Source organism: Mus caroli, unplaced genomic scaffold (assembly GCF_978045245.1).
Source record: "Mus caroli unplaced genomic scaffold, Mus_caroli_1 scaffold_17, whole genome shotgun sequence".
Taxonomy (NCBI): Eukaryota; Metazoa; Chordata; class Mammalia; order Rodentia; family Muridae; genus Mus; species Mus caroli.
In genome coordinates, this window is record NW_028227272.1 from 23,436,731 (window position 1) to 23,558,626 (window position 121,896).

General features: G+C 38.7%; 2 protein-coding genes across 2 annotated transcripts; one reads left to right on the forward strand and one right to left on the reverse strand.

The window, feature by feature from the left end:
- The first annotated feature begins 8,049 nt into the window (after positions 1 to 8,049).
- Cldn16 (claudin 16) lies at positions 8,050 to 29,450 on the forward strand. Its single transcript, XM_021185449.2, has 5 exons — positions 8,050 to 8,551; positions 19,418 to 19,520; positions 22,841 to 23,005; positions 26,549 to 26,740; positions 27,823 to 29,450. The coding sequence occupies exons 1-5, from the start codon at positions 8,438 to 8,440 to the stop codon at positions 27,954 to 27,956; spliced, it is 708 nt and encodes a 235-aa protein (XP_021041108.1). The 5' UTR covers positions 8,050 to 8,437; the 3' UTR covers positions 27,957 to 29,450.
- A 21,316-nt stretch (positions 29,451 to 50,766) lies between these two features.
- Tmem207 (transmembrane protein 207) lies at positions 50,767 to 121,500 on the reverse strand. The gene is made up of 6 exons (XM_021185655.3): positions 121,436 to 121,500; positions 72,837 to 72,912; positions 70,964 to 71,001; positions 63,776 to 63,820; positions 62,615 to 62,757; positions 50,767 to 52,716 (listed from the first exon to the last, which is right to left on the reverse strand). Exons 1-6 carry the CDS (start codon positions 121,486 to 121,488, stop codon positions 52,586 to 52,588), a joined length of 486 nt encoding a protein of 161 aa, XP_021041314.2. The 5' UTR covers positions 121,489 to 121,500; the 3' UTR covers positions 50,767 to 52,585.
- Positions 121,501 to 121,896: the final 396 nt, after the last annotated feature.

The window sequence follows — 121,896 nt, forward strand, 5'->3', positions numbered from 1 at the left end:
AGAGGGCACAGGGAAAGCATCCTAATTAACAAAATCAGAAATGAAAAAGGAGACATAACAACAGATCCTGAAGACATCCAAAACACCATCAGATCCTTCTACCAAAGGCTATACTCAACAAAACTGGAGAACATGGATGAAATGGAGAAGTTTCTAGACAGATACCAGGTACCAAAGTTGAATCAAGATCAGGTTAATGATCTAAACAGCCCTATATCCCCCCAAGAAATAGAAGCAGTCATTAATACTTTCCCAACCAAAAAAAGCCCAGGACCAGATGGGTTTAGTGCAGAGTTCTATCAGACCTTCAAAGAAGATCTAAACCCAGTTCTTCACAAACTATTCCACAAAATAGAAACAGAAGGTACTCTACCCAACTCATTCTATGAAGCCACAATTACTCTGATACCTAAACCACAAAAAGACCCAACAAAGATAGAAAACTTCAGACCAATATCCCTTGTGAATATTGATGCAAAAATCCTCAATAAAGTTCTTGCTAACCAAATCCAAGAACACATCAAAAAAATCATCCATCCTGACCAAGTAGGTTTCATCCCAGGGATGCAGGGATGGTTCAATATACGGAAATCCATCAACGTAATCCAGTATATAAACAAACTCAAAGACAAAAACCACATGGTCATCTCGTTAGATGCGGAAAAAGCATTTGACAAGATCCAACACCCATTCATGATAAAAGTCTTGGAAAGATCAGGAATTCAAGGCCCATACCTAAACATGATAAAAGCAATATACAGCAAACCAGTAGCCAACATCAAAGTAAATGGTGAGAAGCTTGAAGCAATCCCTCTAAAATTAGGGACTAGACAAGGCTGCCCACTTTCTCCATACCTATTCAACATTGTACTTGAAGTCCTAGCCAGAGCAATTCGACAACAAAAGGAGATCAAAGGGATACAAATTGGAAAAGATGAAGTCAAAATATCACTTTTTGCAGATGATATGATAGTATATATAAGTGACCCTAAAAATTCCACCAGAGAACTCCTAAACCTGATAAACAGCTTCGGTGAAGTAGCTGTATATAAAATTAACTCAAACAAATCAATGGCCTTTCTCTACACAAAGAATAAACAGGCTGAGAAAGAAATTAGGGAAACAACACCCTTCTCAATAGTCACAAATAATATAAAATATCTTGGCGTGACTCTAACTAAGGAAGTGAAAGATCTGTATAATAAAAACTTCAAGTCTCTGAAGAAAGAAATTATAGAAGATCTCAGAAGATGGAAAGATCTCCCATGCTCATGGATTGGCAAGATCAACATTGTAAAAATGGCTATCTTGCCAAAAGCAATCTACAGATTCAATGCAATCCCCATCAAAATTCCAACTCAATTCTTCAACGAATTAGAAAGTGCAATCTGCAAATTCATCTGGAATAACAAAAAACCTAGGATAGCAAAAACTCTTCTCAAGAATAAAAGAACCTCTGGTGGAATCACCATGCCGGACCTAAAGCTTTACTACAGAGCAATTGTAATAAAAACTGCGTGGTACTGGTATAGTGACAGACAAATAGACCAATGGAATAGAATTGAAGACCCAGAAATGAACCCACACACCTACGGTCACTTGATTTTTGACAAGGGAGCTAAAAACATCCAGTGGAAGAAAGACAGCATTTTCAACAAATGGTGCTGGCACAACTGGTTGTTAACATGTAGAAGAATACGAATCGATCTATTCCTATCTCCTTGTACTAAGGTCAAGTCTAAGTGGACCAAGGAACTTCACATAAAACCAGAGACACTGAAACTTATAGAGGAGAAAGTGGGGAAAAGCCTTGAAGATATGGGCACAGGGGAAAAATTCTTGAATAGAACAGCAATGGCTTGTGCTGTAAGATCGAGAATTGACAAGTGGGACCTCATGAAACTGCAAAGCTTCTGCAAGGCAAAAGACACCATCAATAAGACAAAAAAAACCACCAACAGATTGGGAAAGGATCTTTACCTATCCTAAATCAGATAAGGGACTAATATCCAATATATATAAGAACTCAAGAAGGTGGACTCCAGAAAATCAAATAACCCCATTAAAAAATGGGGCTCAGAACTGAACAAAGAATTCTCACCTGAGGAATACCGAATGGCAGAGAAGCACCTGAAAAATTGTTCAACATCCTTAATCATCTGGGAAATGCAAATCAAAACAACCCTGAGATTCCACCTCACACCAGTCAGAATGGCTAAGATCAAAAATTCAGGTGACAGCAGATGCTGGCAAGGATATGGAGAAAGAGGAACACTCCTCCATTGTTGGTGGGTTGCAAGCTTGTACAAACACTCTGGAAATCAATCTGGCGGTTCCTCAGAAAATTGGACATAGTACTACTGGAGGATTCAGCAATACCTCTCCTGGGCATATATCCAGAAGATGTCCCAACCGGTAAGAAGGACACATGCTCCACTATGTTCATAGCAGCCTTATTTATAATAGCCAGAAGCTGGAAAGAATCCAGATGCCCCTCAACAGAGGAATGGATAAAGAAATTATGGTACATTTACACAATGGAGTACTACTCAGCTATTAAAAAGAATGAATTTATGAAATTCCTAGCCAAATGGATGGACCTGGAGGTCATCATCCTGAGTGAGGTAACACAATCACAAAGGAACTCACACAATATGTATTCACTGATAAGTGGATATTAGTCCAAAACTTAGGATACCCAAGATATAAGATACAATTTGCTATACACATGAAACTTAAGAAGAATGAAGACCAAAGTGTGGACACTATGCCCCTTCTTAGAATTGGGAACAAAACACCCATGGAAGGAGTTACAGAGACAAAGTTTGGAGCTGTGATGAAAGGATGGACCATCTAGAGACTGCCATATCCAGGGATCCACCCCATAATCAGCCTCCAAACGCTGACACCATTGCATACACTAGCAAGATTTTGCTGAAAGGACCCAGATATAGCTGTCTCTTGTGAGACTATGCCTGGGCCTAGCAAACACAGAAGTGGATGCTCACAGTCAGCTATTGGATGGATCACAGGGCTCCCAATGGAGAAGCTAGAGAAAGTACCCAAGGAGTTAAAGGGATCTGCAACCCTATAGGGGGAACAACATGATGAACTAACCAGTTCCCTGGAGCTCTTGTCTCTAGCTGCATATGTATCGAAAGATGGCCTAGTTGGCCATCTCTGGAAAGAGAGGCCCATTGGACTTGCAAACTTTATATGCCCCAATACAGGGGAACGCCAGGGCCAAAAGAATGGGAATGGGTGGGTAGGGAAATGGGGCGGGGTATGGGGGCCTTTTGGGATAGCATTGGAAATGTAATTGAGGAAAATACATAATAAAAAATATTAAAAATTAAAAAAAATAAAATAAAATTGCAAAGCTTCTGTAACACAAAGGACACTGTCAGTAGAACAAAAACCAACCAACAGATTGGGAAAAGTTCTTTACCAATCCCATATCTGATAGAGGGTTAATATTGAATATATACAAAGAAGTCAAAAAGTTAGACTCTAGAGAACCAAATAACCCTATTAAAAATGAGGAACAGAGCTAAACAGAAAATTCTCAACCTAGGAAACTCAAATGGCTGAGAAGCACCTAAAGAAATGTTCAACATCTTTAGACATCAGTGAAATACAAATCAAAACAACCCTGAGATTCCACCTCACACTAGTCAGAATGGGTAAAATAAAAACCTCAGGTAACAGAAGACACTGGCGAGGATGTGGAGAAAGAGGACCACTTCTCCAGATGGGATTGCAAGCTGGTCCAACCACTCTGGAAATCAGTCAGGCAGTTCCTCAGAAAATTGGACATATTACTACCTGAGGATCAAGCTATACCACTCCTGGGCATATACCCAAAAGATGCTCCAATGTGTAATAAGGACACATGCTCTACTATGTTCATAGCAGCCATATTTATAATAGAAACTGGAAAAACCCAGAAGTCCCTCAACAGAAGAATGCATACAGAAAATATGGTACATTCACACAATGGAATACTACTCAGCTATTAAAACAATGATTTCATGAAATTCGCAGACAAATGTATGTATCTAGAAAACATCATCCTGAGTGAGGTAACCCAGTCACAAAAGAACACACGTGGTATGTAATCACTGATAAGTGGATATTAGCCTAGAAGCTTGAAATACCCACGATACAACTCATGGACCACATGAAGCTCAAGAGGAAGGAAGACCAAAGTGTGGATTCTTCAGTCAAATTTTAACCCAGAATTGCTCCTGTCTAAAGAAAATGTAGGATCAAAGAGTGGAGCAGAGACTGAAGGAAAGGCATTCCAGAGATTTCCCCACCTAGGGACCCATCCCATATGCAGACACCAAACCCAGACACTATTGAGGATGCCAAGAAATGCTGGCTGACAGGAGCCTGATACAGCTGTCTCCTGAGAGGTTCTGCCAGATCCTGACCAATACAGATGTGGATGCTCACAGCCAAACATCAGACTGAGCATAGGGACCCCAATGGAGGAGTTAGGGGAAGGACTGAAGGAGCTGAAGGGGTCTTATCTGGTATCAATGGGAGGGGAGACCCTTGGTCCTGTGAAGACTTGATGCCCCAGTGTAGAGGAGTGCTAGGGAGGTGAGCTTGAAATGGGTAGGTCAGGGGGGAGCACCCTCATAGAAGCAGGGTAAGGGGGGATGGGACAGGGAGTTTGCAGAGGGGAAAATGGGAAAGAGGATAATTGTAACCTCCCCTCCCCAGCCTGAAACTTGTTAGCTCAGGGCTAGTCTGCTAGTTGTTTACTAGGATAGAAAGGACAGTCTTATCCAGATACAGTTTACCATAAGAAAAGTTAGGAAATCCCACTGAGACGGGTTTCTTCATTAATCCCTAGGAATTCAGGCAGAACTATAGGGCACAAGTAAATTTTGTGCCTCAGACCAGCCTTTTCTTTTTTATATTAGCAACTGGGAGGAGATGTAGCCTCCCCTCCCCAGCCTGAAACCTGTTTGCTCAGGTTTCAGTGTTAGAGAGCATTGGGGCGGAGTTTGCCGCCCTATAGTCCTGCCACTTCCACTGCTGCTGCCTGCCAACAGCTAGTTGGCAGAGCTATAACATGTTCACCTGAAACTTTACTCCAAGATGATTTGGCAGGAATGGCCCCCTTCCCCTCCTTCACAACTTGGTGCATGAATTAGTAAAATTGAGCTTTGATCAGAATTTTGTCTTAGCTTCATCTTACTCTTGTCCACCTAGCTCCTCTTCTCTTCCAGATGCCAAGATGCCTTTCCAGACTAGAACCCAGACATGTGAGCCACTGGCTGGACGCAACAGATAATATTTTAAATGTAAATAAATAAAAAAATCCAATTAAAAAAAAAGAAAGAACTGTCATAGGACCAGCAGGATAACTCAGGAGGTAAGATAGTTGCAAGGTGAGTCTGGCAACCTGAATTTCACCCATAGGAAACCAATGTTTGAAGGGTGGAATTGGCACCTGAAAATTATCTACTAACTTGCACACACACACACACACACACACACACATACATACACACCACACACATACTCAAACATAAACATATACACATATACACAGCAACACATATATGCACAACAAACAACACACACATGTGCTCACATTTACATACAAACACAATCAAACACAACACACACACACATATACACACAACAAAGATACATGCATACATACAACACACATAGACAATACACACATACATGTACAACACACACATATGCCATACACATACACATACACCAAACAACACACACATATATACAAAGAGAATCACACCCACATATACAAGTGCACAAACACTCAAACATATACATACACACATACAGACAAAACACACACATACACACAAAACACACATAATAAATAACACACACAGATACATACAACACACAGACATACACAAACACACATACAAACACAATCACACACATATACATACACACTCAAACATATACATACACACATCACACATACCACACACACACAGACATACATACAAATACAATCACAAATGCATAGACACATACACACTCAAACACATACATACACACACATATACACCTCACACATGCAACACACAAGGCCACACACAATAAATAACATATACAGATACACTTATAATACACACACTCAAACATTATACATATACACACCACACACAAAAAGACACATACACACACACTCATATATACATATATACCTCACACACATATACACAATAACCAATACAGAGACATATACAACACACATATACACATATACTGAAACATGTACATACATACACCAAGACACATACACACACACAGAGAGACACATTCTCAAAGATGTACATATATGCACACACACACACAAACATCCACAAACACACACAACACAGCCACACATGCACTCACACCCACACTAATAAAAGTAAAATATTTGAAAGAAAAGTTGAAAATAACCTCAAATGCTCAGTAACCTGATCATCATGTGTACAGTTTATGATGATCATATCTGAGTGGGTACCACAGCACTGTACTCAACAGTCACCATTTTTCTGTGATGAGAACACTAAAACTACTCATTTCTAGCTATTTCGAAACATATTTTATTATATCTGTGGTCACTTTTCTGTACAATAGACAACTAGAATTTATTCCAACTGTTTGAGCCTTGTCTCAAACTCTTCCAGCCTCCCCTGTTGCATTTCCGAGCCTGGATAACTACCAGTCTGCTTCATCCATTTTTGAAATCCACAGTTTTGGATCCCACAAACAAATGCCATGATGTGGCACTTCTCTTTCTGCGCCTGGCTTATTTAATTTAATGACCTCCTGTTCCATCCGTGCCACTGTAAATGACAGGATTTCATCGTTTTTATGGCCAAGGGCTATTACATTGTATATAGATAGCACAGTTTCTCCAGGTAGTCACAAGCTAGCAAACTCTTAGGCTTTATCTATCTCAACGAAAATGAAGGAGCGTGTGCAAAAGTCAGTTCAAGACTAATTGTTTTTTGATTGTATACCTAGCAATGAGGGTACAGGATTACACTCTTATACTTTCAGTTTTTGAGGAACCTCTATTGTCTCCCACAGTGTCTGTACTAACTTATAACTGAGCCTTTAAACTAGACAAAAACCATGTAACTTTCCTAAGACAGTAGTTCTCACCCTTCCCAATGCATACCCTTTAATACAGTTCCTCACAGTGTGGTGACACACAACCCATAAGATTATTTTCATTGGTGCTTCATAACTGTACTTTTGCTGCTGTTATGAATCTACATGTAAATATCTTTGGGGAAATACCTCCAAGAAACATAGGGTCATTTGACCCTCTCCCACCATGGGTCATGACCCACAGGTTGAGAACCACCACTCTAATGTTTCCAGACTAGGAGCCTCTAAGCTATGGATCCAAACCAATGGAGACTTTGATGCTTTCTTAAGATTTGATGGAGCCTGGTATCATGTCTGTAAATCATTTAGTATGACTTCATGATTATGGTAAGTAAGCAGCAGGCCAATAAAATACACACACACACACACACACTCAGGAAGATCATACCTTGCATTAAGAAAGAAAATCCTGAAATATTTCAATTTTGTATTCATTGTACATTTGGGTGTTACTGAAAATTTTGGGGGCTTTACTTCTAAGAAGTAAAGCACATAGGTGCTTGAAGTTTCATTTAACTGACAAGTTAATAAGTCACACTCTTCACTATAAGTGTGTTCAAATGCTATGTGTCAGTAAAAATAAAACAATAATTCACATATGCACACTTGTTCCCAGCGCAGATCTGAAATGTTAGGGTCCTTGGCCCTGCCTCCTGCCAAGTGTTCTGCCCAACACTTTGGAATGTGAACTTGCTTGAGCTAGTACTTAGTTAGCATAATTTCACTGGTGGCTCGTCTGTCTAAGGTAGTTAGGGGATATTAAAATAGTCTAACAATAAAATCGCAACCAGTCAACCGTACAGCCACCTTCCAAGGGGGAGGAGAACAGCTCCTTATCCCAAGGGCCTGAGAAAGATCAGTTTACAGGCTCCAGTCCTGCCTAGGATCCTTCCTCCGTCCTCCATCTTGCCACAGCCACAGGCCTCTGTGACTATCATTTCACATCAGCCCACAGCCAAGACTGCTTCTGCCATGAACCACGATGTGCCCGAGTCTTCCCCTGCCCTGGCTTCTGATTGGGAGTCTGGCCGCTGGATAGTGACCTCCACGACCCTCGCTCTGGAACAACCTGTTTATACAATTCTTTCTGAAGCCTAAAGTGCCTGCAAGAGGGGTGTGAGGAAACATAAAAGACTGGGCACTATCATCCCCAGGAACCGGCGACAGAGACCAATAGCAACAGAAGTCCATAGCATCAGAAGCCAATAGCATTCCAGCTGAACTGGCATCTGCCCATGTGTCCCTTCCCAACAGGCTGTTTGCTGCCATGAAGGATCTTCTTCAGTACGCTGCCTGCTTCTTGGCCATATTCTCCACTGGGTTTTTGATCGTGGCCACCTGGACGGACTGTTGGATGGTGAACGCTGATGACTCCCTGGAGGTAAGAGGCCAGCAACCTCAATTTTGCTGTCAGATTTACAGCCAAACACAGATGCCAGTCCTGCAGGGTAATAGCAGCAAAGATAGTCAGCAAAGGAGTAAACTGATTCTTTTTTTTTGGTGATCAATAAATTTTATTAAGAGGCTGAACAGTCATCCAGGATCATTTGGGCCAAGACCTACAACATTTCTGCTTTCCACGATCACAGAAACACTATTAGCCTTAACACACATGTAGCTTTCTTTCTAGAGACTTCAGATCTAGTTCTGGTGCTAGGAATGGAACGTAGGACCTAGTGTGTATCAGGAAAGCACACCACCACTAAGCTACACACATAAACTGATTCTTAATGAATCTTAACACTGTTAGCTTATTTAACCCTGACACTGACCTATGAAGTAAGTACTGTTGTCCCATTTCACAGATGGGGTCATTAAATTATCTATTTTTCTAAGGTTACATTTTCAAAAGTATAATTACACAATGCCTGCCACAGAATGCTCCAGGAGTTCACCACTTCCCATTCTACATATCAAGCAGACTGTTGGTAGCGTCACAACCTTTCTTTCTAAGGTAAATGTGTTCACCTTGCTGGCAGAATCCAAAGTTCTGTGAGAGACATTTTAAAGCTAATGTTGTTGAGCAAGTAGACTCTGTGAAAGCCATTCTAAAAGACAGCGAATAATCCCAGACCTTTGGGAAAGTATAGAGAACCTAAACTGGCTGGTGCAGCATCAGGCATGTGTGACTTTAAACAGTAGAAAACAGGTCAAAAGTCTTCCAAGATCACCTCAGAGCTCCGGAACAGGCGTGGACTTAAGCACTCCACTCTTAACAACTGGTTACACAGCAGGACTCCTGCTTATGAGGGAGGTGACTGGGTAAACTTGCACTTGAGAATTGAATACGAGTCAATGAAAAAAATGTAAAAGGTGAAGTTCACAATCTTTTGCTGTGGTAACAGTAGGGATAGGAGTGAGGCAAAGCTGAACAAGATTCAAATCCTTAGACTTACCTGGTGCTCCTAAGCAAGGCTGAGAAAAATGCAGTTCAGGTAAACTTCATGAAGCGAGCAACTCAAATGAGTCGAGGCAATACCATCTCTTTTCTGTATAGCTTGAGCAAAAGGTCTACTCAGAGCAATACTGTAGGACCTATGAACATTAAAGAAGACCTGGAGGTGAGGGAAGCTTTCTATCTTTATTATAACTCTGTTTACAAACTTGCAAGTTGTAATAGAACTGTAACTCACAATTTTTGTATTTTGTTCTGGAATCTTTTCCTGTGCACGCACACACACACACACACACACACACACACTTAAATTTCCTCTGATTCCTACATGACATTTTAAGGGCAATGGAGTTATAAATGCCTTTATAATGTTGAGAATTTATATTTCTAAAAACTGATATAGAATGGAAATCCTCTCGAGTATCTGTTTTGAAGTGAGTCTAAGAATGGGACTCATCTGAGCAGTAATGCATATATACACGCATATATGTGTGTGTGTGTGTGTGTGTGTGTATGTGTGTGTGTGTGTGTGTGTGTGTGTGTGTGTGTGTGTGTGTGTGTGTATGCATGCCCCTTGGGCAGTGCTTAGTGAAAAGTGTGGCTCAAACTCTGTGAAGCCATTAGTTTCTCATTATCCAGGCTGCCAGTCATAAGTGATCAATAGAAAATAATGTTGCACTTGAGCACACTTTAAATTGAGTCTTTAAAAAAAAATGTCTTTTAAAAATATATAAAACCCCATCCAAAGTCATTGGTTAAATATTTTCTAAAGCAGCTTGAAAGTCTTCTTGCTTCGAGTGAGAGTTGTTAAAGTTCTCAGTTAAGAAAGAGTGTTAAGAAGAGTCGGGTTTGCTGAGGGCACAGGAACCTCAGCATGAAGCACCATGTTCCTTTCACTTTAGTTTCTCAATCAATTCGCCTTCCAAACAGTACAAGAAAATCACTTGTTTAAATGAATGAAATGAATACTAGAAAGTATTCACTTTAAATAAATCTTTCCTAACTTTCACACAGGTTGATATTTTCTTTTTCAATTTTCTTTGTTTGGTTGGTTGTTCTCAATACATCCCCACTGCAGTTTCCTTCTCTTTGTTCCTCCCAGTCCCCTACACCCTGTCCCCTAGATCCACTGGTCCACTGCCACCCTTCAGAAAAGAGCAGGCCCCCTAGATAAATCAACTGAATACAGCAAAAAATGATGCAATGAGACTAGGCACAAAAGCTCATATTAAGGCTGGATGAGGCAATCCAGATAAGAGAGAAAGAGTCACATACACCCTCACTTCCACTGCTGGGAGTCTCAAAAAGTCACCAAGGTCACCAACCCCAGCCTGCATGCAGAAGACCTAGGTCATGCCCATGCAGGCTCTGTGATTGTTGCTTCAGTCTCTGTGCCGATTCAGTAGCCTATGATCCCTACTGAGTTGATTCTAAGGGCCTTGTTCTTCTCCTGTTCTCAAGCTCTCTGGCTCCTACAATCTTCCTCTCCTTCAGGGGTTCCCTGAGCTCCAAGTGGAGAGAATCAATAAAGATCTCCAATTTGCATGCTCTCTCTTTGCCTAATGTTTGGCCGTGGGTCTCCACATCCGAAATGCTTTTTCTATTTCATCTCAGGGAAATGTGTTCTTCAAAGAGCCTGCTTGTGGAAACTATCATGTAAGCATGAACCCCCTCCTGCCACTTCTCTTTGAACAATCTCTCTGTTTTAAAGGGACATCATTCTTTTATAATAATTTCTTTAATTAGGATAAAATTTATTGTTTTGTGCAAAAGGCTGAAGGTGCTCATAATCATTGGCCCATTTAAGCTATTCTCTCTCTTTTGTGTGTCACCCCTGGTTTACGTTAGCATTTCACTTTCTTTAAGCAATTGTTGGGGAAAAAAAAGTAAATGCAATAAAAATATGTAAATAAAAACACTGCAAGAGGCAGAAGTATTCTGGCTCACAGTTCTGTTAATATAGCATATAGGTTGGGAAATTGTTTCTTTGGTTGAGTTCCACTTGGCAAATACATAAAATGTAGTTCATGAAGAAGCACTGTGCATACAGTACTAAAAGAGGCAAGGATAAAGAAGGAATGCATCTTGCCTTTCAGGAAGAGACATTGAGTGCATAAAAAATGAGCATGAACTATAACAAATGATGCAGATCAGTTCATATTTGAGGAGAAAATGAGCAGAATACCATTGGAGCAGAGATGATAAAGCTGTCATTCTCCATTAGGCGTATTGAAATAGGTCTCATCAAAGAAAGGGCTTTCAAGCTAAGCCTCTAAATGATGCAATTTCAAAGGGTAGAAATGGCACCAGAGACTTTGGATGAAAAGACACTATGGCAAAAAAAAAAATAGAGAATGAGTTTCCTGGGTTGTAAAAGGATATAACTCAAAGCAAGAGGCGTGAAGAATTCAGATATTCTAGCATTTCACTTTCTTTGAACAATTGTTGGGGAAAAGTAACTGCAATAAAGTTATGTAAATAAAACATTCTTAGGTTTTACTTCTGTACACCTGCCTTGAAGAGTGACATTCTTTGCATTTGGTATGGGCATTTAAAAAGGAAGGAGGGAAGGAAGGAAGGAAGGAAGGAAGGAAGGAAGGAAGGAAGGAAGGAAGGAAGGAAGGAAGGAAGGAAGGAAGGAAGGACTCTGGAAAAACAGTGGGTGTGACCCTAAATAATAGGCTGAGCAGCTCTCCTAGCATCACCATTCTTGAGTCTGTTGCTCCTGGGAAGACTTGTGTGCTGAAGAGAATGGGTTGAAGGTTTTTAAAGCCAGTAGGTACTCAGCTCTTAGTCCATGTTAACTGACTTCTCTAGGGAAACATCACATCCTGTGTCTTCTATTCTCTTCCCTCAAATATAAGAAGGAGTTGAATTCAATTGCACTTTTATCTCCTTTTAGTTTATCATCAGGGTGCCCTGAGTGCCTATAACCCCCAGCAATGGCTACTTGTTGAGGGATCAAAGATGCTCAGAGCTTTCCCAGAGAAAAATCTTCCACTGGGAGTTTCATATGAATGTGCATTCACTTCACTCTTGTTCCATATACTCACCCTCCTGTCCTCAAGCTCTTCACCATCTCCCTTTACCTCTCCCTCCCTCCATCCTTCCTCCTATCCTTTTCTTATTTCCTTTATGTTCTTATTCTTCCCTTCCATCTCCCTTTCGACTTGTGTTCCTCTTTTCTCCACTCACCCCACAAATATTCCTTAGCACCGACAGTATGGAAGTCACTGTAGTTGATTCCTGGTTATGTGGATTGTACACATCTGGAGGTGATTCTCAGTCTAGTAAAGGACACAAATTGGTGAACACACAGTCACAGTTCAGTGTGACAAGTACTATGTCTGAGGTTGAACAACCATGAGTGGACATCTTAGTCTGTCTTGGATCATTAGTGGAGTCTCCTAAGTAACTGCTAAGATAGGATTTGAAAATCAAGTGAATGAACAGAAGCAAAGAGTGTTCTAACCAAACAAATGGGATACACAGAGATATAGGTGTGATCGTGTTGTATGTTCATGGTATTATGGATACTTTCTGATGTAGACAGGAAATTATAGGGGCTAGGCAATCAAAGGTTTAAAGTATTATGCAAAATATAGGTCCAACCCCATAGGCAAGAAAGAGACAAATACATCCATGCCTTTTAGAAATATCAGCCTTTCTGGCTGCTCTTGGTGGGTGGCTCAAGGGGGTAAAATGAACTATGAGGAGACCTTTTAAGAACATTTGCATAAACCAGGAGGAAAACGGTGCTTGTGTAAATGATAATGTTAGTAAGCATAGAACAATGTGGGTAGAATTGTGAAACTCTAACTCAGGTGGGTGGGGGTGAGTGACTGCCTGAGCCCAGAAGGTAACAGGGAGAGAGAAGCCAAGGTGGAAGTCACCTCACTGACTTGGGGTGACTTGCAAAATCACAGTTGTTTTTGTTTGTCCGTTTTTCCTAGCTTAGCTTAGCATAGTGGCAGAAACTTTCAACAGTGGGGAAGTGGATAGACTATACCTTAATCTAGAGGCTCCTAGTTAAATTTTATTTGTCTCCCCTATACAAGGATAGTGGTAACTCATATGACCTAGCTTTCTGTGAGACTTATATGAGCCTCTGTTCACCAAGTCTTTACCACAGCACTAGGTAAACAGGAATCAGCCAATAAATGTCAAATATATTATGATTAATTCATAGTTCATTGTTTGTTTTGTTCTGGGGGAGGAAGTGACATTTTGTATAATGCTCACCAATCTGACTGACAAATGGAGTTCCGGTCTTATTTTTGCTATCGATCCTCTTAGAGAAATGTTGTTTATTTCTCTGGGCAATGATTTGCCCAGCTTTGTACTTATGAGTGATTATCGCTTGACTCAAGGAGCAAGGCAGAAAATGGAGTCCCATAGCAGAAGTTATCTATCTACCAATGAATGCTTCCAATGAACGAGGGTTAGGAGCATTAATTACATTATTATGATTCTAACTATCTTGTAGGATATGGAGTTATTTGTTTTCTTGCAGGGTATAAGCAATACTTACTTAAGAATGTTGCTGGCCTCTCCATTATCAAAGGGAAAAAATGTTTGAGTAGATGATTCAATTTCCAGTTAATTTTTTGTCAATTATTTTCCTGGAAATTGCTATACTCTGTGCACCATTATGATTAAATTTTTATTACTTCAAAAGAAGGCTGTTCATAGTAGAATTTTTTTCATCCTCATAATAGGTTTTCTCCTAGGATTTCTATTTGCCTTACTGATGCTATAATTCTTCCAGGCATAAGGTATGTATTAAAATTATTATGTATAATATGAGCACTGATTATTTATATACCAATTTGAGGTCCAGTTTGATTTTAAGGCTTTTAGCAAACATTTGAGACTGTGAGTGTACTCCTATTTGTCTCAAGATTTCCTACTGCACTGAGGTCCACGTTGCAGGAGCTGAGGGTGCATTCGGGCACATGAGCTCATGGAAAAGTTGTTACAGTGTTTTCCATTTTGTTGAAAGAATGAACAAAAGATGATCTATCAAGATTCACATTAAGCCCTGAATAAGAAGTATGTCTATAGTGAGATAAATGACCATTTTCTAAAAGGTCTGATCTCATACCTTGCTATAATATAAAGAATTAATACATCCATTTGGATCATTTTTTTAAATAGGAAAAAAAATTAAGAAAAATATCTAATCCCCTAAAGTGTTTAATAAAGCTGGTGGGAAAAGTGTATTTGGCCTAAATGGTGAGGCTTTTCTGGTTTGTTCTTTAAAGAGAACATTTTTTATAAAGTAAGGAAAAGGCATCTAATTGTTATTGACATACAATCTGTGACCTCTGACACGGGTCAGTTAGCCTTACTGACTGTGATGCTATGCTCTCTGAGGACAGCATTGTCATGCAGGCAACAAGAGAATTATAGCAAAATCTAAGTGTTTTCATAGGTTCTGCAGTGTAAGTCAAGTCATTTAGTGACAGGAGTTCTGGTGGCCAGTGCTATAGAAGACAAAAGCCTTAATGGACAACTGCTTTGAGATTCCAAATAGTCAATCCCAGGATTAAGTACTAGTTTATGACACTATAGCTCACCGGAAAGAGTCTTCATTGACATAATTTCTAAGGGACTTTGGAGTGATGCCAGGTCAGTATAAACCCTCCATTCTGAGTACAGTCACTCCAGCTCATGGATTTAACTGTTGTAGTTTGTTTATTCTGCTCACAAGCACATATGCACCCAGGCATTGTGGTCTATCTTTGTAATTCCAGAGCTTATGAATTTGAGATGTGAGGATTACTGCAAGTTCTAGGGGAGTTAGGGCTACTGACCCTCTGTTGTATCTAACCAGGAGAAAAAAATTAATAACTGAACATATGGACATGTGAAGCAAAAATTCACAGTGTCATATTGACCACCTTGTACTTCAGATCAAAGCAGGGTTAGTTATGCATTTATGTGGATTCACGGGAATCAATAGACTTTGTCTCCAATAAGTAACTATTGAGCATCTGTTGTTTATCAGGATGGGGGATGATGGAATCCTTGAAGCAGGGAGCCATATCTACCCTGCTTGCTGCTGCATTCCCAGCATTAATTGGCATGCCGGTTAGAACTTGACAAGCATTCAGTGACACAGATTAGAATGTAACATTGTAGAAAAATTCCTGTGGCATCACAGGTTGAAGGAGATAAACTCCTGCTAGAAAGAGCATAGAGAGATGTCTTATGGAAAAAGGAATGTCTTTTAAGTGAGACTTGAGTTTCAGGTAGAAATTTAACAAGTGGAGAGCAAAGAACATTGGTTTTAGTACAGACAAGGTTTAAATAACCCAAAGACCCGAGGAACCAGGTCTGTGCATGTGTGATGTGGTCTTTGCAGGGGTGGTGGGGACATGTTGAGAATATTTACATCGAGATACAAGCAGCCACTCACTGTGGCTGTTTCCATCCATAAACAGCTCAAGAACCAAAGCTGATCAAGTGGACAAGGGAAAAAAGGAAGCCAGGTGTCTGGATTGTCTGTGGTATCTCTCCACTTGGAATATCAGTGAGCAGGCAGGAGATGTGTTGTGTCTTCTGCTTTGTTGATGTTTTGGAAATTTTCATCTCTCTTGTGTGGGAAATGATCCATGTCTCACTCTTTGGAGAAATGACATCACTGGAGCAAAAATTTCTTCAACATTGCTTGCCTGTGTTATTCATACAATACCGATTGCATGTTAAAAACAAATAGAAACCTCAAAATTAGAACTTTCTATTTCAAATGGCTCCATGAGATTAAAATTTTACAGTTTTTGCCCTTTAAGAAAGGTTAGCCACACTCTTTAAGTACTAGTTAGCCTTTAAAGATCCTTATTTTAAGACTTCCAAGAACTTCCATTGGCTTGCCTTGCAAAATAGTTCCTAATAAGCCATGTTTTTCCCCCACAGGCAGAGAGGTTAACCAAAAGCACTAGAATATAACACAGAGGGCTTTCCTAAAATGATAACTTAAAATTTTTTTAACCTTGTAGTTTATGCACAAAGGCACCTTTAAGGGTGTCTACAGTAAGTGCTGCATTAAACACAGAAGTTTAGTTAATTAAGGCCACTCTTCTCACATATCTTGGCTGAGTGTGAATACCAAGCGATTTAATCGTGTGCCCCTGGGCATTAATACCTAACGAAATTGGATTCCTTGTTTCCTCTAATGACCTCATTGCTTTTCGAAATATGGCCATGGCAGGTAAATGATCAATAGCCTTGAAATTGACACCAGCACTGGGCCATAGCTGAATATCCTTGTTATTAAGAATTGTGTGTTACATCATGTATAGTAGGAATGGCCACCTATAATGCAACAAGAATAAGAAAGTATGTACCATCATTGTTTGGTCCACCACGCTAATTAGGATAAACTGGATTTATGAGCTGAGAGACGGGGGACATCGGTACTAACTAACCCTGCTTTTTTTTTTCATAGTATAGTGGGTCTGTATGTACCCTAACTGTATCAGTTTCCATAACAAATGACTTGAAGCAAATTATTCTCTCATTGTCCTGAAGACCAGAATTTTAAGATCAAAATCTCTTCAAGGTTCCAGTCAGTGTCTCTGAAGCTCCAGGAAGAACTGCTCTGGTACTTCCAGATTCTCGTTACTGGGGGTTGTCCATGACTTGTGAGTGTGTGACTGCCAACACAGAAGTGGTCCTGTGACCCCATTTCCATCTGCCTGTGCTTTTTCTTTGTAAAAATATGATAAGGACACCATGTATAAGTTTAGAGTCCCTTGTACAGCTGATGTGATGCCCTCTTCTCACGCCTGTAACTCAGTAGTATCTACAGGGCCATAGTCACAGGTTCTGGGGATTAAGATGGGTTTGAGTCTTTTAGAAGGCTGTCATTCCTTTCATTATGTCCTCATTTTTGCCACGGTCATTTTTAGTGAAACCAAGTACAGCCAGTACTTAACTCATGGTATTTAGAAAGTTACCATCATTTTCATTTGAGCTAACAATTTATACTAATTAGCAATTTTTAATATTTTAAACCACCCAGTCATTATCTTTCTTATACAGATGAGGAAATTGAAATTCAAAACAGGGAAGATCTTGCCAAAGGTTACTACATAACTATTAAAATTGTCAATCTCTGTTTTAAAATTATACTTATATGTGTGTATGTATGTGCATATCTTGCTTTGAAAATCAATGTGTCAGTTTGTACAAGATGGATTTTTCCTCATTAGAATTTTGACCTCTGTGTTTTTCGGAGTCTGGTAATCTTCCATAAAAATCAAGATTATTATTTTCAGATTTAAGAGTAGGGATAGCCTGCCAAAGTAATGATTTGAAGGAGAGCCTAGGCATGAGAATCAAGTTAGGACCTCTTCACTGAAGGTTGTTTTCCAATATTCAAGTACCAAATACAGAATGCCTTAGCCTGAAAGAGAGTTCTGAAATGAGTTGTACGTGCACACAAGCAAGACTTGGATATACACACATGGATGGCTCAGTTGGAGACCTGTATCCTGCATTATTATTGACTGTGCTGTTACAGTATTTTTCCTTCCTTATGCATCTGTTTCCTTGTTTGTAAATAGACGATAACAGCTTGTTAATGATCTTTAAGAAACAAATGACATAATAACATACTTCGATAGCTGGTACTTCAAATTATAGACTCAATATAAATGTTAATCATTACCAATTGCAAATATTTTACATACAAGACAATGATGAGAGTATCAGGAGAGTTTCAGCAAGCCCCAAATAGAACAAAGTGCAAAAGTTTCAGAGTGCTCACGTTACTATGTTCACAGTAATATGATTTCATTTTTTGAAAAGTGTTTTTCTGTTCTTTTACCCCCTCTGGACAACGTTTCAACATCTCTCCCATTGCAACTCTTTCCTGCTCTACTATCTTATTTATTCTTTGGGAATGGGGTTTTAAAATTGACTTTCCACAATAACTGCGAAGGTTTTCTAAGCTAACTTCAGATTTTCAAGGTAATGGAATCTGTAATTGAGTCTGAAGAAACAATGATATTGCCTCTGCTCCATATTCATGAGCTTTGTCAAGAATACTTGAAACTATTGTCTGCTGAGATATTTACTACTGTTTTTAAAAAAGTTTGTGCTGACTTACAACCCACCAATAAAGGATTAGAAGGGTCAGGATACTGGTACCTTTTAGCTCTAAGTGGATATCCTCACCTGCATGCCAATTCCAAGTAAACACGCTTTACAACTGTCCAATTCTATTAGATTACTTCTCAGACCCTTTATGTTCATGTCGTAGCTTAAGGTTTGTAGTATGTCAGTATAGCAGAGAGAAAGACAACTGGGGATGCTCAGTCATTTATTGCTGCCCTTTTTCATTTATTGGTTTTCTTTGCTAATTTTAAATTTATGAACCTCATATAAAACAGCATCTTTCTTCATGAAAGTCGATGTCTGTAATGAAGATGAATTAATGTGCCCTACTGATAGACTTGAGACATTAGCATTATCATCTATTGTTTTATAGATTTATTTATGCGTAAATGTTGGCACATGGAAGTGAAATAGATTGTCTTTATGTTAAAGCACGACTCAACGACAGAAGAATATATTCAGTTCTGGTTTTATCCCTCTCACCCATGACTTATTTTTCCACGTGCCACTTCCAATCAGGAAGTAAATTTATTTCTTGGCCCAGGAAACTTTTAATTGTCAATGTCTAAGGGAATATATTCTACTGGCATTGCTTTATATAAATAGACTTCTAGTTATGCTTGTAACCACTGTACTTTGATAACAAACATAGCTGAGTGACCATTTGACCAAGAGGAAATGGAGTTGCCTTTGCAGAGTGTTTCATACAGTGTCTTTTCCAACCTCCAGGTGAGCACTAAATGCAGAGGCCTGTGGTGGGAGTGTGTAACAAACGCTTTTGATGGGATTCGAACCTGCGATGAGTACGACTCCATATATGCAGAACATCCCTGTATGTATAATGTTAACCTTTCTGTTTGAGTGTGCCATGGAATACTGAGCTCAGATATCCATTTGTTGTATGGTATGAAGGATTTTAATGTGAAATATTGGCAATTAGAAATGGGTATCATTTTTGAAATATGAATGGAAACATATTGTATCATATTTCACCGTTCCTCCTGATTTTGCAAATTCCTCTAGAGTAAAATTATTTTCACAAGGGACTTTACACAATACCTTATGCATAATGGGCTAATAGCAAATATTCCAAGAAATGGAAACTTATCCTTTGGTATTGTGATTTTATAATTAGAATTGACAAGCTACATGAATAGCACTCATTGCTGTGTTTCAACTATGACTTAGCTAAAAAGTAGAAAGTTTGCTACTCTTTTTTCACTTGAAGAATTGCTAAGATAGAGTAGCAGAGACAGAGAGAGAGAGGGAGGGAGAGAGATGGGGGAGAGAGAGAGAGAGAGGGAGAGAGAGAGAGAGAGGGGGGGAAGAGGAAGAGGAAGAGGAAGAGGAAGAGGAAGAGGATATGGGGTCCATAGATGAAGACAACAGCGCATGTGAGGAACCATTAGTCTCAATGCTGGAGACAATTCCCTCATCTTTCTCTCTCTTAGCTCTTAATTCTACCTAGATATTAGCAAAGCCATGTGCCTATAAATAAAGCAAGCTTTTAAATTAACAATCCATTGTTAATACCCTCAACCTTCTTCACAGCATTGACATATTTAGAAATTTGAACCATGCCAAGAAATACCAGTCCTGCTATTAAAAGAAATTGCTTTTATGCGTTTCAAAGCCAGTGATGGGTGGTAGTGCTACAAGCATCAAGATAAAAGTGGGTCCTGTGCAATGTACCTCCCCCCCCCCCAGACATCTATTTTATTTCAGGAAAACACATTTAAAGAAAACAATCTTCAAAACATCTTCATCTGGTATTTGGGAGTTCAGTGTCTGAGATAATTTTTGCCAAAATTTATAAAGCCTTTTAATTACATTTTTGCTTAGAAATTTTTACAGCTTCACATTTTCCTCACTATATTCATCTCATTTTATACACACATACTTACACACACACACACACACACACACACACACACACACACATACACACACACACCATCCTGATTTGATGAAAAGGAAGAAATATATGCCTGTTTCTCACGCTGTTTTAAAAATGTAACGTGTGGACCAAGCCAGAAGACAACCATTATTTATTTATTTTCTTATTTATTTATTTATTTACATATTTCTGTATGTATATGTGTGGGCCTGGGCATATCCAGGTACAGTTGTGGAGGTCAGAGAGTCAGTACTTTCCTTCGTACTGGGTTCTGCTGTTTGAACTCGGATCTTCTGGTTTGGGAACAGACCTGTGTGCTGAGTCATCTTCTGGGTCTAGGAAGTCAAGCAAAAGTTAAAGTTTTTAAAATTTAAATACTGGTATACACAGTCATGGAAGAAGAATTAGAGCCATTCATTAGGGAAACAAATGTTGATATTTTAATATGCTCCTGTTAAAGATTTACCTGTACTATCTCATCTTTGTCTGTTGTTTTTACTTATTGCTTTCAAATGGTACATAACTTTCATTTGTATGCAAATATACATTCAAAGACAACAATAATAAACATGTGTTCTAGAAAAATAACTTCTCTAGATCCTCTTGGTTAGAAGGCTATCTACAAGGTGTAGAAATTTCATTTCATTTTCTACTAAATTCATAAAATCAATGTAGATAGCTTTTACAGTTTCTCCTGTATGTGGCACCAGATAGTTATTTGTGCTTTGGTGCATCTTTTGTTAAAAATAGTTTGAGCAAGCCCAAGTAAGAATGCTAACTCTGTTCTGGATGCCAGAATTCAACCCTTGACAAAAGAAATTCTTCCATAGGTTTCTTGATCATTTTGCTTGTAACAGATCTGCCCTCCTGGAACCAGACTGAACAGGGGGCTCAAATCCTAGAGCTTCATAGAGATCCTCCATATGGAACAGAACATGCAAGACTCTCTATAGGAAGAGGAAAGCAGGGCCAATGTAGATGTGCATGAATATCTCATCCTAACAGCACTAATGACTTTGGGTTGGCCAAAGTCTTCTCATTAGTAGAGGGCCCACTTATGTACTGAGTATTGAATTAAAGAAAAAATTTTAAAAATCTAGCATATAAATGTTAGCTCTTCATAATTTTTCTTTTATTTTTTTTGGTAAATATATGTATACATTGGATTTCTATTAGAAATAAAGACAATTTTTAAGATAGATATTCCTAGTCTCAGGATAAATACATACTCATGTATTGATAATTGACTTGGTTTTCTGTTAGAGTTGCTGTGAGAACATGTTCTGGCAAATCACTGCAGAGGAGCAAAGCTTTCTTTTGGCTCACAGTTAAAGGAGGCAGGAAAGTCAATGTAGCAGGGACTTGAACCAGCTGCTCACCCTGGGAAGGAGAGAAGGGTGAATGCTTGTGGCCAGTTCATTTTATCTTTTTTATATAGTCCATGGCCCAAGTCCAGGAAACAGTGCTACACACTTTTAGCATGGGATTTTCCATCTCAATTAATTTAACTGGTGAATGCTTCGCAGGCATGCTTAGAAGCCAAGCAATCCCTTGGAGATATGTCTAGGGGCAGTATCCTAGGTAATTCTATATCCTGTCATTTAGACAATCAGTAGTCACATCATAATAATACATGGGCATATACAGTGCATTCACCTGCTGATAAGATCGGAAGAATTTCATATAGTAATTTGTTTTCTTCTGCAAGTATATCATATAAATCTTAAATTTTTAAACAGGGAAAATGCCCTATATTTCTCAAAAACATAAGCCAGAATTTTATCTCCTCATTGAAAAAAATGTAAAGGCAAAAAGTTCCCAGATTTTTATGAAAATAAAATATAACTAGTATATATGAAATGAAAATATATTAATATTTTTTATGATCTAGGTAATATAAGTTGTTCATACTCTATTTTTGATGTAATTTTCTTCCTTTTTAGTATTTTGATTCAACCCCCAAACCTTCTTCTGTAGAACTCTGTGTAACTGCCACTCAGAGTTTTGATTTCACAACTACAGTTGCTTTATGATAGTTTTAATTTTCATGAGAAATTATAGCCACCCATCTTGAAGCTTGTATAGATATAAATTCTGAATTCTATGTATGGCCTTATGTTGCTGTGTCTAATCTTGTGTTCTGTGATGTTCCTGTGCAAGTTAATGTGTCTGTACATCTCTCCCTTTTCCTCCTTCCCACATTCCTCCTCTGACTACTCCTCTCCCACCCCTGCTCTGACTCCCTGATCTTGCAGTGAAGCTGGTGGTAACTCGAGCACTGATGATCACAGCTGACATTTTAGCTGGCTTTGGATTCATCACCCTGCTCCTTGGTCTTGACTGTGTGAAGTTCCTACCTGATGAGCCACAAATTAAAGTCCGCCTTTGCTTTGTTGCAGGGACCACATTACTCATTGCAGGTATTGGGCTTGATTTATTTTATTCAATAATCATGAGTCCCTGATCATGCTCGAGTTGTGCTACACGAACTTATCATTTCTCCTCATTTAAGACAGTCTATCCATACATATCTTGCCTCATGATAGTGTACAGCTCTTATATATACCAGTAAGTTTATTTAACAAACAACATATACTTGTTTTGAGAAAAGATCTTGAAGACCACTAAATACTCTTTTTATAAATCAATAAACAAAAATTTAAATTACTGAAGAAAATCCTTGTGGGTGTTACAAAAAAGATGAGCAAATTTGGTGACTTAAGATATCTAAAGGCTGGAACAATTATCTACAATTAGTCTGCCATACACAGAGTTTTAAAGCATGCATTCTGTTTTGTAGTTTTTTTAAAAAGGTTTTTCCAAATTAGTTGGTAAATGTAACAACGTTCAAAAAAGGGATGGTAACTGTCTTAGTCAGGGTTTCTATTCCTCCACAAACATCATGACCAAGAAGCAAGTTGGGGAGGGAAGGGTTTATTCAGCTTACAATTCCATACTGCTGTTTATCACCAAGGAAGTCAGGACTGGAACTCAAACAGGTCAGGAAGCAGGAGCTGATGCAGAGGCCATAGAGGGATGTTCTTTACTGGTTTGCTTCCCCTGGCTTGCTCAGCCTGCTCTCTGATAGAACCAAAACCACCAGCCCAGAGATGGTCCCACCCACAAAGGGCCTTTCCCCCTTGATCACTAATTGAGAAAATGCCCTACAGTTGTATCTCATGGAGGCATTTCCTCAACTGAAGCTCCCCTCTCTGTGATAACTCCAGCTGTGTCAAGTTGACACAAAACTAGCCAGTAAAGTAACTTATATCTTTTTATAATGGTTACATGTTTGAATACCTTAGATGAACAATTAGACTTATAAATCCAAATGTTTAAAATAGATATTACCAAATCTCCAAGAGTTGATAATATGCACTGTCCCACCACAAGAGGATAAGTATTTTTCAAAACACCCTCTCAACATATTTCATTGTCTCCCAGTTATCTCTTATCTGGCCTATGTTATACAATTTTTTACTTAAAATAGTGGAAACAATGTGCTATGATTTCAAGTGAGTCAATTATTAGAGAGGGAAAGCTGTGGGCTTCAGTCAAATTGTTGAAGGGATGTCACTTCTTGACCCATGCTTACATGCTCCGGAACACGATAAAATGATTGCTAGAAAAGATACAGTTTTTATATGGGTGTTATCTTCCCCTCCCCCTCCCCAGCATACTGAATTTCAATGAATTGGACACATTGTATATGTAGATACTGACTGCATTAATAAGATAACTCAGTTTACATGTGAGTGTTGACTGTATGTCCGGGACAGCATGCCTCACAGTTAGGGTTACTATTGTTATGATGACACACAATGACCAAAAGCAAGTTGGAGAGGACAGTGTTTATTCAGCTTACTCTTCCATATCATAATCCATCACTGAAGGAATTCAGGACAGCAGCTCAAACAGGGCGGGAGTTGAGTCAGGAGCTGATGCAGTGGCTTGTTCATAATGGCTTGTTTGGTCTGTTTTCTTAAAGAACCCAGGACCACTAGCCCAGAGACAGCACCACCATAATTGGCTGGCTTCTCCTCTATCAATCATTAAGAAAATGCCCACAATGGAGGAGTTAGAGAAAAGACTGAAGGAGCTGAATGGGTTTACAACCTCATAGGAAGAACAACAATGTCAACCAACCAGAACCCCTCAGAGCTCCCAGGGACTAAACCACCAACCAAAGAGTACACATGGAGGGACCCATGGCTCCAGGTTCATATGTAAGCAGAGGATTGCCCTATATTACATGAATGGGAGGGGAGACCCTTGGTCCAGTGGAGGCTCGATGCCCCAGCACAGGGAGATGCTAGGGCAGTGAGGCAGGAGTGGGTGGGTGGGTAGGGGAGCACTCTCATAGAAAGAGAAGAGAGGGAGGATGGGATATGGGGCTTGCAGAGGGGAAACCAGGAAGTGGATAAATTTGAAATGTAAATAAATATAATAACCAATAAAAATGAAAAGAAAACAAAAAGAAAATGCCCCACAGCCAGATCTTCTGGAGGAATTTTCTCATTTAATGTTCCTACTTTCAGATGACTCTAGTTTCTGTCAAGTTGACATAAGACTATTCAGCACAGAAGAGTTGGTCATTGCATGTTGGAATTGATTTTTGTATCTGTAGATGCATAGTGTACATAGAAGTGTTAACTGTGTATTTGGGAGAACATTGTTGCATGCTGGCTGTTTATCTGGGGCATCACTGTTTACACAAAGGTATCTGGGATAGCTTCAGTTTCAGGTCTTAGAAAACAAAAATATTTTTAAATATCACATACTTTCAATTAAAAACTAATGTATAAAGCCTAGTCCATGGTGGTACATGCCTTTAATCTCATCACTCAGGAGGCAGGTGGATCTCACCAATCTAATCTACATAGTAAGTTCCAGGACAGACAGTGCTATGTAAAGAAAATCCTTCTCAACAAAACAAAACAAAAATGAAAACAAAAGAAAACAAGCCCCCAAACCTTAAGACAGAAGAAAATTAATTTAGAATGAAAAAAATGTTCTGTGACTCATGTTTACAAGTTCCTGTGTTTTCAAATTTGATTTAAATATTTTCATTTATGAAGCTGTCATGAGCCATGTACGACATTCTCTTGAGCAACAAGCCATATATATGATGGGAGCCTCATGACATCATAATGGAGCTGATAATTTCTTTTTTTTTATTTTTTTTAAATTTCTTTTACTTGGTGATGCAACAACTGTCATATCATTATAGCATAAGGAATTACTCACAAATTTGTGGCAGTGTTGACCCACACATAACTTCAGTACATGCTACTTTGTGATGGTAATGGATGGTATGTTACAAGAGATTATATTTAATATAACATATTGTATCATTTCACTTTATACTTGATCTTAGCCAAAAGGCTTAGAAGTGATATCATTTCACTTTCAAAAGTTGTTTTCTGTAAAGCATTGGCCCCTGTTACAGCTGACTCCTCTTACTCATGGGTGCTGCATTTCTTAGCTGCATTGTTTTTTTTCTCTTGATATTGACCTTAATTTCATATTGTCTTGCTCACTATGGCCTTGAGAGAAATGAGCCATGATATATATTTTTTTTGTATATGTGTGTGTGCACATGTGTGTGCCATGTAGCTCAGGTATACAGTATGTCAACCACACAAATTTTCTCTGTTAGGTGATATATGGCTGTACAAAAATAACTTTGGAAAAATTGGAAAGTTGTAAATAGATACATCATAGCCATCATTTTAGAGTTTGACAAACAGATGAGCAGTGTGTTCTTTCATCTCAGAGCTTTGTGTTGTGGAGAGAGAAGCTGAAAGGCAATGACAGAAGCTGTCCAACATTCTATTGTTGCATGGTTCACCATAGCAATCTTACTGCATGCTTTTACCATGCATCTTTAACAGTAAGCAGATCCTTGTGACTTAAACTTGGAGACTGCTCTGCATCATTCCTGACCCCCTCGTTTCTTTCAGGTACCCCAGGAATCATTGGTTCGGTGTGGTATGCTGTGGATGTTTATGTTGAACGCTCCTCTCTCATTTTACACAATATATTTCTTGGGATCCAATATAAATTTGGTTGGTCCTGCTGGCTTGGAATGGCTGGGTCTTTGGGTTGCTTTTTGGCAGGAGCTCTCCTCACCTGCTGTTTGTACCTCTTCAAAGGTAAGAACAAGCAGAGGACTGGTCCCTCTTTTACTGTCATCTTTCCCAATCCAAAGGAAATGCACATCATATCAGACCACATAGCTCTGACACTCTTTGCATTTTCAGTTGTTCAAAGAAAACTAAATTGTAGCACTCAGGATTGATTCCCCAGTAATAGATATCAGTTGAAAAGGAAAGCCAGAACTGCATCCCACAACTCACTAATAGTTTATGGACAATGATCATTGTTGTGCATCTAACTTCACTAAAACAACTAAATTTATGTTTAGGGTTAAATGGACAACTTGGCTGAGAGTCAGTCAATATTTGTTAGTAAAGAATGTAATCTATGGAATTAGTGTTCTAAAAATCTACCTAAAATACTAAGATCTCTTCATAATAAAACAGAGGAATCTATTCATCACAATTTCAATATAAAGATAATTTTTAGATTAAAATACTTAGAACTTCATCTGAGATTCAGGAATCCTACATGATTTCAACAGAGACTCCTCTGTGTGCTGTGTGTGTGTGTGTGTAAAGGAGAGTGTGCATGTGCATGTGTGTGACTGTGTGTGCATGTGTACATGTCTTTGTGTGAATGTATATATGCATCTGTATTTATTTACATGCATATATGCATACATGTGAAAGTGTATATGTGTCTGTGTGTGTCTGTGTAAAAAGAGTATGTGTGCATATGTATGAGAGCATGTCTTTGTGTGTGTGAATGTGTCTTTATGTATATATGTACATATATGTTTGTGCATGCATGCATGTATGTGTGTGTGTGCACATTCATGAACATGCCTGTGTGCATTGGTGTGTGCATATCCTTGTCTGTCTTGGAGAAGAATATATAAAATGACTATTTTTTTCAGGGGGAGGTTGAGACAGGGTTTCTCTGTATAGCTCTGGCTGTCCTGGAACTCACTTTGTAGACCAGGCTGGCCTCGAACTCAGAAATCCACCTGCCTCTGCCTCCCAAGTGCTGGGATTAAAGGTGTGCACCACCACGCCCGGCTTAAAATGACTATTTTTTTATTTTTGAATGTTAATTGGGTTATATGCATTTTTCTACATCTATCTCTTTTGAACAGATGTTGGGCCTGAGAGGAACTACCCTTATGCCATGAGGAAGCCCTATTCAACTGCAGGTGTGTCCATGGCCAAGTCCTACAAGGCCCCTCGGACAGAGACAGCCAAAATGTATGCTGTAGACACCAGAGTATAAAATCTGCCAAATGTTAATCTGTGTTCCTGTGCTGTTTAATTACTCAATCAATGTATTCAAGTTAATAAAATAAATGATTGACTTTGAAGCATTTATTTACATTTCTGATTCAAATTAATTAATTGTTGGTTCAATCAAAATGTTTGATTCGTCTCCCATGACTCTCTCTACTACGCCCCCAACAGTCTCTCTGTATTTTCGGTTGACACTGATAAAATGTAGAAATATGTTTTAGGTGTCTTTATTGCTTTTGGGGGTTATGGCACAGGAATATTAAAGTGAAGTGATGCTTCAGAAACACAAAGCAATTTTAAGCAAGTCCAAGGTCCTAATTTTGAAAGGATAGAGGAGCTTTTAGTTCTCCCTGACTCAAAGCACGATTTTTATTCTCTCAGGGAATTTATCAATAACTTGAAAGAAGGTTATTGTTCTAATTTTAAACTTGTATATCAGAATCTAACACACTCAAATATTATTAAACTGGAAAAAGAAAATACCAGTCCCATGTTCTTGCTTCCAGTGGATGCTGCAAATAGGAACTTCCCCTTCACACTCTAAATGTCAATGGTGAATGCTAAATTAACATTGGAGTCAGGGGTGATTTCTCCTCACTAATGCAAGAGGTCAGGTTATAATTTTCATAGCACTCCAAAGCTGCCTATACATAGACAATTCTTGTTCTATTGTATAATAACTTGACCAGGGAGTTACTCACATGTATATTGACAGTCTGAAATGGACTACATTAGAAATTACCTGCTAAGATGCCCACACATCTCCAGGTGCTCAGAATCTAGCTGCTTAACACCCAGTATGTTACAAGACATAGAAAACAAATATTTACTCTAATACACTAGAGTTGATCCTCAAATCTACTGAAGAAATTTCTCATAAAATATAAACAGTGTGTTTTTAGGAAAACAAAGGAGAGTATAAAAATGTAAAGGAACGAGTGTAGCCTCTACATGAGACACAGGCACATTTACAGTGTGGTCATCTTGAACATTCGAACTCATTGAGTTCTTGGAAAAGCTAAAAAAGTTAATCTCAAATTACCTGATATCTTCTACTTTAAACAGATTAACATTAATACTCTTGTGCTAACCTAAAAAATATAAAATAATCTAAAATTTAGTTCTTTGTAGAAAGAGCAGAAAGGAAGTTGTGAATTTCTGGACCCCTCCCCCAAAGTTAGGCTTCTAAGGACAATGTGAATATGAAATGATGAAACTTACTATGTGTAATGGACTCATGAAGATGTCACTGGCTGCCCATTTACTACTATCTTCTGGAAAGGTTCTAATCTATTCACACTACTAAGAGCAGCTGAATCCTCCTAGGACATCACAGGGATATCATTAATGGGGTGATTGACAAGTTGTAGATTATGGATAGTGCCTATGTGGATACTATATGCATTTCAAAACATTTTTGTGCTTTTTTTCCTCACTTTTTTTCTTTTTAATTTTGAGTGTTAGTTGGGGGTAGATGGGTATATGCCTGTGTGTGTGTGTGTGTGTATATATATATATATATATATATATATATATATATATATATATATAGTAGTTTTCTAAAGTGTTGTAACTGATTTTAGTTCCATAGATGCATGAGAATTCTAGGTGCTACACATCTGTATAATCAGAGACCAGAGGAAGATGTCAGTTGGAATAGTGTTAATTTTCAAGTTGACATAATTTAAAATCATCTGGGAGTGTGTCTGAAAGAGGGGCGGTGCAGATCAGGTTGGCCTGGGGACAGCTCTGTTGTGGTTATGTTGACTCTATTGATTGAGCTGGGAAGACCACTCTCTGTGGGTGACTCCATTCCCTCAGCTGGGGTTCCTGGACTGTAAAAGAGATGAGAACCAAACTGAGCTCAAGCATACATGCACTAATTGATTGGCTTCTGCTCTTGACTATGGATGTCACGTGACTAGCTACTCCATGATCCTCAGCCGTTATTTCCCTACAGTGATGCACAGCAAACTGGAATTTGGAGTCAAACAAATCCTCTAATTTGAAACTCTTTGGTCGGGATGATTTATCATCTAAACAGAAAATGAAGCTAGGGTATGAGGTGCTCTTTGTCAATCTTATTGCACTGGGACAGGGTCTCTGGCTGAACTTGAACCTGGTAACCAGAAGGTCTCATCAATCCAACCATCTCCACCCCACACTACAACCCTCCCCCGCTGGGGAAATAGGCTTATGCAACCACTCCCAACCTTTGACTTGGGCATTGGGGATTCAAACTCAGGGCCTCATGTTTGAGTAGCAGATGTGCTTAGCCGCTGAGCAGTCAGCCTGTCAAGCCTTCAACTTTGTGGTTTTTCTTTTACTTTATTTTTTTCACAGTATCTATTAGATAGTATGACAAGTATCTCACAATTCTCCTAAGGAAAAACCTGGAAATTAAATACTACTGTAGATTATGTACGGTTTTGAATTTTAAGGATTTCATTTGTATGAGACTATTTCAGAGACTGGTCATAATTCATATGTCCAATTATTTTGAAACTTTTTATGAATTAAAATGTTTTGTATGGCATAGAAGTAATATCTGTATTTTGGATTTTGAAAGTTATTTGAAATATTTATTCTTAATACACTATATTTAATAAACTGTTACAAAACTGCCTTTAACTATTTTTCATATAGTTACAGAATCAAAATAGATATTACATAGTTAAGGATTAATGTGATGAAATGGTTGCTCAAAATGCCAAGAAAGAAAAAGATAACATAAGCCTATGTGTACACACACAATGCTAATGGCTCAGGCATGAAAACAACCAAAAAGATGCTGAGTTCTAGCATCCAGTAATGGCTGCTCATCACAATAGAAAGAGTGGGATAAAACTCTGCAATGATTTTTACCTCTCCCACAACACATTGAAACCCACCTTTTGCCATTGTACACTTATATGTGCATTATAGGAAGATGTAACTGACAACAGAGTTGAGAATACAGTTTATTTAAATATTGTGTTGGAATTAATTTCATGATGATCAAAGAACTGAGAAAAACACAAAAAGAGGAGCATTGTTTATTCTGGTGTTGCTCTGTATTTTATATGTTAGTCTATCTTCATAGGCAAAGCATGCCAGAGAAGGGAGTCTTCATCCTGACCAGGAAGCAAAAGGTAGAAGGAAGGATCCAGAACAAGATGCCAAGGACATACCCCCAGGGACACATTCTCAGGGACATGCCCCAATGACTTTCCAACAACTCATCATCCAAACTGGGACACTTTGACAGGAAAATGAAGGCTGCTTATACTCAGGTGAGGATGACATGGGGGCAGGAAAGTTTGTCCCTTCATCAGCTGAACAGTATCATTGGGAACATTGAGTTATTTTTTGATTGAGTCTATTCAAATTATTTTATTTCTTAAATTATTATTCTTTGGTTAGCAGGATCTTAATGAGCTGCCTCATATTTTTCTATTTATATTCTTGTTATTGATTTTTCAATGTTAATATTGAAGCACATACATAAAATAATATGGGCAGATAATCACACTGTGAGCTTTCCTGTGTAGTCAGTAAGATAGAACGTTAGTCATTCTCCTGTCGCAGCAGCAGAGTATTTGAAAACATCTATGTGTTGGCAGGGTTCATTTTGACTCTCAGTTTCAATCCCTCTTTGTGTGGCAAGTTTCCTGGGGCACAAGGCAGGGTAGACAGATGTAGGGGCAATTGCACTATCTACCTTTCTCCTTTTTTACCTATACAGTAAGCCTGCCCAGATTCAGGGCAGGGTTTCCCTCCCAATGAATCCTCTCAGAAAAACATCTTCATAGGCACACCCAGAGTTGGGTCTCATGATGTCTTTGGTTCTTCTCAGTCTGGTCTAGATTTCAATGAAGATAAAACATCAAGGACCCAAGAAGTGACAATCACCCAACAAGGGGTTCTGACTCTGCATTACCCTCTTCATTCCTGGGGTGACAATTAGCCCGTTTCAAATACCGCAGAATAGTTTTATCAGTTTTGGAATGATTGTCTATTTATCACTCCTGTCTGGCTTTTTTCCCTAAGTAACATACTGTGAGATTTAAAACAAATTCACATGATTTCATGTAGCTATTTAGCTAATGTATTTTAGGTAGTTAGTTTTGCAATTGTACATTGCTACACAAACATGCTCACAAACTCCATTTTGGTAGTGAAAGATATTTGATGTGTTTCCAATATTGTCCTCTAACAAATGATGTTTGCCATGTGCATTCCTGAATGTGTTTTTGGCAGATGTCCTCATTCACGGTTCATCAAAACATACCTGGGAGTAAGGTTTCTCTATCACAGATATGTGTATGCTCATCTATAATAGGTGAAGCAGTTTCCTAAAGTGCTGGTACAACCTCAATTTCACAATGTGTGAGAATTCTATTTGCTACACATCTGTATGAACACCTCTGTTATCTCTTTCTATAGCTATTCTAGTGATTATATAGTGCCACTGAAAAATAAAATTAATATTATTTTTAACTGTAGTCTCCCTAGTGGTTAGTAGACTGCTATATGTATACTTTGTAAATTTATTGGTCACTTGGATATCATATAAATAAGTTTATTATTTAATGTGTTTCCAAGTTTTTCTATTGTGTTTCTGGGTTTTATTTCTTATTGAATTTTAGGTAGTTTTCACATATTTTTGACATAAGGCCATGATCAGGGATATAAAACACACTGTTGGAAGTTTTTTTTAAAAAACTCTATGAATGATGCTATTGAATAAAATTATTTTTAACAAAATCTATCTCTTTATACTTGTTTAGTAGCTATTAATTTTTTGTTTTCTAATTTATTCTTGACTTTCTGAGGCTACTCTTTTCAGCTTTTTGATAGCCTATCTTAATAATCTTCATATTTTATTTAATCAAACTGCAACATGTATACAAAATTATATAAGTCTGAAGTTCATTAAATATTACTTTTAATAAACCTAGCATACTATATAATTAGCTCTGAGATATAAAAACAATAATAGAGTAAAACTCCTGACTTATTATTTATGTATTCTGCATAATTACTCTATAATGTGGTTAACAACTGACTCAAATTTGAAAATCATGTTAAGTAGTTGAAAGAAGATAATTTCCATAAAATTGCATTATGCTGTACAACTGCACAATTTTCTTCATATATTCATTGCCTTTAATTTCCTGTTTATAGACTTATGAAAATTACAGTTTTTGAATAATCTGAATTACAGTGTAATAATGATGTGTAGTTCAGCTAAACATATTATTTTAAAAGGTAATTGACAACAAATACACACATGCAAATGTATATACATACCTGTGTTATATTAATATTTTATAGAGTGCTAAGACTATACTATGAAGACAATTTCTTCAGTGTCCAGTGTTAATGCCTTGATAATTTGCACTAGAGAAATTCTTCATACATCATAAGGTTGACATTTTATATTGTTTGTAAACATAGCTGTTTGATTTTTAAATTATCATTGTTGTCATTACCATTAGAGGAAGACACATGCCATGCCACATATATGAAGGTCAGAAGTCAACTTCATAAAGTCAGTTTTCTCCTCCCAATTCTATGTGGGTTCTGGGGTCAAACTCAGATTGTCATCTTGCCAGTCCTGTTTCTGTTTAAGTATAGTATAAATCTCAGCCATGTATTTTTTTTAACACTGAAGTATTCTGCTTGGTACAACTTTAGAAGACTTAGAAGGCATGTTCCTGTTGGAGGAGATGTGCCATTGGGGGGTGGGCTTTGAGGTTTCAAAGCCCACAGGAGGCCCAGTGCTGCTCTATTTATGGATCATGATGTAATTCTCAGCTCACTGTTCAGTGCTTTGAGTGCTACCATGTCCCAATATGCACCCACCAAGCTGTAAATGAACTAACCCTTGAAAACTGCAAGTAAGATCCAATTAAATTCTTTCTCTTTAAAGAGTTGCCTAAGGCATGGTGTCTCTTCACAGCAATAGAACAGTGACAAGGACAGGTTCTATAGCAGAGAGTGTAAATTCTAAAATTACCTTAACCTTTTAGCCTACAAAATGGAAAAAAATAAGACTATAGAAATATATAAAAAGGAAGGCACAGTAATTCTAATACTCTTCTAATAAAAATGTAAAGACAAGGAGCATGTGATGTGTTTACTATCTGTTGTGAGATAGCCTATCATGATGGTGTCTACTGTGTTCAATATTTATAGCACCTTCACATGACCCTTACTTAGGAAAGAAGTAATCTTTGAAGTAGGAACAAGCATCATAGGGTGCTTCACATTCTTTTCATCAATCAATCAATCAATTAGCACCAACACTTAATATATATATTAATAGCATAAACAATAATAGCCAGAAACACAACTTTTCCTGCCACACTTGAAAAACATAAAAGAAAAACAAAGTTGAAAAAGAATCTATCCTAATGTCTTAGAAGTATAGAATAGTATCAATACAGATACAATACAGTGGACAGAGGTTTGAGGTTGTCTTATTTAATGCCCTGATTTTATAAAGGTGCTCTCTTGATAGTTTTACAATATGATAAAGTTATATACAAGATTTAAAAATCAATAATACTATATACAGCAATACTATGCCTAATGTATATGAATCTGGACATTATAAATGAGCTACATGGTTCTTGAGGCTAGAGTGCAGGTACATTATGGTTAATTGGGAAAATCAAGATGTATTCCTGATTTCTCTTCTTGCCTTCCTTGTCATTTAATAAAACATGCTATTATGGTGGTTTGAATATGCTTGGCCCAGGAAGTAGCATTACTGGGAGGTGTGTCCTTGTTAGAAGAAGTGTGTCATTGTGGACATTGGCTTTAAGACCCTCATGCTAGCTTCCTGGAAGCCAGGCTGCTTCTGGTTTCCTTTGGATGAAGATGTAGAACTCTCAGCTCTTTTGCCAGTGCTATGTCTGCCTGGATGCTGCCATGCTCCAACCATGATAATAATGGACTGAACGTCTGAAAACTGTAAGCCAACCCAGTTAAACGTTGTCCTTTATAAGGGGTGCCTTGTTTATGGTGTCTGTTAACTAAGACAGCTATAGATTCTAACTCTTTAAAAACAAAACCAAACCAAATCACTAAATCATCTCCTAAGCACACATCATTATTTGCATCCAAGCCCCAATCTTTTCTTTTTTTGTGATTGTATGCAATAGCCTCATTTTTCTTCCTTCCTCTAACACATGCTAAATGTTGCAATTTTTCTTGGCATAAGGTAGCAAAACTATATAGCCTATTCCCTTTGCTGGCCAGAAGTTGGTTCAAGAGCCTCATCTGCTTCTTTTACCGCTCAGCTCCATTTCGCATTCCCAAAGAGAGGCATTTCATCTGCTTCCCTTGATTCTTGTGTTAGAACACCTCTCCTGTTTATTTTTCACCTAACAACTTATTCATCTTTAACAGCATATCATTTTGGTGCGTTAGTCCTTCACTGGACTTGGTTAAGCACATGCCCCTAACAGCCTTTCTAACTTATGAACTGCTTATTTGTGTTATATTTCAATTCTGTAATATTGTGTGAGTTTCAAGAGGATAAATCACTTTCCTTGTTACTCTGTTTCATACTGTGCCTGTCATGATGCTTAATAGGCTTTCAATACATATTTTGAATAAATGGGTAAATGAATGACAATAATACACTGAGTGGGATCATCTATTTAATGTATGATCATTTATTTGTTTAATGGATCATTCCTTTATTCATATATACATTTGTGAAATTGTAATGAAGTAGCCATCTCTGTGTTTTCAAGCAGCCTAAAACATAGATAGGACAGAGGCACAAGCTGATTGCCATAAAGTAATTGTGCTCGTGCAAATATGTACAAGCTGCCACAAGACTATCTCTACACGTGCTTGTGTAGGAGGAGGCTTCAGAAAAAAGGGAGCATTTTTATTAAACAAAGGAAGATTATAGACATTTTCAAAGCAAACAAGATATATGGAAGTATTCAATGCTGAAACAACAATGCACACAAAGAAACAGAATCAACAGAAGCAACTTAAAATTTATAAATCTGCAAGCAGGTCCTTATTCTCAGAGTACAAGTGACGGAAATGGGCTTTGTCGTGCACAATTAATTTGCAATGAAGACCATGACAAAACAGTATTCCCATTCCTTCCAATATAGGAAAATTGAGGTTAGAGCATTTATGTAAAACAGTTCAATACCACTACCCGAATACAATCTAGAATATGTGTCTGTATTATCCATGTAGCAAATTCTTCTTAAGCCAGGTTTTACTACCAAGGATGAAACTCTGATTCCCTAGTGCATCACTTCCCCATTTCCATTCCTTTATATTTTAAGCTTCTTAGAAATCAATTCTCTTAACTTTTTTGTTTGTTTGTTTGTTTAGCTTAACATCTTCCCAATAAGGGAATAACCTTGGAATTAGGCATAAAACCACACCTGGAGTAGGTTTTCAAGCCCTTTAGCTCATAAATTGTTGTTCTTGAATAAGATGGATCATGAGAATCAGTAATTACCTAAGAAGTATTATACATTGTTCATATTCATATTTTTAAGCTGGTGATTTAGTCATTATTAGATTTTTCTGAAGTTGTATTTATTTCCCTAAAGTAGAAAATGATAAAGCACAAAGTAAATTAATCTCACCATATCAGCTTCATTAACAGGAAAAACAGTATAAACATAAGGTTTCTTAATACGGATTGGGGCATTACAGCAGTATTATCTCTCTTACCAATGCCAGGTTTCTTCCCAACACCTCTCTCTTAAGAGGTTTGCCTGCTTCTATTATCTTATATCCTCCCAAGAAATTAAATAAAACTACAGCACTATAATAGCAAATAGCGTATTATTACTCTATATTACCCTTAATGATAAAACTACTAATTAAACATTTATTGAGGGTTTTTTCTATTATCTTCTTTGTGGTGGGTAAATCCCACACTTCACATTTATTATTGTTTACCTATTCTGTCTACTCAAATATCTCCATCACTGAAGGATTTTTCTGCTACAAACAATATTACAGTGAATGTAATTTTTAATAGATTCCTTCTCATTTTAACATGAAATATGGGTCACATTATATTGTAATTTTTATATTTGCCATTTGAATGAGTCTGAAAATGGAAAACATACATTTTGTCATAACCTGTGTTCTTTTGCTGTAAAGATACACTATTACCATGCCAATTCTTATAAAAGAAAGCACTTATATGGGGTTTATCTACAGTTCTGAGGTTCAATAAGTTATCCTCATGTCAGAGTGTGGGGTGGCATGCATGGTAGCTGAGAGATCTACATCTGGATCCAAAGACAGTACAAAGGGGGAACAAGTCATTGGAATTTGAAGTAGAAATTTCTGGTTTCTTTGGAGACTCAGTTGTGTCATGTGATGTTTGTCTGGAAGGTGTCTTATGAGACAATATTTTGCTGAGGCAGACACTTGAGAAGTTGTGGGATCTTTGGAAAGAGTATAAGTAGAACACAACAGACAGTGAACACCACTCTTGCTTTGGTTCTCCTTGCAATCCTTTGCTTGTCTTTGGTCATCTTTTCGTGCTGTGACTTCATAAAGAGAAAAGCACCAAAGAACTTCTCATGGTATTCCAGCTGCTTCTTGCCACTTCTGTGGACTCATTCTAATTTGGCAGATTCTAGCCCATTCTTCTGCACTGTGATGTTGCTACTGATTCATGTTTGGTATTTGCCAATTAGACTGGACCTCAGCTACTGATTCATGTTTGGAATCGCCCCAAGAACTACTTCCAAACAGGTTCACATCCCCCTGTCCTATTACCCATCTTACTCCTCTACTTTTGGTCAGTGTGCTGGAATGGAGGTTGAAGCATTTAAGAACCCTTAAAGTGGGCTTTTAAAAAGTCAAAGCCTTCTAGGGCTTAACTTGGCAAATCACAAAGCCCATTGACACACTTCCTTCTACAAAGCCACACGTACTCCATTAAGACCATGTGTCCTAATACTTCCAAATAACGCCACTGCCTATGGACCTGTGGGGGACATTTTTATTCAAATCACCACATTTTTTCCTGCTTTTATTTCTCCTCTTTGCTTTGTGTTCAGTTTTAAAACATGGATCACTAAACTCTCAAAACACATATGGGCCTGGTGTTCGAAGTATGTTCATGTCATGCGATGTTTCAATTTTATATTCACCTATTTTTTTCTATGTGGATTTGAAAGAACTGCCAGGGTTTTCTTTATGATACGGCTTAGAGTTTATCTTGAAATGTATTAGAAAGTGAAATGTATTAAGATGTCTTTCAGTTTGCTTATGAGCAACTGAATTTTGAATGTTTATTTGTTAATTCATATTATTTTTATGATAAACTCTCTACAAAAAGTAAGAAAGTTTATTAATTTATGTTGCTCATATAAAGAGTTATAAGTTAAGATTAGTATTAACAAGCATAAAGGAGATTTATATTGAAATTCAATGCATATCAATTATTAAGAGCCAAAAGTAGGAAAATAAAAATATTTATTTGGTTACTTAAATCCAATCTTAGAAAGCATTTCATATCACATATAAATATGTCCTTCTCTTGTAAGGAGTTAAAAACATAGATAGAACATCACTGTCACAGTTAATAACAGTAACATTTAACATTTCCTTACATGCATTATTATTTTCAGGTGTTTGTTCTAATCTCGGTATCTGAAAAGTACCCTTGTCAATGCATGGAAAAGTCCAATATCTAACATGGCCCATTTGTTGGAATTGATAGGATTGATAGGATTCAAACGATACATTGTAATTTTAATCTCTGATTTAATCTCTGATATAATTTAATTTATACTGAGACACAGACAAATAATGAATACAGTGCAAAGTGAAATATAGTGAAAATAGTAACAAAAAAGGTGAGGAAGACAGAGGATCTGTGTAGAAGAGGATGTAGAAAGATTGTAAGAGCCAGAGGTGGTTTTGAAGGAAACAGCTTCTTCCAGACATTACAGGACTGATGTACACAGGAACTCACAGAGACTGTGGCTGTATGTGTAAGACTTGAAAAGGGTCAAACCAGTCAGAAGCCCAGCACAGCAAAGAGGTGCTTGTCCCAAAGTCTCACTCTTAACAACACAGTTACTTGCAATTACAAACTGCTGTGGAAGAGAAACTCAGTTTCCTCCAATGGAGTGACATTGCAGGTAGACAGCCACACTCCAGGAGGTACCATGCTCAGGCATTGTTGGCCAACACAAAGTCAATTCTGGGCTTTGATTATGCTTTTGTTTTGTCTTGATATTTTTGTCTTACAGATTTTGCTTGCTTACATTTCTTTGTCTTCTTTTTTCCTTTGGGGATATCTATCTATCTATCTTTCTTTCTTTCTTTCTTTCTTTCTTTCTTTCTTTCTTTCTTTCTTTCTTTCTTTCTTTCTATCGATCTGCCTATCTATCACACACACACAAACATACACATATATAATATATATTTATAATATAATATAATATATCTAATATATATAATCTAATCTAATATATATATATAATATATATATATCTTCTAGTATAACAAACTGAATGTCTTACACATTTAGACCAGCCCTCAAGTCTGCACACATTATTATTGTAGTCTCTAAATAGATTTTCACAGTAAGACCTTCCTAACAAATCCAAGCAAAACAAAACAAACCAAAACAACCCAAGCAACCTACATGCATTGATGAGTTCAGTAGTCCTGAAAAATATGACTCTCTATCTTGATATTTCGAGACATAACATCTTTACTAATGGGCACTGGTTCTGTTATAAGTCATCAAACCCACTGACATAATGGGGGAAAGGCAAAAACTATTTTCCAAATCCACAAATAAATCAAAACCTTGTGTTTATCATGAAACCAACCTCCTTTGTAGAGAAACTATTTTTATTACATTTCCTTGGGATTTAAGTTAGTGAAATCTCATTAAAAATGATATTATATTACCAAGATAACATTGAAAATTTTTCAGTGCTGGTATAGAGTTATTTTATATGTAACCACAGAGGAAAATTAATTTTCAAGTGAAAGTTTGTCTTGCAACATGCATTCTATTTCCTTCTTTTGTTCCTATGTAAAAAAACAAAATCTCTAACAAGTCTAGGGTCTGGTAGCAACACGTTTTTCATTGTTTTCTTTGCTCTTATGCAATTCCAAAGGATTCCACATTTTGCTTTAATGTGATATTCAAGGCAAGTTCCATTTCTCAGCCCACACAAATGCTATCCAGGCCGATCAGGTCTCTATTTTATTTCCGTGAAAAATATTGAATTTTAAGGTTGCCTTTTACAAAAAGTTACACTTCTAACAAAAATGACCCAAACAATGAAATTACAAAATGGAAAATGAAAAAAGTGTGTGGTCAAGTAAAGGAGGAATGAACAGAACCATAGTCTCAGGCTGTGGTTATTGTACTACATGGGCAGCATATCGAGCAGTTACCTACCTTAGGCTGTAAGCTCTCACTCTAAGTCAGGGCCTCTGAATGCGACTATTTCTAACTCTCCACTCTCTCAGCTTGCAAGCATCCACCCATGCTCGTTCTCAGTTTGGTATTACTCAATATATCCTATGCCTCTTATTAAATCTGAGCTTCATTACTATTCTATCCTTTGCAAATCTTAAGATATGGTTGATTCATTTTGCTTACACTTGTTAAAAGATTGGTATCACAGAGAATGAACGGCAATAGTAACCTAACTCCAAACTTACCCAAAAATTCAATCCAGCTAATTGACTACTGGTTGCATGCATAGATTTTCGCCCTCTGGTGGATGCTTAAGGAACAAGTCAAACCCCTTTAAGCAGAAAAAAAAGCCAAAAAACAAAAAAACAAAAAAACAAAAAAACAAACTAAACATTCTTCAACATGGGAAGAAAAACTAAAAATATAATTATATTCAAATGAATATTTGAGACATACAGTAAATAGAAATTTTAATGAGGTATCAAGCAATCAAGATATAAAAACATATTTTAAAGACAACAGAAAAGCAATGGGCTTTTCTTTTTGAATGCCTATTTCAAGTGTTATCCATGGGGTCTAAATCAACAGTATCATTTTAATTGACACCACCTTTCTATGTATCATAGAGAGTATCCACCTGGATGTTAGAATATTTTCCATTAACCATGTTTGTTCAAAGGAACATGTTCCTTCAAATCACATTATTATGATTAAACACAAGTAGTAACATTCATTGCCAATCTATTTGGAGAAAATTTGAGGTTTAACACATAACAAACATCCGGTATCTTAAACATCAAGTGAAACTGTCCTTCTGTGTTTGTTGAGAGATCTTTAGTGAAAGGGAAAAAAAAAGAACAAAACAAAACAAAAATGGAAACAAAACAAACAAACAAACAAACAAAAAAGTTGTCTAGGAAAATAACCTTTTTTTCTACCACCTCAACCCACCTGCATATGCCTAGTATCACACTTTCTCCCTAAGTATATCTACTCAACAATATTCCAGGTCAATCAACTCTGTACCTAGCATGCATTTTGATTAAACTTGAATTAAAACACCTGCAATAGATCTGAATTAGATTTGATAACTTGAGCTTCGGTGTTTGCTCTTAGACAAAATCCAGTTGCTGAATCATAATCCCCTGTTTCCAGATTCTTCCACTATTGTCTAGACTTGAATTAACACCGCTGCCTGAGAGTCACATGGAATGTATTTTGAGATCCTTCTTACATAGGATATAAATAAAAATTCTTTTCCTGAAGTTATTTACTTGAGACAAATTTATTATTCATATCCTCTGGCTTAGGGGATACTCAATTGGTAAATTATTTGTACTTGATACATCAAATTGTAGACATTAAAAAGATATATAATACTTTAACCCATGTATAATGTACAGTAATCATACAGAGTTGATGGCATACCCATCTCTCCACACTCTTAAAAGAGAACATGGAACATTTTTTTCTTACTTGCTCTCATCCTATCTTGTCCTTTCACTTTTTTTTTTTTTTTTTTTTTTTTTTTTTTTTTTTTTTTTTTTTTTAGACAGAGGCTCTGTAGCCAAGGCTGGCCTCATATCCTCTGTTGGTAATCCTGTTTCAATTGCCCAGTGTCAAAGTTACTGGCATATATCATATATCATATCTGCTTAGGATTTTCAAGGGAATAATTATCCAGATACTCAAACTCTTAGACAGTCCTGATGTGTGTGTAAAAGATGTAATCACCTGTATTCCCACCTCGAAAGCTCCTATAACATTTATGTTTCCTTGTATTCTGACTTCCTCTGTGGGCTTGCAAGTGAGAATTATCAGCAGCAAGGCATCTAGTTGGTTAATTGTATGTCTAACTAAATCAGCACGTACATTTAAGTAAAAAACATTATAGGCTGGAAATTCAAACCTACCAGTACTCTCTGCTCCATGTTATCCCACACACTGTTATAGTGGAGGACCATTTCTAGAAACTACACTTTACAGTTCCCCGTGTTTTGCTGCAGACACCCGTGGCTTTTCAGATGATGGGTGTGCTCAATTAGTTTCATTCAGCATTCCTGTTCTTTCTCTCATCTGAGATCCAGGATGAGGTCTGATGCGATAGTCTGCTACTTTACCTCATCTGAATTTCCTGTCCTTGTTTGGTAACTTATAACACACTTTAAAATACTAACAACTCTAATTTTTCTAAATGGTGTCAGTTATTCATCTATAGTCAATCACTTTTAAAAGGTATCATTTATATTAGTCATAGATTAATCATTTTTCAGTTAATTCAACTTCTGGGTTTTGTGGGTTTTTTTTTATTATGTATTTTCCACAAGTACATTTCCAATGCTATCCCAAAAGTCCCCCATACCCACCCCCCACTTCCCTACCCACCCATTCCCATTCTTTTGGCCCTGGCAACCCCTGTATTGGGGCATATAAAGTTTGCAAGTCCAATGGGCCTCTCTTTCCAGTGATGGCCGACTAGGCCATCTTTCAATACATATGCAGCTAGAGACAAGAGCTCCAGGGTACTGGTTAGTTCATCATGTTGTTCCCCCTATAGGGTTGCAGATCCCTTTAACTCCTTGGGTACTTTCTCTAGCTTCTCCATTGGGAGCCCTGTGATCCATCCAATAGCTGACTGTGAGCATCCACTTCTGTGTTTGCTAGGCCCCGGCATCGTCTCACAAGAGACAGCTATATCTGGGTCCTTTCAGCAAAATCTTGCTAGTGTATGCAATGGTGTCAGCCTTTGGAAGCTGATTATGGGATGGATCCCTGGATATGGCAGTCTCTAGATGGTCCATCCTTTCATCACAGCTCCAAACTTTGTCTCTGTAACTCCTTCCATGGGTGTTTTGTTCCCAATTCTAAGAAGGGGCACAATGTCCACACTTTGGTCCTCATTCTTCTTGAGTTTCATGCGTTTATCAAATTGTATCTTATATCTTGGGTATCCTAAGTTTTGGGCTAATATCCACTTATCAGTGAATACATATTGTGTGAGTTCCTTTGTGATTGTGTTACCTCACTCAAGATGATGCCCTCCAGGTCCATCCATTTGGCTAGGAATTTCATAAATTCATTCTTTTTAATAGCTGAGTAGTACTCCATTGTGTAAATGTACCATATTTTCTGTATCCATTCCTCTGTTGAGGGGCATCTGGGTTCTTTCCAGCTTCTGGCTATTATAAATAAGGCTGCTATGAACATAGTGGAGCATGTGTCCTTCTTACCGGTTGGGAAATCTTCTGAATATATACCTAGGAGAGGTATTGCTGGATCCTCCGGTAGTACTATGTCCAATTTTCTGAGGAACCGCCAGACTGATTTCCAGAGTGGTTGTACAAGTTTGCATTCCCACCAACAATGGAGGAGTGTTCCTCTTTCTCCACATCCTTGCCAGCATCTGCTGTCACCTGAATTTTTGATCTTAGCCATTCTGACTGGTGTGAGGTGGAATCTCAGGGTTGTTTTGATTTGCATTTCCCTGATGATTAAGGATGTTGAACATTTTTTCAGGTGCTTCTCTGCCATTCGGTATTCCTCAGGTGAGAATTCTTTGTTCAGTTCTGAGCCCCATTTTTTAATGGGGTTATTTGATTTTCTGGAGTCCACCTTCTAGAGTTCTTTATATATATTGGATATTAGTCCCTTATCTGATTTAGGATAGGTAAAGATCCTTTCCCAATTTGTTGGTGTTTTTTTGTCTTATTGATGGTGTCTTTTGCCTTGCAGAAGCTTTGCAGTTTCATGAGGTCCCACTTGTCAATTCTTGATCTTACAGCACAAGCCATTGCTGTTCTATTCAAGAATTTTTCCCCTGTGCCCATATCTTCAAGGCTTTTCCCCACTTTCTCCTCTATAAGTTTCAGTGTCTCTGGTTTTATGTGAAGTTCCTTGATCCACTTAGATTTTACCTTAGTACAAGGAGATAGGAATGGATCAATTAGCATTCTTCTACATGATAACAACCAGTTGTGCCAGCAATATTTGTTGAAAATGCTGTCTTTCTTCCACTGGATGGTTTTAGCTCCCTTGTCAAAGATCAAGTGACCATAGGTGTGTGGCTTCATTTCTGTGTCTTCAATTCTATTCCATTGGTCTACTTGTCTGTCACTATACCAGTATCATGCAGTTTTTATCACAATTGCTCTGTAGTAAAGCTTTAGGTCCGGCATGGTGATTCCACCTGAGGTTCTTTTATCCTTGAGAAGAATTTTTGCTCTCCTAGGTTTTTTGTTGCTTCAGATGAATTTGCAGATTGCACTTTCTAATTCATTGAAGAATTGAGTTAGAAATTTGATGGGGATTGCATTGAATCTGTAGACTGCTTTTGGCAAGATAGCCATTTTTACAATGTTGATCCTGCCAATCCATGAGCATGGGAGATCTTTCCATCTTCTGAGATCCTCTATAATTTCTTTCTTCAGAGACTTGAAGTTTTTATTATACAGATCTTTTACTTCCTTAGAGTCACGCCAAGATATTTTATATTATTTGTGACTATTGAGAAGGGTGTTATTTCCCTGATTTCTTTCTCAACCTGTTTATTCTTTGTGTAGAGAAAGGCCATTGATTTGTTTGAGTTAATTTTATATCCAGCTACTTCACTGAAGCTGTTTATCAGGTTTAGGAGTTCTCTGGTGGAATTTTTAGGGTCACTTATATATACTGTCATATCATCTGCAAAAAGTGATATTTTGACTTCATCTTTTCCAATTTGTATCCCTTTGATCTCCTTTTGTTGTTGAATTGCTCTGGCTAGGACTTCAAGTACAATGTTGAATAGGTATGGAGAAAGTGGGCAGCCTTGTCTAGTCCCTAATTTTAGAGGGATTGCTTCAAGTTTCTCACCATTTACTTTGATGTTGGCTACTGGTTTGCTGTAGATTGCTTTTATCGTGTTTAGGTATGGGCCTTGAATTCCTGATCTTTCCAAGACTTTTATCATGAATGGGTGTTGGATCTTGTCAAATGCTTTTTCCGCATCTAACGAGATGATCATGTGGTTTTTGTCTTTGAGTTTGTTTATATACTGGATTACGTTGATGGATTTCCGTATATTGAACCATCCTTGCATCCCTGGGATGAAACCTACTTGGTCAGGATGGATGATTGTTTTGATGTGTTCTTGGATTCGGTTAGCAAGAACTTTATTGAGGATTTTTGCATCGATATTCATAAGGGAAAATTGGTCTGAAGTTCTCTATCTTTGTTGGGTCTTTTTTTGGTTTAGGTATCAGAGTAATTGTGGCTTCATAAAAAGAGTTGGGTAGAGTACCTTCCATTTCTATTTTGTGGAATAGTTTGTGAAGAACTGGAATTAGGTCTTCTTAGAAGGTCTGATAGAACTCTGCACTAAACCCATCTGGTCCTGGGCTTTTTTTGGTTGGGAAACTATTAATGACTGCTTCTATTTCTTGGGGGGATATAGGGCTGTTTAGATCATTAACCTGATCTTGATTCAACTTTGGTACCTGGTATCTGTCTAGAAACTTCTCCATTTCATCCAGGTTCTCCAGTTTTGTTGAGTATAGCCTTTTGTAGAAGGATCTGATGGTGTTTTGGATTTCTTCAGGATCTGTTGTTATATCTCCTTTTTCATTTCTGATTTTGTTAATTAGAATGCTTTCTCTGTGCCCTCTAGTGAGTCTGGCTAAGGGTTTATCTATCTTGTTGATTTTCTCAAAGAACCAGCTCCTTGATTGGTTGATTCTTTGAATAGTTTTTCTTGTTTCCACTTGGTTGATTTCGCCCCTGAGTTTGATTATTTCCTGCCTTCTACTCCTCTTGGGTGAATTTGCTTCCTTTTGTTCTAGTGCTTTAAGTGTGTTGTCAAGCTGCTAATGTGTGCTCTCTCTAGTTTCTTTTTGGAGGCACTGAGAGCTATGAGTTTTCCTCTTAGAAATGCTTTCATTGCGTCCCATAAGTTTGGGTATGTTGTGGTTCCATTTTCATTGAACACTAAATAGTCCTTAAATCTTTCTTTATTCCTTCCTTGACCAAGGTATCATTGAGAAGAGTGTTGTTCAATTTCCAAGTGAATGTTGGCTTTCTATTATTTATTTTGTTATTGAAGATCAGCCTTAGTCCATGGTGATCTGATAGGATGCATGGGACAATTTCAATATTTTTGTATCTGTTGAGGCCTGTTTTGTGACCAATTATGTGGTCAATTTTGGAGAAGGTACCATGAGGTGCTGAGAAGAAGGTATATCCTTTTGTTTTAGGATAGAATGTTCTGTAGATATCTGCCAGATCCATTTGATTCATAACTTCTGTTAGTTTCACTGTGTCCCTGTTTAGTTTCTGTTTCCATGATCTGTCCATTGGTGAAAGTGGTGTGTTGAAGTCTTCCACTATTATTGTGTGAGGTGCAATGTGTGCTTTGAGCTTTACTAAAGTTTCTTTAATGAATGTGGTTGGAGCATAGATATTCAGAATTGATTGTTCCTCTTGGAGGACTTTACCTTTGATGAGTATGAAGTGACCCTCCCTGTCTTTTTTGATGACTTTGGGTTGGAAGTCAATCTTATCAGATATTAGAATGGCTACTCCAGCTTGTTTCTTCATACTATTTGCTTGGAAAATTGTTTTCCAGCATTTCATTCTGAGGTAGTGTCTATCTTTTTCTCTGAGATGAGTTTCCTGTAAGCAGCAAAATGTTGGGACTTGTTTGTGTAGCCAGTTTGTTAGTCTATGTCTTTTTATTGGGGGAGTTGAGTCCATTGATATTAAGAGATATTAAGGAAAAGTAATTGTTGCTTCCTGTTATTTTTGTTGTTAAAGTTGGCATTCTGTTCTTGTGGCTGTCTTCTTTTAGGTTTGTTGAGGGATTACCTTCTTTTTTTTTCTAGGGTGTGGTTCCCATCCTTGTATTGGTTTTTTTCTGTTATTATCCTTTGAAGGGCTGGATTCGTGGAAAGATTATGTATGAATTTGGTTTTGTCCTGGTATACTTTGGTTTCTCCATCTATGTTAATTGAGAGTTTGGCTGGGTATAGTAGCCTGGGCTGGAATTTGTGTTCTTTTAGTGTCTATATAATATCTGTCCAGGATCTTCTGGCTTTCATAGTCTCTGGTGAAAAATCTGGTGTAATTCTGATAGGCTTGCCTTTATATGTTACTTGGCCTTTTTCTCTTACTGCTTTTAGTATTCTATCTTTATTTAGTGCATTTGTTGTTCTGATTATTATGTGTTGGGAAGTATTTCTTTTCTGGTCCAGTCTATTTGGAGTTCTGTAGGCTTCTTGTATGTTCATGGGCATCTCTTTCTTTAGATTTGGGAAGTTTTCTTCTATAATTTTGTTGAAGATGTTTGCTGGTCCTTTGAGTTGAAAATCTTCATTCTCATCCACTCCTATTATCCGTAGGTTTGGTCTTCTCTTTGTGTCCTGGATTTCCTGGATGTTTTGAGTTAGGATCTTTTTGCATTTTGCATTTTCTTTGATTGTTGTGCCGATGTTCTCTATGGAATCTTCTGCACCTGGGATTCTCTCTTCCATCTCTTGTATTCTGTTGCTGATGCTCGTATCTATGTTTCCAGATTTCTTTCCTAGGGTTTCTATCTCCAGTGTTGCCTCATTTTGGGTTTTCTTTATTGTGCTACTTCCCTTTTTAGGTCTAGTATGGTTTTGTTCATTTCCATCATCTGTTTGGATGAGTTTTCCTGTTTTTCTTTAAGGACTTCTACCTGTTTGATTGTGTTATCCTGTTTTTCTTTAAGGACTTGTAACTCTTTAGCAATGTTCTACTGTAATTCTTTAAGTGAGTTATTAAAGTTCTTCTTGATGTCCTCTACCTTCATCATGAGATATACTTTTAAATCCAGGTCTAGCTTTTCGGGTGTGTTGGGGTGCCCCGGACTGGGCGAAGTGGGAGTGCAGGGTTCTGATGATGGTGAGTGGTCTTGGTTTCTGTTAGTAAGATTCTTATGTTTATCTTTTGCCATCTGGTAATCTCTGGAGTTAGTTGTTATAGTTGTCTCTGTTTAGAGATTGTTCTTCTGGTGATTCTGATTAATGTCTATCAGCAGACCTGGGAGACAGGCTCTCTCCTCTGAGTTTCAGTGGTTAGAGCACTCTCTGCTGGCAAGCTCTCCTCTTACAGGGAAGGTGCACAGATATCTGGTGTTTGGACCTCCTCCTGGCCGAAGAAGAAGGCCCAAAACAGGACCTTTCCCAGATGCTGTGTTGCTTTGGCAGGTCACAGAAGCTGACAGCTTCCGTGGTGCACACTCTCCCCTGTGCAGACAAATTTCCTAAGTTCGGTGGAGTCCCGGAACCAAGATGGCGCTCCCTGTCCCTGAGGCAGAGGGCTCCTGTGCAGGGCGGACCACTGTGGCTGGGAGGGTGCTGGATGTCTGCGGCCCGAAAAGGGTGCTGCCTCAGCGGCTCTGTGGCTCCCGCCTGTCCCAGAAGCTGTCTGCCTCTGTGGTGCACACTCTCACCTGTGCAGACTAAGTTCCTAAGTTCGGTGGAGTCCCGGAACCAAGATGGCACTCCCTGCTCCTAACGGTTTTGTGGTTTTAATAATTTTACACTCTTTATTTTTTATTTCCATTTTTTAATCAGCTGTGTAAGGAAAACTTTGCAGCCTATTTCTCTCCCAATCACGCATGTGCTGCTACCACACATGTTCTCAGTGCAGTAACTCTGCTCTGGCTGGCTGCAGTTATATTAATTATAATATGTGGGTGAGGTCCACACACCTGCCTGGGTGCTTCTGTTTGCTTTCAGCTGCAAGTTTGCTTGCCTGCTCTCAGTTTCTTCTCTGAAGGTACTGAGCAAGTATAGCGATGTGGAAGCCACAGTCAGATCTGAGGATGGTGCTGTAGTCCTCTTTCTTGTTTTCAGGTACCACAATCCTGGGGCTGACCCCCAACCATCTTATTTTCACCACTGCTAAATTTTTCTTTTGATTTGAATAATTAAGTGTATTTTTTTTACAACCTTACCAAAATGATAATGGGTTTCTAAAAGGAGGGCATAGCCACGCTATGATGAATAACTTGAGGTTACGAATAGGCAGGTTCTAAGATTACATGGACCATAAAATCTGATGGTACAAACACAAGCTGTTCATACAGCATGAAGTTCTCCTGACCCACTGGGCAGATCACAGAGCGTTGACACTTTTCTCTATATTTCTTTTGTTAGTGGATGCAGAGGAGAGTTAATTTATGGCACCAGATTAGCAAACCCTGATTTCTGCCCATGCTCACACCCATAACATCTTGTACCTATATCACATGGCTATGCAGTTGTTTCTGAGAATTTCTAGAAGCAGGAAACAGAAATTACGAATTTTGTTAAAAATATATACTAAGTTCTCAATAAGATGCTTTCAACACACAGTGCAAATCAGTGAATTATATTCCCTCCTTGAAGCCCTTGGTTCTGTGAAGGATTAATACCCCAGTGTAGGAGAATGCCAGGACCAGGAATCAGGAGTGGGTGGGTTGGTGAGCAGAGGGATGTGGAGGGGATAAGGGATTTTCAGAGAGGAAACTAGGAAAGGGAATAACATTTGAAATGTAAATAAAGAAAATATCTAATAATAAAAAATAAACAAAGGAGAATTGCCATTCTATCAATAGAACAGGAGATACACATCTGTCCACTGATGTGCTCTCTGATTTAAATGCTATTAAAATCTAAAATGTATCTGGGATGAAGAGATAGTGTTTGCTTAGGGAGAATGTGGCTGAAATTAAAAGTGGGGTAATTAAAGTAGGAACTATTGAGGGGGTGACATTTTTTTAAAACAAAAGACACCATGGGGTTGCAGATATTTTGGTATATTGGGATAGCCAAGCCAAGTGTTAGAGTCTAAAGGAGTGCCTCTCAACCTCTCTAATGCTGCGACCTTTTAATACAGTTTCCTCATGTTGCATTGACCTCCAACCATAAAATTGTTTTTGTTGCTGCTTCATAACTGTTACTTTGTGACAGTTATGAGCTGTAATGTAAATATCTGTGTTTTCCAGTGGTCTGCTATGACCACAGGCTGAGAACCTCTGGAAGAAAGGCACAAAGAAATAGATTAACACAGTAAAGCATTCAGAATTGAGAACATCCAAAGGAAGGAGAAGCAAGGAGAAGCAAGGTGAGATCTCAAGGAGCTTGGACTAAAAAATCTCAATTACTTTGGCCTATTCTCTCACTGAGTTGTGGTATCATGAGAAAATCCGATTGCTAACATTATAAAAGACCCGTTTGTATCAAAACATGATCTGAAGGTCATGGATGCATACTTAAAACAATGGCACTTCCAGACACTGGCATACTACTCAGGGAATGAAACGAAATGAGCTGTCAAGCCATGAAAGACACAGAAGAAATTTATGTACATTTAAAATTCCATAGAGGTAAGCTTAAAAGCCTACAACGGTGTGAGTTAAAATGAATGCTCCATTGAAAAAGCAAAACAGGACATATTAAAAAGATCACTGGTCACCAGGAACTAGAATCGAGGAAGGAACCTGGGTAAAGAGAACGAAGATTCTCATGGCAGTGAGTCTGTATGACCTCCCGATCTTACTGCTTGATTCCAGAACAAATCCATCAAACCCACAGAATGTACAACAGAGCATCGAGGGGTGATGATGTATCTCTGTAGGCTCATCAGATGAAGATTACAACCTCAGGTGAAGTGGGTTATGCAATGAGACCCTGTACATGTGTGGGAATATGGAATGTGTTTCTAAATCTTTGAATTGTTAATATTGTTGCCAATAGAATACTTGAGAACTAACGGAGGCCTAGTAGACCAGTTTAGATCTATCATTGGACTCTAGCAAGGACGGACAGTAGTGTGTTATACCAGCGATGTGCTAATAGGAAACATTCAGAGTCTGGAAATTCTGAAAGTAGGAACAAAAACCTTTTCAGATGACATATTTATAGGAAGTAATACAAACAGAAGGCACAAGTCCTTGACTGAGCGGTAGGAAGTTTGGAAACTCTTCAGTAAGGTAATTGAGAAAAGACTGGAGTTAGATTTAGTTAAGTTTAATTAACAATCAAGTGAATTTGTAAATGATTTTATGAAGCAAACTCACTACCTAGTGTGAAATCTGGCATGGAATTTTTCTTCTTTCCCCTGCCAAGGGATGCTTAGAAATCTCTCACTGCTACTTCTGTTAGAGACTTCAACCTGAAAAAAGGCATCTGTTATGGTTTATCTGTGCTCAGACCAAGGAGTGGCACTAATAGAAGTTGTGGCCCTGTTGAAGTAGGTGTGGTCTTGTTGGATTAGGTGTGTCACTGTAGGTGTGGGCTTCCTAGCTGCCTGGAAGCCAATTCTGAAAGTAGCCTTCAGATGAAGATGTAGAACTCTTAGGTCTTGTACCATGCCTGCCTGGTCATTCTACGTTCCTGACTTGATGATAATGGTTTGAACCACTGAACCTGTAATCCAGCCTCAATTAAATGTCCTTGCCTTAGGCAAGGAGCATCTAAAACAGAATTTCTTCTTATGTTGTTGCAATAAATGCAAATCCTGAGGAACCCAGGAAAGACTAGGCTCTATAGCTCACATTCCGCAAGGACAATGAGAACCTTCCCCCACTCTCCTCCACACAGCATCATTACCTACAGTTTATATCTTTGGCATCTTCTGCTTCCTGGTGCACTTTCTCTCTGCTCCAGTGGAAAATGAAAGTTCTTGTATTGAGTCTTGTGATCTTTCCTCTTCCTTTTCATTTATTTTCCTCCATCAATTTCAAATAGGATTTCCTTCCTCTTCTTTCATTTCAAATTCAACTCAAATATTCTCCCTCTAGCCATCCCCAAATCTATGTGTAAGCCACTGTTAAATTATTTATTTTACACTGACTCTCTAATAGAGGCTGGATGAAGATGGAGATATCAGGGCATCAAATAATATCATGTGGAAGACAGTGGGAGGTCAAACTAATGCAAGTGTTTGCACCTATTTCTGCCTCTTTAAGAACTAAAATGCCAATGTTATCTAGTCTAAGAGTGTAACAAAACAATGCTCCAGAGACTGCTCGCTCACTAAAACATCACTAGGGCCAGTATTTCTTCCTGCCATCCCCTCCACTCTTTTGTCTGCTTGTTTCTACAGCAGGTCTCCAGGAATTTCAACTAAGCCAAAGAATTGTGCCTAAAATTCACTGTATATACAAATATCGCTGCTGCATCTGGATAAAATCAGTTTGCTTTTAGAATTTCTTCATATGGCGGTGGAGGGCCTAACACACCAAAACAGGGAGCAGAGCACAGTTCAGTGTTTTGAGTAGGATGGCAGATTCCAGATGTTGGACGTCCAGCCATTTCTGCACCTGGAAAAAAAAAGAGGGGGTGTCATCTCCCAGGTGACAGGCAGTGCACGGAGGAGATGAAATCTGTCCTTTCTTGGATCACTGGAGCAACAGAAATTTATTTGTGCCCTTGAGAAAACCACTTACAGCCACCTTTCTCGCCACAGTGATAGCTGAGTTAGTGTGAGGAGCAAATTTCCCAGAATGATCAGCTCATGCCATTACTGATTAATCCGCCTGGAAACAGTTACATTGTAACAACCGAAACCAGAAAGAAATGTTCTCTGTTGTGAACATGATTCCTCTAAATACTAATGCTGTCTTTGCTGAAGGTCTCCTCATAGGAAACCCAAGTTTCACTAGGAACATTAGGCTGTTATTAAAGCCTCGTGTCATGTTTCGGTTCTCAAAATGCCATAAATACAAATAATGCAGCGTTTCATTGTAGAAAGCAGTAAGCATGTTGAGATAAGCTGTAACAAATTTGCACTTAAAATGCATACATAATAAAGACATTAGAAATTAAGGAAAAGCTTTTGAATGGATATTCTTACAAAAAGATTATCTATAATACGGCAATTCAACAAACATTTCTTTTCCAAAGTTGTAACCTTGAGAGACCTTGAATTTTTTCCAGTGGCTGTTTCAGAAATAAGTATTTCCTTGAAGGACTATTTTTGAGTCATTGGAAAAAAATCAATAGTAATATTTTATAGCCCTCTCTTTTTGCATACATATTCTTTTTATCCTGGGTATTTGTCTAACTCTGAATTTCATTGACATTTTTATATATTAACTTTAAAGAAAACACAAGCATTCCCAAATATTTACATATTGACTATATCTGCTTTTGAGTAATAATGGCAAGGTCATTACTCCCCCATGAAACTGTACAGGCTACAAAGTCAAAATTGTTTCCTCTTGTCCTCTCCTAGAAGAGGTTCACTCATCTTCCTTGAAGGCCTCAGACTTGGTAGCATCCAGAAGACTACAAAGAACATACCATAGTTACCAAGAGAATTCAGACTGCTAGACATTAGCTCACTCCTGGAACCCATATGCACATTACCAAAAGGATTAATTTGTATGGATAATGAAAACTGAAATGCATTAAATATGTGTCACTTCATTCTCCAGTATTTTTCTTAGAATGGATTTTTAATTGACCAATCCACCTTCATGCTGTTACTATAAATATTATATTTTATTTACTTAGCTCACTTTTCTTTAGCAAAAGAATAAGAATGGTTTCTATCTCTGTAAAAGGTACATTAGTTTTCTGAAGAAAGAAAGTTAGAAAAAGTTTCATTTTTTTTCTGAAGTAAAAAAAAAATGGTAAACAATACATGGATAGCATTTAAAGTGATCCAGGGATATGGCAAAGGATTGCTGCTCTTTTGTAGCATCAAATATGGTGCATGCTAAGAAAACATATAGCAATTTAAATCTATAACATTATCTTCTTATCAATGCCACTTTAATGCATATTTAATGATTTATTAGATATGACAAAAATCACTAAGTAAAAATATCGTGAGATAAGACCTTTTGAAGTACATAAGCTTGGACTGAAGTCAGCTAAGCTGGTGTATGCCTTCAAACAGAATTAAAGTTGATCTCCTTACCTCAATAATTACCTCCATGCAAAACATGTCCATGAACAGTAGCTACATTCCAAATAGATGGCTGCTGATGAAGTCAGTGCAAATTTAGCTCAAACTTAGCCTGCGGCCTGGGAACGTTTGACCAGTGGCTTGACACATGGATTATTTATGTTAGTTTTAATTGATTTATCCTGCTGTTATCAATATTGTGATCTGGGTGATATGATTCTGACAATTTGTCCCTGTGATGAAGAAATAGGATCTTTACAATTTCCCTGTTGCTTTTGTGGTTGTTATGTAAACCATAGGTGTTTTATTGATTAATTAATTAAAGCATATATAAGGCATTTATGGAGGTCAGAGGACAACTTGCTGAAGTCCCCTCTTTCCTGTCCACCATGTGGATCCCCAGAGATTGAACTGGGGTCCTCAGGCTTGTCAGCAATTACCTTTATGGTACCGAGCCATCTTATCAGCCTCATGTTTACCTTTTAACATCTCAACTCATTTTAAGTGTATTGGGAAAACCCTATGGCTTTGCCGGAAAACTTGCTGGTTAAAGAACTCATTTCTTATTCAATTTTGTAAAACCCACACATTCATTAATGAGTTATTGTAATGAGTCCAGATTTCACATGTGATTGATAATAATTGCAACAGACTTGACTTACTTTAACATACTTTTCACTGCTTTCTTTTCTGTCCTTATTGGAGTACTAGGAAATGGGGAAGGAGGAAATCTCACTGCCTAGCACCACCTGGCTTTGAACTTACTCTGTTGCCCAGGCCAAGGTGGAATGTTCAGTCTTCCTGCTTATATCTCCTGAGTGCTGAGATTACAGATACGAATCACCATGCCTGGTCATCGTTCCCTGTTTGATCGCTCTTTCCTCACACGGAGAGGAAAGGCTAGAGAGCCTGAACATGAGTCATACACAGTTCTATGGTACACTAACTGGGAGGCTTCATCTTCAAATGTCTCTGTTTCTGCATCTTCAGCATGTTGAGAATGGTAGCAACGATTTCGAAGAGAACCCTCTGGGAGAGCAAATGAGAGTGGTGGTATGCACACCTGCAAAATGCTGACTTATCTGCCATTAGCAGAAATGTGGGAATGAAGTATGCTGTCTTCCGTCCTAACATGCCATAGGGTATTTACATATAGAATATAAAATACACAAAGAAACTCTAATAGGTCCTGTAATAAAAGAATCCAGAGACACCTACAGGTGAGAGAGTTAACTATGTAAAGGCTTGCTACTTGTCCAGGTCTGCAGTCCTCCTTGCTCTTACCAATTAAGGAAACTCACATTTAATCACTGCTGGCAAAACAACCAGCACTTCTTTTATTTTTTTTTCTTCTGAAATTTAAAAAAAAAAATCTGTGAAACTGCAGAAAAGGATGGGGTAAGAGAAACTGCAAAGCTGGAAGACAGGATACCTGGACCATCAGCCCTGAGGGGATAAGGCAGAGTGAGCATTCCTGGAGGAAGCAGAGCTGGAGATCTTTATCAGGGATGCAACGTTGACTTCAGAGTAAACTACAGGTGTTCATTAATGTGTGGACAAACAGAGGTACAGTTGTCTTCTCCCATCTCTTTCCAATGAGTGTTAGGCTCTTACCTAACCCCAGCCTTAACTGTTTTCCATTCACCTCTCAAACCTCCTATTCATCTCCCATCATAGCATTAAATGCTTACTTCCTTATTAAAATGAGCTTTGATTCAGCCTTTTCAGTTCTACAGCCTTACTTTCCATTAACTCACATTTTACCCCTATTTTTAGTGAATTATTTTTGGTGTTAATATATTGTAAAAGTCACTTGACATTACTTTTCAAACATAAACTAAAACACAATCCAACAAACTAAAATTATATATATATATAATTTTAAATATATATTAAAATATATAATTTTGAAATCACTGCAATGTCTATTTCACTGTTTTATGGTCCTCTACATTATGGAATGTACTAGCCATAACAGATGGGATCCTTGTCCTGCTGATAGTTAAAACTTGCATGGATTCCTTTAAGAAGTAACTCACTGTGTGCTCTTATTCTCCACATTGGTTGGGAAGGGGGAACGGGAAAGGGAATGGGAGAGGAAATGGTTGCAAATCTTCTGTACTTTCTCTTCAATTACCAGTTAGAGTCAAGCTCCCAAAACATTATTAAAATGACAGGTAACCTTCTGAAGCTGACAAGGAGTTCAAATAAGGTGTCATTTTACTCCTAATTCAAGTGGTGGAGACAAACAGCTACATAACTCTAGTAGTAAAGCCTGACAGAAAGGGGCAAGAGCAAGTGAGAAGCTGGCTCACAGCTGATCACACTTAAGAAGACCTAAGCGGCTGAGTACATATGGTCCTGATTTGTAGCAGAGCTGGATGTGGAAGGCAGTGTAGTGTAGGAATAAGGATGATAAAGAAAGGAAAACTGCCTATGAGAGTCTGGCTGGAGGTGCACACACCGCAGAATAGAAAGGGATGGTTTAAAATCTCTATGAAATGAACCGATAGCCACAAATCTTCAAGCATATCCAATACTAAACTAAGATTCTTGCTCCTTATCTTCTATTTCCTTAGCTCCTGACCTTCTTGAATTCCTTCTATTTTCAGGCAACCCTTCCCCTGCTGAGATTCTAAATGAGTTATCTAAGGGCTGCCACAGAAAAGTACCACAAGCTGGGTGACTATCAGCAGAGTCCTTTCCTCGTGATTCTGGAGGAGATATTCAGGATCTAGAATTGGCAGGGCTCCTGTTGTCATCTTCCCCTTGTGTCTTCACAGCATCTTCTCTCCATTCTGTTCCTGTCTCCATGTTAAACTCCTTCCAGAGGAGTACCAATCGGACTGTATTAAGATCCTCACTGCTTACACAATTTTTTTTTAAATTGAATTGGCATTCCAAAGACTTTCATGCGCTGAGGTAGTAACCAGTAAGACTTGATAAGATGAACTCAGTGGATACACCAGAGGGCCCACCACAGGGATTATTTCTTCCTTTCCCATGAATAATGAACTTCCCATAGCAAGCATGGACACAACAGGGAAGACTGAGTGTATTAAATGTCAAGGTCTCCTCTGTTGGATCCAGTGACCACACAGGGAAGCATTTGACTCTAGAATATCTCATACAAGTGCAAAGGTCCTAAGAAAGAAGTAGGATCCATTTATCTGAGCACTGAGTCAGCAGAGTACTGTGAAAAGATGCCACTGATGGACCAGAAGATGCTCCTCTCACTTCATGTGTTTGGCTGAGATCCCAGGGACCTTTCTCAGAGCTAACATCTCATCAGACATTGCTATGGACTCTGCTGGCAACACCTTCCCTAAAGGTTCCTTAGAACGATGCAGAGCCTTTGCTACTTTTTTCTCTTTCATATTTCTAATCTAATAAATTGGTAACCCAAGCAATGTAATATTGGCAGGAAATGCTACATATATATAAAAAATTGCCTGTTTTATATATTTTAGTAATAGCAAAGTTCAGACAGTTTTAGCCTTTAATCATCAGTTAAAATTTTCCTCTTGGCTTTTCGTTTTTGAGGGCAATGTTTGCAAGATCCCGAGTGTCACATCTTTGACCCTTTATGTCAAAATAACAGAACAATTTCAATTAATATATGCAATAAGTAGTGGTATTAAAGTGAAATAACTTTTGAAGAAATAAAGTAAAGGTCCAGGAGTAACTGAGGGTTACTACATCAAACGCATTACATCCATTAAGATGCTTCCAATGACCCAGTTTCTACATCCTGGGTCCTAGGGTAGGGGAACATCCTCTGTGTGTCAGAAATGGAAGTGAGTCAGGAGCCCTATTCTGTATTCTCATAGCTCATCAATGTCACTCAAGCGATTTTTATCTATTTATTCCCCTTTCTTAATAGAGGATGTGTATAAAACTCACACATCAAACTTCTTGTAACCATATTCTTTATAAGAGATATGGAGGTAGATATAGTTCATTTTATCCTTACAGTGTTGTGCAGGAACTACAAGATCAGGGAAGGCTCTCATTTCCTGAGATAGTAAATACTTAAAAAGGAAGCAGATATATTCAGAGTATAAATACACAATGAAATTATCATCTAGTGTATTAGTGCAGTGTGGGTCTAGGATGTGAATTATCTTAAGATAATCTCTGGAATTTACTTCCTGAGATTACTAGCTAACAATCCCTAGGTTAATAGAGTTTACCACTGCCTAAATTGCTCTCCTCTATTTTGTCCTATCAAAGAGAAATAAGAATACCAAAAGGCATGCCTCTAGGTCAACACTGCATTAAAGACTGCCTTCTCAGCAGAGTGAGCAACCTCAGACAGGCTAGGGGAGGAGCAGAAGGTGGGGACTCCCTTCTGCCCACTTTGAGTTGGTAAGAGAAATATAAATGAGAAGAAGCAATTGAGCCTCTGTCCTCCAAGTTGCAGAGAGATAGAAGAGACACCACAAGAGGGGTTAAATATTTCTTTAAATGCAAGAACTGGAAACTTTAACACTAGGCTTGAGAGAAAGGATGGGAAATGGCCAGGAATTCAGATCCTAGACTGCAATACCCACCCTCAGGGGTGGCCCTTTAAACATAGGAATGTTCATAAGCCGTACTTCCTATCATGGGATAAGGGGGCTAAAAGCTACCTACTTCCATTTCATATCAAAGGTCTACTAATATATTGACTAGGAGAGAGAGAAGCGATAGCCCCTGAGAGAACTGATGATCACATTCTGAAGTAGACATTTATGAAATAGAGATAAGACCTGAAAAGTCTCAAATTATTGCTTAGGACTTGGTAGATTTGAAGTAAACGTTACCCCTTGTAGAAGACAACTTTTTCTTCTTTTTATTATTTATCTATCAATTTATTCATTTATTTATTATTTACTTATTTACTTATGTTTACAATGACTTCAGCCTGATCAGATTCAGTAATTTTAAGGGCCAGGTGTTAGGGCCATCTCTGCATGTTATTGAGGCAATGTGTTAGATATAATGTGTGTGTGTGTGTGTGTGTGTGTGTGTTTTCTAATCTGAAGCTATTCAGGCAAGTTTAATAACAGGTATGTGAACCGCCATGTAGCAAGTAGGAAAATATTATATAACCATTTCTACAACAACAGTCTTTAAGAACTTGTAACACAATAGTCCAGAAGTAAGATATTTAAAATATAGCAAGTGATTTTTCTTAAGATTTAAGGTAGCCTAAGTTTTCCTCACAGAGAGAAAAGGGCCAAAAAAAATAAGGCTATGTGCTCTCCTTTAGAAATAAAAGTTTACTTGGAAGAATTAAAATTACATTTTTAGATAAGTATTTAAATAAAGAAAAAGAGGTCAATATTTCCATGAATATCCCTTTGGCAAACATTTTGTTAGGTTTAGTGACCATAATTCTCTTGATACTATATGAAAAGTGATTTTTATTTTAGGAGAAAGATCAATTTGTTATGGTAGAATTTAATTATCCTTTCCAAACAACAATTTCTTAAATTGATAGTGGCTTATCCTTGTTTAAGTAATCACTTCATGCTTGGAAATTTATAGAAAATAAGAATCTCTAAATATTTTTCTTCTTAATATATTTTTGTTAATTCTTTGAAAATTAGTTCATATGAAAATGATCATAGTTACTCCAACAACTTCTGGAAACCATTCCCAGGTCCACCCCCACCTCCCACCATTCCCAGGTCCACCCCCACCTCCCACCATTCCCAGGTCCACCCCCACCTCCCACCATTCCCAGGTCCACCCCCACCTCCCGCCATTCCCAGGTCCACCCCCACCTCCCACCATTCCCAGGTCCACCCCCACCTCCCACCATTCCCAGGTCCACCCCCACCTCCCGCCATTCCCAGGTCCACCAACACCTCCCACCATTCCCAGGTCCACCCCCACCTCCCACCATTCCCAGGTCCACCCCCACCTCCCACCATTCCCAGGTCCACCCCCACCTCCCACCATTCCCAGGTCCACCCCCACCTCCCGCCATTCCCAGGTCCACCCCCACCTCCCACCATTCCCAGGTCCACCCCCACCTCCCACCATTCCCAGGTCCACCCCCACCTCCCGCCATTCCCAGGTCCACCAACACCTCCCACCATTCCCAGGTCCACCCCCACCTCCCGCCATTCCCAGGTCCACCCCCACCTCCCACCATTCCCAGGTCCACCAACACCTCCCACCATTCCCAGGTCCACCCCCACCTCCTGCCATTCCCAGGTCCACCCCCACCTCCCACCATTCCCAGGTCCACCCCCACCTCCCACCATTCCCAGGTCCACCCCCACCTCCCACCATTCCCAGGTCCACCCCCACCTCCCACCATTCCCAGGTCCACCAACACCTCCCACCATTCCCAGGTCCACCCCCACCTCCCACCATTCCCAGGTCCACCCCCACCTCCCACCATTCCCAGGTCCACCCCCACCTCCCACCATTCCCAGGTCCACCCCCACCTCCCACCATTCCCAGGTCCACCAACACCTCCCACCATTCCCAGGTCCACCCCCACCTCCCACCATTCCCAGGTCCACCCCCACCTCCCGCCATTCCCAGGTCCACCCCCACCTCCCACCATTCCCAGGTCCACCCCCACCTCCCACCATTCCCAGGTCCACCCCCACCTCCCACCATTCCCAGGTCCACCCCCACCTCCCGCCATTCCCAGGTCTACCCCCACCTCCCACCATTCCCAGGTCCACCCCCACCTCCCACCATTCCCAGGTCCACCCCCACCTCCCACCATTCCCAGGTCCACCCCCACCTCCCTACTATTCCCAGTCCACCTCTACCTCCCCACCATTCCCAGGTCTACCCCATACCTCCCACCATTCCCAGGTCCACCCCCACCTCCCACTATTCCCAGGTCCACCCCCACCTCCCTACTATTCCCAGTCCACCTCTACCTCCCCACCATTCCCAGGTCTACCCCATACCTCCCATCATTCCCAGCTTCACCCCTACATCCCTACCTACTCTGAACTTCCTGTCCTCCTTGTTTATTTTTAATAACCCACCGAGTCTCATTTCTGACCCATTGGTAGAGAGCATCCATTGGAGCATGGTTGGCCTACCAAGGGCCTAAAGTTTAAGAAAAATTTACTCTACCGTCCTGCAGAAGCCATTAGTTGTCAGTAGATCCTCATCTAGGAACAGGATCCTGCATACCTCCCCCCTTTCCATGCTGGAATGCTAACTGGATTGACCTTGTGCAGACAGCCACTGCTGCCCTGGATTCCTGAGTGCAGCACCCTGTCATCTCTAATAGACAATGTTTTGTGTCAGTTCTTCCTGGCTTCTGGCTCTTACAATCTTTTGGCCCTCTCTTCTGCAATGTTCCCTGAGCATTGTGAAGGATCGGAGTAGTGGTACACTTGTCCGTTTTGTGACTGAACTCCCCATAGACCCTTAATAGTACACTTGGAAGTTAAAGTCCCTTAGGTTTTTGTTTTTGTTTTATCTGTTAATCTAGTTGTTTGCTTCTCTGTTTTAGATATTGAAAATTCCACACTGGCTCAAGTTGCTGAAAGGTAACCACGTTAATTTTTAACAAGAACTCTTTGGTCAGCTGTGTGATAACGTACAACCTGTTAGGGAAAAATCTCTCCATCTCTAGATAAAAGAACAAAGCTTACAGGTGAAGAAATGACAACCAGCTATAGCCACATAGAAACCGTCAAGTGTTCTCACACTCTGTTACAGATAAAACTGACTGCTTCCACTATCTCTCCCCTCCACCTTTCATTCCTGGTGTGAAAACTGGGAAATGATGACCAGGCTATAATTTTGGATAGAATAGATAGGATGGATGCTGGCCGAATCAGGACTCCTTAGAGGTTTTGCAGGAAAGTACATCAGAGCTGACTATCTTGTGTCCAATCCTTACGGTTTCAGACTCTCCATTGGCAGCTGTTACTTCAGAAAACGTGGTTTGGTGTTATTTGTGATGAGTTAAATGAGTTGGCAAAAGCTTAGTAATTACGACTCTAACTACAGGGTAGGAAAGGGTGATATCAAGGCGAAGAGACACTCTTCTAAACTATAAGCTCTCCCACCCATTTGGAGTGTTTACCTCCGCACATTTCTATTCGTTTGTTGATTGAACACACTGCTTAGGCTCTTATTTCATTCTCTGACATGAGTCCGTGAGGCTTCTCTGCTGTCTCTTTTCTTTTTGGACTCAATCTTGTACGCTGTCTCTTTAATACATGCCTTTGAGTCTTCCAATAGTTATGCATTTTCTAAGTGTGTAGATCTGCTTTGGAACAATAATTTTTCCCGATTTCGTAGGGGAACCCGGAAGGATGTCAACAACTCACCATAAACAGGATCCAAGTCTCCAACAGCAAAAACAGCCATGGTGCGTCTGGGAGGATTGATTCCGCACCTTTTCAGCCAGCACTGAAGACAGAAAAGCACTACTCCACAAAGGAGAACCACTAAGAAAATCAGCAAGAAGAACCTGGCACCAAAAGTAAGAGAGGAGAAGTGAGGTGGAGCATGTAGGAGCCCAAGTGTCTGCCACTGTCTGGGAAGTACACAGGGTCTCAGCTATGCTTAAGCAAATGAATGCAAACGGGAATGTCAAGTTCCTGAAGGAATCCACTATCACCCTGCATTGCCAGTGTCCTGAGAGGGGCTGGTGCTGATAGCTGGTAGCACTAATTTGTTCCTTGAAAACTGGAGGGCTAATGTAAAATGTGAAGTCACTCTTTCCTTCTCATCTTCTTTTCCTTGTTGTTTCCTTCTTCTTTTATTCAACATTCTATTTATTTGATCAATTAGTATTTAAACAAATATACCCGTGTGAGATATTGGGGTTAAGGATTCTAGATACAGAACATAGGGTCTCTGTCTTTGAGAAATTAAACATTTTATTAACAGAATTGTTAATGTTAATTTTGGAGAATACACAAGTTTGGATTTAGGGAGTTAGAAGAACTGTTTTAAATTTTCTGGAGGAATATCTCATTAAAGACACATTTGGCTATGTTGGATGGCTTTTACAACCAGAAGTGGAAGAATCATTTAGAAAGTTTTCAAGAGGGAATAATTATTTTATCATTAACAAACTCTAGCTATAGAATGAATTCTGAGTCTTAAAAACAGTACATTCTTCATCATAGGAGGCATTTAGCAAACACTGCCCCCTGAAACTGATATTTCTGTAGCTATTGACTCATATACATTCAATTTTCCTTCAGCTGTGTTTCCCCAGGATGCTGATGCTCATCTTAAACTAATCACTCATCAGCTTGCAAAGAAAGAGACTATAGAGTGTGCAGATCTGAATTGGGCAAGTATATCATACCTGTGTCCCCAAGGTTCAGTGTTCCTCATGGGGGTAGGGAGAAAAATAACAGAGACAGGAGAGAATGTGTGTAATGAGACAAAATTTGATGGACATGGCTATTTCATGTGTGCAGGAAGTGTGGATAGGCAGCCACATGTTTTATAAAACAGTTTGAAGAGAGCCTTACCAGATATACCAGCCATCAGGATATCGCTCATCATAATTTACACACCTAGTAATACAGAAAGAGCAGTAAGTGTCTACATTTTGTCAACAAAAGACTATTCTTTGGGCCTTAAACTTTATCCTCAACACATCCAATTTCCCAGAATACCCACCTACTCACTCTCCTACAGATCAGTTCCCAATATACTAAGAAATATTGACCTAATCTCTACATCATTCAAGGTACCAAGAAGACAAGTAGATTTGCACTAGATGTGTAAATAAAATTTTTCATTGTGATAGCTTTGATTCTAGAAGTAGATATTCTGAAGCATGGAGAATTAAGTTAGGAACATTTTAAGGACAAAATGTCAGAAGCACTCCACCATTCTCATCCTCCTCTTCCAGCTGTCCAGATGGAGCCCTTTATAATTCAAATTCTCCAAGGTGGGACGAACTTCTGAGGTGTGAACGTACATGTGCTGTTCAACTCAGAGTTGGTACCAGGGATGAGGGTATTGCTGTAATAGACCTGATCATGCTTTTGTTTGAAAGAATGTAAATATTGAGACTTTGAATTTGGAAATCAGTGGAATGCTTTAAGTGTGGCTTAAAGGGCTATTCTAGAAAGAATATGGAAGACTTTGTTGTCAAGAGTGATTTAAACTGTGCAGACTTGGCCCATGTGGAGCAGAATTTCAGCATGTGGCCTAGAGACTGTTTTGTGGCATTTTGGTGAAGAATGTGGTTGCTTTTTGCCCTTGTCTGTGCTAGGAGGCTTAGTGTTCTGAAAGTAGAGGGTCTTCCTCCAGAACTTTGCTACATCGACACTGTCATGGCATCCTAGAAGCACACAATGGTATTGGTCACTAGAGACTGGTCAGCTTCAGAAATGGAGATATTTATAGTCATGCTATCTTCAGGCAACCTTAAAGTGAAGCTGAGCACATGATAGCTTGACAGCATTCATCATATATGGCTCCCTGCTCTCTTCAGGAAGTGGAGCACCAGATGTTCCAGGACAATAGTCAGAGTAATATTTGGCACATCATGTCTTTTATTTGTTTGTTCGTATTTGGCTTTTTGTTTTGTGCCAAAAAAGAAGACAAGAAATTCTTTTACTATAGCAACATTTGAATGAGCATTCATTTTTTTGAGCTTTGATTTGGGGTATATTTTTATTTAGGGGTACCTTCAGGGGCTAGCAGTGTTCATAAACACACATGCCTAACAGAACTGGACACTGGAGTGGAACTTTAGAAAGGATTCTAAGGAAATTGAACATTGGAGAAGGAGCTTGAAAATAACCAATGACAAGTCTTATAAGAGACATGGTGTCATTGTCACCAGTTCTGAGGACTGAACCCAGGTTCTAATGCCTGTACCATGAACATTTTACCAGCTGAGCTCAGAGAATGACTACTAAGGTCAAATAATCAAACCATCTTGGTAAAGCAGGAACCATCGAACAAATAAGGGGCTTCATTGTTCTTGTAGAGACTCATCTGAGGTAGTGTAATACTTTTATAATTTGAAATTATCTATGTATCTATGTATCTATCTATATCTCTATCTATCAATCTATCTATCTATCTATCTATCTATCTATCTATCTATCTATCTATATCTCTATCTCTATCTACCTACACACACACACACACACATATGACTTTTGTAGTCTAGGGGGTTGTATGATAAAATTCTGAAGTACTAAAATGCAACAGTCTCAAAAACATAGTATGCTACTTAAACTATGAACAATTCAGGAACTCTTGTTTTAGATCCTTGACCTCTAAGCTCCTGGCTAAGCATATGGAGTATTTCATCTTCAAATAGAAATCTCTGTTAGTATCCTTTTCCATTTACGATGGTCCATATAGTGTAAAGTCAACCAAAAATATTGAGTACCACATTTTGTTTGTTTTTTGAAACTGTTGAGCCATTTAACACAGATTTCAGGGTTAACACATACCAGACCTCATTTTGTTTTCTCCTTCTGAGCCCTTTGCACCCCCTTGTGGAGGTTCTGTGCATTTCATTCTGATCATTCACACTTGAGATCCAGAGTATGACAGACAGGGCATCAGTTCCTGCACTTGAAGAATTCAGGAAGAACCTACAGAGCTATTCAGGAGCAAGTCTTAAGCTAGAAGATGGGTCCTCTGACTAGAGGGGTATCCTTCCTTCTTCCTGGATTCCAGCTCTTTCTCAGACTGTGTTTTTCAAAAGTAACTTTTGAGTCTTAAATAAACTCTAACCACATTATAATGGCTCCAATTTTAAATGTAATATTTTCAAACTAGAGAAAGGTTATATTTTTTCAAAATCAAGTTATCATCGAATAATAGTCGGGATAGGATGCTGATGTTAGTCTTAAACCAGCTACCAATCAAGTTAAAAAGAAAAATAGTTCAGTGTGCAAGTTTAACTACGGTAGCTACATCACACTGGCTCAGGGAGCATCATGGAGCCTGTAGGGCAGGCAGAAAAAGAACAAGCCCAATGGTGGAGGATACCTGTAGTCCCAGGACTTGAAAGGCAGAGGCAGATGGATCTCTGAGTTTGAGGTCAGCTTGGTCCACACAGCGAGTTCTAGAACAGGCTGGTCTACACAGAGGAACTCTGTCTTGAAAAACAAACAAACAAGCAAGCAAAAGGCATAAGACCAAAGCCAAACCAACCAACCAACCAACAATAACAACAACAATAACAAAAATGATGTAAGAGCTAGAAGGAGTGAGCAACTGTAATGTAATTGGCAGATGTAATGTAATGTAGTTGACAGAAGTGGCAGTAGGATACATGAACTCAACAATGGTTGGGACCACATGTACAAATCCTGCAAAATATCAAAAACACAAATTCTCGGCAGGAGTGGGCAATGAGCTCATGCAATCCCACACTGTGTGAGAAGCTATTGACAGTTGCTAGCTTTTGCTTTCTTCACCAGAGAGGAAGAGCTACTTTTCTGGAAGTATGTAAGCTCTGGGAGACAGCTCTCTCACCAGGAAATAAAGCCCCACACCCATGCATATACAGGCAGCTCTAACTCAACTCACTGGGTTTGAAAGAGCCAGAGAAACCACAAGGGGGATGAGAAGTGTTAGAAGCTGGGAGAGGAAAGGTGGGGGAAGAGTTGGCAGGATGGGTTGGATTCAAACACATTGCATGCATGTATGAACGCTAAAGAGATTACCTAGGCCCCCCTCACATTTGTAGCTGATGTGCAGCTTGTTCTTCATGCGGATCCCCTAACAAAGGGAGCAGGGGCTGTCCATGTCTCTGTTGCCTTTCTATGAATCCTGTTCCCCTAACTGGGCTGCCTTGTCTGGCCTCAATGATAGAGGGTGTGGATAGCCCTGCAGTGATTTGATATAGAGTGAGTTGGCACCCGGAGGGGGCCTCCCCCTTCTTAGAGGAAATGGAGGGGGAGGGGCCATGTGAGGGGGAAGATTGGGAGGAGGAGGGGCTGAGATTAGAATGTAAAGTTAATAAATAATTTAAAATTTTTAATTTAAAAATTTCAAATAAAAAGGAAAAGATATAGAAAAAAAAGTAAGAGTTACTAGTTTTTAAGATTTAAGGCAACACCTGAAATGATTAGAAGTCTCTACAAGTAGATGTCAAAGGAAATACAGCCCCTAGGCTGTTTTTCATTTGGATGTTGTGGAACAATTCCCACTTTCACAGATGGCTAGACTGACCCTTACTGTTCTCCCCTGTGCTGGAAATCTATGAGCTGAAGTTGCAAATTTGTTCATATGGTGACTTCAAGAAGCAACCTGGAGAGCTACTGGCTCCTGGGCTGCTCCTCTGTTTCCATCATCCAGTGTTTCCCAGTGCAGAATCTGTTCTGGACCAGGTGCATAGCTGTATGTGAAATATTTTACGTTCAAACATCAGTGACATAAAGAGGAAGCATATTATTCTGCTTCTCTGTAAAATTGAGAAAACCCAGTTGCAGGTAAAATGATTTGTATGGTATAGCTTTTTTTCTTTTCTTTTCTTTTCTTTTTTTGTTTTTTTGCTTATTTTTGAGACAGGGTTTTTCTGTGTAGCCCTGGCTGTCCTACAACTCCCTCTGTAGACCAGGCTGTCCTCAAACTCAGAAATCTTCCTGCCTCTGCCTCCCAAGTGCTGGGATTAAAGTCATGTGCCACCACCACCGACTGCTTTTTTTTTTTTTTAAGAGTAAATAGAATTGAACTAGCAATGGCCTCGTGTCCCTTAGCACCCTCTAATACTGCAACTGGGGATGCTGTACTCTGTATCTCTGTATGGAGTCTAAATCCAGTATTCTGTTCAAAAATGCTTTAAAGAAACGCTGGAAAGGAGTTAGGAAGCAAGTTCACGGAGAGTATCTGGAAAGAAAATAGGCAAAAGGTGACATCAATTTGCTGACTGAATCCTGGAAATCTGGCATTTAGCAGTGTGGCTGATCTCTGGCTCCGGCCTCCTCTTCCCTGCAGTTAACAGAAGGGGAGAAAGAAAGTCATGTGGAGAGGAATAAATGAAGGAGCATTGCTCACCAATTGTACAACCGTTCCTTGTATAGAAGAAGCCTGAAGAAACTTCTGCTAATAAGAGAAACAACATCTTCATAATATTCTTAGAATAAATGAAATAACATATTCCATGGGATATGTTCTTTTAAACAATCATTTCTCAATGTGAGCCAGTGTGCAATTCAGCTGTAACAATTTGGAAGTGGGAGAGGCGCAAATCATGTCATCTAGAACTTGACAGTAAATTGCATGCTCTCTACAAAAAGCACAGACTGCTTAACCCTCAGATATTTCACCAAGTGTTCAAGAAATTGAATTAAAAGTTGAATATAATTATGCCCTTTTTGTAAAATTACTGAACACTGTATTCTCAGTTCTGGGTACAAGTCTAAGTTTTGTCTGGTATTTGCTTTCCTATGTTATTTAGTTATGTCCTTACATTCTATGGCAGGGTCTCACTTCTTACCTCAGGATGGCCTTGAACTGGTTATGTAGCCCAATTGGTCTTAACTTTAGATCTTTACGCCTCAGCCTTCCCTCAATGTTCTGAGATTATAAGCATGTACCAGCACACCTTGACCTTTCACAAATATTCAACAAAACGTTCAACCCACTGAGCCAAACAGATTATGGACATCTCATTAGAAAATCTATTCTGACAATTAATTTACAAGGTCATTTATATTTATATATCATATTCATATTTTGTTAATCACTATGTACTCTTTGATAGTGCAATTGGTTATTTTTAAGGAGAGGAGTAAATTAAAAGTATAGCTAATTAAAATGGAAGGGGCTGCAATATGTTTTATTTCATACAATCAATAATAATATTTAGATTATATAAAGCAGAACAATATATTATTTACATTAAATATTACACAAAAAATTTATCTAGAAATACAAAGAGTAATTCAAACCAAATGGCAAAAATATCCAGTGGTTAAAGCAAATTTAAGAGGAACTAATAGTAGATCATTTAATAATGCACAAAATTGCTTGTGAAAATCTTGAAACATAGTTGATGTACTAAAAAAATGGCTTCTAGTTAAGCAGAATGCATTTCATTTAACCATGCCTTCACCAGAGTGAGCCTGCCCCACCCCCTTCCAGTTATTGTCTCTCCTGTACTCTCTGGCATCTGGTCTTTTTCTTTTTTTGCCCATGAACTTTGGGCCAGTTGTTTCTCTCTTATATTTTTTCTTTTTCTTTTCCAAAGAATATTTAGTGTTAACCATGTCTATGGATCTTTTTCCCTAGTAGATTTGTGTTGCAGGAAATATTAAAAAAGAGCAGCCAAGTTCCCACTCTCTGTCCAGCTACTCTCAGCCTGCCAACTCTCCAGCGGGTTGGAGCTCTCGAGTTCCCTTCGCTGCCATGCCAGCCCCACACAACTGTCCACCCTGCGATCAGCTGCCACAACACCCAGCAACACGGTAGAAACAAAACTCTTGAAGCTAACAAGTCAGATTTATATATCAATAAATTCACTTGGTGACAGTTTCTAGACTTCAAGGCTGCCCTACTGCTTTCCCTTGATGTTGTTATAACAGACATAGAGATGTAAAATGGTTTACCAAAGAAAGCTCATACCTAACCATCAGTTAAAACCATGCTATGGACCGATTATCTCCCTCTTTTTCAAAGGCCATTCAACATCAAGGGAAAGCAGTAGCTCCGAAGCTTCCTTGTTGCAATGATTGCATAGTAGAGTCAACATTTAAGGCTCAACCCAGTTGTGTCTATTATTCTGTGGCAAAGGCAGAAAATAAGGAGACTAGATGTGGGCAGCCTGGAAGTCTGGAGTCCAGTAAACATTATGAAGGATCACTCAGTCATGGCGCCCAAGAGATAGGACAACAGTAGATACAAAAATCAATGCAATGAAGCAGCAACGAAGGAGCACGCAGACCTGAAAGAGCAACACATACTAAAGAAACTGTCACCAAGAGGATCTGAAACGGTGAATGGTTCCAGGGCTAAAGACAGCTCGCTCTTTGCCAGCTCCTGCTTCAGAAGCACAGCCCACTGACAAGGCTGGGAGGGTCTCAGGCAATGATAATTGAAAACAGCTGGCTGGCAGAGGACCCCACCTTGAGTGCAATGCTTGGCAGAAGAGCTTTCCTGACACTTGCGCTCAGTCACACTGCATTACAGTTCCCATTCATCATCATCAGCATTATTAATGGCACCTCCTCATCTCCTGAATAGGATTCTGAGAACCATTAAGTCTCAAAACATAATGAAATGAATCAATTATTCACACAATTCGCATCCGACGCCCTTTGAAATGCACACCTAACTCAGGATAAAAATGTGGGCTCATTTAGTTATATTTGAAAATGAACTGCTTTGAAACTGTTCATTGAATCACCATACTTATCAGTGTGGGGGCAAAAGAAGAGAACTTTACAGTTCTCTTGTGCCCACACAACTATGGAAACCTCATAGGAGAAGAACCCAAGAGAAACAAAAGACTCGAGATCCATGAACTCCTGCAGTATTCAATAAAGTGATGACAGTGACAATTACCTTTCCTGGTTGGTTGTTATTGTTGTTTTATTGTTGTTGTTGTTTGTTTTGTTTTTAGAAATCATGAATTTTTTTAAACATGATTATCTTTAGGGCTTTAAAATGACTTGAGTCTGCTGAGTCTATGAATTTTTCAAATGCTAAATAAAAACAATATTTTGTTATTTACTTACATTTCATTTTCTTCACAGGATAGATCTGAGCGCACGCGCTGAAACACATATTTAGAACAATAAAATTCAAGCACTGTATTGGTCTAATCCTTTAATGAAAATAGTGCCTAGAGACAGTGTGATTTTACATCTTTTCTTCTCCTCTCTCTCTCTCTCTCTCTCTCTCTCTCTCTCTCTCTCTCTCTCTCTTAAATTAAAAGCTTCACAGCATTGTTTTTTGTTGGTACACAGAATTTTAATTGAAAAAAATTGTCTCTGGGTAGATTCTTAAATTCAGCAGGAGTAGGAAATCTACTGAAATTCCTCTTTATACTACAGGATTTGAACAGTATATTGTTATCTCCACAGACTTTGCTTGATCTAGACAACCATTGGGACCCTTGAATTTCTGTTTTCTCATTTAAGTGAGAAGCAAGAGGGTCATTATTTAGGTATTATTTTCATGTTAAAGAAAAACATTCCCAGTCAATGGAAACAGAACTCAATCCTATAACTTTTAATAGTATTTAAATATACATGTAAAGGAAGTGCTTTTAATTACTGAAGTAAATTTATGGTCACATGATATTCCTGTTTGTGGGAAAAATAAAATAAAACCTTCTATCTATCAAGGAAGAAAAGAAATAATCTTTGAGAGGTCCAAAATCCTCAGCAATCTAACAAAGTTATCTTAGTTCTAGGTGATGAGCTTTAGAGGCTACAGTATTTCACACCCATAATCACAAGAAAAGAAGTGCTTCTTTTTAGATACTGCTTTTGTATGCTACTTTGACTCTATGAATTGACACTCCCTTGTACAATGAGACATTCAAACATCACTTAATGTAACACTGAGGCTTGGTAAGGTCACTTGAAGCATTTATTTTTCCAGACTATCACATGTAAATATAAGTACAAATATATTGTTACAAATTTCAAGTGATAGGTTTGGGGTTTTTGTATTTAATATGTGCATTCCTCTTGATCTCAAATGTGCCTTTTTTTTTTTTTAGCACCTAGTATTTATGCCATATGGAGCAATGGATTGGCCATCAGAGAGCATGATAATGAACAATTTATAAGCACAGAAAGTGAGTTGTATTCTCTTTTGCTAAAATGCTGCAAAGAGATTTGCATACTAACCAGGAGGAAAATGAGCATTCAAATTCTGTCTATAAAGAAACTTTGTTTATGATGAGATGTAAACCATTTGGGATCTAGCTTAACAGATAAAACAAATTAAGCCAACCTTTCCCTTTCAAGTCACATCCCAGTCTTCTCTGTCTGTTGTACCCTAGCAAGGAGTGTGTGGTATCTCATTATCACCACCAAAGGGCCAATGCATTAGCTGCCAATCTCCCAGGCTGTTATGAAATAAAGAAAGGAGGTCTTAACACGCTGCAACCTTCGATCTTTCAGATAACTTGCCTTCAAGTAACAGACATACAAGGATGCCATTATTGGTTACAAAAAGATGCCACCACAAACTAGCCACATAAACCTAAATATGGCTCTGTCTGCAGCAGTCATCACTGAAAAACTGTCAAGAATCCAGTGAGCTGCAGAGATTGGTAAACATTTTCTAAATTAGCATATCCATAGTATTTTTGTGTCAATAGTATTTCTGTGTTTGAAAACTTTGCAAAGTATTACAAAATAAAGTGTACATTTACATCACGGATTTCAACAGCATTGCAGTTAGTAACAAAGAAATGAGACTTGAGGCCATGGATGTTCTGGTTTTCATTTTTGGAAAATAATATAAATCATGGGGTGCTGGTAGAATCTTGAAGAGAATCCTTTACACGCAGTAGCTAAATCATACAACGGACAAATTATCAGTATATCAACCCCAGAGAGACCTCCAAAAGCTACTAAAACCATCAATGATTACCTGGAATAGTGGCAAACACAGGCATCCCGCAGTTAGGATTTTGGAAGCAACACGGAAGGGACTTGATCTTGACATGCTAAAAAGAAAGATGTACCCAGATACTGTGGCTTACTCACTCTAATTAACTCTCTCAGAATATATTAGCTGCTCTATGCTATGTGTCCTGCTGCAGTGTGCATTAATGATGGAGTATGTGACCAAGAAAGGGCATCCAGGGACAGAATGTTAGCTGCATGCTCACAGGTACTAGGAGCTCAAGGAGTTTAAGGTCAGAACCCAGGGACTGTTTGTTAAGGCTTTTAAGTGCTGACCTGCAAAGCCAGCTGGTTGTTTGAACAACTTTCAGTATTCAAGTGCATATTTTATTCCAGGGAACATGTGAGGGTTTTCTTTCTTTCTTCTTTTTATTTATTTATTGTTTAAATAACATCTTGTACGGTAAACATTAATTCAATCTACTATGCTTTGTAGACCATCTTTGCTCTTCTTTTCCTACATATCATTTTGAGTAGGAGGTTGTCCTCAGGGTTGAGTCTCCAGTGATCAGATTAGCAAATTTAAAATTTAAAAATAGAGTGGGAACGGATAGATATGTAAATATGTCCTTTCATATATAACTAAAAATACTAGAAGTTAATTACTGGAAAATATCTACTAAATTAAAAAGCACCCTTTGGCCACAGCTTTACTTTTCTAGAATGTATCTTTATATATTGCTTAAATCTGTAAATGGTACCTATAATAATTTGCAGTGCTGCTCACCGAAACACCAAATGTCCATCAACATGATCAAATACCAAATGGCTACATCCATGCAGCGGAATAGGAGGAGGCCATTATGATTATTTCCATGAATTACTAAATATGAGGACAGACACAGAGAGTGATGCAGAAAATGCTCTTAATGTTATTTTTAAATACAAGTAGCAAATGTTAGAAGTCAGCCTATAGCATGTTACTATATTTTTATAAAAAAAAGGAAGGCAGAGTTAGTGGAGTTTTTTCTTGTGTAAAATATGCTGCATATGCTTTTATGTATGCAGAATGTGACATAGATTGTCAAAAGTATTTGTAAAAGAGAACTGAAGATTAAGAAAAAAGTGTGGAAGGGGAAAGTTTCACTATCAGTTTCTTGTCTGGTTGCTCCATGTACATTTTGTCTATATGTCACTCAAATGTTTTATGCATTCACATTTAAAGGGACACATTTGAAATCAAATATCTAGAATTCAGATCATGGAGCAACCTAAATCCCACAATAGTTTACTAAATTCAATTTTAATTATTATATAGGAACCCATTTATGATTACATCCATAGATTACTCCAGAAACAAACCTCCAGCTCTGAACTTGGATTTAAAGCTTCTGGATTATTTGCACTGTGTCTGGACAGGCAAAGCAGGCTCAGTGACAGCCATGGTCTGTTTAGTATGCAGACACAGACACAGCCATGAATTTCAAAGCAGAGGAAGGGCTCAGTGCCAACACCAACAGGAGAAAAGTAAACCAAGCCTACAGTATTATTTGTGCCTCAGACAGCCTCCATTTTGAGTGTCTTTGAAGCCTGTAATTAAACAGAATGAAAAATAGGCTTTTCACTGGTGAACTTATTTATTAGTCGGTCAGAAGCCTGACTTCCGTCAGCGAAGTCAATGATCTTAAGAATTTCTGGGAAGGAAGGGAAGGCCAGATGATGAGAAAAGAGATGGAATGGAAACAGGGGCTCAATGCTTGGGTTAGCCTTAGAAACAGGCACAATGACCAACCAAATACAAGGAATAAGTAATTCTTGTCTAATAGCGCATGACTGTGCAGCCGGGGGCTAGCTAGAGGCATAGCGACTGAATGGAGATACAATCTACCAGCACAGAGATGCTGCGAGTACCACTGCTCTGTTTCTGCTGACATTAAAACCATGCTCATTACTCCTTTTATCTCCCTTCTCTGTGAGACTCTTAATGTCTGCATGGTCCAGGGATGTACCATGGTTCTTTCTCTGTGTATTTCCTCACAACATCAGCACAGGTAGGTGGCCGTGAGGAAAATGGTGATGATGAAAGACAGTTGTCGTGAATTCTTCTTAGATGTTCTATTTGAAGGTAATTGGAGCGACACTTGTTGTTTTAAGAACCAGAATGGAGCTTGTATCTCCTTTTAACCCAATTTCCTTAGTAGCAGCATCTTGCATAATAATTTGTGGTACCACAACTATAAAACTTACTGGAACAGAATAGCCATCCACAGATTTTTTTCTTTACTGTTTAGGCTGTATCATTAAAACATCTCCCTAACTGTGCTTATGAGCGTGGAGATGTATTAGTGAAGTAATCACAGGGAACTCTAGTTGAACATGGACAACTGATTTTGCTACTAATGAGTTCACTTAGGTTCGTATACACTCACATTTGCATATAAGGATCCGAGGAAGCAAAGCTCTCAAGAATGGGAGAGAAGGAAAAGAGGACACATGTTGTTATTGTAAAAACAGAGGAAATTGTGCGCTTTGGAATTCTCAAGTACTTGTATGGTGAGCCTTAAATCTTTGAGTTTGTAACAAGAGCACAGGCACATAGACATTTATCTGTTCAGTTGTTTTGATTTGTCCAGGCCTCTGCTTTGCTAGGGAGAATGAAGTACACCAAAATGGACGGAGACTATTGACTACGAATGACCATTGCTCGATTCTGAGCCTAGCAAAAGCCCAAATTCCCTGAAGCTCAAAAGTCATATTGATGTTTGTTCTTAAAGGTCATAGAATCCCAGCTGTTCAAAGGGAGCATGGGACCAAAATTCAAAGAATCAAGTGGGAATAAATAAAAGGTATGAGTGCATGTCGCATGAATAAAGTAAGGTCTAGACAACCAGAAAGAAGGTGTCAGCTCTTTACTTTCTTCATGGGAAGTGGGGTAGTCGAGCAAGGCTCTAGGAGTTGAGAGACCTCGGAAGACTTCACCACTAACCATTGATGTAACACTGAAGCAGTTATGTATCTTTTCATGGAATGCTTCATCAACTTGTCAGTCAATCTTCTCAGTGTCCTTCCAGTTTTAGCAGGCATGAGGCTTAAGCAAGGGTCGAAAGAGTTGTTAATCTTTGGAGTTACCTTTTACTTTCTTTCAATATCCCTGGTATTCCCCTGCCTCGCAAAAAAACTAGATTCTTGATTTGGTTTCATTTTGTTTGTTTGTTTGCTTGCTTTGGGATATACCTCTCTATGTATCAAAGTTACTGACTCCCTGGCCTCCTTTGCTGTGGTAATCTATTATCTGCTAACATTTTCTTGTTGCTCTGTGTGACATGGCAATGATGTACCAGCCATTAATCCTGATTCTTTCTGTGATCCTTATTTTCCTGAGAATTTTTTTTATTTGGTATTTATTTCATTTGCATTTCCAATGCTATCCCAAAAGTTCCCCACACGCTCCCCCACCCACCCACTCCCACTTCTTGGCCCTGGTGTTCCCCTGTACTGAGGCATATAAAGTTTGCACCACCAATGGGCCTCTTTCCACTGATGGCCAACTAGGCCATCTTCTGATTCATATGCAGTTAGAGACATGAGTTCTGGGGGAGGGGGGTGGTACTGGTTAGTTCATATTGTTGTTCTACCTATAGGGTTGCAGATCCCTTTAGCTCCTTGGGTACTTTCTCTAGCTTCTCCATTGGGGGCCCTGTGATCCATCCAATAGCTGACTGTGAACCTCCACTTCTGTGTTTGCTAGGTCCCGGCATAGTTTCACAAGAGACAGCTATATCTGGGTCCTTTCAGCAAAATCTTGCTAGTGTATGCAATGGTGTCAGCGTTTGGAAGCTGATTATGGGATGGATCCCGGGTATGGCAGTCTCTAGATGGTCCATCCTTTCATCTCAGCTCCAAACTTTGTCTCTGTAACTCCTTCCATGAGTGTTTTGTTCCCAATTCTAGAATTTTTGAAAACACCAAATCATAATATCCAATGGAATTTTTTGTTATTTTTGTCCCCACTCTGGAATAAAAACTTGATAAGTAAAGGGGTGTTTTCTCATTTCTACATTTACTCAGTGTATCTGGAGTATCTAGAACATAGTAGACACTCAAAAATATCTGGTGATAACTTTAAATACTTGATTAATTATCATGGAATTTCCTAGAAATTGGAAGAAAGAGAGACGGCATCCTACTCATGTGATATCACATTCCAGGTGATGTGAGAGGGCCAAAGGGAGCTTTAATTCTAGGTCAAGTTGTTGGAATTTTATGACACAAAAGCTATATAAATATGAGAAGATGTCAGGCAGATCAAACTGAAGTGCAGTGGAGAACAGAGCATTAGGCTGCTGCAAAGGAAAAACAGATGAATCAAACAGAAGCTTGGGGACACTGTGTGTCCACTGCTTTTTGAGTGGAAAAACTTGACATTGGTTTGTTCTACACTCATTACTAGATTGTACCAGCAACTAAGAGAGCATGTCTGAAATGAACCATTAAATGTAGTCCTCTGCAGATTTAACACAAATTATATCACTTTGAAAAGTGCTCTGACATAACTTAGAGTTAAACATTTGCTTCAAGTGCAGATGCTTATGGTAATAATTGACAAACTGTGCTTAGTTTAGCTGGGTGAGGTTGCTATATTAACTCAGGACATCATTGAGTTCCTGAAAAAAAAAAGGGAGAATTCTGGTTATGTTTTAAAAGACATTGGATAAACCTTGTTCTGATTGATGTATTACATATTATGTGACAAAGAGTAATCTATAACTTCAAGCACAGATTTCAGGAGACTTTCTCTTTTGATCAAGTATTTGATGTATAGGATTCTAAATTCCAAAATCGTTTTTCAAAAAACACTCTCAAAACCTTTGTGAGATCACCCTCTTGGCTTCTCACTCCTTTATCAAATGACTTTTCCCTTTAATCTCAGCGAGAGTGTTCGTGTTCCCCTTTCCTCAGAAACTGTAGAGTCAGTGTTTCTTTAAAAAGGTTAGAGAAACATTCTGGGACAGTTGTTACTTCAAGATTAGAAGAGATAATGAGTGTAGAATTTAACAATGTTTCTGTTTACATGACAGCTTAGTAATGACTGCACCCTACTTGCTATTCACATCTCTCATTATGAAACTGCCTATGATTGGATTGTGGATAAGACACAACTCCAGGAAAGTTCATTTGTTTCTATGACCCAAAATGATCTAAATAACCATGGTTTTCTGATTCAAGCAGGTCATATTAGCTATATTGGCTGTGTGCTGAGTCTCTGCTACTTGGGCTATGGAATTTGCTCCTGCCAATTCACATGGACTTTTCCATAACTGATTTACATAGAGTCATTCCTTTTACAGGTTGTGGGGATGCATCATGGAACTTAGACTGCTTGCCAATATTCCTTAGGTAGGGAAAGTAGAAGCAAAATGTGCAGAGGAAAAGACCATGTCTGTCAGAGTGTGTGTAACAAAACATTCCCTCTTCAATTTCAACTTATTGCCTCACACATATGGGATATACTCTGAGCCATCATTTGCTTCTTGATATATGGGATAAGTCAATTGATTTATAGATATTTTTGGTTCCTCTTGTGTACCAGATCCTGAGGATCAAGAGATGAAGTCTTACGAAGTAGTAACTGACAGAGTCTTCTGAGGGGATGTTGCGTGTTTTAAGTGTTAGACCTATATCACAGTGGATTTTGTAGAAGAGACAATATTGGAGATGAACATAAAGTTAAGAACTGGAGCAAAGTCTAGCTATGTAAGACTGTGTGAGGATTGCATCCAGAGACTATAATGAAGATATGAGCAGGGCATAAGGCCAGCTCTTGAGAACTTGCATTGTCAGAACAAAAGATCAGGATTGTTTTTCGCTTTATGAAAGATGTTGTTCAGGGGATATTTTGTCAATATACTGTCTAGTTATGATTCAGGCTGAATAAAATACCTTGAAGGGCTTGCCATTATTAGCATTTCAACCAGAAAATGGTTATAAATACTTCAGACATTATTAATAATTGATTAATAATCATTAATAATGAATAATCATATAATAAACAATTTAAATAATTAATGGATAGTTAATCATGATAATTAATCAGAATTAATAATGATTCATAGAGTCACTTAGTATTTATTCAGATGTTAAACATACTTATAGTTGGTCTGATTAGATAGACTTTAGACTTTAAATGTAACAAAATATCCAGGAAGTAAAATATTTATTTTCTTATCATTTTATTTTGCCAAGAATTCTCAGGAATGATTAGTGTGAAAGGAAATGAAAGATTGACTAGTCAGTGCTCCAGGGAACAATTTCTGCTCCATGAGCCTGCAGTTCCACTGTGGCTGAGGGAATGAGCACTTTGTCTTTGTAATTTAGACTATAATTTGGGTTGTGATAGGGTGACACTAAGTGGCTGGAAATGGAAAGGCTTTGTCAATGGAAATCAAAATAAGAACAAAAAATTACACTTGTAGTGACATTTATGACTCCCTGGAAACAACAGGAGAAAATTATAATCATAGTAAGTCAGAACCTTTTAAAAAGTCAACAGCTAGCAAATTCCTTCCTTCCCCGAAGCTTATGACCCTTGGAAATGGCTGGTAAAAGCCAATGGACATGAAATCATGCAACCTGAATTGGAAGATAAACCCTTTACTTTTAAAAGAAGTAACAATATTATTCTGCCTCGTCCTGCTACTACAATCAGTACGTATTTTATTGTTCTTAGTCATTTTAGGAATATTTTCAGAACTAATTGCATTTGTGTCCACTGAAAATCAAAAATCCTTCCTAGTCTAACATTCATTTGTTTATTCAATGAACATTAGCTTGAATCAATAAGAATAATTATTTTTAGTTAACTTGCTTCATATTGGCAAATGTGTCGTATTTAATGTTGTATTCCCTGCCCTGTAAGTATGTCTGATTGATGGTGACAGGTGTATGTGCTGTCTACAGATGGACCATTTCTATCCATGTAGTAGTAAATGTTTTCACAGAGACTCCCACCTAACCTTTGAGTAATGTTCACAAAATGAAGACATTTTCTCCTTAAAATAAGGTCCTTTTAGAGTTTCTATCCATTTGTTACAATCCTAGCCGTAGGAGTCAATAAAAAACAACCACCATTAAATCTTAGATGTTTGATGAGTCATTAGACATTAGGCCTCCAGCTTCACACATATTTTTGTTTTCACCTATGTTCGTCACGTCTGGATTAACCACTTTTCTTGCCTCATCTGAACTGTGGTGGTAGCAAATTCATGTGCATGGGGAAAGTTGGCAACTTCATTTCCCCAAGGTTTTCTGGTCTGCATTTCTGTCTTATGTCTCTCTTTTGTAGTTCTTCTTGTCTCTCAGGTGTGTATGTAGCTAACACCTTTAACACAAGTGTTCTGAGGAGCCCACCATGAATTGTTTACGTCATTAGGTAGAACATGGATAACTTCAACCTGCCCTTGGCTTTAACTTTACTTATGGCTCTAGTGGAGGACTCTCTAAGCAACAGTTTATGGCCTCATCGACCACACAGTTCTATCCTTTACAAAGCAGCGTGTACACTTCCAGCAAAACATCCACAGGACTTTATATACAGGCAGGATTCAGTCCATATTGTCTGTGTGATATTTCTCCATCCACCTCATTATCCAACAAAGAAACACACATAACTTTCTGATAGCAGCATGTTCTGTTTTGTTAAAATCTATTATTTGTATGAAATACTGAGTTTCTCTGAATTTTCATATACATAAATAATTTAATTGAATCATAATTCATCCATCATTTGTATTCTTAGTACACAGTACACAAACATACAATTTTCATTGCTTCAAATGTCTCTCAAAGCCTCCTATTTGTCCTTCTATTTATATTAATTAAGGGCTAGTCTCTCTAATCATTTATTACTTTTATTATAGCTTTATTTTGTTTTTAACCTATTTTCTACTTCCTATCAATCTCTTCATCTCCCATTATAATTTCCTAGGCAGACTGAATTTTCAGAGCTTTAAAGTTGATCATATAATTCTGCCCCTTAAGAAACAGTATTGGCTTCCAACAGCTTCCAAAATTAAATTTCAGTCTCTCTAATTTTGAGCATAAAGGAAAGAAGTAGGAGGAGGCAGATCAAGTGTTTCCGGACTTTAATGAGCTGATATAATCCTTCTTAAATATGGATAAAGAAAGAATGTAGCAGGAGAGGGGAACAGAGAGAATGAGGGAGGGGAAGAAGGAGAGAGAAAGGGAGGGAGAAGGAGGGAGAGGTGAAGAAAGAGACTCAGTGGCAGTGAGAATGGAGGAAGAAGAGTGTCTGGTGATAAGAGACAGCATGGAAACAGAACACAAGTGAAAGGGAAGAAAGAAGATAGGACAAAGTTAAGGGAGACCTGAGTGAACTTTTATTCTATGTTTCTGAAAGCCCATCATAGAGAGGAGTGCTCCTCATGGCTGGAATCAATGTGTGGTCAGGGTCAACTCATCCACATACACACTTAAAGAAGAAATTTCTGGGGCAGAGATAAATCTCTGTCCTTTTCCTCACAGTATCCCATTTCTTCCCAGGTCACTGTTACTACCTTGACATCTGTCAGGCTAAACAGAGGTAAGGGCAAAGGCTGGCTTACTGGCTGGGTGGAGAAAGGAAGTTTTCCTTATTGATTCCAGATGCTTTCATTTCCAGTCCAATATGGTTTTAAAAAAATGGCAAGTGACATATTACCTCTGCTTTTAGCTATCTAATAAATCCATATGTGATTGTGTAGAGTTCACACTTTCTGTCTTGATTAAAGACTATGAAAGCTTGTGTCAAAATACACCATAACTTCATTGGATAAAACAGCTGTAAGGAGTCAATCAATTAAGAAAGACTTTCTTTAATGAATAGTTCGCCTCAATCACTTTATTTTGTTTCATCTCACAAGTTTATTATAGCATATTGGATATTCAATAACTTACAAACCACTTAAAATCCATAGTTCAATTTTTACATAGTAGGTACCTGTGACCCTACTGTGACAAAGATATTGAAAAATCCCATAGATCCCCAACATTCTTGTAGCCTCTTTGTGACATCTATGCTCCTCTGAGTCCTCAGCCTCATTCTCTGACCTCTGGTACACTGATTGCAAGAAGGCTTCAGAATCTTATGTAAATGGAATCATAAACCATGAGCTCATTATGTCTGGCTCCTTTCACTCAGATATATACAAGTAGCTTCATATTTTAATCCTCCATGTTTTCTTGCTGATTAATATCCCACTCTCCACAATTTATTAATAGAGTCACTTACTTGTAGACACTTTGTCACTCACCAGTTTTATTGATTAGAAGTAAAACTTACATAAACATGTAGAAACAAGCTGTGTGTGGGGGGGAACACGTGGTTTTATCTGTCTATAGCCTAGGGTGGAAGGGGTATGTGACGGGGAGGTTTGTATTTAATGATACATGAAAAATTATTCCTAACATTTTTCATCATCACTAGAAATAGATGACTAATCACACTGATCAATATTTTTGTCAAAATCTGAGGCATGCAGCTGCATAATGATCAACTGTTTGAAAGGACATGTGTCTGCATACTACATTTTTAAAAATTTCATTACTCTAACAAGTTATTAACCACCTTTTCATATGCTGTTGGCCATTTGTAGACCGTGTATTTATATACTGGTTTATGTTAAGATAAAAGAAACTATAATCATCAAAGTGGAGGAAGGCTCAATTGAGAAAATGCATCTGTAAGATCTGTAAGCCTGTAGGACACATTCTTAATTAATGACTATTAAAGGAGGTCCTATTCAATTGTGGGTGGGGCAACCCATAGGCTTGTGGTCATGAATTTTATAAAAAATCAGTCTGAGCAAGTCATGAAGAGAAAGGCAGTAAGCAGCACTTTCTCCGTGGTCTCAGCATCAGCTCCTGTCTGTGGATTCTGCCTAGTTTGAACTCCTGCCCTGACTCCCTTCAATGATGCACAGATATGGAAGCAGAAGCAAAATAAACCTCTTATTCTCCAAGTTTCTTTAGTTATGGTGTTTCATCACAGCAATAGTAAACCTAACTAGGACATATACCTTTACAATGACTGTTCAAAAATGTTACCATTGTAAAGAATGAGCTCTGGGTTATATTGAGTAGTGCAAGTTATAATATATTCTGAATACAAATAATCTGATATGCTGCAAATATCAATATTTCCTCTCAGCCAGTTGTTTGCATTTTATTTTGTAAACATAAGCTTGTTTTTTATAAAATCCAATAATTTTTATCTCACGGTTCATGATTTCTGTGCATTTTTATTTATGCATAAAAAAGCATAGAAGAGGGGATTTCAGCTCATGACATTACAAAGGTCGGAAGATCTACTATAAACCATAAATTTTTGCCTGCTCTAACTTAGCAAAGAAATTGATCCATGTTTTAATCTCAAAGTCTCACACTTATTTTATATGTAACAGTTAGAAGATCTGCTAGAAAGTTCCCGGAAGTGGCTATACCATACCATGTGTCATTCATATCAGCGCCGGATAAAGGTTGAGGTTTCACTTTTTTCTTCTTTGTCTTCATTTTCATATTCCTCCTGAGTCAGCTTCTTACTTTGTCGTCCATGCTGACCATAAGACATGACCTTTCTGTCTCAGCCTCCACAAAGCTAAAACAACATGAGTTGACAGCCCAAAAACCTAGAAGGCTGGAGTGTTCTACTAATGGATATTTTAAATATACATTTTAACTTATGTTATAGATCAAAAACTATTGCAAGAAGGTCAGTTTTCGCTATTCAGGTTTGTTTGTTTTTTTTAACAAATGTAATTGTAATCATTAAATTGGTTGCCATTCAGATATTTCTGACCAAGCTGGGCACAAGAGTGCATGACTTCAGTCCAGCAGTGAATGGACCAGAAGGATTACTGTGAATGTGAGGCCAGCTTAATCTACCTGTTGCGTTCCAAGGGCAACCAGTTTCCTGTTGAAAAAACTCATCCCCCCAAATATATAAATACTGCTTATTTGGAGAATCTCATCCAATGCATTTTGATCATGTTCATCAACCCTAATTCTTCCTAGGTCTACGTCAAACCCACCCAACTTCATTTATCTCCCCCAACCCAAGGGCTGAATTATTTATGTTTCTAATATAGTCATGTTTGGAGAACACACTGTGACTATCTTTCCTTTGTACTTGTGTTCTCCAAAGAAGCAGAATGAGAAGAGCATAAAAAAGCATAGAAGAGGGGATTTCAGCTCATGACATTACAAAGGTCGGAAGATCTACTATAAACCATTTCTAATCTATAAATTCAGTAAGGTTACTGATGGAATTCAGCCTACATCCAACTGCTGATGGCAAGCTAATCCTCAGTGTGAGGTCATATGCTTGCAAGGTGTGGAGCTGCAAGGCCCTAAGTTAGCACAAGAATATCACATTGTCAGACAAGCAGGCAAATTGTCCTTTCTCTGCTGTTTGAGTCTATAGGATTGGGGGTTGGGGGGGGGTCTGTTGGAATTCTCAGCATTGTGTTTCTATTTTCACTTTTTAGCAGGCCTTCAATCCACCCATATTTAATTTATAATCTTGTCTAGCTTTCTAAGAGTATGGATCGATTGAAGTCTATTTCTTTAAGGATGACCTCCACTGTTTGGCTCAGTCCTGGGTGCAAGTTAGATGGAGACTTGTGCAGGGTCACTCTTTTCTATAGTGAGCTTCCCTCTATTTTCTTCCCATTCCTCCTCTGCTCCCTTTTACGTTTCCTATGGCCCGAAATCATAGCGTGTTGTTAGAATTTGAATGGCACTAAGCTATTCTGGAGCAGAGGTTTGCCTTTAATTATTGGCAAAGGATTAGGAGCTAAAAACTTTCTGTATACCTATATGGGTTTGTTTCTCCACATGTCAATTCCTTTCCATATAGTACTGTTGATGGTTTGCTATGCAGTGAACAAACCCAGGGCTTTGAACATTGCTAGCAAATTCTCTGTGAGTGAAGCTACATTCCCTGCCACATCTAATGTGGTTTATTCTCTTTTTTAAACAGTAGGCATTAAGTTACACAGAGTTTAGAATTATCACAAACGTGGGAACTCATAGAACCACACAGAACTGACACATTTATGGCTTGCTGTGTAAAGTGTTTCTTCCACTGTTTTTTTTTTTTTTTTCCGTCATATAGTCAGTCTGTCCATAGTAAATTATATAACCCTAGATAATAGGGAAAGAGAAAGGTGGAAGTCAAACATCCTTTCTGTGTGACAAGGCTCACAGAATAGAAGAAATCTGTGTTTAGTTCTATTGGAAATGTGAGTGTCTGAGGAAGTCACTTTGCTTCCTAGGTGTCAGTCTGCAAGGATGATATGAGAAGATTCCTCGGGGGCTATTCTCCACAGGCTGCGGACCTCTGTACTACATTATGAATCCTACTTACACCCTCAAGCAACTGGCTCTGTACACAATTCTGTTTGCCATCTTCAATTGTTCAGATGCATTGAGAATTAACACAACCCCTCTGCAAAGCCAAAGGAAGTTCCTAAGCAGCACGAGGATGGCTTCAGTGTTAATTGGCACTGCTGTCAACCCCAGAGCTGAAGACAAAATAACATCTACCGATGTGTTGTGACCCTCAGCAGGGTTTTCTTTGCCTAGAATTCAAGCCAACTTGGAATGAAAGATCTAGAGCAGAAATCATCCTATCTGATAACTAACGTATAAAACTGCTTTGTTTTCTAGATAAAGCAATTAAGAATGTGATGAGCCCTCAGTGAAGGAGGCTGCTGGGGAAGCCTTTTTCCATCACCAGCACACAGAAGAATAGCGATGCAATAAAATACAGCCGAGTGGTAGGGATTTAAAGCTTAAAACGCTGACTATAATTCTGGGTCCTAATAAGCTTTTTACTCTTCAGCAAATGAGTAAGGAGGAATTTTTAAATTACATTTGATCTTTCAAGCAGTTACTTTTAGTTCTGCCTTCGTACACCATGCCCGATCGCTCATTAGAGTCTGTACTCAGATATAGCTTGTAATTGGCATATGGAAACAAAGCTAGGAAAAATAATTTGTTTGGGATTTGAAGCTTTAAATTCCACTTAATCCTGCAGGGGAAGGAAGAGAAAGGATGGGAGTAACTTCTAAAAACAGAGGAGTTAAGATTTTTATTCCATTTCGGAGATATTGATGGAGTTTGAGTCTGGACTTTGAAATCGGATAATAATGGCTGGCACTTTTCATGAGGCGTTATCTAGTCAAGTTTCTTGCCAAAACCATTTAGCAATGAATACTTAAATACATTCTGCTCTAAGGTATTTTATCAGCTAATTCATGCATAGTGTATTTGAAATTTCACATTTGTATGGTATATGAGTACAGCATGATAAATACCTAAGTGATGGTTGGGAACTGCAGAATTTCAATAGCAGTGACTAATTTATTTTCTTTTTCATTTTGAGCTTTCAAAGAACTTGTCCATAATTCTTCTGCTAATACATTTTTACCATCATTAATTGTACTTGTGGTTCTTTTCTTATAAGTGCCTCTGAAAACACTACGTGCGATGGCCACATTATTATGAATTGACATCCACTTCTACTCTTGGAAATTAGGTGATGCATGGGAAAATCCTACCAGTGAAGCCAGAAGTTCTTGAATGCTATCAATCAGAAGCCTGAGTGATACATAAGAGGGAAGTTCAAGAGAGGGAGGGAGGGAGGGAGGGAGGGAGGGAGGGAGGGAGGGAGGGAGAGACAGAGACAGAGACAGATAGTCAGAGAGAGACACAGAGAGACAGACAGACAGACAGACAGACAGACAGGGAGACACAGAGAGACACAGAGAGACACAGAGAGACACAAAAAGAGGCAGAGACACAGAGAGATGGAGATACAGAGAGAGAAAGACTCAGAGAGAAAGAGACACACAGACCAATATTGCTCTCACAGAACTATGAAGGTTCATATGCCTCGAGATGAATGAATGGAACCCCAAAGGGCTAATGTGGTTCCAGAAACCACCAAAAAATTCAAGATTGAGGGAAAGATCCAAGTCCTAGACCAAAGCAATCAAGCAACCTCTTTTGTCTATACACATCTGTACCTGATTATATGTGGCCACCTACCTTAGGAAAAGGGAAGAGGAGAGGAAGAAGAGAGGAAGGAAGAAAGGAGGAAGGAAGGAGGGAAAGAGGAAGGAAAGGAGGGAGAGAGGGACAGAGAAGCAGAGAGAGAGAGAGAGAGAGAGAGAGAGACTGTTTTAGTCAGTCTACTAGATCAAATATTAAATGAAGCCACAGACAGAGGCATAATGCTTGATCAAATGTCTAGGCAATCTATGGTCGAACAAAATTGACATATAAAATTAACTGTCAGAATCCATAACCAACACTCTACTGCCATTCTTTTTCTACCCAACAGAGTAATTGAGAGAGCTTAATTTTCTATAGTTTGGAAGAAATGAGATCTTTAAAAAAAAACATAACAAATTAGAAGCTGTTTGCCCTATAATAGTTTTGAAAATTTGCTTTAACTATTTTGGTTAGATACACTAGAATTTAAAAACAAAATGCAGGACATGAATATATATTTGATATCAAGATTATTTTCTACAAAAATCAGAATTTAATGATACTTACACAAAACTGGAAGATTTCCTTGAATTTTTTTTCCTGGATTCTGAGTGTTTCCCATGAAGTTATTCATATCTTTTCATGGTATTTAATTTTTACTTATTGCCCCTTTTCGTTTCCCCTTTGTCTCTCTCTCCCCTCTCTGTCCCTAGTAAAATCTCTTACATGTGGAAAAATTTTTATTTATTCAATATTTTCTCTGAGATACTGTTTTCCTTCTATGGAGTTTTTGAAGCTTATATTTATTATCTCCAGTGATGATTTTTATTTGATTTTTGGTTGATTGATAGATTGGTAAGGTCTTTCTATGCAAGTAAGCCTTGGCACAAACTCATATACACTAATCTCAATATTTACATATATTATTAATGTATATTATTAGTATATATGTTTGTGCTCCCTTAATCTCTTTCATTTTTTTTTAAAGATTTATTTATTTATTATATGTAAGTACACTGTAGCTGTCTTCAGACACTCCAGAAGAGGGCGCCAGATCTCATTACGGATGGTTGTTAGCCACCATGTGGTTGCTGGGATTTGAACTCTGGACCTTTGGAAGAGCAGTCGGGTGCTCTTACCCACTGAGCCATCTCACCAGCCCAATCTCTTTCATTTTTAAAAACTTTTTTTAGTAATATTCGATTGGATATTTATTCACTGGAATTTAGAAAGCTTTTATATAGTTATGTTGAAGTCCTTGTTGAAAAATATTTAAAACTATATGTCAAGACTTGAAACAATGAAAATAATGCATTATTAAGGAAATATTCATTTAATTAGTCCTAAAAATTAAGGTAAATAAGCTGCCTATAAATATGAATTTTGTTTTTATAACTATGTTGGTTAGGTCCAATACTGATATTGGAAATTAAATAAGTAAATACCTACAAAAGCTAGAAAAAGTTGAGAAAGAAAAGATGAACACTACATGTATGAATTTTGATAAGACTATATGACTCTAAATATTTATTAAAATAAAGATGAAGGTGACTTTGCTCCCTATCCTCCATACTAATATAGATGACAAAATGTTAAAAGATTACAACATGAACAATATGTCAGAGAAGAACAATGAAATGTATACAGATTATGCAGTAGGTCATAATCCAAATTATGAACATGTGTAGATGTGCATAAACAAGATGGTAGGGAGAGAAGCTGTGTTTTTTCTGAAAGCCAAACACACTAATACTACAGCAGATAAAGTTACAGTTATTTAAGTTTCTAAAAACTTAAGAAAATAGTTAATTATCAGCCTTAGATAACTGCTGAGATAAACCCAGTCATTCAGGTTTTTCCTTGACAACTTGTCATATTCTACAGAGAATAAACTCCTCTTCTTCAGTGGCCTTATTCCCAGGATCTTCTGAGGCTCTGCCAATGCCCGGGAACTGACTCATCATCTGGATTCCCTTAGGAAGACAGAAGAGAGAGAGTCCTGGGTGCCTGCCCTCCAGAAAGCTGCCCAGACTCTGTGTATTGCATTGTGACAATAAGGCTACATAGTCATATAGAATATTATGAGCAATTTAATTTAAATTCTAATAAATTAAACTAAAAAAAAAAACAGATGGCATTTCTTTTTTTTTTTTTTTTTTTTTTTTTTGGTTTTTCAAGACAGGGTTTCTCTGTGTAGCCCTGGCTGTCCTGGAACTCACTCTGTAGTCCAGGTTGGCCTCAAACTCAGAAATCTGCCTGCCTCTGCCTCCCAAGTGCTGGGATTAAAGGCATGCACCACCACTGCCCAGCAGCATTTCTTGGACTGCAAGTTAAAACTGAAGTCACTGTGAAAAACTCTGTATTGAATGCATGGAAAAAGCCCAGGATCAATGTGAAGACCCCACCATGAACCCACAGAAGAACACAAGATCACCATGGAAGAGGGCAGGGTCTGTAGGAAGATCCTACTGTAATCTCAAGGTGGGGTGGTGATGTAGTGGACTCTGGCTAACACACACCCATCACTAGAGGTCTCCAATTGATCTGGAGTCAAAAGTAGGCAAAACCAGAGCTAGAAGCTTTGGAAGGGAAAGGAGAGGAAACATGAGTGTCGGGAACTGTAGGTGACACTTGAGGCTGTTACAGGGAACCTTGAGGTGTGCCTTACAGGGTGTCAGGACTGGGATGGCATGTGCCCTGCATATATCATCAAGAATATTCAGATTAATCCCAGAGTGGTTAAAAGACTACTTCAGTTAATGGTAGCTGTTCTAGGTTTTGAGATGGTCTGTTCAGTTTAGTCTTAAATTGAGGATTAAAGGCTTGTGCTACTGAGTTCAATATTTCCCACTTATTTGTCATCAGCCAACCTATAACATGCACAAAATCTTTAGAACCTATGCGATATGAACAAATATATACTGTAGATGCTATTTTTATTTTCTTTCTTTTGATATTACATAAACCATTATAACCATAGCCAATGTACTATAGGCCTAAGTCATATTCAGAGTTTGGAATTATTTTTAACATCATACTTTTTAACTAGCCACCTCACTAAACTCAATGAAAACTACTCTTTTGATGCAGTGTTTACAAACACAATGCAACTTTGCAGAAGAACTACACAGCAAGTTTAGACCATGTAACCGATCCAGAAATGACTAAGGCCACATAGTTTTTAACCAAGGTGTAAAATATACACAGGAGGAAATGGCCTATTTGTCAAGTGGTATTGGAAGAATTGTATAACCATCTGCAGAAGGCCACTATGAGATCTACATCCTCACTCTGTACATAAGTCAACTCAAAGTAGATCAAATACCTTAATTTAAAATTGGAAATACTTAAATGTATTTACTTTACATGTATATGTATTTTCTGCATGTTTATCTGTACATTATATATATATGGGGTGACAAAGGAAGCCAGAAGGAGTCAGATTCATTGGACCTGAAGTTTCAGAGGGTTGTGAACCACAAGTTAGATGCTGATGACTGAACCCAGGTCCTCTGCAAGAGTAGTCCCTGCTCTTAGCCATTTTTCCAGTCCCTGTTTTGGTAGAAGCCAAAGTAGAAGAGAAACACACACACACGCACACGCACATTCATTAATTATGAAAGGTTGCAGGAGGTAATGACAAGTTGAAAACATAAGGGAGAAGCCACTCTGTGTGGAGACGCCATAGGATTCTTTTATTTATTTTTTATTCACTTTACATCTCATCAAGCTACCCACCCAACTCTCTCCTCTCCTCCCAGCCCCATCCCACAAATTCTTCCCCCTATTACGCCCTCCCCTCCCCTCATAGAAGAGGAATTCATCCTCCCCATGGGTCCAACTCAACCCTGGGACATCCAGTGGTCATAGACCTAAGTGCATCCTCCTGCTGAGGCCCAAACAGGCAGTCCAGCCAGGAGAAAGGGATCCAGTAGCAGGCAGTGGAGTCAGAGACAACCTTAACTCCAATTATGTGGGGACCCACATGAAGACCAAGATGCACATCTGTTATAAATGTGTAAGGGGCCTAAATATAGTCCCTGCATGCTCTTTGATTGGTAATTCAGTCTCTCTGAGCCCCCATAGGCCTGCATTAGTTGACTCTTAGGCCTTCTTGTGGTGTCCCACCTGCTCACCCAATTCTATTCCCCAATGTCTCTCAAAACTCCTAAAGCTCCACCTGATATTTGTCTGAATCTCTGCATCTGTGTCTGTCCACTGCTGGATAAAGCCTCTCAGGTGATAGTTATAGTATACTCCTGCCTGTAAGCATAGCAGAGCATCATTATTAAGTATCAGGTGTTGGCTCTCTCACGTGGGATGGGTCTCAGGTTGGAGCACTCTCTTGATAATTGTTTCCTCATCTCTACTCCATCTCTATCCCAAAACATCTTATAGGTAATACAAATTTTAACTTGAAGGTTTTGTGGGTGAGTTTATGTTTCCCTCCCTCTACTGGAAGTCCTGTCTGGCTACAGGAGGTGGCCCCTTCAATCTCTATATCCCATGCTGGTAGGAATCTCAGTTAGGGTCAGCCCCATAGACTCTGTAGCTTCCCCAGTCTCAGGCCTCCAACTAATCCGAGGGGAGTTTTAGGAGCTTGGGAGCACAGCTTATCCATTAGGAGTTATGTGTTCTCCTTCTAAAACTTCTTCACCCTAAGCAAACCCAGGGGGCATCTCTGGTTCTAAATCCAGAAGGATACAGCCCATCCAGAAGTAAGAAAGCTGGTGTAAAAAAAAAAAAAAAAAAAAAAAAAAACTCAGATAAGGGTGTGACATAAACTGAGTAGATATGCTTCTGCTAGTTAAATAGCATGCAATCTAGGAATCACCATGGGGGTTGTTAGAAAGGCATAGAGATTGCAACTCCTTAGATTGGGCTGGGAACCAGGAGTCTCCCCTTTCTCTGGATTTCTTCAGGGATTATCCATCAGCATGCTTGTGGACCCTTTGTGAAAATTTGACATGTAATGTTTTAATGAAGGGTATTGACATACTATGTATCATCTATATATAATAAAATACAGTAATTGAACAGCTAATAACAAAGATCAGGCTTGCTTCTGTTAAAATATTCTAAATAGAAGTGTTCTGTCTGTACCTTCCTTATTCCAGGGCAATTAACCACAGTTCTAAAGATCAATATGAAGATTAGTACATGTGACCCACAAATCCATTAACTGTCCAACACCAGCTCAAAAGACCTCTAAAAAATGCCTACAGTAGGAGATGGATATGGGGTTAGCTGAAACAGGATCTGATAGTATGAAAAATTAGGTCTTAATCATGTGAAATCATTTATGTAATTAAAGAGGTGATAACTGTTAAGGTAGAGAATGGGAAAGTAGAGGGAAATAGAAATATAGTAGAAATAGTTTTAGATATAGGAGACATATAATTAGACACATGTAACTGTAATGATGGCTTGCTAGGGGTAAAACCTTATTTTTCTGCATCTCTAAAAATGCGAAAAGATGCAACATCAGCAAGATTGTGAATCAGGTCTCTGAAGGGAGCAAAAGTAACAGATGTAGGGAGACTTCAAGTTAGAGACTTTTACTCTTCCACTAGATACAAACAATGACCAAAGCCTTCTCTGAGGTATCTTGCCTTGAAACAATACAACAGTTTATTTCTTTGCATCAACCCAAATCAACTACTTTGCAAAAGGTCAGCAAAATAACTGGGCTGAGACATACTTTTGAAAGTAGCATGTAGGAGCTGATCTGCCCAGATTTCTAATTGCTTTAACTCAAAACAGAAGTACACTGTTTAAGAAATAGAAAGGAAACTCCCTGCAAACTCTAATTGATATCCTGGTAGCACTACCGAGTAATTAAACCTCTCTGCTGCAAAGCCTCTTCCACTGACACCATCCGTTATCGTAAGTGCTTCCAAATCTTAGGAAAATAAATGACAGAAGATTAAAGACAGGGTGAAGAAAAATCTCTTCCCTTTATAGGTAATATGAAGGAATAATTTAATGGCAGTATTCTAGAGAGTAGGCATGTAATCATCTCCAAGAATTAACACATTTATCTCATGATGCAATGACTTCAAGAGAGGTTGCTTGCAGGAGTGACTGAGAAAGTGCTTTGTTCTAAAAAGTTCTCAGAAAGGTGAACCATTGTATCTACCTGTAATAAAACTGAGAAACTGACATTTTTCTTAATTACTTTCTAAGTGATCTGGTTCTACTGACCGGTAATTGGTTTAAGTAACAATTTTTTAAAGAGACGTTTCAGCAGCACAATCCTTAGAAATGAAGGTTTTTTTTTTCCTCTGCCAAATCACATTTGTCCATGTTAGACCACCAGACCAAGACTTCAGCACTTTCAGTGTATAAAAACAGGGCATGTCTTGTGAAGGCTACAGGAAAGGAAGGTATCTGAAAGAGAAAGGCAGTGTTTAAAGGAATGGTAATGAGCTCAGAGGAGCAGCTTAATCATCTGCCTACCGTGGGCTTCTATGTGGATGGTACCAAAGGAGCTTCATTTAATGAGAAGATTTATCTTCGATGCCTGTGTAGGGAGAGATGATCTGACATTGTTTAAACAGACAACATCAGAATGCAGGGTTTTAACACTGCTGTATTACAACAGTGCTCAAGGAATCTTTTAACAAATACATTTAAAACACATAATCTAAATCCCCTTTAAAGGGTACCTCACATTAATCCCTCAGCCGGGGTTCCTCATTTTTATAGCATCATTTATCACTTTAATGTAACATTAGTTTAGCAGATAAAAGCCGTGGCAGAAACCCTGAACTGAAGGCTGGAACATTAATGACTTAAGCAAAAAGGAAGCACTTGATAGACCAGGCAGTGCTCCAGTCTTTCCCTTGGGTTATAAACACAGATGCAGAAAGCAACCACTGCTGTATAAATAATGCTGCGACTTGGTTGATATTGGCAAGACCAGACTTATTTGTAACACTAAAGGGTAAACAACAAAAGGTTTGACAAACTGACTCAAGAGAAAAATGTGTGTGTGAGTGTGGGGGCAGGGAGTTCTGAAGGAAGGAAGAGGGATCTGCAATCCCTTCCACAGCAGGGATCTCTAATACAGAAACATAAAGAGTCATAGGGGTGGATACCAGGGTGCCCTAGGAGTACAGATGGAAATGGAGAGTCACCACTTCCCACTGTAGCTGAGGCTGTAAATACTGCATAAAACAGACATGGCTGTGGGTGTAAGGGAAGTTCAGGGAGGCATTGCATTCCATTTTGCAAAGAAGAATCTTAGTAGCCATGAAATTTCCACTCAGCTTTCAATTTGTTTTTCACTTGACTAAATCGTACACCTGGTCCCCTCCCTAACTTTCAGCACGCTGTATGGTGAGAGTCATTGCCTTCCTGAGATCATTGTCCGCATCTAGAAATGAGGCAGAGACAGGGTTGCTGAGGCTGACAGTCTCTAAATGGGCACTTTAATCCTCTGTGGATTTGCCTTGTTTATTAATGGATCTGATACATTTTTAAGACATTTTTATTTTATGTGCATGCCCGTTTTGTCTGTGTGAGTGTATGTGCATGGAGTGTGTACAAGAGCCAGAAGAGGGCATAAGATCCTCTGTAACTGGAATCACAGGCAGGTGTGATCTGTCATGTGGTCCTGGGAACAGAAGTCAGGTTCCTTTGCACGAGCAACAATTGGTGTTAACTGCCTAGCCACCCTTCCAACTTCCTTGTCCGCAGGCAGTAGATAATTTTTCAGTGTTCTTTGTAGTGGTAGAATGTTTTTGCTTCCTGTGGATGGAAATCTAGAGTAGGCAAGGAATACATCTTGTGTAGGTGCTAGGTCCTCCAGGGTGGAATATTTGTGTGTTGGATTAATAGAATCAGAGGCTTATACCCCTAAGCTCTGAAAACTAACAATTAATGAACATGAGCCTCAGAAGCCAGAGAGCTCCAGGTCTAGTTGCCAGAGCTAAATTTATTGCTCTTAACTCCTATTGCCAGAGGCCAGTCCTCAACAGCTAGTCTAATATTCAGGCTTAGGTGACAGCCAGCAGTAGTACTCAGGGCCAGCTAGTGTTACAGCTCTCCAGGTTGTATGGTGGCACACTGCACCTTTACAGTAGTTGGTGGTGCCACTTGTGACCCATCAAGGCTTGACAGCTTCCAGAAATTCTTCCAGTGAACCTGGCCATCACCCTCTGCTTTCTGTCATTTTAGTTCTGCGCTTCCATATACTTCCATCTTTCCCTTCTCTTTCCTCCACCCTCAATTCCACAACACACACACACACACACACACACACACACACACCCCTCTCAGGAACTTTCCAGCCACCCAGTCAAACTCTTGCTGCTGCTGCTGCTGCTGCTGCTGCTGCTTCTGCTGCTGCTGCTGTTTCCTATCACAAGCTCAACCTTTCATATATATGAAACCAGTAAGCAGGCTGGAGACATGGCTCAATGGTTAAGAGCACTGACTACTCTTCCAGAGGTCCTGAATTCACTTCTCAACAACCAAATGGTGGCTCACAACCATCTGTAATGGGATCAGATGCCCTCTTCTGGAGTGTCTGAAGATAGTTACAGTGTACTCATATAAATATTTCTTTTAAAAGAATTACATTAACCATGAAAAGACCCAAAACCTTAATTGGCCTTTAATGTTATAACACCAGAGGGCAACACAGGGAGTCTCCTGGCAGACAGAAAGCTGAATAGCCGGGCTGTCCAGTGAGGAAGGGGTTGTGTCATGGGTGTGGCATCCAAATGAAAGATTCTTCTTATAGGAACCACAACAGAGCTTCAAGTTCATTCAGTATTCCTCTTGAGTGACAGTAGACAGATGTGGGTTCACTGAAATTTCACTAAGCCCTACCTTGCTTAGGATGATGCCTTAGAAGGCTGGCATAGGTTGTTTGGAATGGAAAAGACTAGGGCAAGTCCTCTTAGAGCATGAGTTACAGTTTCCTGTGCAGTGGACATTAGAGATGTAATGTTCTCCGAGTGCTCAGAAAGAACCCCAGCAAGTCACCATTCAAGAAGTCTGGCCTGTTGTCAGAGAAGAGGACCTGGGCTCACAGGTTCCCATTCCAAGCTGCCAGGCATGAGAGAGGCTCTATCTGCTGCCAAACAAAGGCGTGAATAGCTTTCTCTTTAGGGTCATCCATTCACAGAAAAACAACAACAACAAAATTATAGGGTGCTTACAATAGACTTAAAAATAGATCAATTGCAAAACCCATCATTCTCCACAACATCCAACAATGCTTAACAGCATTTAATATCCCTTAACTGCATAACCCTGGCCCTAGTGCTCTAAGAGAGCACTGTGTATATCTCTCCGTGAAAACATGTTATCAACTGGATTATGGTGGGCATATCTTTTAGAGTTTAGAATTTAATCAGAGGAAGAGCCATTCAGGACATTTCCAGTAGCCTCAGTGCCATACTGTGTAGATAATCATCTGGTTTCCCAACATCCTTTTGGTTGAAATGAGTAAAATTCAAGCCAGTGTCTCATGCTGCATTTTATTTAGCCTGTGGTAGGCATTTCCCATCTGCCCCGTTGCTTCTGTCTTTGGGTCCCATCTGGCTTTTGTTTTAATCCCTAACACAGCAGATGACATTCTCTGTCAGTGAATCCTATTTTCAGACCTCTTAGGCAAGCTACAGAACATGAGCCATGACTCCGAAGTTATTCCCAGTTTTAAATCAACGACACAAGAAATCTAGCAGTTAGTTAGTTAATAGGTCCCTCTAACTAGTTAGGGTCTGAAATGCAAGGCTTTGATTTTGCTTTTTCCTACAAAGGCTTAAAAGTCTATTTCAAGGAAACTTGTCAAATAATTGCTCAGAGGAATGTCTAGGCTTGGCTGTGAGCTTCTGAAGAGTTCTTGCTTGCCAACTTGGGGGTCTTTTCCATTATACCTATCATCAGTGCCTAGAGACATGGCTCAAGGTTAATCCCCTGTTAGCCACTTCATATGTCTAGCCTACTCTCTATCGCAGGTTTATTACCTTGCTTCTCTGTCGCTAAGATAAAACTCTTGAGTAAAACCAACTTGAGGAAGAAAGTGCATTTGCCTTAAAATTCCACAGTTCATCACTGAGAGACATTAGCACAGGGATCTAGAAGCAGGAACCACCAAGGAATGGGACATTCTGGCTTGCTTCCAGGCTTCCATTTCTTACAGAGCATAGTCCCTTCAGACTAGAGATGACATCAACCGCAGGGCCTAGGCACAGGAATCAGGTAGAATCTTTAAAATATGCCTCACAGATGTGGACACTGCCTAGTTTGATCTGCTCAATTCTTCCCTTGTAGTTTTTGTTTAAGTGTGTCTGGTCGCCAACCAAGATAAGCTATCATAGCAGGGCAGATAATCCCTACCAGCAAGTTTGAGTAGGGGGGACTCATTAACCTTAAACTGAGATAGCTAACCTTTTTCTTACCCATATTTTCCATAACTCAGGCAAATAGTCTTTTTAATACTTTCATATTAGCTTTTCTATGGAATATTCAACATGACTACTAAGGTTCTATTTTCCTAAATGTCTCTAGATTTGTGGACAAGAACATCTATTCTCTTCTTCTTTGTAGACTTTCAGTACTTGGAATAATTCTCCCTCACCACCAGACTTGCCTTTCTTCTTGCCTACTCATAAGTATCTCTCCTTTATGTTGTACCTGCACCTCTCTGTTAGGCCACTGGAGATATATATTTGCAAGCTGATCCTGCCACAGCCGCTCAGACCTGGTGTACACCTGCTTATTCTTGGTAGACTCTTTTATCACTGGAAAATCTTATTCTCACCATCTCCTTATGGACGAGTTTTACCTTCCTGTGTCCATAGGTTTGAGAACACAAAACCAAATGAATCTCAGATGTGACTGGAAAAAAAAAACCTGTAGAGCATGTACCTAGAAGAATAAGACAGAATTTAATTTAACCTGAAGCAACATTGTGACTGATAGTAGCTGGAATTTCACTACATCTAGAGTGACTATAATTTCAGCTATATCTGCAGTTGGTGTAGAATATGGATAATAATATATATGGAAGCCCTGCAAAGAACCACAATAAAGTCTTATTGGACTATTTGACTGAAAGATGCTAAAAGGACCAAATCATAACAAAGATCTAGAGGGTGATTTTACTAAAAGGCAGTGATTCTTCACTTAGGCCTATAGACAGACACTGCTGGCCAACTGCATGCTGAAAGCTTAACATCTTCACATGCACCATTTGTCTCCTTGACTGCCTTAAAACTATGACTCAGGTTCTAGATTCTTCCTTCCAGGTGGATATGTCAGTCATTTAAAAGTGTTCATCTAAAACTGATAATCCTCCCAAATCAATACTTAAGATAGCAAGTTAGGAGTCTAATAGATGTTCACATTTGAAGCACTACTACTAGGTCTTGCAGGTAGATCATTTCATGATGGGATTGTCCATTAGTCAGGAACAATTATCTTGTAATGGAATCAAATCACCCCACGGTGATGAAAGCATGTCCAGGAACCAGAAGAACCAATCAACCACCATCAACTAGACCACAGCCTAACTAAGATCATCAGTTTTGTCAGCCTGACTTCTGCTAAGGCTACTGTTCTAGTGACATTCAGCACAGTTGGTTTTCTCCCAGTGTGGGCACCCCAAACAGAAGTCTGGTCCCATTTTTACTACCATAATCTGTTTAGTTGGCATTATTGGGACAAATTACATAGTCTACTGAATTGAACTTCTCCATGACAAACCTATAACACCAAAATAAATAAATAAATACATAAATAAATGTTCAAATTGAATGCTTTCATATATGAAAATATTTAAAGATTGCAATGTATAATGGAGGGTCACAAGAGAAGTTCAGGAAATAATGTGTTTTGTCTTAAGATTGGGATTACTTTTCCTTTCACGTAATCTTTGGGTTGTTACATGTAACTAAGAATCCTTATCTTTTCCAAAATAATAAAGGAGGAGGGAAGGATTGAGAATACTTCTTTGTCAGTAGAGAAAAGATAGATGGGTAGTCAGATGTGGACTGGAGTTCTGGGTCTGTGAACTTATTTTGTAAAGGCTATTTCGCCCCTCACAGCTTTCTTCCACAAAATAGGATACAGACCGAATGATTTTCAGGCTGCGTCCAAGTGTGGCCAACTACAAAAATGACTCTGGAGTCTGACAGTAAGATTCAAATTCAACATCTCCAATTTTTAAAATCATGCAAGTTATAAGAGAAGGAAAGTGCTTATTACACTTGAGGCAGAAAGAATGCTCTCAATAACACTTCGACATTTTATATTACATTGTCATAATTGCTGGTTTTTTTTTTTGCGGGGGAGGGGGGATATCTTTATGTGAGGAATATGTATATCAAAGCTCATGTTTAACTCCAGGATTCTATTTTCAGTTTCTAGCTTCCATGGCTCACTTCAGATATTCCATGGCTGTATTTAAATACTGCAAGAGACACTTACATGAACATTTGGAAACTGAAGAAATGGAATCACAGGAGGAGATGTTTCATAGCTAACATAGTTAGTGATTTACTTCTCACTCATATGCTTGCTTTTCTTTCAACATAAATTGATGACACTTGGTGTACTCCATAGACACATTCCATATCTGGTCTTTAAGCACTGTTACAAGAAAGCAAAAGTAAGGAACAATTCCCTTCTGTGCAGGAATCTTAATGAAACTTCAATAAGGGTTTCACCTTCACCAAGAAAAAAAATCATCAGAGGAGAGTAAGACCCATAACTTCTTGTTGAAGAAATAGTAACCCTTCTCCCATCTGAAGAGAGCTGTAAAATTTTAGGAACTTGTCTTAAAGTATAAATCAAACTGAAGACTCAGCTTTCACTTAGTCCTGTTAAACTACAGAGTTTGGTTTCTACTCTAGGCAGAACTTTGTGGTTTTTTTTTTACCCTGTAGGTACACATTTGTTATTCTTCCTAGAATATGTCACTTCAAAGCCTAATGAATCTTGTTTCTTTGTTCTTATCCACCACAAAAAAACACCACAAAATGAAGTAAAACACTAAAGCGCAAAATCAATTCCCCATGTCACCCACTGACCCACTGATGTGGCAGATGAGGATGCAGGTTAACCATCCTGGATCTGTCTCCCTTTGACCTACGGGTGGTTAGAGTTTACCCAGCACTCTGTTCCTTGATGGTTGAGGAAAAGTGGATTGGAACACAAAAATGGCTCGTCCAAATTTGACCAAATATGTAGTTGCAAAATCAAACCTGAGTTCTGGATATAAAAGCTAGCAGGAGAGAATTAAAAATTAAACCGTATCCTTGGACTAATGAGTGAAACACTGTCCAGTTTGGTTTTTATGTATTTCCAGAGCTAGCAAGTAGAGTAATAAGAGCAATGAATCCAGCTAAACCAGAGGAGAAGGGAAGATTTGTGTGCAATTAGCCCAGGGGTGTTTTGCTGTTTATGTAGTCTACCTAATTTAGGATACAGGAAGATTCCTGTAAGGGAGCCTTTCATCATTGGCACGCCATGTTCCTGCTCTTTCTAGAGTGAGTGTTTGGAACCTTTTCTCAAAATCACTTTTCTCTAATTGTTTAATATACTTACCAGTTCCTAAATCCTTTCACTATTTGAGCCTTAACATTACTGTGATGTTCTCAGAGGAGAGAGCTCAGTCCAAAATGCTGGTTGCTAAGCACTGCCTATTTTTACTCTGCTTGAGCAGAATAGGTACCCACTGGATGGGTTTCTGCCTGAGACTAGCTTCAAAGCAGTTTTTGCAGATGAGAAACTTACTAGTGTTCTTCTGTATACTTGGAGGAAAGGCAGAATGCTGAACTCCATGACTTGTATAACATCTATATTGATAGAATAAAAAAATGTCACAGATATAGCAGTTGAGTATTTATTGAGCACTAACCATATTTAAAGATTTTTCGTTATGCAATTGGAATAAATGATTGAATGGAACAGATTTGTTGCCTGGTTTCATAGAACTTATAATTTAGATGGGATAGAAGACAAATAACAAAAGCACCAGAAGGAACAACCATGACAAATTAACATGTTACTGAGACAGAACCGCAACAAGAGAACACTTATTTGAAATACAGCACAGAATGAAAGACTTTCTAAGGATTCTATATAAAGAGCAAGAGGGCATCAGCTACAAGAAGAGGATGAGGTCATGCGCAGTAAAGAGAGGCAAAGCCATAATGCTCCCTCTGACACTTAGGAAGCTACAACTGGAATTCCAGAGGCAAGGATATGGGCTGATGCAGCCAACATTTTGATTAGCTACATGAGTAAGTGAAAGACCACTGATAGGCGTTCTATACCAAATGACTTGGTTTTGATATTTCTCAAACAGCACAGGTTTTACCATACTTTGATACTTTAAAGTTTCCATTTCATTTTAGAATCTCCTTTTCTAGCCAGCTGCATGATCCACTGCCATACTTCCTTTAAATATTTCTGATTTTTCCAAACTGCACACCCAGACCTTGTATGAACCTTATTAGGGTCTAGCCCAGACAATTAAGCTGATCCTCCCCTCCACATGCTCTCTCCTAGCCCCAGGTATCACAACCAGTGTCCTGCCCTAGCCTGGCTATTCCTACATGAGTTATCCCCCAACCTTTAGACTTCCTTCAGCACCCTGCCTGTCTATCCTTGACTAACAGGGCATCCCTATGCCACAGCCAACCTCTCTGTTCACCAAATTTTGAACATCATTTGCAAGGGTCTAGCAGGTAAATCTATCTATCTCTGACCCCCTGACACACACACTTCCCAACCCCCAGATATACTTCCAAACTTTAGCTTTAGCCCATGTGCACACCCTATGTGCCATCCCAGCTCCTTGTGCCCATCTGACATCCCTATAGTTGAGCTATATTCAATCTTTAGGCCCAACTTTGTCCACACATCCTGTGTTCTGCCCCACGCTGCTTTATCTACATCAGACACAGAACTAACAAAAGAAGTCTACATGATCAGATCGCATTACAAAAAATTCAAATGTGAAAGCTCAAGGCAGTATCATGCCCCTCGAATTGAATTGACCAATCCTATGGAAATGTTTACCAGTAAAATCCACCTAAATGAATACCAGAAAACACAATTTAAACAGTCATAAATTTCATCAAAGAATTTGAGAAGTATAAAGATGACACAAAGAAACTGCTTAATAAATATAAAGAAAATGAACTTAAACTGAAATGGAGATGGAATTGAAACACATACTAAATTATCTTGAAAAGTCAATGGAGAGCCAGGCAGTGGTGGTGCATGCTTTTTATCCCAGCACTTGGGAGGCAGAGCAGGTGAACTTCTGAGTTCAAGGCCAGCCTGGTCTACAGAGTGAGTTCCAGGACAGCCAGGGCTTTAGAGAGAAACCCTGTCTTGAAAAAAAAAAAAAATGCCAATGGAAAACCTTATGCTTTGAATGAATTAATTTGAACCAATAAATTATAAAATGAATTAAGCAGAATATAGATTATCAAGCCCTGATAAGTAAGTAGCAGATTAAGAGTAATAAGCAAAGAATATAAAAAAATAATGGAATGAGAAATATGTAACACTATGAAAAGACCAAAGCGTCGAATTGTAGGCACAGATGAGGGAGAAGAATCCCAGGTTAATAGTGTAAACCAGCCCTTCAACAAGAACCTAGAAAAAAAATCCAAACTAAATAAACTTATACCCATATAAACCTAAGAAGCACACAGAACACCAAATAGACAGGACCATTAAAAATAAAAAATAAAAAAGCTCACTATAGGAAATCGTTGTCAAAACACTAAGTATGCACACCAAATAAAGAATAGTGAAAGAGGCAAGAAAAAGACTATGAATAACAGATAAAAGAAAACCCATCAGAACAACAACTGGTTTCTCAAAAAAATTTTGAAAGCAAGAAGAACCTTGAACAATGCATTGCAAATTCCCAAAGTCCATAAAGAGTATTCCTGAACAAACTCCTTCTATGAATCCAGTATCACTCAAATACCAAACCACACAATGGCTTGGCAATTCATTACTACAGGCCAATATCCCTAATAAACATAGATTCAAAAATACTCAGTAAAATACATGTAAATCAAATATATACATACATACTTGCATACATACATACAAACATACATACATCAAAAAGATTATCCAACTCTAAAATGCAATGCAAGGACAGTTTAAGACATGGAAAGCCAATAATTATAATAAACTATATCAATAGTTTTGAAGATAAAAATCATATGATCATCTTAACATATGCAATAAAAGTCTTTGGCAAAATCTAACACAGCTCCATATTAATTATCCTAGATAAAGAAGGACTAGATGAACAGAATAAAAGCTATGCATGGAAAACATACAGCCAACATGATTCTAAACAGAGAAAAACTTGAACTAATTTAACTGACATCCCGATTAAGACAGGGATGTCCACTATCCCCAATCCTTTTCAATACCATTATCAAAACACTAGCTGGAGCAATAAGACAAAAAGAAGTAAGTTAAAGAGATATAAACAGACAATCAGAAAATTATATTATTCTTATTTGCAAATGATGTGATAATATACCCAAACTTCTGGCAGAAAAGTTCGAAAAATGATTAACAATTTTAGAATCAATTTGAAAAGAATAGATTTTCTGAACACCACCACCAAATATATAGAAAGATCGTGGAATACTCTTATCTACAGTATCTTAAAGAAAATAAAATATCGAGGAATAAACCTGATCAAGACAGTGAAATATGGCCATGACAAAAAAATTAAATCTCTGACGTAAAACATTAAGTAATTTAATATACTAGAAGATGGAAAATCATCCCATGCTCATGATTGTTAGAAATATTAATGTAAAAATGACTATTCTAGTAAAGGCCATTTACAGATTCAATACAATCACAATCAAAATCCTCATCTCATTCTTTTCAGAAATAGAAAAATCTATCCTAAAATTTATATGGAACCAGAAAAGATCTCAAATGGCTAAAACAATTCTGAGCAAAATTAACAATGCTAGAGGAATTGCCCTTCTAGACATCAAAATATATTACAGAAAAATAGCAATAAAAATGATATGGTGGTGGCACAAAACTATACTTGTAAACAAATGGAAGGGAATCCAAGACCCAAACATGAGTACATCTGATTGTTAGATAGTCCTCTAATAGGGGACATTCCGAAAAGGGGAAGGTAGATCATTATTGTCATGTGTTGCCATAAAGACTGGATGTTCACATGCAACGGAATGAATATACCTAAGATACGTTGGGTTAATGGGTGTCCTGCCTTCACTCTGCGACAGGGCTTGGGCAACTGATGAAGTGGGACACAGGAGTTTTGACTGCGCTTACGTCACGCCTGTGCGGGTGGGTGTTGGGCTTTGAGAAGCCACCAGACATTTCTCCAGGGTAGGGGAGCCGAGTCTGAAGTCCCTGGGGACTATTGAAGTCAGCTTGGGGGTCCTCATGCCTGCAAGGTGGCCAGGACCATCTGGTTCTCAGGCTCTTGGGCACCCCAGGCTCCCCTGGATGCCGTGGAAGAGCTGAGAAAAGAGTAGGGGCCCACAGGCTGGATCTAACCTGGGGCTGAAGGGGAGGAGAGGGAAGAGCTCCAGCTGGGTCCTGCAGGGAGGAGAGAGTCTTCTTTGTTGCTTGTTCCCGCAGGTGGCGGCTTGACTTGGTGGAGGCTGGGGCTGGAAGGTTTTCTGCGGATATGAGACATCCTCCTGCTCATTAGGTGAAAACCTTCTCCATCGCCTCCCACGGCGGATCCCGATGAAAATAGTTCGTCCATGGTTTTAAGGAAAAGCTGTGATGAGTAAAACCGTACTCCACTTTTCAGGGTGGGCCTGAGATTAAATACCTTTTGCAGGTAGGAGTGTCTGGGAAGGGGAGTTTATTGACTAAGCCTACTTGCCTTTAGGTACCTCATTAAAATGGAGATCTGTCTTGAGGCTATGTGATCTGTGGTCACATCCTCTACCTGTGGAAGAGCTTGGGGGTGTTGCCCTTATATGACTGATGGACAGACCTATGGAGAGCTGTGGCCTCGTGTCAGGAACCTGGTGTCCAGGAGCATGGCAAAACACCTACTGTCCCTTACAGGGTTATTCCTTGAAGGGTCACTGGAGTTTCAAGCCTTTTCTCAACCATAAACTAGGCTGCCTTTCATGATCTTACAAAGATATTATCATCTTACACAAAAACTAAGTCCAAAATTGACCAAAGACTTAAATATGAAAACGAAAGAAGGCCTGGACAGTGTCCTTCAGAATATAGGTGCAGAACAGGACTTCCTCAGCACGACTCCATTTGCCCAAGAGTGGTGGCTGACAATGGACAAGTGGGACTTTATAAAAATTCCAAAGCAGACTAACTGAAAAACTGTTATAAGACTAAGGAAACAAATCAAAATCAAAAGGAAGTACACAAAGCAGAGGAGAATCCTCTCCAGTTATACATCTAACAGAAGATTAATATACAAAATATATAAAGAACTCCAAAAAAAAAAAAAAAAAGAAAGAAAAGAGTCAAAATGACCCACTGAGTATCTGAGCTTTGGATCTAAACAGAGAGTTCTCAAAAGGAGAAATATAAAAGGCTAGGGAATATTGTGAAAAAAAATGTTGATCATCTGTAGCAATCACAGAAAAGCAAATTAAAACAGTTTTGATATTCCACCTTTATCCCAGTTAGAATGTCAGAATGAACAGAATAACAAGTCACAAATGTTGGTGAAGACATTGGGGGAAGGGAACACACACTCATATAGTGCTAGTGGATGCAGACAGGTCCAACCTCTCCAAATAATCCATAAAAAGAAAAACTGAAAGTACCATGTGACCACTCCATGGTGAGTGCCTACTCCATATCCTCTTCCACAGACACTTGCTCAGCAATGTTCATTAGTAGGAAATGGAAACAACTGAACTGTCCTTTAACTGACAAATGAGTTTTTAAAATGTCTTTCATATACACCGTAGAATAGTAATCAGCCACAAAGAAAGGTGAAATCATAAAATTTCAGGTGAGTGGATGGGTTTAGAAATGTTGGATTGGGTGGGATAACCCATACCTAGAGAGAATAATGTGCATTCTCTCTCATATCTACAGTTCCTAACACCAAATCCTCAACCATGAGTATACCACATAGAGTAACTTGGAGACCAGTTAGGCTGGGGAGAGCAATAAATGTTTTCTGAGCACTTCATGCAAAAGTATACTAACTTTAGAATTCTTTTTTTCTGTTCTGTTCGAAACAGAATCTATTCTAGCAGATACGCCGTAGTTTATAGTTTATCTTACACAATTTGCTAAGCTTCATTAATTGATGAAATTCAATAAATAAACTTGGTTACAACAACTTTATGTATTTAGAAAAATTAAAGATACACTATTGAGATTTCCTGTTTTGCCAGTACCCAGCTATTCCCCAGTTATCTGTGTGGGGTGTGTGTGTGTGTATGTGTGTGTGTGTATGTATGTGTGTGTATGTGTGTGTGTGTATGTGTGTATGTGTGTGTGTATGTATGTGTGTGTATGTGTGTGTGTATGTGTGTGTGTGTATGTGTGTGTGTGTATGTGTGTGTGTGTGTGTGTGTGTGTGAACTTGACACTTAAGACATCTACAAAGAGGAAGTTCCCATTGAGTAATCAAGTCCATCATATTTGACTACATAGAATAGGCAAATCTGTAGCAGGTTTTCTTGGTTGGTGATTGATGTGGGAGAGTTCAGCCCTCTGTGGGTGGAGTTACCTCTGAGAAGGTGGTCCTGGGTTAAATAAGAAAGCAAGCACTGGGGAGCTAGCCAGTAAGCTGCTTTTCTTTATGGTCTCTGCTATAGTTTCTTCCTCTAGGTTTCTGCTGTCATTGAATTTCTGCATGGCTTTCCTCAAAGATGGACTGTGATTGGGACATGTAAATGAAATAAATCCTGTCTGTTCCAGCAACAGAAAAGCAAGCTAGGAAAGAAATTGGCTTTTTTATACAACTCAGGACCATTTTCCCAGAGATGACACTGCCCACAGTAGGCTGAGCTCTCTCACAGCAATCATCAACTAAGAAAAACTGCTATAGATTTGCTCACTGTAGCCAAACATGATCGCAGTACCAGGGAGTCCGTTCTTTTTTGGGACAAACCTATCCATGTTTATTTTTTTCTTTTGTTGTTGTTTTTGTCTGTTTTGTTTTAGAAGGTTTGGGAATGTTCAGAACTTTTGGCTGGAAAATCCATTAGTGTCCAAAGCTTAATGGGCTGTTTGTCTATAGGAGATTAGAAGATAGGATGCTCTGGAAACAAGCAGATGGCGGCAGCCTAGATATGAAGTTTCAGAGAGAAGTTTGAGTCCCTCCTTCTCTTACTGCATTGAGAATATGACATTGTATTATGCTGCGGTTTCTCCTTTGAGGTGTTCTCAGCTAGGATTTCTGAAGTCATCCTGTTATGGTTCCCGTGACACTTTGAAGATGCACTGATCAAAGATGTCACAAGATGCTCTGCCACTGAAAATTTTCTGGCATTTTCTCATGATTAGAATAGGGTTATAGGTTTTTGAGGAATGCACAAGGGTAATGAGCCATCTTTGTAACAGTATGCCAAATGTGTGTACATGAATTATGACAGTGACCTTGGCCATCATCATTTGTCTGACCTGGTATTTATTTGTCAGATTTTTTCTAGTGTCACATTGCTTTCCTTCTCTCTCTCTCGCTCTCGCTCTCGCTCTCGCTCTCGCTCTCGCTCTCGCTCTCGCTCTCTCTCGCTCTCGCTCTGTGTGTGTGTGTGTGTGTGTGTGTGTGTGTGTGTGTGTGTGTGTGTGTGTGTGTGATGTACAAATTTTCATGTGCATGCAGGTACACATTTGTGTAGAGAGCAGAAGACAGGATTTTTCGCTGATTTGAACCAATAGTCTAGGCTGGCTGTCCAGCAAGCTCTGCAGAATTGCCTACCTCCACTTCCTAATGTACAGCAATGAGCAGCTTAGCTTCTGTTTTGTAATATGAACTCTGGAGATTGAACTCAGATTCTCCACTCTTTCTCCCCACCCCACCCCCACTTTAATGATATTCATTGGAAGGAAGTCACTATGCAAACCCTACACTAAAGTTCTAAATTGAGACTGAGGAGAAGTCTTAGTGTATAAGAACACTTGCTCTTCTTGTGGAAGATCAAGGCTAGGTGCCCAGCACTCACATGGCAGCTCATACCTCTCTCCAGTTCTAGGGATCTGATGCCCTCTTCTGCCCTCCATATAGACATGCAGGCAAAACAGGAGCATAAAATCACAAAAACAAACAGGGGAGACCTAGCTCATTAAGGGAAGACTGTCCTGAAATCTATTTGGGATATTAAGAATTGTTTTGCATGGAGAATTTGTTTCTTCTCAGCAATTTATTTATTCACCCTTCATTTACTTATTAGGACATACTATGAGGGCATAGATATGTATTATTTATAAGGTTCCAGCTCAATGCTAGTTTATTAGGTCACACAAATTGGTCCCACTTTGGCCACTGGGAGCTTGAGAAGTCACTCCTATTATTCAATATTTTGTCACTAATTATTTTTAGCACGTTCTTACTACCTGATGTTATGAGGTTACTCTATGCTCATGTTGTATGTTTTCTGTCTCCATCCTAGGATCAACTGTTTCCCCAAGACATAGCAAAGGTGTTTGCCCATTTAACTATTTTCTTATTGTCTATGTACTAGAACAGTCCTGGGCACAGAGAAGTCACAGAATAAACCATTGTCGAGTGGATAAATTAATGAGTAGGTGTGAGAAGTGGACAGAGCAGTTCTGACCTGAATCCTAGCCCTATGTTTGACTCTTCTTTCCCTCAAGGTAAGTGGGATCCAGCATTTGGGGATTAAACTTTTCATGAGTAACATTATAGGACCTCAAATTATTTTATTCTCAAGTATTATGTTTTAGATTGTTTGTTTGTTTGTTTGTTTTTTAAGACAGGGTTTTATTGTGTAGCCTTGGCTGCCCTGGAAACAGATCTGTAGACCAGGCTGTCCTCAAACCCATAGATACCTTCCTGCCTCTGCCTCTGCCTCTGCCTCTGCCTCTGCCTCTGCCTCTGCCTCTGCCTCTGCCTCTGCCTCTGCCTCTGCCTCTGCCTCTGCCTCTGCCTCTGCCTCTGCCTCTGCCTCTGCCTCTGCCTCTGCCTCTGCCTCTGCCTCTGCCTCTGCCTCTGCCTCTGCCTCTGCCTCTGCCTCTGCCTCTGCCTCTGCCTCTGCCTCTGCCTCTGCCTCTGCCTCTGCCTCCCAAGTGCTGGGTTTAAAGGCATGTGCACCACGGTCACCCAGCTCAAATTTTACTTTTAAGAAAGCTTTCATCCTCAAAAAGATATATGAAAACTTACAATTCTCATACTCAAAAGTTTTAAGCGTTACTCCCTTCAGTCAGAACTATTAAGTCTATAAATATTTTCTGCCTGCCCATATTGTAATTAATTATCAAATTTATCTTTGTGTTGTTATTCTGAGAGATCAGACTTTTTTTTCTTTTTTTTTCCTGTCCCTAGGCTGTGAGCAACTTGACTAGAGTCGTGCCTTATTATGCAGAGCACCCTGAGCACCAAGGCAGCTGGCACTGAGGAAGCTCTCAGCAAGTGGTTAAAACAGATAGGCTGCACAAAGAGCTGCTAGGAGAATAAGGCTGTCTTTGTTTGAGTCAACAATAACTCAAGTTGCAAAGCAAGCATAAAGAAAAGCTAAGTTTTTAAGTGTTGAACAATTGTCTGGAGAGGGTACACTTCAATTCTGAGCATGGGGAACGGAGAAAATTCTAAAGAATGAATCCATTCTCCAACTACTCTAACTACCTTTTCCTGAACTCTTTCATTTCTTATTGTTTCCCGTAAATTTGAGTAAACAAGAAAATCTCTAGTGCACAGACTCTCAAACTCCTAAAATGTACCTTAGATATGGTTTCATTCCCTTATCTTGAAGACAGAGAAACTGCTGCCTATTGAGTGAAGTTAATTTATTTTTGTGGCTGGGTAGGACCAAAGTCTAGGTATAATTCACTGTATAGTCAGAACAACCATGTTGCTGGTCTACAGGGAAGCTAATATGGGTATATTTGTTTACAAAGCTCACAGGAAAATACATGTTATGAATAATGGGTAATAGTCAATGAATTCAAAGGTCAAATATTTTTTAAATATTTCAAAAATATTTGCTATGTTCAGGGTGCTCTTTAAAATCCATAAACACAGGAATCTCATCTTCAATTATTAACAAGCCATTATATGGCTGAGTACAGTGATAAAGAACTTTGATCCTATCAATCAGGAGGCAGAGGCAAAGGCAGATAGATGGCTATGAATTCAAGGCTAGCCTGATGTACATAGTGAGTTCCAGCCAACCATGTTTACATAGTAAGACTCAGTCTAAGAAAAAAAATAATGATGATACTATTATTATTATTAAGTTAGCAATTGGTCATAACAAAATAGAAAGTATAATAATATCTATCCAGCACTCACAAGATGTAAGTTGCCAATTGCTTAGTTTTTGCTTCAGGTCTCACCTTCAACTAGGTAAGAACTGATGTTAGGCAAACTATCTTCCAGTTGACTGGTTAGAGAGAAGACATTTAAACATGGACTCTGTAACTCTGGACCTGAAGTTATATTTGCTATCCAGAGAACTTTGCACCTCAAATTCTTGAGCCACTCTGATTAAAGATTTATGCCATTGTATTGATTTAATTAACTATTTGTAGTATCCACAACTGGATCTGATTCTGAGCAGTCTTTGCTACTCAAAAAGCACACTGCTGATGCCAAGAAGTGCTTGCTTGACAAGGAGCCTGATATGACTGTGTCCTGAGAGGCTTTGCCAGAGCCTGACAAATCCAGAGGTGGATGCTCTCAGCCATCCATTGGACTGAGCACAGGGTCATGTGCTGCGTGTGTATTCGTATGTTTACATGCATAGTGAGAGTACTCTGTGTGTGCACATGTATATAACATAAAAAATAAACACCCTGTGTTTACTGTTGTTCTACATGTATGTGATATGCATACAAGAATACATACATATTGGTACTGTTTGACTTTGGAAGTTTCCCTACTTTCTTTGTTCTTTATGGCTATAGAGTCGAAAATGCTTAAATATGGCTTAAGGTTTTTATATCCAAGTTGTGTGTGTGTGTGTGTGTGTGTGTGTGTGTGTGTATGTGTGTGTGTTTATGTATGTGTGTGGTCTGTAAGGACAGTAGATGCAATGCTCTGATTGTGATTCAAGATTTGAAAACACAATAAAAACTGAAACAGAACCAAAAAGGAAACAAATGAGATAAAATTCTGAATGGCAAAAAATGTTAAGGTAAAAGCTTTTCCCGGGGACTTGGGCTTGTCTTACACATTCTGCTTTTATTTCTGACTGTATAAGCAAGCATGCCTTGTTTGTCAAATTCCAAATTTACAATTCTCCCTTCCTATTCTCTTGTCTCAAATTAATTTTATCTGTTAAACCTCAGACATTGTTCTGTTTGTTCTGACATATACAAACAGTGAGGTTATAATAGTGATTTTATCCAATCTTCTGAGAATGTTTATTTTTTTAGTCATTGTATAATTTACATGTAAGAGCAGGTCACTTGCAGCATGACCTTTAAGACTCACAGTAATGGGCTACACATTTCACTCTCAGATGTTGTCTTCTCTTCCCTGGCCTTTGTAGGAGCTGTTCAGAAATCACAAGTCATGAGCTTGAGTATAGGCTACCAAGCAAACCATTCTCTCTCTGCCTTGGAAATGTAGCTGTACAGATGTCAAGGTTATCATATGGTAAGTAAAATCTAAAATAGCATGTATATGCTTCCAGCCACAGGAACGATCAGATCGATAAAGAGAGGACTGTACATTTTGGCTATCATTAATTCAGGAAGAATCAAAAAGGGTTCAGGGTTTGGTGTGGCAACAGAAAACAGTTAAAACCTGAAACTAAGGAATAAGAGTGGATGCAACATACCATATGGAATCAATTGGTGAGATAAAACAACACACACACACACACACACCACTTTGCTAAACTTTGTGCTTTTTCTGTGACCTTCATCTTCCTTTTTGTATGATCTTAACTTCAAGAGTAGTTCCAAAATTTACCAAGAACAGAGTGTGTCCTGTTTTAACCAATCTCCTCAATGATTCTTTGTTAATTGCCTGTACATAGGTGAAAAGTGTTGATAGGCCATATGCACAAGTATGCTAGCAGTATGGACAAGTGGATGACAGTGCATGCTCTCTGTATTTCTGGGTGGTGCTGTCAGTCAGTTGTAGAATTACTGTTGCCCCTGCTTCTTAAAGACATGCCAATAGGATGAAAAAGACAGGCAGTGATTTAATATTATCCAACACATAAGGACTTCAGAGGAGACGAGCTATTGGCTTTTTCTTTCAGCTGGGCTGCTCTGATGAAGCAAATCACAGAAAGTGTGTTCTCATCAGATCACTGCTGTCAATGATCTTTGGAATGATGCTGGCAGTTTCTTTCCAAGATGCCAAGTTCATTTAATGACTTCACAGACAAGACAATTTCACCTACACATTTTATACACCGACGCTCTTCCCAAACCACAGCTTTGACTTGTGGGTCTTCAAGAATAAAGACTGGCAAAAGATGCTGATTCATTAATGTAAACGGAATATGAAAGGCATTGGTGGAATAGGTCATGATAAAGAATGATGGTTACAGCAATTTTAAATAAAGTGGTCTTTCCATGTCTTTCTCTATGGGAAATCAAGTTGCTTAATTAGTTCGAATTTCAGTACTTGATGGAGGCTCAGAGCTAACTATTCTGAAGGCTGATGATGCAAAGATGCTGGTTAGCTCTGTATCTTAGCTATAAACAAGCACTGTAGTGAGGAGCCCAAGGTTGTGTGAGTCTTTGTGACAAATGCACAGAGCTACCTGGAGAAGAGCCTGGTACAACTCCCTGTCATCAGCTCTACTCCTTGATTTTCCCTGTATCCCTCTCTGAGAGAAATTCCCATCATTCAACAGGAGCATCAACTTAGAGTGAGAATAGTAACTCCCGCTGCAGGACCACTTTCCGTCACTGTTCAGAGGACCTGGCTTCCTTTGTAACTCAGACTGATGCACAGGAACATCAAAGATTGGAGTTATTATAGTTCCGGGGAGAGGCCTCTCCAGCCTACATATTCATGGGTAAGCTGCCTCTCTAGCTTCCCTGCTACCTCTGTGCTCTCACAATAAATCAAGGAAGTGTTTTAAGGTCATAAGTTTTCTGCTGCAACACTGATCAATTGAAATGTGTTTACTGAGTGCCTGGACTGATCAATGCACGTTTTGTCAACAACCTATCACAAGTAAATAACTGTGTGAAAATTGTGCAGAATAAAATTACTACCATCCCTGACTCCATCAAGCCTTCTGTGGTTCCTTAGGGGGAAAGGACCGGTACTGTCACAGAATTTTGCTGTCCAGGGCGTGGGACAAAGAGTTCCATCTTCTGTCCACATTGTCAGGCATGATGGGAGGTGCTTATTGTTCCAAGCATCCTTATAATAACTTGCTTTCAGAATAGAGGTGTTTTATTCCCCGTGTGTCATCCATAAACATCAAGACTGAGAAGTCAGAAAAATTATTTCAGAACTCACAATCAGGGCTGAGCTGAGGCTCAATCAGTAAAGTGTTCACAAGCATTCAAGCACAAGGGGCCTGGTTAGATATCTAGACCATAGGTTAAAATATAGCCTAACATGATGGACTCCTAGTCTCAGTGTCCAGATAGCCTAGCTTAATTGATTAGTTTTTAATCAATCAGAGTCCTTGTCTACAAAACCATACAAAACAAAACAAACAAACAAAAACCACTAGAAATCAAACAAGCACTCCAAGGTGATTATGCATGGCATCATGGGGAAACACACACACACACACACACACACACACACACACAACTAATCGCTTCAAAGTTTGGAATACAAATGTTAAGCAGGGCTGGTGTGGTATACCTGGGGTGAGTGGGTCTTTGTCCTTTTCCTGTGGCTTCCTGTTGCTTTCCATCCAGGTTCTCTACAAACTTGCATCTCTGAGAAGCCTATATTTCTATCTCTTTCCTTCTTCCTCTCTTTATCCAGTCCTGTGATTCACACCAGAACCTTTCAGTTAAACATAATGTCAAACATGGCTTTCCCCCTCTCCAACATTTCATAGACTGTATCTTCACAAAAAGAGAGCTGGGCACTGGTGATAATCATAAGTTGATGCAGATGAGTGGGTGTCCTTCCTTTCCTTATATAGATACAAAGGTGAAGCACATTAAATAACTCCTCAGAAACATTGGACACCTTTGTTGCCATTCATTTTAAATATATTAACATTACTTAGCAGAGAAAATAAATGGCCCCTTACTGAATAGTTACAAGTACTGATATTTTTTGAAAGTTACTTACCTTTGTGATACCTTTGCTATATACCATGTACTTTAATGTGCTTTGCAAAATTTAAAATAAATTCCAATAGCAAAATTTCATAAAAACACATAAAGAACATATTTACAAAGGAAAAGGGCTAACCATACACCCCAAATGGGGGAGGAGAAACCTCTTGGGTGAAACATTAATAATGGTAGAAAAATGAATCACAAATTAGAACTGGTGAAAGAAATAAAATAAATTCCATTCATATTTTTTGTAGCCTTGGGCTTTTCTGAAGCTGGTGGCTCAATTTTTATTTATTTGATTTATTTACTTTATTGATGTCTTTACATTAAGGTAAACACTATGTTGACTTTTCTTTCTAAACACATAACAAATTGCTTACTTCCTCATCTTTCTATGAGAAAGAAGAATATATTTAGTCTTTTCCCATAAAAGAAAAGCTATGAAATCCCTCGTTCAATGATACAGTGACAGTTTTATTTGTTTTATAGTAAACTTCATTGTGGAGTAACATAAATAAAACACAGATAGTGCAGACACTCGTAGGTTTTCATACATCACTTCTTTTCATCTTCCTAATTGGCCTCATGGCTATACACACAAGAGCTTTGGATGTTATATTTTAACATTTAAATATAGGAATCATTATCGTGTATATAATTGCTAATATCTGAACAAGACTGTCACAAGTGACTGGACTGGACCAGCAGGAGAACTCAGAGATACAGTCCATGCCTAGTGTGTATGTGTGTGTGTGTGTACTCAGTACTCGGTTGGATCCCCAGAAACACACACACACACACACACACACACACACACACACACACATACTTATAAAGATTTCTACCAGAATCATACTGCAGTTTTAGAAACACACATTCCAGGAAATTAACTCTCTTCTCCATTTTTAAAGTTTCTTAAATTATATTTATATTCTTAGACAATCAATGTTCAGAGCTCTTTTACTGTACAGAGCTGGGATCCCAGATCCACAAAACAGAAACTGTGCACTCCCTTCTCAGTGTCTCAGCTAATTTCTCCATGCTGACCCAATACCCTTCCCTTCCCTTCCCTTCCCTTCCCTTCCCTTCCCTTCCCTTCCCTTCCCTTCCCTTCCCTTCCCTTCCCTTCCCTTCCCTTCCCTTCCCTTCCCTTCCCTTCCCTTCCCTTCCTTCTGAACTTCCTTCCTTCCTTCCTTCCTTCCTTCCTTCCTTCCTTCCTTCCTTCCTTCCTCCTTCCTCCTTCCCTCCCTCCCTCCCTCCCTCCCTCCCTCCCTCCCTCCCTCCCTCCCTCCCTCCCCCTCTCTCTGTCTCTTTCTTTCTTTCTTTCTTTCTTTCTTTCTTTCTTTCTTTCTTTCTTTCTTTCTTTCTTTCTTTCTTTCTTTCTTCTTTCTTCTTTTCTCCTTTCCCTCGTCTTCTTCTCAGGGCAGTTGCTCGCTCTAATGGGTATGATATGTTTCACTCTTCTCTCATGGTTTTAATATACATTTCTTCCATGACTCAGAATAGCGAGAATCTTTTACATGTTTATTGGTCATGGGCATATACTTTTCAAATGAATCTCTACTCAACTCTCTTAATTATTATTAAATTAGGTTATTTGTATTTCTGTTCTGTTGTAGAAGTTCTTTATAATTACCACTGGATTAATATGGATTTGTTGTTGTTGTTTTTATTTCCTCTCAGTGTGAATTTTTTTCTTAGATACATTTTCAGGTTTAAAATATCCATTGTTTTTGTCACGTGGCATTTTTAAAGAACTATGCATTAGCTTTAACACTGTGAAAGTGAAGCAATGACACTGTTACCACCAAATTTTATTAGTAAAATTTTAGCTTTCTCTTTTAGTAGCACATGGAAATATGTTCTTGGTCACCTCTCTTTGCCTTGTTTTGCTTTTTGAGCAAAGCTGTAGATGTAGAAGAGGCCACATCTACATCTAGGCTGGTGGCTCTACTCTCCCTTGTTTGCTCATTGCTGAATCATGTATTTGCCTGTTTAACTATTGGAATTTGGGTGTTTGTCTAGTCACTTTTCAAACATCCTGTAACAATGTCCCTATGCATATTTAAATTTTAAGCTATATTGTAGTTTTTTGATGTCTAAAACTTTGTATCTGTATGCAACATCTGTCAGTGTTTTGAGACTTGGTTCTGGGTCCTCCGGACTGTATTTTCTATTGTTTCTTTTTAGAACAAGGTCATCCTGTATCAGTTTTACTCAAGGTACTTCACAATTGACATGCTGGAGCTATGAAATTTACACAAACTGCTGCTCTTGTGAGTGGTCACCTAAATGTCAGCCTATGCTATTACGTGGCCAGTGGAACATTTTGGTGGAGGAAAATGCGTTTCTTGGAAACATAGCACCAATAAATAAGGTGGCCTTCAGTGGCAGTGAGAGTACCCTGCTGTCAGCAGCAGCAATCAAAGCCATATTGGAGGCATGATGACCAAGGAATAAAGAAAAGGGTTCTGATTGGGGGTTGGGTATGTGTGGGGGTAGCTAACAATTTTTATCCAGTTCCATGAATTTTACAGGAATAATAAAATTAAGGTCTCTGACCACAGAGGTCTTTACAAGTACCAGGATGAGAGGTGATATTAAATCTTAAGACCTTGGCCAAATTCCAAAGTGGGTAATTGCTTTCAGGCAATTTTAAATCCCCTTTGCAACCTCTAATGCAGTCCTCACAACATTCCTGGGGCCAGCTTAGCTGCATCCTGCTACTCCTTATTGGAAAGACATTACTGAGCTCTGCTCTAGAGAACCCTTGACACCACTAGAGAAGATTTATTATAACTGTCACTTCTATCTTTAACTTTTGAAGAGTCCCTAAAACTTAGTCTGTTATAGAAAAGTCTGGATATTATTAAGTGTGTTGTGTTTGGCTTAGGTATTCTTCAATGACTATGTTGGGTATAGTTGAAGCATGAAAAGTCTGTGTTTGTATGTGTGTGTGTGTGTGTGTGTGTGTGTATGTGTGTGTTTGTATATGTGTGCATATGTGCATGTATATGTTTGTATGTGCCAGTGTGTGCATGTATGTGTATATGTGCCTGTGTGTTCATGTATGTGTATTTTTGCCTGTGTGTTTATGTATATATGTTCATGTATATTCATGTGTGTGCATACATTTGTGTTCCATGTACACAAATGGATGAGTGTGCAGGTGTACATGTAGATGCTTGGTCAGGTGGCTCGTGTCTTCCTCTATCACTCCCTAACATATGATATCTCTAATGAAATCAGAAGTCCAAGCCTTGTGCTAGGCCATTGGCTAACAGTCTGTCTCCACTCTCCAATGCTGGAGTCATGGGCATAAGCAGCCATACCCAACTTTTTATGTGGGTGTTGGGATTGGAACTTAGGTTGTCTGATTTTAGAGCAAGTGCTTGCTCTTCTACAGTGAGCCATCTGCCCAGCATCCAAGGTCTCTAACTGGTATTACCTGTGCTGACCTGAGCAAGGTTCTTTTGTTCATCTGCTTCCAGGAACTCCTAGTTTTCTGCCCAGTTCTCTTGCACAGCTAGGAAGAGGTTCACAGCTTTTTTTGTCATCATCTACTCCATGGGATAGAGATTTGGTCAAGAAAGAGGTCATTTCCTGTCTCTCCTTTGAGTAACTCTATATATACCACCTAACCTGTCCTCACCCTTTCTATTGTTTATGTGTCCTCTGCCTTTCTTTTTTCTTACAAAATCCTTTCTGTGCCCAAGCCCAACACCATGGCATAGCATGATCTTCTATCTGGAAGTCACATTCTAGTTCAGTGTACAATGTGAATGTGTCAACAGTCCCAAGTAACTTTCATTCCAGAAAGTTTCCTTTTTATATTCACTCCACATTTCTTGTTGAGTACCTTGAAGAATTTAATATTTCTTAATCATCAAATATAATTAATAGTTATAATAATGAATATAATAATTCATAACATATGAAAAAGAAAACTCAATACTTGTTTTAATTCTTGTGATCAATGGACAACTTGTGTGAGCATCAAATTCTTAAAAGTACAAAGAACATTATAGTTTATTTGAGATTAGTAAATTCAAAAAATCCCAGTAAATTTCTTATTTTTCCTTTCTGTTAACTTTAAGTCCTATTCAATAACTATATATGTACAAAGTTTATCAAATGTACTTAGAATTCAATAGCCTCCTGTGTTTCAAATTGTTGAGTTTTTCTTTCGTGTATACATGGTAAACAACTATTTTTTAGACATGGTTTCTATGGAGTTGAAATAAGTAATAATTTTTAAAATTTTCTCAAATTTTGTTTGAATTTGTGAAATATCAGGGTAGGTGAGGAATGAGCATGGCTAGACATTCTCTCCATCAAATTTCACACCTACAGGTTATTCTTATCACTCAATATTCATAACTTACGTGACAGTCCAAGGATTGACATTTCTAATTTTTAATTACTACTAATTTTCAGACACATGGTTTCCTTCCAAATTCTTAACCTCCTGTATCAGCCTCACTAGCACCAGCATTACAGGCTAGCATCACTATGCCTGGCTTTGTACATCGCTAATTATTAAGAATAAAGCAAACTCTACAAAAACAATACAATAAAGTAAAATTTAAACTGCATAAGTGATTTGAGAAGTTAATGTTGGCTGTGGATCACTGTAGGGCAATAATAGGAACAGCTTCTGACTTGCTCCAGGTGGTGACTCAGCTACTCCCAAAACAGGTGATTCCTTCCAGAATGAGTAGTAACCTAAGTCAGGACATGTGCACCAGGCTCCCCTCTACACTTAGCAGTACCACCCTACCCATCTCCTCTAGGCCTCTATATGCACTTAAGTTCCAGACTGCTTTAACTATTTCGGATTACAGTTCTAAAGGTGCAACCAAACAACGTGCTAAATATAGATTCTTGTGAAAACTAGATGTGGAAGTTGCTCCACTGGTTCTTGCTGTTTGGGATTAAGAAGCAGCTCAAGTTACCTCAGGACCTATCATCACCAGGTATGTCTCTAGTGCTGACACTTAATGAAGGCAACTTCCCAAAAGAGAAGACATAGTTCAGCTATTTGCTCATTTTTTCAAGTAAGACATGACTCAGTGGCTCACCAATTGCCAGGAAGAGCATGGTCACAATAACAACCATAAGGTGAAACATTTTGCACCACAAGAAATGAATGTATTATACTAGGTAAAATCACACATATCATATCAATCATACATTGTATCAACATGAAAACTGAGTTATTTAAAAGATAGTCTATTGACATGGATTCTCTTTACATGATTGTGTTCGCTTTGCCAAAGTTTTCCAACATGTTTCATGGTGTCTTTGTTTTGTACTTCTAAAATGTTCATTTAAAGTAATAAAAATTAACAGTGCAACATTGATTTTGAGCTATTTCAAACAAGGCAGAGTAGAAAGTAATGGTAGGTTCTTCAGTTAGAATTTAAAACTGTCTCAGTTTTGTGGTGTTGGGCTGTCTGCATATCTTGTCTAGGTATCATAATTTTTGCCTATAAAACCGGAAAAATACTTATATCATAAAGGTGGTGCCCATGATAACATAAGAGGCATAAAACCTGCAATGCTTAAGGACCACCTATCTTTCAGCAGGCAGAGTTATCATTCATCTATCCCAAACCATTTTTTTCAATTTTTTTATTAGATATTTTCTTTATTTACATTTCAAATGCTATCACAAAAGTCCTCTATATCCTCCCCCTGCCCTGCTCCCCTACCCACCCACTCCCACTTCTTGGCCCTGGCATTTCCCTGAACTGGAGCATATAAAGTTTGTAAGACCTAGGGGCCTGTCTTCCCGATGATGGCCCACTAGGCCTTCTTCTGCTACATATGCAGATAGAGACACAAGCTCTGGGGGTACTGGTTAGTTCATATTGTTGTTCCACCTGTAGAGTTGCAGACCCCTTCAGCTCCTTTGGTACTTTCTCTAGCTCCTCCATTGGGGTCCCTGTGTTCCATCCTATAGATGACTGTGAGCATTCACTTCTGTATTTGCCAGGCACTGGCATAGCCTCACAAGAGAGCTATATCAGGGTCCTGTCAGCAAAGTCTTTCTGGCATATGCAATAGTGTCTGGGTTTGGTGATTGTATATGGGATGAAACCTCGGGTGGAGCAGTCTCTGGATGGTCTTTCCTTCCATCTTAGTTCAGAACTTTGTCTCTGTAACTCCTTCCATGGGTATTTTGTTCCCTATTCTAAGAAGGAGCAAAGTATCCACACTTTGGTCTTCCTTCTTTTTGAGTTTCATGTGTTTTGCAAATTGTATCTTAGATATTCTAAGTTTCTGCGCTAATATCCGCTTATCAGTGAGTCCATACCATTGTGTGTTCTTTTCTGATTGGGTTACCTCATTCAGGATGACATCCTTCAGATGCATCCATTTGCCTAAGAATTTCATGAATTCATTGTTTTTAATGGCTGAGTAGTACTCCATTGTGTAAGTATACCACAATTTCTGTATCCATTTCTCTGTTGAGGGACATCTGGGTTTTACTGGAAGATCCAGCAATTCCTCTCCTGGGTATATACACAGAAGATGGTCCAACTTGTAATAAGGACACATGCTCCACTATGTTCATAGCAACCTTATTTATAATAGCCAGAAGCTGGAAAGAACCCAAACCGTTTTTCATATTGAGTAAAATTCTGGCATAGGTCAAGCAAGTCATACTACTTGCTATTATAGTAACAAAGTGATGTTTTGCTTCTTCTTCCAATGTCCAGTCAAGCACACTTGCCCAGCCTTTATCTCCACTGCCCTTCATGTTATTTCCAGCTAATGTCAAAAGATCCACCATGAATAATTCTTCCCATCTCTCCAGGATATGAGAAAACAACTTTCACTGGGCTTAGCCAGAGTACCATACTAACATTCCCACATTTCATGCCAATCCTGTTGCATCTCCTAGATTTATATGTCAGATAGTGACTGTATGAACTAATACGCTTCCCTTCTTCTCTCTGTTGAGCCACAGACCATTCCCATACCTCCATTCACTTTTGAGATGTGTTTTGTTAAATATCCAAGGCTGGGCCCAAAGTCATTTCACTTGGGCCAGCTCTGAGCTTGCAATTCTCCTGCCTCAGGTTTGGGAAGATTGAGATAAAATTAATGCTGCCACATTCCTGGAAACACAATCCCACCTCTCTGCCCAATTCAAGCTAGTGTTACCTGTTTCTCTTCTCGATCTTTTCTGAACAGAGGCCATTTTCCTTGCTCAGCATGCCAAGTGTACCAAGGGCATTTGATTGAGTGCTCTTGCATGTTATTGTGTCATGAAGGGAGTGTGACCTTCTGCAGCTCTTGAAGTGGGAGTTTAGTGTTGGTTTCAACACTAACAGGCTGTGTAACATTCTGTAAATCATTTTCTGTGATTCAATTCTCTCCTCACTACAAGCAGGAGAAATCACCCCCGCCTTTGAACAACATAAAGTAAAACAGATTATGTTGGGTTTTTTTTTTTTTTGGTTGGTTTTCTTTCTGTTGCTTTGTTTTGTTTGTTTGTTTGTTTGTTTGTTTTTAATTTCTGTTGGGTTTTCTTACTGTTGTTGGTGATGGTTGCTTGGTTTTCTTTTGGCCAGCTAGACTCAGTGTTATCTGGGAAAAAGAACTTCTGTTGAGAAAATGCTTAC

Coding starts and splice junctions, on each gene's coding strand:
- Tmem207 (XM_021185655.3), bottom strand. CDS start 121,488: ATGCTGAGCAAGGAAAATGGCCTCTGTTCAGAAAAGATCGAGAAGAGA. Junction 71,002..72,836: donor TGTGTTTGCCACTATTCCAG/GTAATCATTGAT, acceptor TATGTGTTTCAG/CGCGTGCGCTCAGATCTATC. Junction 63,821..70,963: donor TCCTGTGAAGAAAATGAAAT/GTAAGTAAATAA, acceptor CTGTATTACTAG/GTGTGTAAATTATGATGAGC.
- Cldn16 (XM_021185449.2), top strand. CDS start 8,438: ATGAAGGATCTTCTTCAGTACGCTGCCTGCTTCTTGGCCATATTCTCC. Junction 8,552..19,417: donor ACGCTGATGACTCCCTGGAG/GTAAGAGGCCAG, acceptor TCCAACCTCCAG/GTGAGCACTAAATGCAGAGG. Junction 26,741..27,822: donor CTGTTTGTACCTCTTCAAAG/GTAAGAACAAGC, acceptor TCTTTTGAACAG/ATGTTGGGCCTGAGAGGAAC.